The sequence below is a fragment of the Netta rufina genome, assembly GCF_964035555.1.
Source record: "Netta rufina genome assembly, chromosome: 3".
NCBI classification, from domain to species: domain Eukaryota; kingdom Metazoa; phylum Chordata; class Aves; order Anseriformes; family Anatidae; genus Netta; species Netta rufina.
In genome coordinates, this window is record NC_140125.1 from 24,277,525 (window position 1) to 24,421,703 (window position 144,179).

At 40.1% G+C, this 144,179-nt stretch overlaps 2 protein-coding genes across 2 annotated transcripts; both read right to left on the bottom strand.

Moving 5' to 3' along the window:
* Positions 1-9,484: 9,484 nt before the first annotated feature.
* TLR5 (toll like receptor 5) lies at positions 9,485-12,067 on the bottom strand (the record flags this gene model as incomplete). Its single annotated transcript, XM_084284148.1, has 1 exon — positions 9,485-12,067. One exon carries the CDS (start codon positions 12,065-12,067, stop codon positions 9,485-9,487), a length of 2,583 nt encoding a protein of 860 aa, XP_084140274.1.
* Positions 12,068-38,466: 26,399 nt separating this feature from the next.
* On the bottom strand, positions 38,467-110,766 carry SUSD4 (sushi domain containing 4; the record flags this gene model as incomplete). The annotated part of the gene is made up of 8 exons (XM_084284044.1): positions 38,467-38,495; positions 39,669-40,051; positions 41,792-41,936; positions 42,381-42,572; positions 56,773-56,961; positions 59,982-60,161; positions 68,656-68,868; positions 110,646-110,766. 8 exons carry the CDS (start codon positions 110,764-110,766, stop codon positions 38,467-38,469), a joined length of 1,452 nt encoding a protein of 483 aa, XP_084140170.1.
* Between the last annotated feature and the right edge of the window lie 33,413 nt (positions 110,767-144,179).

Here is a 144,179-nt window from a genome sequence, read left to right on the forward strand (position 1 = left end):
TCGAAAGGAAGAACACCCAGGGGGAGCGGGTTCCCACTTTCTAGAGAACTACATTATTTTATTTTCGTAAGTCATTCTAAATAGGAAAGATTTTCCAGTTTTAGCAAAAACCCAAACCAAACCAAAACAAAAAAAAATCACCTGAAATAAAGCCTGCCCTCAGTTAAAGTTCTTCTGGGTGTGAAGATAAGTACCGCAGAAATGTAATTCCATGACAGCAGGACAAGCAGAACTCTCTTAACAGGGGAATAATTTTCTAAAAGTTAAGCTTTTGTCTGTCATCTTTATTTACATTGCTCCATCATTATGATACTTAGAAGCTTCACAATTTTTAATTTATTTACCACTCCAGCACCCTCAGGATAGATGGATATGCTAGTTTCCCCATGAAAAAGACGAAGAAACAAGGCAATAAAGATGGTGACTTGCCCAGGATGCATTCAAAGTTGAATTTGTCACTTGCGTTTCAGGTTATTGGCTTCGCATACCATTCTCTATCTTCCAGTTAGTCCTTGCATCTACAGTATGAAAGGATAGTGAGTCGCTAGGGACTGTGCCCTCTGTAGTAATGCAGCTCCCCTCTTCCTTCACACTGGAAACTTCCACTAGCTTCAGATAAAATTTTCTTGCTTGCTTTTCCTTATCTTGGTTCTTCAGCTCTCAGATCAGACTGCAGATCTTATGCAAGCTGTCTTTCCTTGCATTAAGTGATTTGTTTCCCTCTTCAGCCAGGACTTAGGCTAGGAGAGTTGCATATAAATGTGAAACAGGGCAGAAATCTCACTGGGCTTTTCTAAAGCCTGCTTCCAGTTTTAGGAGCAAAAAAGAAATTCCTTCATTATTTAAACTCTGTCATTCTCAGCTAGAGTCTGCTCTCCATCAAGTCAGATTCCAAACTACTCCTGACAAAGAACTGTATAAATGTGAGTGAAATTCAACTAGCTTTATACGCATCTACCACCAACTCCCTGCTCTTGCTGGATATGTCCTTGTAGAGTACAGAGGGGTCTTGGTAAAGGTATCATTTTAGATTTCTCTTTATTCGCAGGATCTTGTATTTTTCCTCCTGGCAGGAGTTCTGCCAGGGACAACACTGGCTGCTACAGTTGAAGGTTGTGCTGACACCTTAAAAATCAGGCCTCTGGCAGGAAAGGCATAGTCCAGACTTCAGAAACTTCCTAGCTGAGACATGAGGAAGAGCTATGATGAATCCGTGAGCTTTCTCAGAAATCTGGGTAATTAGTGTGGTAGACATACCCAGGTAAATGGCTTGTAGATCTTTCCTAGCTCGTAATCACCATACACATGTTCCTGCCATGCAGCATAAGTGGCTCGCAGAACAGGGTAGTCCTTTGTTGGGTGGGTGCAAATCCATTTACAATAAAAGATGGCCCACAGTATGGAACTAGAGAGGAGACAAAAAGGAGTTGCAGAGCAGTTGAAGTTTTAAATTAAAGAAGCCGACACTGAGAACTGCAAGATGTTTTCATCACGAGTTGGAATGTGCTCTCTTTGCAGTTTGTTGTGTTATATGAGGATTCTGTTTGCTCCACTGCTCTCCATGCAGGCTTGATACAGCCTGATAATGCTGTTCTTATATTCTGGAAGCTTGCAAAAAGCAAAAATATAGGTGATCAACCCAGTGCAATGACTGCTCATTGCTCTTGTTTTTTGTTTTGTTTGTTTGTTTGTTTGTTTTCAAGAAGCTGGTGAATTGGTAAAGATTAAGATACTCTGAACAGCACTGTAGCATTTGAAACACTAAATAGAGTGAAACCTCTTTTGGTACTTACTGATATTTACATACCATGTAATTATTATTATCATTGAATATCCTGATTTCCTTTCTTTGAACATCATGTCTAAACAGGAAAAACTAACCTTCCTGTTTGGAGAATTGTTAGTTTCAAAAGGAATACATTTTTCTCTCTTACTTGCAGCTTTCAAAGATTTTATTTTTAATACAAATGGAAAAGACAAACAATAGGCTATCTTAAAGGAAGGAAAACCGCATGTCTGAAACAAACATCGTCTGCTATGAATAGACAGTTGATAGTCTTTGTGTTGCAAAATAATTCATGTCACACCTATATACTGACTTTTGCATATCAGGAAAGGAAATGTAGACTTATTTTTGGCATCTGTATGTACACAATTCAGAAAGCAAAGGCAAAGTTAGAAAGGGAAGCGAATCCTCCTGTCAATCTCTGTGCAAACAGCAAGAGAGAATCAGTGAGGAGTCGTATTGGCCCAACAGTAATGCCTACAGATACAATACATGGTTGACTAAGAAGGCTAAATTTAATATTTCTGGTACTTGCTTGGCATTGAGTGTTCTCTGTGGTTTGTGTCTGTGCTCACAGTGGCCTTCTGGGTAAATCTCAGCTCCTAAACTTTGCTTTTGCAACTTCGTTTTGTTGAAAGAGATACTGGTTGAACAGCATCTGCAGTTCTGCTCCTCTGTGCGGAATCCAGATGGTTGCCAGGAGCAGCACAGTGAAACTAAAGACCAAGATGCTCAGCTTATCTTTACAAGGGACAAAACAGAAAACAAGTAACAAAAAGATGCATGTGCAAAACTGCTTGTACCCAGAAGCAGAATAAACTCTTTGTCATCCCACAGCTACCTTCTTGGAGACCGACAAACAGCCTAATGAAATAGCCACCATCAGAGGCCTTGTAAGAATTACTGTTGTAAGTTTGTCTCTGAAGCTTTCATATTGTCACTTTTTCAGATCTTTTAGTTGCAGTCAAGGCCAAGAGAGATCTGGAAAGCCCAGCCTGTGTCATCTTCACCACCTTCCTTAAGCTGTTCATTAATCAAAGTCTGATTAATTTTCTCACACTTCCCATTTAAATGGAGGTCCTGAAGTACTTGAGTAATTTCTAAAAGCATTAGTTCTTGTATTCATGACTACATGAATTTCCACCTCATTATCATAGAAAAAGTGTTAAAATGTGGTCTTGTAGGGTCAAATACCAGACATTTATAATTGTTTTCTAATCTGTGGTGTTTTGTTTTCTTTTGTTTTGAATATCAGACTCCTTATTTTGGAAGCCTTATTTCATATAACTGCATGCTTGTTGTTGGCAGCAATATATAGTGCAAAGAAACCTTGCAAATATAGCTAGTGCTAGTGCTAATTCCACTCAATCTGCTTGTTGTACGAGAATTCTGGTTAATCATGTTTGGATTCCCATACCCTAAAGATGGGTCTTATCATAGAATCATAGAATGGTTTGGGTTAGAAGAGACTTCAAAGATCATCTAGTTCCAATCCCTCTGCCATAGGCAGGGACACCATCTAGTAGGTCAGGTTGCCCACAGCCACATCCAACCTGACCTTGAGTTCCGCAAGGATGTGGCACAAACAGCTTCTCTGGGCAAACTGTTCCAGTACCTCACCACTCTATGAATAAAGAATTTCTTCCTAATGTCTAATCTAAAACCTACCCTCTTTTAGTTTAAAATCATTATTCCTTGTTCTATCAATACACTTCCTGATACAAAGTTTCATGATAAAGAGATTTTGTTCCTTGTCTTATCTTTGCTTGCTTCAAGTTTCCACTTTCCATGGAATGGAAGTACCTTTTTAATGGCAAGATGCTTAGACTGTTATATGTGCTCTTCCTAACTTTGGTGATCTGCCAGATTCACATGTGCTGCTTCTGCTCCACTTGCAGTGTTTTCTCCTCCCACTCCTGCCACTCACTTGTGTATTGCTCCTCATCTCTAAGTATTTTGCCATGTATGGGTCTTGCTTTGTGATTTAACTGGACTGCTGAAATTCACAGTTCCAGTGAGAAGAGAACATGTTAAAGCCATTGTAAAATAATCAGTACCACATGAAATTGAGAAAGTGGTGTACAATAATCTGAAACCCAGATGGTCTCTGGCAGTGGGAAGTAGGAGAGCTGTAATGCTCAGAGAGACTCAGAAGTCAAAAAATGAGCTGAGTTAATGATATTGCACAAGAAAAAGAAAGGCAGTGTGATTCTGAGCAATATATGGATGAGTGTCCCACTCAAGAGAATGAATTCTCTATAGTCTTATCTGTGGTAGCGTTCTCCACAGCTACTGTACAGCTATTGGAGTGGGAGCAACAATGGATGCTAACTGTAAATGAACAAGGTGATATCTCCAGCAGCATGCTGAACAGTGTCTGAGGAGGGATTAGCAAGTGGGATTAGTAAATATAACTGGACAATACTTTGGTAAGCCTAGTGTGCATATTGGATGGGAAGGGAAGCAGAAGCCTGGCTTCACTGGACTCTGACAAGTTTGCTAGCTATAACTCTTGAACCACTGCATTGACTGCTTCCCCAGTTAATGTTTATAATATATGTTGCAACGGTTGAAGCAGGGTCTTACTATCAAATATCTCAGCTGATAGCATGTGGCACTAAGTCACTGTCTGAATATTCCATGTGTTCCTACTGCGAATAAATTCACCAGCTTCCATCCTAATAGCTTATTTTAGAGCCAGTGTCACACTTCACACTCTATTCTGGACACTCTCCAACAACAAGTTAATGTCTTTCACTGGGGAAGGTGAATAAAACCAATGAGAGTATCCTTAACTAAAGAGCCATAAAATTCTAATAGAGCAGTAATGTTCCCGGTGAGCCTTAAGGGAATCTGAGCAATAGCTATGAGGTTGAGGCTCAATGCATGACATTAATTCATCAAACATAGTCATTCTCCATTTTTGTACAGGATACCTTTGTGATTCCTGCCGAGCAGAGCAGTACAAAGTCTGCACAAGCCCTTTCTTGGCAATTCCCCAGGCTTTGTCATTTAAGAGGAGGTGATTCCACAGCAGTGGTGATTGAAGTCCTATGATCTATTTGAAGTCATTTTTTTCATTGGATAGGACAGACTGTACCAGCTGGGACAACTGCATTTGTTCTGAGTGTCTCAGGCTTGGGGTGGTTTCACAGTGAGTAAAAAATGAAGTTATTTCAGATTTCTTGAAAATTTCACACTGGAATTATTCATATGCCTATCCACCATTCCACAATCAGGAACGGTTCAGTAGCATGTTCTCCAAAAATCTCTTTACTTCCTTTTGCCAATCCGTTGCACTAGAATTTGCAAGGAGCAGATGGAGGCTGTGCTACTCATGTTTCTAAGATGCCTCTGTGGTATAAGGATGTTTTCCCAGCTGCTCCTAACAGTTTTACTTTCTTTATGCTTCCAAAATGGTATATATATCTATCATATGGAGGTATGGGACAGACAATGAAATTTCATCCGAAGGTTTCATTACCTTTATGTAAAAAGTCAGAAGACTGAAGTAAATGTGAGTTTGATCTAGCCACCTTCCACCAGTGCCATAAGCAGTAGAGAGAAGCATTTCAAACAAAAAAAAGCAAAGACTTTGTTAAAACCATCTTGGCTTTAGTTCCTGCATACATAGGTTAGCTGAAATAAGTTTTAAGTACCTGAAGTGATAGGAGTGTCTGGTAAGTACACAATAAGGTCCTTACTGGAGAGGGCTCTCAGTTAACACTTGACCTAAAAAAGTTTTGTGACAGTCATTCAAATATAATTTCTTAAACATGCTTTTAAAATTCCCATCTCTTACACTGCATACAGATCCATCACCTAGACCTGCATGTGATCTTCATTGTACAGATTGATTCCTGCTTTGGCTGTCAGTAGCTTGGTAAGCTTTTATTGAATATATATATATATAACCTCTGACTGAAGAGAATGTCTTCAAATATTTGCACTGGCTGGGGAAAATAGAAAAAGTTGGATGCTTTCAGAGACCTGTAAGAAATGCACGGAGTGGTGGCTTTCGTTACAGCCCACGGGGTCTCTGGGAAGCCGGGGCTGCCAGTTCTTTATCTGACTGTGCAGCAGCATTTCGTCCCTAATAATGTCAGCAGCTGCAGAGGACCGGAGGCAGGAGGAGTTTAGGACAGCCTTAGCTGTTACCCAAGCCAACAGCGACACCCAGGGCTTCAAGAGCACAGTCCCGTCCCTTTTCTTAATCCTCCTGCCCCATGCAAACAGGAAATTTTCCCAAAGTTTAGCCCTTTTCTGTTCCTGAATGACTACACCTATTGAGAAAAAAGTAATATTTTGCTGTAGCAGTTGTATCAATAGAAATCATGCATATTATTACATTGAGAGTAAATTATATGAGTCACAGGCACTTCGTTAGTTGAAGAGCTGCGTTCTCATGAAGCATATTGTTCTTTATTGCTTCTGTGAAGATAGTTAAGACGGTACTATTTGTTTGCAGCTAAGGTCAAGACAGCCAGTTTATAAACCAGTCCATTCCTGCTTCTTCGCTACAGTGAAAAATTCACCCAACCCATACTGAACTTGTTTTGGTAAGCCTTTATTGAACACATGTATAAAATCAGACGAACAATACCTTCAAAGACTGTGTCACAATCAAAAAAACTGGGTACAGGTTTTATAACAGTGCACAATTGTCATTGTTTTGGCTTGGATAGAGTTAATTTTCTTTGAAGAGGCTTGTATGATGCTGTGCTTTCGATTTTCAATGAGAATAGTGGTGATAACACACTGATGTTTTTAGTTGTTGCAGAGCAGTGCTTGCACAGAGCCGAGAACTTTTCTACTTCTCCTGCTGCCCTGCCAGTGAGGAGGCTGCGGGTGCACAAGGAGACAGGAGGGCATGCAGCCAGGACAGCTGGCCCAAACTGGCCAAAGACATATCCCATTCAATATGATCATAGAATCACAGAATGGCTCGGGCAGGAAGGGACCTCAAAGATTATCCAGTTCCAACCCCTCCTGCCATGTGCAGGGACACCTCCCACTAGACCAGGTTGACCAAAGCCCCATCCAGCCTGGCCTCGAGCACCTCCAGGGATGGGGCATCCACAGCTCCTCTGGGCAACCTGTGCCAGGGCCTCACCACCCTCTGAGTATAGAATTTCTTCCTAATATCTAATCTAAATCTCTCCTCTTTTAGTTTAGAATAATTCTCCCTTGTCCTCTCATTATCTGTTTGAGCTAAGAATCACTCTCCATCTTTTTTATAAGCCCCCTTTAAGTACTGAAAGGTTACAATGAAGTCACCCCAGAGCCTTCTCTTCTGTAGGCTGAACACCCCCAGCTCTCTCAGCCTTTCTTCATAGGAGAGGTGCTCCAGCCCTCTGACCATCTTTGTGGCCCTTCTCTGGATCCTCCTCTAACAGCCCCGCATCCTTTTTGCATTGCAGGCCCCAGACCTGGATGCAGCACTCCAGGTGGGGCCTCGCAAGGGCAGAGCAGAGGGGCACAATCACCTCCCTCAACCTTCTGGCCACTCCTCTGTTGATGCAGCCCAGGATACAGCTGGCATGAATCCCTGGGCTGCAAGCGCACACTGCTGGCTCATGTCAAGCTTTTCATCCACCAGAACCCCCAAGTCCTTCTCTGCAGGGCTGCTCTCAGTGACTTCTTCTCCCAGTCTGTGCTCATGCCTGGGATTGCCCCAACCCAGGTGCGGCACCTTTGCACTTAGACTTGTTTAACTTGGTTCACATGGGCCCAAACCTCAAGCTTGTCCAGGTCTCTTTGGATCACATCCCTTCCTTCTTTGGTATCAGTTGCACCACTCAGCTTGGTGTCATCTACAAATTTGCTGCACCGTCTATTGAACAGTACCAGTCCCCAGACAGACCCCTGAGGGACATCACTTGTCACCAACCTCCACCTGGACACAGAGCCATTGACCAACACTTCTGGGTGTGACCCTCAAGCCAACTCCTTGTCCACTGAATGGTCCACTCATCAAATCCTTCTCTCTCCAATTTGGAGACCAGGATGTCAGGTGGGACTGTGCCAAAGGCTTTAGAGAAGTCCTGGTAGATGACATCAGTCGGTCTTCCCTTGACAACTGATGCAGTCACTCCGTTGTAGAAAGCCACCAGATTGGTCAGGCACGATTTGCCCTTGGTGAAGCCATGCTGGCTGTCTCGGATCACCTCTTTGTCTTGCATGTGCCTTGACACTGCTTCCAGGAGGATCTGTGCCATGATCTTGCCAGGCACAGAGGTGAGGCTCACCATATTATGTTCAGCAACAAAAGCTGGGGTAAAGGAGTAAGAACGGGACATTTGGAGTGATGGCATTTGTTTTCCCCAGAAACTGTCAGGCGTGATGAGCCCACTTCCTGGAAGTGGCTGAACACCTGCCTACTGATAGGAAGTAGCAAATGAATTCTTGTTTTGTTTTATTTTGCTTGTGTATGTGGCTTTTGCTTTTTCAGGGGGCTTTGTTTCAACCCATGAGTCTCACACTTGTACCTTTCCAATTCTCATCCCCAACCCACCTGGGGAGAGTTAGCGAGTGGCTGTGGGGAACTTCAGCTGCTTGCTGAGGTTACACCACATTAGTGACAGCTCAGGCTTTTATTAAAATGACCCTGAGCAACCTCCTGAAGATACACACCTGAGCAAAACAGTGATAAAATATTGAGAGGGTCAATAGACAATTATGATTCCAGAAAAAATATTTCAATAGAACCAGAAAAAAAAAAAAAAAAAAAGAAAACAAAACCAAAAACTTAGAGTTGATCAGGACACAGGATGTACAGAGAAAAACCCAAATGACACACAAAAGTTACCTTCATTTTCCACCCACAGAATGTGAAAACTGCCTAGCGGATACTGTACTATTGGCCATATCACTGGTGTACAGCCCCTGTGGCTGCTGAGGTAGTTTCTTGTTTGTTTTTCGAGATGGTTTGTTAGGTTTTCCAGGCTTGCTTCAGGTCTGTAGGTGATGCTCATTTCTCTCTGTAGGGCTGGAGGCAGCTCAACTGAGAAAGTGCCAGACTGAAACAGCAGCAAATGAAGTAGCCCAATGACTGTAGTTTTACCACCAAACAGAAGTTGTGGAGGGGAAGGGGATGAATGAAATTCATAAGTTGTACATTGCAGTTGAGAAGCTGTGGATAATTTAATAGAGAACAAATAAATAAGATCCGTGCAACACCAATTTAAAGCATAAAGGTGTAAAACACTAATGCTACTTTGAAATAGGGCATGAAAACTTACTGAGTTGAGAAAGCACAGGAGCAAGTAATCAATAAACCAATGATCACATTAGGCTATACATGAAAACATATGCGGGTCATGTACAGTATAATGGACTCTATTTTAGGGGGAAAAAAAAAAATGGGCTTCCTCCTCTCACTGAAACAGAGACCTGTAAGTATGTAGCAGTCTGTAAATAGTATTAAGTTGTTTGAAACTAAGCATCCAAAATGTGAGAAATGTGAGGCATTTGTGATTCATTAATTTGTCTGAAAATGGGTGCCATAGTCCATAAAATAATTGCACTTCCTTGTATTTGCTGGTTGCTTTCAATTTGTTTCTACATTTAGTAGGATTAAAACTGAAACAGTTTTGTTTCTACCTGCTTCTTCATGGAAGAACGAAGCAAAGCTTCTGTTTCTTCCTGCCCTGGCACAGCTAGAAAGAGGACATCTGGAAAGCCACAACCCATACACTGTCAATGTGAGAGTGTCGCTACAGTCTGCAGCTCTATACCATCGACATTCCTTTGCACTTTTTTTTCCTTCAGAATTTGGTAAGAAAGGTTATTTAAAAACCATTCTATATCTTGATAATCTTCAGGCCATCGCAGATATTGACTCCTTTGTAAATAGATTCGAATTGGTTTGTGCTTCATCAGTTGATACTGAGAAAGTGACCCAACTACTACCATAATGAGGACATCTTTCAGATCACTAAAGTACCTGCTCTGGGCAAAATTAAAGGCTTCCACACACCACCCATCTTTGAGAAACTGTCTGGTCACAATGCAAATTGTTTTTCTGCTGTTCCAAATGGCATCACGAATATTGTTGATATGTTCTTCCCCAGGCATGAAATCTCGTTCCTCAAAGCACAAGGTAAATCTGTTTTTATCAAAATACTGTGAATCCAGGTGCTTTAGCAAAGAATTCTGGACCCATTCAAAATCATTTTTGCTGTAGCACAAATATGCATCATACTTGTATTCACTTGTACCTGCTGCTGGTGGATGGCTGTCTATCAATTGTTTTGTGATAGTTTTATACCAGACAAAACAAATCCCCCGACAGCGAGTAAAAATGATGACTGCCATTAAAAACATTAGAAGGGTGGTGAACGTGAAGATGAATACCGAGAATCTGAGTGTCTGCTGGAGTTCATCTTCATCACAATCATGTGTCAGAAATGATAGTGGTTCCCCTGCCAACACAGGTGGGTACACACAGTACCTGTCAAACTGTGAGCCAGCTAGAGTTACATTGGTTTCATTTAGCCACACTAGTAGGCTCTTTAAAGTACAATCACAGACATAGCTGTTATGTGTTATATCCAGAGTACTCAAAGACATAAAGACTTCAGGCTCAGGGGAAAAAAGCTGGTTTCCAGACAAGTTTAGGTGTCTTAGGCTTTTTGGAAAAATCCCAGGAGAGAGATGAGACAAGAGGTTGGAAGCCAGATCAAGTCCTTCTAGAGATATTAGGCCACTAAAAATTCCCTGTGGAAGAGCATTAAGGTAGTTGTTGTTAAGAAGTAGAACCTGAAGTTTGGACAGTGGCCTGAACACATCCAGACATGAACCTCTCTCCCACACAAGCTGTAACATGTTTTCTCCTAGATCCATAAAAATTAACTGATTGTTTTCTGTAACAGTAACGCTTTTCTCACAATAAGAGAAGCGATTCTGTTTTAAGAAGATATACTGCACACCTGGAACTTGGAAAATAACATACAGGTCACCCAGATCTGCCAACCAATTTCTCTCTAATTCAAGATACGTGGCAGCTATTGCTGTGTTAGATATAGACATTAACTTATTTTCACCTAAAGAGGCATACATCAGACGTGGAAAGGAAGGGAGTTTTTTAATGGCATTGTCTCTCAGATTGATTATTTTCAGATTTACTAATTTACTGAATGATTTTTGACCAATCATGCCAATATGGTTTTGCTGCAAATCAATGTACATTACACTATGTAACCCCTCAAAAGTATAATCATACAGCTCACCTAAAAGATTACTTGAGAGATTGAGAGTTATTAGTTTTCCCAAGCCAAAAAATGCTTGCCTTTGGATCTGATTCACCTTGTTTCTGAAAAGGTTTAGTGATTCCAGATTACCAAGGCTTTTAAAGATTAATGAATTGAGAGAGAAAATGTAACCATTGGAAATATCAAGCACACGAAGATCACTTTTTGCTAGCCCTGTAAATGTACCATTATCTGGATTTTTTAAGTTATTGTATCCAAATCCTGAGCCCATTGTATGAAAGCTAAAACTTAAAGTATTGATTGGAGTCCCTTTAATGGCTGTACAGAAATGCTGGACTTTCTCTGTGCTCCAGCCATTCTCACTAACGTCAAGTAAGTTAAAGGTAATATTTCTGAAAGGATTTGGGCATTTGGCCCAGACGGTTTCATTAATCTTATACAAATAAGTATTACTGAGGCTAAAAAATGAAAAGTGTTTTCCTTGGAAGCTGGTAAGATTGCTTTCACACAGTTTGGATATGTCATTGAATTTCAGGTTCACACTTTTCAAGACTGTTAGATTATAAAACAAGGAATGAGGCTGAAGTTTTGTTATTTGGTTTCCTGAAAGATCCAATTTTTCTAACGAGATCAAATCTTGAAAGTAGCGCTCCTCAAGGATGGAAGCTCCAAGGTTGTTGCGAAACAGCCGGAGTTCAGTCAAACTTGTCAAGCCCACAAAAGCATCAAGATCCAGCTGAAGAATCTCATTTTGTCCTAAGTCTAAAACACGGAGGTTTGGCAGATTCCTGAAAGCTTCTTTTCCTATGATAACAGGTGAGACATATTGTGTTCCAATTTCCAAGTACAACAAATGCTCCAGCAGTGGAAATGAAGATGAATTCACTTCTCTGATATAGTTGAAACTTAGCAAAAGCTTCACGGTGTTCTTTGGCACAGGTGGAATAGCTGTGAGGTTGCACGAATAACACATGGCAACTAGGGCTTCTGAATAACACCTTCTAGATACAAATGTATCTCTAGCTAGTGATATTCCAAAAACAAGTACTAGCTGTTGATGTAACATCATGAATCTGTATGAAAGAAGTGAAAACAGTAAGCATTAATTCTGCTACTATCTGCAATAAGTGGTATAGCAGGTTTTTAATAGTTGTAGAATAGAAGACTAATGTCATGCTAAAAATTACTAGTGATTTGGATTTATCCTTTCTTTGAAGTCTAATAAGCATCATCTGATAGTCTCAGAAAATGGATCCTAAAGAGACACGAGCACCTCTGATATGAAAAGTAATTCTCCTGATCTACATCTTAAGGTCAGCACCAAAACCCCAATAGTTAAGTAACAATGTCTTAGTCTAGCAATTTAATTTGCATCATGAAAGTGACAACACTGGTATATTAGCTTAATTCCTTAATTGGTGATCCAAACAGGTTTAAACAGTTTGGATTACTAAAGTATAAATGCCTCATCCAGTCATCAGAACAGGGCAGGCCAGTGCTGCCCTCTCCCTCAGCTCTCTACTTGTGAGGACAATGATGCTATCTGGAGTGTAGGTTGCTCTAACACAGTAGTGCCTAACAGCCATGAAGTTCCTAAAAGGGGAACTTCATATGGGGCTCTGTAACTCTGAGATTAAACCTGCAATGTGAAATTGTTCTTGAAAGAGTGGTAAAATAGTTTTAGAATAGGCAGGTGCAAGGCTAACAGTGAAGGAAAAGAAAAATGTGGCAGCCTGAAAACAGTGCTGCAAGATGTGAAAAAATACATTTGCTGAACTGTAAATTGCTAAGTTATTGCAAAAAGGTACATAACATAATTTATGCAACCTGATGGTGAATATATTTATTAATTTATTCACACACTGGATTTTCCATGCGTTATACCATCTGTCGGCCTGTCTCTCTCAGACATAAATCTCTTCAAAGAAAGGAAAGTCTTTTTCGTTGAGCATGTTACAAAATAAAGCAAATTATTATCACTAAAGTAGTTGTTTGTGTACTGTAGTTAAAAAACAAAACAAAACAATGTTAGCTAAGGTTGCAACCATCTGCCTCTCCTTTTTAAATACCATTATTTGAACTGATTTACTGACTGGCAATCCAATGTAAGATGGGGAAAGAGAGTTGGGCTTTGACCCAGTAATTGAAAAGAGGTAAATCCCATTAATTATTATTATGATTTAAGCACACTGATTCTTTAAAGCACAAGTACAGAACGCTGTGTAGAATTTAGAACTTGAACTAAAAACATCTTATGCTTGTTGCTGTCATACCAAGTGCACAGACTTCTAGGAAATGAGGAAGTATGTCAGTAGAAACCAGTCTGATATTCACATTTCAAATACCAAAGGAAAGACCTAGCCATTTTTATAGACGCCACAAGTAAGAATTACAAGGTTATAATAGTACAGTTAAATCTCATTAACTTTGACACAATCTCACGGAACCTAACATTTTTTGTTGATGGTTTCAAAGTCATCAAGTTATACTGAAATTTGAACTCGCAAGCATCTAACCATTACGATGACTAAGATGAGTCTGTAAATTTCCACCTTAAGGGCTCAAATTTCAAGTGGGAAATACACACCCTACAACTTTGTATTTCATGTTTTTATCTTGTCAGTTTTTAAGACAGTTTTGTGGTTTGAGTCAAGACCTTTTTCTTGAATGTGAAAGAGATGATGATAGATGGTGAGGACAGAGTGTTAAATTCCAAAGTTCTGGCATTCAAATTTAATTCTCATTTTGTCTCAGCAAATATTTAGGATTTGCTCCAAATAAAAGCAAATTGCAGGCAATAAGTATCAAAATTCTTTTAAGAGATTTTAACTGCATCTACAGGAAATTATCCATAATACTACAAAAAAATTATACTTTTTATCCTCTTTTTTGACTTAACATGCACTGTTAAGGGGACATTATAAATAGCCAGCTCTATAATATTTAAGTTCCTACAAGATATTGTAGGTTAGTAAAAGAAGACACAGCTAAACATATAGCAAGCAGATCATTATTTTACAGATGTTTAAATTCCATTCCAGGTATCTGCTCAAATGCTATAGCTGTTGTTTTTGTTTGTTTGTTTGTTTGTTTTTGTTTGTTTGTTTTTGTGTTTTTTTTTGTTTGTTTGTTTGGTTGGTTGTTTTGTTTTGTTTTGTTTGAGTTTTGGCAAAGTCATAACATTAGCAAAACTGATGACAGATAGAAAGTACTTTGGAAGTCAACATTTAATATAAATGTATACCAACTTACCACAAGAAAAAGCTCAAAAAGTTTAGAGTGGAGCTATGAGAAAACATTGTTTATTATTTTTAAATTAAAAAATCGATCTTGATTTTTACTATCAGAAAATAATTATAAAAAAAGGTAAAATATTTTTAACCACCTCTGCTTTTACATTTTATCTGCTTCTCTATGTTATTGTAAGTTAAAAATCTCTATCAATCTCTTAACAGTCCTAATACTTCACCTCAGCTCAGGTTTGGTGACAAGGAAGGTTTCATTTGTAAACTGTTTGCTCCCTCAATGTTTTCTGCAAAAGCTACTACTTTTTCCCCACAGATCTGGGCTCTTCATGAGCAAGAGCAAGATGCTAGCAGCATAATGCCTGTTACTGTGCTTGTGAAGACAGCAACAATTTTTAATTTAATAGAATCTCCCTATCTAGTACTTTGTACAACCCTTCACCATTAGGTACTTTAATAGCAATAATATAGATACATTAGTACCTACAACCTTTTGGGAAGAGTATTTTTCCTACAAAATGACCATCATCCCATTCAGTTACATGCATGTTCCTGGAGATGAAGGATTGTATAAATGCTTAATTTGTTATTGAAAAATGGAGCAATGAAGTTTAGAGAACGAGAGCTCTGCATGTGGCGTTTTGTTTCTTTCTTCTTCAGTGATGTCAGAAGGGGTAAGCAGCAAAGGGAACGAGAAAAGTAGCAGGAGGAAGAGGAAGAAAAAACACAGCAAATGCTTTGGGGGTGGAAAGTCATTAGCAGGTAAGTTTCTAAGCAATGGAAAGAACTTTTACAATACAAGGTGAATCTAGATCTAAAAGCAGCAAGCAAATGCACACAGAATGCAAATATTGTAGTTTGTGTCTTGGACTCCCTAGGAAGTATGCATCTGGATCAGTGAAGGCAGATTCAGCTGCTTAGAGTAGTCTGGAACTGACCTATAACATTGCACTACCTTTTTAAAAAAAAAACTAATTTTCGTTACCATGGTTTTAAATCACCTAGAAACCTTCACTAGCACAGCAAAAAAGGAAGGGAATTGACAGTACCTGAGAGTGGATGTTGTAGTGCTGCCTGTCCTTCTCAGCACAGCTGTGTACATCTTAGGACATTGACAGAAGCGGTCAGTGAGCAAGGCCTGCAGTGTAGCTGAAAAGAGGAACTAAGACCGTCAACTTTTTCATGTACACAACTCAGGAAGAAGTTAGAATAACAGCTACTCCATGGAGAGTTGCAAAGCACTCGCCATTTCCCCTTCCCTGTCCCCAGCAAAAATGCACTGAGTCCACATAAATAAAGAATGGGTTACGTACCCTATTTTTCTCCTTGTTGATGGCTGAGAATGTTCACTTGCTATTTAAAAAGTGATACGAAAGGAAAATTTCAGTCTCAGAAGTGGTTTTGCACAGCTTTTAGTAGCATGCTTACTCTCCTCAGCAGCACCTCCTGTTTCTGCCACATAACCTAGGTCAAATATGAACCAGCACAAGCCGGCTCAACTGATAGGCACTCGTGTACTCATGAAAATAATCAGCTGACCTAAATAGTTCTGAATTTTCAGCCAGAGCTTTTGGGGAACAAAACATCAGAAGTGCTGGCTAACTGGACAGGCTCTAGAGAAGAACGGTTTGATACAATTAACAACAAGCTTTAAAGAGTTTAAGATTTTTTTCAGTAACTCATTGCAGTGACCCTGATATCCTCCTATGGAGGATTTCCCTAGATGACGACTCAGTCAGTGAGAGGAGTTGTGTTACCCACCACAAGAACAGACTGTCTGAAGTAATTCTATACAGATGAAGTCTTGTGATCAAGAATACTCATAATTTAGGTCTGTGGGATGTGGTCAGCAGATAAAGACTAGACAGAGGTAAAGCTGGTAAATTTTTATTTAACTGCACGCACACACACACACAAGAAGGATGCAAATAGTTTGCTCATGCTAACTTTCACAAAAACATCTAGGCCATTTTCTGTAGGCCACTGGATGACAGGTGAGTGTTGTGTATATATAATAAAGGTACCAATAAAGTGCTCCATGAAGGCTCCCCCAAGGATATAAAGCTGTTGTCTTTTCACATCAGTCTCCAGAGGGTCTGTAACTGCTGTGCAAGGCTCCTTAACCTGAGGTGCATCAGTGCAATGGCTGCACATACCAGGAGTAGCAGAAGGACATGGTGGTGCTGTGCAGGTTGACTAGCTGAAGGAAGGGCCTTTTGGATCAGATTTTGGGGGACTTGGCTGCCTATATGCTACTAAGTTCACATGAACAGAAAAATTTGCTTTTCCCAATCTCATTCTTCAATTCCTGGGTCCCTTCCTGCCATACAAATGAAAGAGCCTCTCTGTTCTGTTATACCTCTATATCCAGTCATGCCACAATTCCACAGAGAAGAGAGTCATTTCTACTTCTCAGAGAAGTGCAGAACAAGTTAAATATCCTTATCTAATATTCTTACATGATTTTCTTCACTCATGGCGACACTTATGGACATCTTTCTAAGAGACTGGTTATACACACTAACTGTAAAGGACTATCTGTATTTTTTAATTGGTAAAATTTCTCAGAACCTTCAAAAGACCTTCAAAGAGCACCCTCTTTCTTTTAATCTCATGGTAAGCCTGCTGAAAAGGAGTTTGTGTACAATACTTACCTAGGCCATAATAGAGATCTTAAAAAATAAATCACAACCAGTAAGACTTTGTTCTTAGATTGACCAGATAAAGGACAACTGGTACTGTGAAAATACGTATTGTTGCTGTTATCCAATTAGATCAAATCTACCCACTGAAACAAAAATAAATAAATAAATCTCCAAGCTTTTGTCCAGGCTCTAAGCCATCCCAATTTATGAGCACAAATGCATATAAACTTGCAATGTAAACAAACTGAACATATGGGACTTGTCTAGTCAATTACACCATAAAAAAAATATATTAATTAGATGATTAATGAATGTGCACCTTTGAAGCCCCTGAGCCTCTCCCTTAAGCTGCTAGGACACTAAACTCAAATACAGCATTTTCCGACTTAAAATCAGAGAGCATATTATAAGGCAAGTGAGTACTGAAACAGTTCTTTTCACAGGTGGGGGACCTAAGTCAAGAAGTTATTATGTGATCTGACAGAGCAGAAGGGCCATAAAAACCAGCCACTGGTTTGGGTAATCAGAAGCTACATATTGGATGTAATTATCTAGATCCTATTCATCATTTAGATTCATTTTGATATCCCCTCAGATTATAAGATGAGATGCAGGCATGCACACTTCAGAGAGCGTGATTCCTCTATTCTTCTTCTGGTATTACAGTTCTTTAAAACAATGTGGTCTCCAGAAGGACAGGGGAAAAAATTGAACATACAGACTAAAGCATGCTCTGGTCCATTTCTCTGGGGGACAGGAGTAAACCAGATAGACAGAAGAGGAGGTGCTGCAGCCCCAGACTCCGGCTCCTGGAACTGTTTTGAGTGTCTCCCTCCTGAACAGAGGCAGCCTGCTTTTCTGTGCTTGAGCAGCCAGCTGGGTGGTTATTGCAGCAAAGGGACCCAGTGCTGGGCACTGGCCCATCTGTCAACCCCAGGCAGCCCAGGCTGCTCTGTCACTGTGTCTGATAGGGGATAACGAAGGCAGAGAGAGCCTCAAATAGCCTCGAGAAGAGGACCAGCAAGGTTTCTTACTCTCTTCCAGGTTGTAGAGAAATGAACTTCTCAAGGCTTCAATGAGGACAGTGAAGATTCCGTTTTTTTCAACTAACTGCTATGGTTGCTTCCCAGCAGGGACACTTGCTCACTTGCACAAAGTGCTTGTGCTCAAGAATTCTTGTCTCATACCCTGAGTCCATCTTGACTTCTTTTTCTTTGAAAGTTAACATGTGATAGCTGCCTAGTCTAGACTAGAAACCACTCCAGTGAAGCAGCATTTCCCTTGAGAAACCAAGAAACATAGCTATTGTTTTGGGCTGTGTTTCTCACACAGAGGATTTAGCTCAGGGACAAAAGGGCCTTTTTTTTTTTTTTTTTTTTTTGTGTGTGTGTGTGTGTGTGTGTGTGCGTGTGTGCGCTTGCAGGATAATTAGAAGCAGCCAAATTTAAAACTGTCTCCTGGAAAACATCAAAGAGATCATAGGAAGTAACTATCAGGAATGACAGCTGAGTTGGAGGTTGCAATTTTAAACTTACAGGAGGCCAGCTTTCAGAGAATTGACAGAAAACCTTGGGGAAGGGGCAGTGAATAGAGAAGCAGCATTCAGACTAACTCCTAGGATCACAAGCAGAATTTGGTATAGCCTTATCTACAAAACTAATCTTTTTATAAAGCCAAGCAGCACTGTCATGCCAATGAAATTGTGGCCAAGCATAAAACAGCAGTAAGTAGCTGAAGTCAGCAAACATGACTAAATGGCCACTTGGAAGGGAAATGGCACAGTAGCCACTCTGTCACTCCTGGGACCCAATCTGGGCAGAGTATTTATTAAAGAAGTTTTAGAAGAGTGTGGAGACAGGTGTTGATAACAGATAACAAAGATGTTTGCTTTTGCAAGTATGTTTAAAAAAAGCAACCGATAGATAACAAGCTGCAAATGGCCAGTGACAAAAGAACCACAAACGTCTTGCAAGGCAGACAACTGGTCTGCCCAGCATTTCAGTTAAGTTAAAAACCTCCTCCCCTCTTTCCTGGAATTGGGATGTTGAAATGATACCTCTGAATTTCTTTGCAATAGGTCTTAGATTAGAATAGGTTTGAGTTAGCTCCAACTCATCGGTGGAGGAGCAAAAAACGTGGAAATTGCGCTCACGAGTGCAGGTGACATAAGTTTATGCTGCAGAACCTGCTGTGCGAAGGAGACATAGCAAGCAGACAAGGCAGAAAAGCCAGGAGACTACCTGAAACAGTTACTGCATTGAGGAATTCTCCAGTACGCCGCACCACCAACCCTTTCTGTAGTACAAATACCTACCTATTAACTGTGAGCACTGGTTATTTTCATCCAGAGGCACTCTCCTCCTCTTCTGTTGCTGCTCTTACACCTCAGTGAATAACATCCAAGATTCATTGAAGACGTGTTTCTGTCTAACGGGGGGGATGCTCTGCACAGAGGCCGAAGGAAGGGGGGAAGAGATCCGACCTCAACACATTTTGCACAGCCTGATGACACAAATGCTCACCCAGAAGGCCTCCCTACAGAACAGCCTGGAGACTTTTCTTGCCCTTCCTGTTACATGTAAGCTGGTTCCTGCTTCTTGCTGTCTCAATCAGCTTCTGGAAGTTCTTGCACAATGACATAGCTTCAAAAAGAAGCCGAAGAATGGCAAGAAACCTGTTGCCAGTCAGGAGGAAGGAAGGCAGATGTCCTCAGGCGGAGGACACAGCTGCGTTAACTCTCCCATGCCCTGGCTGAATGCTCCCAGCAATAAGGCATGGAGTGGAGTGTACACACAGTGTGCGGTGACAGCTGAGCATCGATCGCATTTTAAACCAAATCAGCAGCCACTGCCTCATTTTGGACAGCCACAGCTAGAGGTACGCATCAAAGCACTGCAGAAGGGGGCTCCGAGCTGGGCGCCCGGCTCGGCTCTGCTCGGCGCCCCCCTGCCTGCGGCTGAGCCTCCCCTAGAGAGGACCCCCGCGGCCCCCAGCTGCCCCCACTCACCTCCACCTCCACCTCCTCCGTCCCGTCCCATCCCGTCCCGGGCACGGCGGGGGCTGCGGGCAGGGGCTGAGCCGGGAGCCCAGCGCCGGCCGTGCCCAGCACTGGCAGGGAAGCAGCAGCGGGGGCCGGGGGTGTCGGCGGCGCGGCAACGAAATCCAAAAGAGAGGAGAAAGACATCCAGGAGAAGCCGGGAGGAATTAAGCACCGGCAGGTGAATTAGCTCCAAGGGTGGGAGTCCCGACTGGCTTCCTGCGGGCGGCCGCTAGGTGTCGGGAAGGGGATCTGGCTTCGCCCGGCTTCTTCCGAAGAAGCAGTTTAATGCATAAAAGGCGATCCCACCGCCTCATCTCAGTCTACACAGCGCAAGCTGCTTGGTGCCTGAGCTGTTCCAGCTGATCTGCCAGTAGAAAGACCCCCACACCCCCGTCTCTTACCTCCAGCACTGCTTGCCCTGGGATGTGCGCTGCCTCCAAGCAAAGCCTGCTGCAAGCCGCTGACCCTCTGCTCGCAGGCTTAGCCCATTTCCGACGGTCAGCCTGTTCTGCCTCCTTCATTGCCTTACACGAAGCTGATTTATGTGCCTGTTACGGTAATTCTTGAAGAGGAATGTAAACAACAGGAATGAAAAGAGGTCTAAAAAAGAAATGACGTTTTTATTACGTATTTAGATACGCAGTAATTTAAGCTTTTATTTTTCACTTAAAGACATCTGGAAATTAATTGATGCTCGTTGTAAAAGTGCTTGTTTCTTAAGTTTTTCACTGGTCCAGCCAACTAACTTTTTAGCACACTGCTGCCTGGCCATACCCGCAGCTGTGAGCTGAGGATTTAGTTGCATTGCATGGGAGAAATAGGTTCCTAAAACAGTGGTTATACACATTACATCACGTTAACCAAAGCATGACCTAATCTCAATAGTTAGAAGTGTGGAACCAAGGGTCATGTATTAAGACTCACCTGTTAAATTAAACGAGTCTCACCTCTGTTGGGGTTTGCACAACTCTAAACCTGTTTTAGAGATGAATGTCTAAAACAGCCTACACACACAGCTTCCAGCAAGTTGTAGTACTCCTCGCCTACACCTACACTCCATGGCTACCTCACTCCTTCCAGAGCCTCTCTTCTACTAGGATCTGAATGCTGCGTCTGTCCCTGATGTGTCATGATGTCCCATCAGATCATAGGATATTTAGATAGGAAGTTCTCCCTCTGTACAGACGAAGTTGTTCTGCTTTATGTGGAATTGATTGGGCCAGAAATGATACCAAAGTGCCTGTCTTCTTGCTGCTCTTTTTTGTTTGTTTTTACTCATTATTTCTAATATTTATGTCACTTTTGTATTGGGTACTTATAAGTAATAATACATATACATATTTTAATTTAATCAGTGCAGCTCTTTGGTTGCCTGTGATCTATTCTACTTGTTAAATCAGGTGAGAGACTGCAACACACCCAGGCACTGAAGCAACAGCTCAAAGGCCACTGAAAACAGGACTTGTGTATCTGGAGATAAGTAATTTTGCTAAACTTGGAATAATTTAAATGAAACACAGGGAATCAGACAAAGCCAAATAAATCAGTTTAGGAAAAGTCCTATGAAATTCTGGCAGATCACATGGGACATTAAAAAAGTGTCTGTTTTGTGCAAATTTTCAGTGTGAGGAAATGGTTGAGATACTAATGCCAAAATACATAATGCTAATTTTCTATTCAGTCCTGCTTTTCTCTCTCATAATTGTATAGATGGAACTGGGTGCCTGAAGTTCTGTGTATTTTCAGTACTGATCTAAGCCGTAATTAATAGGAAAAGGCAGTAAGGATGTAGTTAAGTCTCTTGTCTACCCAGCCAGCCACCACAGCATTTCTTTGCAGGTGGTGACAGTAAGACCCAGTGACAGGATTTAGTCATGTTTGCACATACCTCACCCTGTTTCTTGTGTGGATACTTCGCTTATCATTCCCTTGCTGTAGCTTGGATGTGTAGACTTTAAGCATCTTTTATTTAATATATTTTGTACGTTTCAGCACAGAAGCTTCTAGCATAGTGGCATAGTATTCAGTGCTGTTTGTTGTACAGTCAGTTCCTGCTAACAAGTAGTCACAAATTTTTCACTTTGTGAAAGCTCTTGCCAAGGTTTGGTTGAAAATCCAACCTAGGACATTTTTAGGTTGATGCATTGACTTTGATTTATCACTGAACTATGTTCACAGACTACTGTTACAAGTGAAATCTTGCTACTGGATTAAATCCTTCTGATTCTATTATTAAAAAACTCTGAGTTTAAAATGTGTAAATCACACGACTCTGTGTAAAAGATGTCAGTATATTCAGCTCCTATGCCTGTATAAGTCAGAGAGTAAAGAAACAGCTAAGTTGTCTGTTAAAGCAGCCTGTTACTTTCTCATACTCCCCTTCCCCCCCTCCCCCAACACACACCGTATTTTCCATAGCTCTGTGCTGACATCTTTAAATGCCTTCATCCGTAGAGGAATGTAATTTCTAATGATACAGATGAAGGTGTTGTGTTTTGTTGACAAAAGGAACACCTACACAACCATGTCATGGTGTTCAGACGCTTGCAAGAAATGATTGAAGCTAAAACAAAAATTGTCTTTCTGCTGCTGTATCTATGTATGGATACGTTTCCAGCTCCTCCTTTGTGTTATGCAAGCCACATACACGTGGTGAGCTAGATGCCTAGTAGGCAGGTTTATGTGCAAATGCCACTGCCTGCAGTTCTGCTGAGCTCAAGTCAGACACTTCTGAACTCTCTGACTGAGATCCCATTGGCACCATAACGGATTAGGAAAGATGTAAAAAGAAAAGATGTTCTCTCCACTGTGCACATGAAAACACCAAAAATACAAGTAATTACTTACAAAATTTCACTGTGTCCTAGATAGTTGCAACTTCTTGACCTTAAGTACTGAGATACTTAATTTTAAGGATATTAGTAATTTCAAGAAAATACCTTATATGAAAGTTCATTTATGAAATCCAATAAAAGCTTTAACAGATTTTGTAACAAATAGACGTTTGTTTCATATTTTGGTAAGGACTTCAACAGGTCAATAGGTTGTTTCTTGTTATGGTTTATTACCAACTATGATGTCTTCTGTGGTTGTGCTTGTAACATTTCCAGTGTATACCACTCCAGTTTCAACATGCTAATAAAATGTCTTAATAACGTACAATCTTTATAAGCCATCCTAAACAGCAACTGTGTTTTAATCTTTATTGAAGTAAGATCCAGAGGTGTTCTCCCTTAAATTTAATGGAGTGGATCTAATACTGAAAAAATGTGGCCCTTCTGTGTGCTGGTTATGCAAACGACATTTGCCAATTGTAATGAAGTCAGGCAATGAAATTCTAAGAGCCACAGAAGGTTATGTACGGTGAATGACTAATGCCTTCTAAATTAAGGTCTATAATTGTACTCCAGTGATTAATGCATTAAATTAGTGATTTCTTATGTGTAAGGCTCTTATCAAATGTATTTCTTATTGTACCTCTGGGCTCTCCTCTAATGTATAATATGTAGGTGAAATACATGATCATTTCCCACAGGTTTCTTCTAAAGCAGTCTTCCACCCACACAAGATCAACACTGTAATAAAGTCATTATTTCTGGATACTCGCATTTACATACCTTGCATAGATAATTAGATTAAGTCTCTTTGCCTTATGAGTCTCAGTTAGAATTATCATGTTAAATACCAAGAATTATTTGATTTTTTTCTTCCACCTGGATTTCACGACAAACAGCCAAATCTGTGATCTCAGTAAACCTCCAGCTTGCTTTTTTTTTTTTTATTAAAGAAAAAAAAAAAGCCAAAGCGTGGGCTGTTTTGAGTATTTGGGAAATTTTTGAAGTGTTTTAGAAAGCTTTTATCAAAGCAGTGAACTGAACAGTTTATCCACAGAATGGATAGAATAAGACAAAATACATTTCTACATGTAGAAAGATAATTATGCTCCATTTGTGCATAAAGAAGGATCCAAAATGAGCACCTACAAATGCTTTTTTTCGGTTGTAGGTATCACTGATTTTGATCTGATGTTGGTGAGCTCCATTCTTAGTGAGACTGAAGACTTCAGAGAGGAAGGTTTTTGTATTTATGTGCCTTTATAGCCTTGGCTATCACTGAGTTCAATCCCAAGTATGACTATGTTAATATAAGCAAAGAAGAAAAAGGAAAGGTCAGCAAAGTTTGATCGATTTATAAAAGTGCTCTACCAGTCGTGACATTATAATAATTCAACATATTACACTTTAGCTTAAAAATTCGGGTATTTTCATCTTAACACACATTGAAAAGTGGAAGCAGACCAAAGTTTTATCTGTTTAAACTAGTGTGGTCAGATCTTGGTAAAACTGCTCGGAGGTGTGCTTACCATGCTTTGAATTCTGAAAAATAGCACAAAAAATGTAGAAAAAGATAGTGATTTGAAAATGATTCTGCCACCTGATGCTCTCAAAGGTCTGTGTAGATGGTAAGAGGAAAAATGTAGTATCTAGCCTGCAAACTATACAGCCCACATGGTCTGACCTCCACAGTTGTACAGGGCACATCCCTATTTTGAACACTGCTGCCAGACCAGACAGATGTAGCTGTAACTTCCACCTCTGGCCACACAGAATAGGAGACCTTCATTCAGGCAACGCCTGCCAGCCAGACATTATCCTCTTCCCCCTTTTCTGCAATAAACAAATAAATAAATAAATGCATAATATAAAAGCTGACCTGAAAGCTGTTTTTATACTAATCTAAATGCCTGTCAGACTTTGTGACTGTACTAAATTGGTCTGTGATGACTTTCCTGTTACTGAATTATCCAGCGTTTGTATGTGAGTGTACATATGCACATGCTCACGCAAGCTCTGGTCTCTACCCACAGAAATGCCCCAGGAATCACACAGTGCACGCAGCATCAGGTAAAACAGCTGCTAAAGTGAGAGACCCAAAAAATAATTCCTGCAGTGTTAACAAAAAGCGAACATAAAGGTAAAACAAAATCCACTGCTAACACCAAAAGAAATGTCCCATGAAATTGAAAATTGCACATGCTGACAATATGCCAAGTTTCTGCATGTAACTAGGATTTAAAAGTTGGCACCTCCAAGAAAGTCTTGTGAATCCTCTTGCACTCAAGACATCTATCATTTAACTTCAGCATATTCAACTGGGGTGGCTGCATTGCTCCATTCTGACTGCTTTTCCAAATGTGAAAATGACAGCTGAATTGCCACATGTCATGATGTGCCATTCAAAAACACAAGGGCTAAGGAGAGCATCAGAAAAAGCACAGCAAATCACTTTTTACACTTCCAGGAACACTATTCTTTCTAGGATCTTCAAAGTGGTTTTTAGCAAAGTACATCATATCCTAGATAAAAGGGCCGAAGCATTTTTTTCACATGGAATGATGTCTGCAGGCATCAGAATAATAATCTGAAGTCTTGACACTAGCTCACATTTCTACGAAGAATCAATGGGAAGTGATCCACATAGATTCAAGAAGGACAAGGACTTTTTGGGCAGAAAGCTGGCTTGCTCACTAGCAGGGCTTTAAACTCAGCGGGGAAGGGAATGCACCGATAAATGATTCAGAAAAACACCTGAATGCCAATACTTTAAAAAACAGCAGGGAAACACCTGTGAATCATCCTATAGGAATTAGGAAGGACTCCTCTAAAAAGGTGACGATGCCCATAGTCCAGATGAAGTGTCTCTACATTGTTTTCCCCTGCATGCAGCAGGGGAAACAAGCATGAGGAATTGGAAACCACGGTGCAATTAGAAAATTAGGATCTAATTGCTGTCATGGAAATGTGGTGGTATGAATCACACAGCTGGAACATTGGAATAGAGGGCTACAAGCCTTACAGGAGAGTCAGGCAGGGAAGGAAGGGTGGATACGTCGCACTCTGTGTTAAGAAATGTATAGATTGTGAAGATGTGTAGGTAGCAGGACCTGCAATGGTGGCACCACAGCCCTCTCTGGAGAGTGACCTACAATCAGCTTCCTGTCCCACAGCAGATAATGGCATTGTCAGGTGTCTTACCTGTCAGCAAAGAAAAACATAGCAGTTTTTCTTCCCCTCATTCCTCCTCACATGGTGCCTGTTTTAACCAAGCTGTTTTTATGCTGACAGGAGGTTCTTGGACAGGAATAACTGGAGAAAGGTGTTAGAATGGGAGGTACTTCAGCAGATGTCCCATCGCTTCTGACTGCGTCCACACCTGAGAGTCCACTCTGTTTGATATGAAATGTTTTTCACATTCGTATGGCCTTTTCTTGGATTTTTCCTATCTGTTTTGATGTGGCAGCAGTTTCTGCTCATTTTGTGCTGTCAGCAAAGGCCCTAAAGTACTGCTCTTATCTACACCTGTTCCTGCCATGGAAAGTGCTGCCTAAGGAAATCAAGGATGCTACAGAGGCTGAATAGAGGCTCTGACTCACTGCTTATGAAGCAACCATCACCTCAGAAATCATGTTTGTCTGAAAATAGCTTGCCATTTTAAGTAACTCCATGGGTTGCTGTTTCATTGTTTGATTGTTTATTTATTTATTTTTCCCTTTACTTTGTACATTTGAGATACATTTTGTGCCTTGTCACCCTTGCAGTGCTATTGTTTTTCCTGGCTGATGTGCCTGCACGGCTGTCACACCATCCCCTGTGGGAGGCTGCTGCAACAGGCTGAGCCGGGAGAGGCAGCAGGCAGAAGAGTGGCGGTGAGAAGGTGGAGCAGGCTGGGCCCAGTCCTCTGCATAGTGTCTCCTCAGACCTTACCCCTTTCTTTTTAAGCTGAAAAAGACCACTGAAACTTTCCTGTTTCAGGGCCTTGGCATTGATGGAATTGTGTGGGTTAAGGCTCAGTACAGACAGGCTATCGCAGCATAAAATTAGAGCCATGACCACACTAAGGAGCAATGCTCAAGTAGAGCATTTCGCGGTTATCAAAAATTTTGTGCTTTTTGCATTTCCTGCCTCCTTCTTGGAATCACACAGGAACAGCTGTGTTTGGCATCTCCATGTGTATGTCCATCTACATTTGGAATTTAAAATCTATCACAATCTGCTTGGCATCAGTTCCTCTGCACGTTTTTAGCATATACTTACTGCTCTCCACAGACTTGTTCTTCATTTCTTCCTCTGCGGCCCCACTAACTAAATAAGCTTTAGCTCATTTTCCTTTTAAAGTCCAAACCACTCTCTTCACTCTGCAAAACAGAAAAAAAATAATCAAATATCAAAGGTCTTCAAATTATTGTGTTGCAATTTGTGATTACTATGCGTGACTCTTTCTGAGCAGTGGCCTGGGATGTATGCCTTTCGCATTCAGTAAACAAACCTTTTCCACTGAGCTTAAGTATGTAATTGCATGGCTGAGGCAGTTTCTTCTTTCCAGAAAAAGCACTTACGAACATATCTTGAATTAAGCTTTGAGATTTCAACACAGTTGTGTTTTTTTGTTCCAGATTCCTGTGCGAAGCAAAGTTGTGTTTTTGCAGTAGAATGTCTCTGCAGTGGAAAATTCCACTAACCTTGCATATTAAGAATTGATTGTGCAGGCACAAGAGTGGCTTGGCAGTGGGGAGTATGTTAAGCAGATAAGGGGAAGGTCCCACTGTCCCAAAATAAAGGGGATAGCCAAGAAAATCAGGATGAGCAGTGTGAAATCAGTCAAAGCAAAAAATCCAAAACATCACAGGCCCTCTAGTCACGAGAGAAGAAGGAAAAAAAAAAAAAAAAAAAAAAAAAGGAGAAATCGATGGTTAGTAAAACAAAATTGTATGTATATGGTATCGTAATAAGCATTGAGTAGTTTGTGAACCCGTAGTACTTAGCCAGTGAAAAGATGGGAGGAATCAGTCATTGGGTAATAGGGAATATAAGGTTATGGGTGCTTTTGCTGGGCGCTACTGCTTGCAGAAAGCCTGCCATTGTAATCGTGAATAAAAGAGTTGCACAGAACGCCCTGTCTGAGAAAATTATTGAGGTATTTATCACATTCCTAATTTTGAACATGAGATTTGTCTGCCCTATTTTGGGCTTCCTGTTTTCCAAAGACGTGATTACACTGAACAGAAAAATGAATATGCAGGGTCAACATGACCACAAACCTAATTCTAAACTTGATTTTTTTTTTTTTAATTTGCTTGATTCATTTAGTTTTCAATGGCACTCTCTTTGGCATCAGTGTTGACAATACTACGTCATACAGCTGGAACTGAAGAATATGCTGATACAATGATCTGATAGTATGCTGCTGATAAAAAAAATAATCTAACAAGCCAAGAAAAAAAAAAAAAAGGGGAAAAAAATTATGAAACACTACTGAATGGGAGACCCATTCTACCACAAACTGTAAATGTACCAGGCTGACTTGGGGCTGCAGTGCTCTCTCCCCATTGTATGCAAGGTAACAGCCTCCCAGCTCTCCTGTGCCACACACACGAGTGGCTACAGTGTGTGCAGATGTTTACTGCAAGCACTGCTGCTGCCAGAGACCCAAGTCCCACTGTCTTTTCTCTCTCTATACCTCATTATTGGAAAATAATGTCCCTTTCTACTTACTGCTTATTCAGTCTTCTTTTGGGGCGAGACTCTGCTTTTTAAAGGTATCATTTAATTTCTTGAGAAAGGATAGTAATGACTTTTCCTGCCTGAGATATTTAAAACCTACATTTATCTTGTTTCTTCTTCTTCTTCTTTTTTTTTTTTCCCCAAATATTTTATAGTTTTAAAATTATATTGTAGGAAAAACACACACACAAACAATTATAAGGTGAAACAGAATGACAGGTGGTTGTTCTTGCCACAACTGCTAACTGTGGCGATGCCCTTTGTGCTGGGAACCAACAGGCAGACCTATGAGTATAAAGTCTCATTTTAAAATTGGGTTTGAGAGCCAGAAAATCTTCTCATGAAAATCTGTCTGTGTTAATACATGGAAGTAATTTCCTCTCTTGTTAGATATTCTAGAGCAGGCAGATATTTGATTTACATCTGCTGTCTCCTAGTGACATAAAATATGGTTTGGTGACACAGTCTAGATGAAGAAACTGAAGGTCACAGAACAATTAATCACTTTCTCACTCATAATTTCTTACAAAGGTATTAGGTATATTTAGGATATGTTGGCTTCTGAAGATGAAGACAGCACTGTGCTGAATTTAAAAGGTGTCTCAGAGGATAATGGTCTTGAAATCACCTGAAACCTTGGGGTCCGGAATGGTTTAATGAAACCATCCCTGCCTGCTGAACAACTGTCGGTGCCTACTGCTGCTGAAGACTCTCATTGACCTGTTGCATGGCACTATGCTGTGAAGGCTTAAATAAATGCAGTATGATGCACCCAGTCAGCCTCAATTTACTGCAAATAGTGTTGTCTGTAGGTTCGTGCCCAGTGCACCCCGCCAATAAGCACACAGAGTCAGAATTCACATGAAGTTCCACTGGTAACGCAAGTGAAATCAGAGAGCTGGGTGGAGAATCTGGCATCTGGTTTTGCCCTACAGGTGTGTAATGCTAAACCCCAGCTTCCCTTGGATGGGAGCACATGGTCTTCCTTCTGCTTTTGGGAATCAAGATGCTGGGACTCCTGAGTGCATGTTCAGAAATAACTTGTTGCTGAAACGGGCTCATTAGTCCCAGTTCCCATCCATTTCACTGGAAGTTGAGAGCAGTGTGTATATACAGAGCATCCTGTCTGCAGCAGCTCCTACATTCAAAATTTTAGGGAATAGCAGACTTCTGGGACAGCCAGCTAACCGGAGAGACATCATTACAGGTGTGGCTTTAGACCTACTCCACTTGGTGATTCGTCCCCCACTTTTTCCAGGAAACGGAGAGAACATTATCATCTAAGTCTTTTAGTAAATATGTCTATCTCCAGTAAGATGCATTTGTGACAGGTCAGCACAACATAAGCTCAGCTAAAATGTTTTGCTCTTTATAGCTACCACAATGTCCTGAATGCTGGGCTTCAGCACTCCTGGGGCTGTATCTAAGCTATAAACTTGCCATGACGTAAATGTTGATGAAAGTGAACCTGTTAAGTTGCTGAAGTGGTTGTACAAAAAACAATAGACAGCTGACTTTGGTAGTTGAGCTAACCCTCATTTTTGTTGCAGCACTTTCATAAAAGCCAATTACAACAAACTTCAACAGTATCTATGTCAGTGATAGACTGCAAATATTTATAGTCTTTATCAATGAACACGCAAAGCTAAGCTAAATTATTCTGCCAAACTTTACAGTAAATGATTAACCCTGAATTATCAACAACGGGCATCCATGGTTAACAAAAGAAATAGTTGATTGCACACTCATTAACACTAGAGCACCAAACAAGGCAGACTAATAACGTGCTGTCATGGAATTAATAGGAGAGACAACAGTGGCAAGTGCCATCTCCTACAGGGTGGGACAGTTGCAGGGTGCTGAGATAGCTGCTGAAAGACACTTGCTTTGGCAAGAGCAGCATGTACTCAGCAGTAGATAGACGGAAGTCAGAAGATGGTGGTAGTAATGAGCATTAAAAATAAATCTAGCCTAATTAGGTAAAACAAACAAACAAACAAACAAACAAAACACCAAAATAACTGACAGCTAAGCAACTGTTAACTGTTTTATTCTAGCAGTTACCCTGCGGATCAGGAATTCGTACCAGAGCACCAGGCAGTGGACAGATGAAGTGACCTGCTGCACACCCTGTGCTACCTAACTGGAGTACATCAGCACTCATTTTCTGAAGCTGTGAGCTCACCATTTTAGGAAAGGAAGGTGTCTTTAAAATCTCTAAAATCTAGATTAGCATTTTGAGCTAATCCTTAACAAGTCTTTGGCTATTTTGTTTGTACAGGGACATTCATCTGCACCTGTGAACTTTGGGCCAACAAAAGGTAGTGAGCTGACAGGCTTGGGGCCTAGGCAGACAGATACATCATGCATGTAGTAATGTGGGCTCCCCTTAGTGTCCCCTCTAACAATTTCCACAGACCATTTGTCAGCAGAGTGAGGAGCTCTGTGTCCCTTCTTGTCCTCACTGCTGAGAACGTAAATGAGGAAGGCAAATATGAGCAACCTCGTCAGAGGGAGCGTATGTTGCCTGCTGGGTACTGCACTGCAATTAACCAACTTATTTCACATCCCAGCATGACTGAGATGGCAGAATGAAACTGGAACAATGGTCACAGCTAGAAAAAGAGAAGGAGAGTCAAAAGATGAACAGAGAGGGAACATAAAGCAAACACAGTAAAATAAAACATGGATCCAAACCAAAAGAGCATTTTGTGCATGGACAACTGAGGACCGTTTTGCAAGCAGAAGCAATCTGACCATTGAAATGGAGATGTGATCAAAAAGGGCTTCTGGACCTTCCAAAACAGGAAGCTTGTCTTTCCTCCCTGACTCTTGACTTTTATTTTGAACCTTTTTCATTAACAAAACAGCTCCCTCTGTTTTTATCGGAGAATATGGGGAACATATTCATGTACCCCTCTGAACTTTATTGAAATGGGTTTTTTCTTCCTTTATGTTTCTGGTTTGGATTTGTCTGGTTTTCTTTTTTTTTCTGGTTGCACACCCTGACCTAGGAAAGTGACAGGCTAAGCAGGGTCTGTCTCCCCACTTGCAATTCCTTTGGGAACTATGTGTAAGGGACTGAAAATGCCTTTGACAAGGGGAGTTGCTCCTGCATTTAGGGTGGATGTTCTCTTGCTTTCTATCTCTTCCTGCCTGAGAGTTCTTGAGTATGCCTATGAGCCCAAGAACAGGAGCTAAAGATGTGCATCTTTCATCCATACTCCTCATCTGACAGCTGATGTGCTAAGCTGTGCTAACATCTGCAGCACAGCACAGACAGGAACGAACAGCTTTTGTGGCATGGGAAGGAAGTTTTGCATAAACATGAAAATGGTCTCTGTGCTCCAGTGCCTGAGCTGCTGTTTTTCCTTAAACTCAATAGGTGTCTTTAGATAATTGCCAGGAGAGGATTTACTTCACCTAATGCACATGGTGTATTAGAAGGGCTGCATTCATTTGCCTGCCTAAGATAGACACAAAAAACAGAAAATCCCAAATATGGATTTGTCACAGAATAAAATTCTGAAATCAATGTCACTTTATTGCAACAAGGTTTAGTTCATGGGATTTATCTGGAGTTCAGCCCATGCTACATAAAAAGCTTCTGTTGGTAGAAAAGAAAATATTTCTGGCTGTGATTTTGATAAATGCTGAACATTTTGTCCAATACCTTCAGTTTGGAATTAGCATACATGGGGAAAACAGAACGATAGCCAGGTTTAGTTCTCAAGTTGGGAATCACACAGGAACAGAACAAGCCCCAAGAGCTCATCTAGTCCATCCCACCCCAATGTCTTTCCTGGCACCCATTTATTTGAAATGTTCTAAAAAATCTCTCATGACAAAGCTTTATGACAATTTTCCTAGACCATCTCTTCCTGCTTGTAACCATCCCTACGGATAGAAGGCTTTTCCTATTATCTAACCTCAGTATCTCATGCTACAATTAATCCTATTATTCTTGTCTTATTTATATGGATTATTCCCTTCTTTGCAAAGTATGCTTCTTACAGAAAAACAAATTTCTGCATCCCTTCTGGTTTTCTGTTGTTTACACGCAACACTACACAGTCTCTAATGTGACCTATGAGGACAGGCTTTTTAAATAATTGTTGATTCTCTCTGCCTGGCTTCCCTCCAGCTACTTCACATTTTTCTTGAAGAGGAAAAAAGTTACCCAACATTTGACACAGAGCTCTAGCCAAGGTCTTAGTAGTGTTGAGTGGAGCTGAACGATTGCTTCATGCATTTTATAAGTTACAGTTCTGTGTAAACATCCTCTTATTGACACTGAACATTTTCATAACAGCCAGGTCCTTTTGACATGCTCAGGTTGTGATTCACTCCCAGCAGAGCTTCTGCTAGACCTTGGATTTCCATCCTTCCCCCAGCACATGTCAGGTCAAGTCCTTGTTCATAAGCCTGTGTTTTAGGCTGGCTTGTTGCTCACTTTTTTCCTCCTCCTTTTCATTTTTAGAAAGAGCATGCCAAAGCCAGTTCTTGTTATTATTCTTTCCTGGAGTTCTCAGTACCTACCCTCTCTTTCTTCTGCTGACAGCATGTGGGCTGTTCTTCACTAACATGCTGCTTCTCCCCACACCAATAAGGGTTTTCCTGGGTTTGTTTTTATTCACATCCAGACAACTGAAGAGAAAACAGCTTATGATCTGCATGAGATGCAGTCATCCTCCCATCTGGTTTCATTTGCATGGCAAACACAGTCATGATCGTACCAGCTCTCCAGTCCCTAAGGGCCCGCAAAGCATCCACCTTCCTGTAGGTTTGTCTGCCATGGCTCAGGACTCAAGGTGACCTGAACTCTCTGACCAAGGCTGTGGGGGTCCCTGGTCTGGCAGAGTAGCTGGGGAGCTGGGCAGGGTAGGGACAGCTAGGGGCATCCCTCAGCCCAGGGCATCAGCTCGTGGCTTGGGGTGTGGATGCAAACCCAGTGGCCAGCAGATTTTCATGGGAATTCCAGCCCAAAACAAAAGAAAAACTGAAACAGTCACAGAATCACCTCTGAAAAATTCAAGCATGCAAAACTCCCAAACTCAACCACATGAGTAATCTCATTAAAACACCCTATCAAGAAGTCTTATACATCATGAGCAAAAAAAGAGAAAAAACATCTTTTTCACCTTTGCAAGTTATATTTAGTATCATACTGTCAAAGGACTATCAAGCAATATCAGTGCATCAATATTTTCTAGTGTAGATGCAGTTCTGCACTTTTAAAAATAAAAATGGTCTAATAAGCCATAAACTTAAATTCCTTGAGTTATCTCGTCTGATTCCCTTAGCAGAATGACTGCAATACAATGCAAACAGCAGTGCAAATCTATAAATCTGTATTCAAATATTAACCAGAAGCTTTCATAACAGAAATTAATGAATAGAGGTCCAGAAATTTCATAAGGAATTAAATTCTGCAAATTCTTAAAAGGCTAACAAAGACAGATTTCATAATATTTTAAAGAGTACCTCTAGTAAGTTCAGTATTTTGCAATGATATTAGAAACAAAAATCACTTAACTGACTAAAAGGCTTGAGATGTACTTCAAGGCTGGTATTACAGCAGTCTTAGCTCGTTTGCTAGGGTGACAATCATGAACTTCAGCTGTTAGTGCAAACAGCTCTGGAAAGCATGGGACCTAAAAAGAAAGGGGTGGCAAACAAAGTACTTATACCCAATAGATACAGCTCTGGGATAAACCTGAAATTATGGTGGCAATTGAGAAAATTTCATCTGAAAAAATGGCAAATCTTATGTAAGCAAGAACAGAAGATAATATGCAATATATAGAATCATAAAATCATCTTGATTGGAAAAGACCTTCAAGATCACCAAGTCCAACCATCAACCTGGTCTACTGAGTCCCATGGCTAACCCTTAGTGCCATGTCCATACATCTCTTAAATACTTCCAAAGATGGGGACTCCACCACTTCCCTGGGCGGCCGGTTTCAATGGCTAACTACCCTTTCTATGAAGAAAGTCTTCCTAATATCCAATCTAACCCTCCCCTGGTACAACTTGAGACCTTATCATCACGTTCTGTCACTTATCAACTGAGAAATGAGACTGACAACCTCCTTGCTGCACTCTCCTTTCAGGTAGTTGTAGAGCTATGAGGTCTCACTTCAGTCTCCCCTTCTAAAGACTAATCAACCCCTGTTCCCTTGGCTACTCCTCATAACTCTTTTTTTTCTCTAGTCCTGTCACCAGTTTTATTGCTCTTCTCTGCACATGCTTGAGTAACTCAATGTACTTCTTGTGGTGATGGGCCCCAAACTGAACACAATAATATCCAAGGTGTGGTCTACAGTGCCCAGTACAGAGGGACAATCACTTCTCTACATCTGCTGGCCACACTATTTCTTATGTAGGCCAGGATGCCATCGGACCTCTTGGCCACCTAGGCACACTGCTGGCTCATGTTCAGCCAGTTGTTGAACAACACCCCAAGGTCCTTTTCTGCTGGGCAACTTTCAATCCAGTCTTTCCCAAGCCCATACCAGTGTACAGGGTTGTTGTGGCCCAAGTGTGGGACCTCACACTTAACCCTGTTGAATGTCATTCAGTTGGACTCAGGCCATCTATCCAGCCTATCCAGATCCCTCTGTAAAGCCTTCCTACCCTCAAGCAGATCAACAATCTTGCCTACCTTGGTATTGTCTGCAAACTTATTGAGTGTGCACTTGATCCCCTCATCCATATCACTGATAAAAAGGTTGAAAGGTTGAACAAAACTGGCCCTAATACCGTGCCCTGAGGAATGCCACTGGTGACTGGCCGACGACTGGACTGAACTCTGTTCACTCCTTCTCTTTGAGCCTGGCCATTCAGTCAGTTCTTCACCCAGTGAACTGTACAACTGTCCAAACCATGAACAGCCAGTCTCTCCAGGAGAATACTGTGGGAAACGTTGTCCAATGATTTACTAAAATCCAGGAGACAACATCCCCAGCCTTTCCCTCATCAACTAAGTGGATCGTCTTGTCATAGAATGAGCTCAAGTTAGTCAGGCAGGACCTGCCTTTCATAAACTCATGCTGGCTGCTTCTGATCACTTGATTGTCCCATACATATAGTATAATGACACTGTGTGATGTTGTTCAGGATGATATGCACCATGACCTTCACTGGTACCACGGTCAGGTTGATGGCCTTGTAATTCCCTAGATCCTCCTTCCTGTCCTTCTTATAGACTGGAGTCTCACGTGCTAACCTCGTCAGCGGGGACCTCCCTGGTTAGCCAGGACTTCTGGTAAATTATTGAAAGTTGCTTGGTGAGCACTTCCGCCTGCTCCTTCAGTACTCTGTAATCCTGTCTGTAATTCTGTCTGGACCCATAGATGTATAAACATTCACATGATGTAATAGGTCACCTACAGTCTCCCATTGAATTATAGGTGCTTCATCTCCTTGTCACCACCTTCCAACTGAGGGGGCTGGGTACCCTGAGAACAATTGACCTTACTAATGAAGACTGAGGCTAAAAAATACATTAAGTACCTCAGCCTTATGTATTGGGTTTATGTGGCAAGAGCTTGGTAACAGGGGGGCTGCAGGGATAGCTTCTGTGAGAAGAATCCAGAAGTTGCCCCATGTCAGGCAAGAGCCAGCTCCAGCCAGCTCCTAAAGGGACCTGCTGCTGGCCAGAGCCAAGCCAACAAATGATGTTGGTTGGACTTCTGTGAGAACATATTTAAGAAAGAGAAAAAACTGCTGCACAACAGCAGCTGGGAGAGAGATGAGTGAGAAACAGCCCTACAGACCCCCAGGTGAGTGCAGCAGGAGGGCAGGAGGTGCTCCAGGCAGGCAGCAGCAGTTACCCTGCAGCCTGTGGAGAGGTCCCTGGTGGAGCAGGCTGTCCCCTTGCAGCCCATGGGTCCCACATGGAGCAGATCTTCATGCTGTAGCCCATGGAGGAGACCCCGGTGGATAAGGTGGATGTGGCCTGGAGGAGGCTGTGGCCCATGGAGAGCCCCCACGGGGTCTTCTCCCATGCTGGCTCAACTTTCGATGTATTGGAACGGTCTTCTCCTGTGTCTTTAAGATTTCGTTCTTGAAGAAGGTCCAACATAAGAAGGTATCTTACCATTCAATACCAACCAATCTTACCATTCAATACCAACCACTACATTCTCATCAGCGATACTGTGAAATAATTGAGATTATACTAATAATCGCTTCTCTACTACACAGTGCTGTCTGTTTTTTGTCTCCATTTGCTTCTTACTACCATATACCATTGCTGACAGGGTGCTCATAAACACATTCTTGAATATTAACAGCAGGTCTATCATACTGTTATCCTGATTCACAAGTGATATTGCTAGATGCTACCACAATGCAAATAAATAATTATTCATTAAAAAAATAACAGAGCAACTTTTAGTGATCCTCTGTGTAGAGCAATAGAGGTATTACAGGTTTACTTTGAATATGAAATCAGAAATGGGTCTCTTTTTTTCCTTTGCTTTTGATTAGCCCACATGACGGCAATCTCTGTCATTAACAAATGGTGAATTCTTCCATAAAACACTGCTGGTTTAACATATGTTTCAATTGTGCAATACCAAAAATAAGATGAGAAATCTGCTTAGCTTTCCATAAGCATATGAAGCACTCAGGAATTTTCCTGACAAATAATGAATAGCCTATAATACCACAAAGGTGAACCATTTATACATGTATGTCTTTAGCACAATGCTCTGGCATGGGATAGAGTAGAGAAAAACCAACAATAACATCTACACAAATCATGCCATTGCTGCACCCATTTCATGTGCTCTGCTTAAACAAAATGACTCTGTCCCACTGGAACTAGATAATGGCTGAACATGCTACATACCAGGGGTTCTCCTGCCATCCCAGCCTTCAGGTGGGAGCTAGTGAAAGAAGTGAGAAATGGAAAAAAAGGCCAACTAGACACAGTTTGATAAGTCAAAAGAACTGAAACTGAACTTTATTTTCTTTTAAAGTATTCTACAATAATGGCTCAGAATACTACCACAGTGTAGAGGGACAAGGCAGTGCTCTGGGCTATGACTGTAGATTACTCTAGTGTATATATTTGCCAGAGCTTAAGAAAGGTTGAAGCATAGCAGTTCAACATTTCTTAAGCAAACATTTCATAATTTTAACAATTTCTAGGTCTTTCATATTATAGCAGGATTTATCAAACGCAATGTTGTCACAGAAGTCTTGCATAAATACAAATATTGATACTTTACCTTAAATATTGTATATCATATAAATCTGCCTTACCTTTAAAAAAATCTCCAGATCATTATGTGACCTGGAGTCTCTCCTTTTCTTTCTCTTTAAGAGTTTTTAAATATATATATATATATATTTATATATATTTGCTATCATACATCAAAGTTTATACGAATCTCATCATTTCTGTTGTATTTTCTGCAGACATGGTCTGAAACAAAATCAACAAGTAAATCAAAAGCTTTCTGGTTATCATACGAAAGTCAAAGAGGATTGTTCCTCTTTTTTGTGTGTGTGTTTCAGTAGTAGTATTTCTTTTAATCTTGAAAGCTTTCTTCATAAACTAGAGGCCCATAGATCATTTAAAGCAGTCTTTATAAGCAAATTTACATACTTTGACATGCTTTTGTGAGGCAGTTAGTATCAAAATCCAATAGTATTTCTACAGAACCATATGACTTTCTGCGATGCAGATATACATTTCATTTCTAAAAAGCCACAGTTCTTTTTCTACATCTGCTCTCGTCAAATCCCCAGGATTCATTCATAAAACTGCTTTTCCAAATGTTGATGCTGTTATCCCCACTGTGGATTAAGATGTACACACAATCTGGTGACATCATCGTGTGGAAGGTTGGTAAGTACGAAAATACCCTCTCCAAATCCACAGATAGTCTTTTCTATCTCTAAGTGTTCTGTATTCATGTCACCAAACAGTGTAATGCAATGATGACACATCTCCGTGCAGGCTAAGGGTCTTCTTCCATCAAAGGAATCTCTAGAGGTAAAAAAGAAATGGTACTGGTTACTGACTGTAACTTCCCTTTAGATCTTTGCAGAGTGTTATTATTAGCAATTCTGCAAAAAAAAATAAATATAAATGGGCATTGTAAAATCTGAAAAATATATACAGTGTCTCCAATTCTATACCCATTTATGCTCTAACAGCTATATGAACATTAAACTACTCAGACTATCCATGTTTTCTAAAACAAGTTAGGCCCACCAAAACCTAAGTGCAAACATCCCTTCTACTACATTAAAGACTGACTCAACATTCAGAGTAAGCAGAGACTTCGACTGGCATCCTCATCATTTCTCCCACTTCCTTCCAGAAGTCCTCTTCCACTTGTGATGCCATTAAAAGTTAGCCCCAACCCTATGAAGCAGGAAGATTTCCTCCACCTAAGCTTCACACACATTTCTCATTTAAATGACTCTGAAGAAAGCTACGTAGTTCCCTTAACATGTTAAGTAACAAACCATAAGGCTCTGTTAGAACTACATGAAATTATATCAATGCATGCTCATGATTTAAATGCAGACAATAGTATATGATGATCTCCCTTCTAATACATGGTCCTGTGAGTAGGTTCCCCTTAATGCTGTGACTCCCACGTCCAAGGCTCAAAATGTATGTAAATGCATACATGCCTTAGACTGAATAGTTTGCCATATATGCAGACACAATGAGCTTGTTTAATAAAGGCTGCTAATTCTGTCTGGGCATGAAAATATGATTTTCTTTCCATTTTAAGGAGAAAATCATGTTCTTTGTTGTGAAAACCACAGTACATAAGGGAGTTAAGAATGTAGCAGTTGAGGAGCAGATGAACAGACCAGAACAGGCAAGATGATGTTTGACTTTGCTGCTGTATACAGGCACACGCCGTCATCCCCGTTGATGAGACTGCTGCTGCCTGGTCTGGAGAGAAGCCTTCTGGCCTGTCCTACCCTCAGGGAGTCAAATCCCTTGCACCACAGTTAGCAAGGACATATCATGGACATGAAGCTCAGTAGCATGGTTTTAAGAATGTCCAAATTAAGGTACGGACTCTGCAAATATATGGAGAAAGTAAAAAGCAGGTCAGCTGGCTTTATTCCTGCTCTGACTGTACAAATGAATGGCTCCTGCTTATGGACTCACTTATCTCGCTTATGTAAGACTCACCATCTGTAATATCAATCCGTGGACTCGTGGACACAGCCTCTCCAGGAGTGCTACGGGACACATCAGTTCGATCTGACCCAGAAAACGCTGCTGCTTGGCACGCCGAGGATGTGTACAAACTTTGGAGCAGTTCAGAGGAGCCTGATTGACTATCACAGGTCTCAGATTCACTAGGCAGCGTGTCTGTAATCCTGGGGCCAGGATAAGCAGGAGGACTCTGATCTTCTGTCTGCAAAATACGCCCCTGGTCTGTTGTAGCTGAGTATCCAGGTGCTAGAGCGTTCAAGCTGCTGCTTACAGCTTCATCATAGGAAGGCAGCATGACAGGAACACCATCCACCACCACAAAGTCAGGGTCACCCATGGAGCCCTCCTGGTTGCCTCTAAGTCAAACAGAGAAATGATCGCAGAGAGCCAGAGTGTTTCAGAAGCACATTGGAGCAACTGCTGAATGCAAGTAAACACAATACTTTCTAATCACGTAAAGTGATGCTACAGGGTCATTAACATTCACAGAAATGTTTGCTTCACACTTTTGCAAAAATCTGTTCAAATTGACAGTCAGATAGAATCTGTTACAACTGGATAAATGAAACCAAGTAATATGAAGCACAGTTTAGAGAAGGGAAAGAAAACAGGTGCTTGGAAGAGATAAGGAGCACCATTTGTTGTGCCACACAGACAAGATATCATGGATATGAGATCACAGGTGCGCTTCACCAGTCAAGAGTGTTGGAACCCCTGGAAAGATGTGGGCTAGAGCAAAAAAGTGTACAGCACAGGTACAGGCACTGAGCTGGCTATTATCGGATGACAGGAATCTGGGGGCCAGATTTGTGGCATCCTTCAGGTCTTGCTTTCAAAGGAAGCAAGCCTTAACCAGCACTAGATTGGTTTATTTTTAAAACAAATTATTTAAATTATGTTGGGAAGATTTGATAAACCCTGAAGTATATTTTTTGTAGTCAATTAAATCACAACAGAATCCTAGCAGGAAGGACTTAGTCCCAGATCCCCTTAGGACATGAAAACATCTGAAAAGAATAGGCCAGAAAGCCATTTCAATAACTGAGATGAATCCAGGCTATAAAGATATCTGTGGTGCAATCCTTTACCCTAAAGGTTTTCCTAGTTATATACATATATGTATCCTCCCCATGTACTGTAGATATATATGTTAACATACACATTAATGATACAATCCATATACTTTCAGGTACACGTACTTATTTAACAGTAAGTCTGCCAAATTCATTCTCCTGCATTGACATAGAGATATATTTAGTGACATACAGGTTTTTTACCTTTCCTTTCTGTGTGTGGTAAAGACACAGAAGTGAAAGAAAGAGAGAGTCACCCAGTCAAGGTCCATAGCAAATTGAGCACAGGCTGAAATGTAGAGACAGATCTAAACCTAGATACATAACAAGCTTTACCTAAACCATAGCATGCCTGCCTTTGTTTTTCCCATTGCAAGATAATAATAATAGTACCCACCTACCTGTCTCTTGAGGAGTGCTGTGCGAATCAATGACAAATGCTCATAGCTGCACAGTATTTTATGGAAATAAAGGTAGATGTAGGAGATGTTCATGAATCATGATGAAAATAATACTCATGAAGGGAAAGCAAACTTCTAATATAAATTTGTCCACAGGAAGGAAAAAAAAAAAAAAAAAAAAAAAAAAAAAGAAATTCTTTCTTAAAACTTACATTACTGAACCCACAGTACTTAAAAATGAATTCCCCTGGCACCCAAAAATGACTATTTTAAAGCACTGTCAAATATTTTTATATGCAGAAGCAGCAATTCTCAGTAGTAGAGCTGCAATTACTCCCAGAATGAATCTGGCAAACTTTGGCTTTTATCTTAGTTGCAGAAGGAACTACAGTGGCTTTCCAGGGGTGCCTGTCTGTGTAGGTAGTTCAGATACTTCTGTTCAGTGCAAAGGAGGTATCTGCAATGCTCAGGAGCCATTCTGCTTCCTCAGCAAGGAGCACTGAATGTGAAAACTGAATTAAGGGTTTCAGTGTTCAAAAACAAAAAACAATCAACCAAACCAAACCAAACCACCACCACCACCCCAAAAGACAAGCAAACGAACAAAAAAAACAGTACAAACCTTGGAAGGAAATGTGTCTTAAATTTGGTCTGGAACATCCTGGCTAAAATGACCAGTAGAAGTACTAATAAAACACTGGTAGCAGTAAAAGCCACTATTTTCCATGTAGTCAGGAGGGTCTCCTGTGTATTTGGCCAAGTTTGTTCTGTAACAAAAAGAGAACAATACCACAATTGTGCTTATTACTGCTGCTATTTTATATTAATTCTGCAACAATAGTCAGAAGTGCCAGTTAGGGTGTGAGGTTTCTTACATATGTGTTTTATTTACAAACAGCCTTAACAGCAAACTGTCACAGAGGCTAGACCTTGTTTTTTCCCCTTGATTTTTCTTTTATGCATGCAATCTTGAATTTGCCTTATATACATACTAAAAAAGCCACAAGACATTCCAAAGTACATTTGAAGAGCTAACTGTTGAGATGGTTTAGGATCATTCAGGAATAAAATATATAGTATTTAATGGCATCTAAAAACCAATGTTAATCACTTAAGCCTAAAACAAATGAATTTCACCAGGCTTTTCTAACCTACTGATTTGATCTAAAGGAGATGGACTATAAGAGGATATGCCATTGCTGCTCCCTTACCTGTTTTGACACAGTAGACTTGGTAGGAGGGGAACCACTCTCCGTACTGGCAGGTGATGTATTTGTAGTCATTGGTGAGGGTGTAACCAGGATCACAGTAAAACTCCACCACTGTCCCGTGGTTGTAGCGCTCACAAGGCCGTGGGTGGCAGATATAATCTCCATGGCTCACCATTGGAGGTAGTGGACAAACTTGGGCAGACAGAGAGAAAAGGAGAAAGAAGTTAAACACAGCCACCTGCCACTGTGCATCAAAACACCCTTCCAGGCTCCCTGCCATTTCAGGAGGCTATGTTTGAGTGGCACCAACCCGCTACTGCTGGAACACCACACTCCTGTCCATGCCAGTGAACGGGTGCATACACCTCCTGCAGAAATGTGAAGTTTGAAAACTTCATAGGAAGTTTTTGGCTCACACTTACACCAGAAAGCACTGCAGTCACCCGTTTTTTTAAAGATATGACAGATGGTATCAGTGAACCCTTCCAGCCTCTGGGGTAAAGGGGAGAAGGAAAACAGAAGGGGGCACATGGGTGTGTAGGACAACTATATGGGAATGCAGGGGGACAGCCAAAGAGAATCTTTTTCCAAATGAAATATCTCAAATTCAGCTGTATGATCCTATATCTTTTTCATTAGCATAACTGACTGGTTATATGCACTAACTAAATTCTGAAATAATCACTTTTAAAGATGAGTTTGCCATCAACAGTGCTGGAGGAGGTGCATGGCACATGACACCACTTAAGCAATTACAGTTGTACAACAGAAGTTTTGTTTAGCTGGGCTCAGACTCCACAGGTGTTATTTGTGTTTTGTTATCTCTGAACAGCCCTACTGATTCCAGTGGGATTGCTGGTGGAGTGAGGTATTAAATATAACAGAGACTAAGCTTGTGTTAATTAAGTACAGTAGTTTACATAAGGTTATGTATATAAGATTGAATTGCAATATAAACATGTGGAACTTTTATTGTAGACCCAGAAACAAGAAGAAATGCCCTCTCACATTGCTGTGAGATGAATTCAATAGAGAACTGAAGGAGCAGTCTCTAGGAAACAGCAGCAGGTAAAGCAGCTTGCAAGCAGTATTTTTCTGAAAGAGGATGTTTATTTACTGAATAAGTATTAGTTGAATATTATTTTCTTAAGTATTGCTCCTAACACAGAGGAAAAAAAAAATCCACTAAGTGTAATGATGTCTAAAGTGGCCACATATTGACCTAAACAGTGTTTCAGTAAGCTATTTTTTTTTATATTTTTTTTAATCCCCCTTCAGATACAGTAAACTAACTGCGTCAGTTCCCCGTCTGCAGGCTGCCTGGCCCCTTCACTTCATGCCTCTCTCATGCAGGCCATCCCTACTGCATTGATTTAAATAATGAAAATGCCATCTCTGAAGAAGAATCTTCCCAGAAATTACAATTCAGCTGCTTCTCTCTGTGAATCCTGTTACATGAATAATGCATTTCATAAAAAAAAAATACACAAGATATTAAATTAATCTTCAAGAGAGGCTGATTACAATGTGCAGCAATGTCTATTCCTCATCCCCTGGGGACATGGTTTTGTTTGCATTTTCCCTGGCAAGGCTTAATAATAACTTGAAATCAGAGCAAGTAATTCACATAGAAATTCACATCCTCAATACTCTGCACACTTTCCAAAGTCTCTAGGTCCATGAGAAATAGAAATGGTTTACTGAGAGGTCAAATTGATATTGAAAACAATTTTCTTAATAGGGTAAAGGTGACAGTCTGAAATAGCAGGAAAGCACCTTTTGTCTATATGTGGGATCATTCCTTTATTAAAAAGAGAATAATCAGTGAAAGCATAAAACCAGGCATGGAAACCTGGTATATTTTTATTATCTACATTTATAGCATGCCAAGATAGCAATTTAAAATTCTTTGCAACTGACTTTTGGCAAACTAAGACAGGCTGCAAGAGATGTGTGGATGCACATTATCCTCCTAGCAACAAGGAAAATGAAGCACATCTTATCACAGGGAGCAACCGCTCAGAGAAATAAATTTCTCCTCTCCAGAAATGTACCTGATGCCATTCCTGACACTCCAATTCCCTAACCTATTAACATCATTAAGGGCCAAAACAGCCTTCTGAATAATAAAAAAAAAAGCCTCAGTGCTGGTCTCCCAGATTCAGACTGACACCGTTTCCAGTCAGATTAAAAACAATGTACTGTGGGTACAACCCGTATGTGGAGCTGCCAGTCTGTTTACAAATGGAGATGTGTTTTATAAAACCTGAAAACAAGAGCATTACTCTTAGTGTAGGATATGTACTTAGTGCTAAAAATGGCTGCCACTCCATCTACTGGCATCCTCCATATTTTAAGGGAAATGATCATGTACTGATGCCTCCTGGAAATGTCTGTAAACATTTCTTTAAAACACTGTACTATGTTAGCCATGAATTAAAGATTTAAATGTCTGTGCTTACAAACAACGCTTGTATTAAATGCTTTTACAACAAACAGCAGTTGCAATGGAGCAGGTTTGCAAATGAAGGAGTTAAGCTCAATGGTATCAAAGCTTTATTCTTATGTCAGGTAGGGTGTCAGAATCTGGGTTTTACAGTCACATGGGGTATCCCTCATCACCTCCTGTAAACGCTTTGTTCACCCAGTTTAAGGAACCCTCTAACAGCTGTGTGATCAAACTGGTCCCCAAGTGCCTTTGCAAGCATAGTGATTAATGATCAGTAAAACTCAGGTTCAGAGTATCTTTTTCCAAGTGAAATCAAATCAGGTGAGTTATATCAGCAGCAGTCAAAGATGAACTTGTTTTCATCTCTGGGCAGTTAGTCATACACCTAGTTCTTTTCTCAGCTCACTCCATTTCCATAATCATCTTTGCCCAAGATCATTTACAGTCAGTGGAAAGACAGCAATGAAGTGGCCTTAGCTTTGATCACAGAAGAGCAAGATTTTGGCTAGTCTAGAGGGCTGCTGAGCACTCTTGGCTCTCAATAGACAGAAGGTTTTTAGTGAAGAGTCAGTTGTCTTACAGGACACTGTAAGTGTCCTGTCCCTCACCACTGATACTTAGCATAGTGCTGGATACCAGTGTATGATAACAGTTACACATACTAAAGAAATGTGCCAGATCAAATATGAAATAAAACCCAAGTGGCAAAATTCAGTCCACTGAAGTTTTCTAGGGAAGTTAAAATTTTTGCAATTCCAGTGATCATCCCTTGGTGTATTTGGAAATTACAGGCCGTGGATTTCAGACAAATGCATCAAACTCACAGAATGAAAATAACCACAAACAGACTAAAATAAAAGTGTTCTTGACAAGTAAATTTTCACTGTCAAAGCTGAATGGAGTATGGATAATAAATAATCAGAGATAAGTGAATTCTACTTCAGGAAGTTCTTAAAAAAATCCTTCATGCCGTTCTTAAATGTGACACCAGATTTTTATTACCAACAGAGTTCAGCATCTTTTTAACATTATAAATCTTTTAAGTCTTTAATGTACTACTACTACTAATATCCTGCATAAATAATCCAGCAGTATTTTCAGACAGATAATATTAACCTTTGGAGCATGTCTGAAGTACAGACATAAGTCAGGTAGTGCCTGCTGGGCATTTTGCAGCCCATGATCAGGATCTCTGCATCTTTATTGGCCACAGACTGCAAGGGGACTTACAGGGACTTTACAGCACAGCATTCTTAGCCAAAATGTAGAATCATTAATCAAAAAGAAAGAACAAATGTGTTTATATCACAAATAAATCTCTTCTGGGATGCTCTGGACTACCAATGCTCAAGGAAGCTGAAGGAAGGAATTCCTGATTTGATCTGACAGCCACCTCCTCCTGCTCTTAGGAACAGTTGGAGCTCAGGTCTCTCCTGTGAGATCAGCTATGAGCTTTCTTCTCTGGCTGATTTTAATGAAAGTTTAGTACTCTGAGGAAGAGCTTAAAACCTGGGTTTCAATTCAGTCCTTATGTTTCAAACGCAGTCACATGCTGCCTCGGAGAAGCAGACCTACTTCAGGCTTACAGATTTATTTTTTTTGGAACAAAAGACAACAGAATACTTCCCACCTTAGTGTATGCCTGCAGGTAGCTCTCCCTTTCATGAGGTGTCAAGGCCACAGGCTTTGCTTTCTGAGCTACAGCTTTCACAACCCAGGGCAGCAATCAGGCTTTGCCAAAGCATCTACTGCGTTTCATCAGCCACCAGACTGTAGGAATGTCCATGCATGTCTGCTGTTTATTGACAAATAAAGCATTTTTAATGGCAGGCTAAATGGTGCAGAAATTAAGGTTCCTCAGCTTTTCCAAAAAAAAAAAAAAAAAAAAAAAAAAAATGATTCCTGCACTTTTGGTACAAAAACGCTCAGTGAGTAACATCAAGCCACCACCGTGCCCTCTATGCTTGCTGGTGTGATCCCCAGTAACTGCTGTCCCAAACCACACAAACTGAACTGAAAACCCACACTGAGTATCTGCAGCTGTGCTCATGTCCCAGGGACAGCAGAAATATCTGTAACATTCTCTGCAAGGGAAAGCCCAACAAAAGGCAAAGGTGGCTCTTTCCCCCTGGTGTTGCCAACCAGAGCCCCTGCCAGGGGGATATAGGCAGTGAGCACTCACACATTAGAACAATAAATGGAGTTCACCGAGTCATTTTTTCTACCCATTACGGTCAAGAATCTTATTAAACACTGCCCAGAGGATACTGCAGTAATTCTGCACTGCTGACATTGAGACTGTAGGAGGGAGTAAGAATTTCTGGCATTAGCATAGTCTCGGTTAACACTGATGGCACAGAATAAAGATGTCATGTCACTTTTTAAAAGCCAGTGGTAGAGAGATGGAAGTGGAGTTGCAGATATTTACAGTGCTCCAAATTTTAATTTTTGGCCAGTCAGTTCATTGGCATTCTGGCCAGTAGGTTTAGTCTTTGCTCAAAATAAGCAGGATGTAAATTATTCAGGTTTTGCCTAGCCATGAGCCAAACACAAGCCAAACAATAAATGTAATAAAGTTGTGAAATACAGGGCACTTATGCTCACAAATAAGCAAGAATCTGATTTTCTAGCTTTGAATTTTTGTATAGTACATTTTCTCTCTAACCTTTCATGTAGGATTCTGGTTACTAGGTTAGCTGGTTTAACTGAAAAATCCAGTGTGAGGCCAGCCATTTTGTGTTGCACACAGGGATGGACAGTGTTAGAGACGTTTGCAACTAATCAAAAATAAAGCTTCTTCCAAACACACCATGAATCCCTGCTTATTATGCAAAGAATGATAAAAGATTAAGATGAAACTTCATGATGAGGGAGACACAGATGAAAAACTGCAGATTACAATGCAGAGGGGAAACAATGCTGTATATTGCCAGATAGTAATCAGAGGTACAGAAAGCACAGGCTTGCCTATGGTGGACACACCATCTAGTTTGTGCACAAGCTGGAAGAGAACAAGGGTTCTCCTGATTCTTATTTGTCATTCTTGTATGTGTCACAAAACTAAGTAACATCAGAAATCTGGGCACCTGTCCTCTGGCTACTGCAAGTCTCTTCTTGACAGTATAGTCCCAGCCTGCCTGCATTCAAGGAAGGTGAACACCTTCTGGAAGGTGAATATTCCTGGAAAACCCAGGGGAGTTTCTCTTCTGTTCCAAATTCACCTCCTAATCACATTCAATTTTCTTGTGAAGGAAACGCCCAGGAGCCTTCAGTCATCACTACTACTGTTCTACCTTGCCAATTTTACCCTTATGTAACTGTCTGCAGTGTACTCAGTTGAGGTAGACATCCCGCTGCAGTGCATGGGGCATCCTTAGCTCCGCGTATGTGCTAAGCAAGAGCAGGGCACTCAGTAAAGGCTGTCTCCTCCCCCAAAACATAAGCTCTTAATTCCCTGAAAAAGCCACTGAGGGACCTATATATATTTCTCCCCAAGCTGGATGCCTTTCAGCCCTCTCATCCTTGCCCTGCATGCAGCCAAGAGACCAGCTGGCCAGCTGATGGTGCTGTGCTTGATCACCAGATGGGAGAGTGCAGTTGGGAGATAGAATTGTTTTTCACAAAATGGTATTTTCATGTCAGAACTGCTACAATCCATAATTCAGTTCTGGTATATTGAATATGTATATTCAGTTACATTTCCAACCACTCTTTACTTCGAGCCATCGTTTATGGCAAGAAAATGCAGCAGTGTGCATACCGGCAAACCTGACTTCCCATCCAGGATGGCCTAGTAAGGATTTTTTTTCCTATATTGCCATTGTACAAACACATCCTTGTGTATGTAGACTTTGAAAAATATTATTTTTTATTTTATTTTATTTTTTTTTTACAGTAACATGGAAGATGAAGGTTATGTTTGTTCCTTTTCCTTCTTTGTAAACACTGTGCCAATAAAACTCAGTTCCTTGGTTATTTCAATATCATTACCCTTCAGACCTTCAGAATAAAATACTCATCTGAGAAACCTTTCTTACATAACTCAACAATTCCTGTCCTGTGAAGGGAGAGTTAGTGCACATTATAGCTGTACTGGAGTAAGTGAGAAAAAAATTGTGGCCACTGAATTTGCATTTTGAAAGTAAAGACATGTTTTGAGGAATTTTCCTGATTATTCCCACAGCAAAGCAACAGCATGAACAGTACTACCAAAACGGAAATAATGGTGGAAACAACTAAGTATATAAAGTCACTCCTACTAAGCTCAACAGTAGACATAATATAAAGGAATAAAGATACGAGATTATTATTTTGAACCCTGAATTTTCCAGTAAATTTATTTATTGAAAGCCTACAGCAAGGATTATTCAAAATACTGTATTCTTAGCCAATAATTTCCAAATTCTTCTCCATCTCCAGTTACTTAACCTTCACAGTGCCACCTACATTTTTTTCCTCTGAAAAGACACTCGGTTGCAGTTAAGCAACTCCTTACAGACCATTCAGTAAGTCACTGGCAGCTGTACCTTGGGTCTCATGACTCCCAGACTGCTTGCTCCCACTCCTAGACAACCATGCTTTAATTTGGTACCCACTAAAATTACAAGAGTAATCTTTCAATGTGCACACAGTAGGAAGCACTTTTCACCTTCTACAAAGTGTGAAATGAATTGAATAATTAAGATTTTAGTGAAAATCTGTTTCTCTGGTCTAGTTCTGACAAACACCATCTTGCTGAAAATCGCTATCACTGGCACCAGCTGTAAGAGCCTAAATGAAGCATTATAAAACTTATTCCAAGCCTATCTTAACAATAGTTTAGCATTAATTGATTCCCAAAGGGAAACAGAAGGTGATTTACAATCACTTACACGTAGAGCTTGTTTATTACTTGGAGTTATGGAAACCATTTCACAGTTGCAGTCAGCTGAGCTCCTACATGAGTATCAGACCGAACTCACCCTCACCCTCAACAATCCTGCCATTCATAGCATAACTGGCAGTAAACTATTGATCTTAATGCAAAAGCCTTTATTTTCAAATGCATTTCACAGTATGTATGAGATGAAACACATCCCACGTGAGCTTTCACCTGTAAATTATAAGTTCAAAAATGTGATTTTTGTTTAAACTGCAAACATTGATTATGAGCTTGCCGCAATGGAGAGCTAGGGTTCTTTTAGCAAGACACCCATAATTATTTTCAGGGAAATATTTATATTAATGATTCACATGGGAGTGCTTGGAACACCATGGTCTCATTTACAGCAGATCATTTTAGCTTTCTTCATCTCTCAGTCCCTGTTTTGTTTCTTCCTTTTCCCGTGAGTGCTTGACTTTATGATCAGTAATGGTCTTTTTAAGACTTTGAGAAGCAGATGCTGAATATTTGGCCTAATTTCTGAATGTGGAGCCAATCGCTTGTGACTATTTTTGTATAGAATTGATGCCATTAAGGTGTCTGATTGCCTGAGCTCCAGCTGCAGCCAGGTACTGTACTCCAGTGACCTATCATTAACAACTACATTAAAAAAGAAACAGAGATAAATGCTGAGGCTGGATTCCTGTTAAAGAAATATTCAGAAATGAAAACTTTAGTTAGATAGTGGAAAGACCATTCTTCTTTTCTTCTCAGGTCAGTGCTTTTACTGCATCTGATGGTTATAATAAACTATGCCTATTGTATATCAACTTGTGATTGGGATGCTTATGGGCTGACTGCATTCATTGAGTTTAATTGGGGACTGCACAGACACCTAACAGGAAGGAATCAGAGAGCTGCAAAATAAGCCAGGCTTGGGTATTTGACAGTTGTCACAGGATAACCCCAAACCTGGTAAAGGTTGGAGAAAAAAAAAAGGTCAAAGTACTCAGCAGTAGAATGGAGGTGGAACAGGGAGACAGAACTGTTGGGAAGTTGTCTAAGAAGCCCAGACAGGTAAAAACAGCCATCAGAGATGTCTGAAGAAGCCAGTGCTCACTGTGAGCTGAATAAGCCAGGGTTATCCCATTATAACTCTCTTTAATTTATTTTTCTTCTTTGTTTATAAGAAACAATCCCTTGAGCCTGCCTGGTGTCACCTACACCCATCATTAGATATTGATGAAAAGAAGGAATACCAAATCCAGCTGCACTTGCTGGGATAAAAGAGACATATCCTAAGGCTTGGCCGAAGGCTGAAGAAGTCAAAATGTACCTCCTGGGAGAAGGAAAATCACAAGGCTCTATCCCCCTTGGGATGATGCTAAGAAAAACAAAAAAAGGAAGGAGGAGAACTGGATGATAAAGCCACAAAACCAATTTACAAGACTAAGGAGGTATGAAAGAATATTAGTTTCTGTTATTTATGTGTAGTTATCAAGTTATCCACTGGTGAAATTACTTCTATTTAAATGTTGGTTTTTGTCTCTGAAAGTGAACAAACCTACACTGCAAGTAGACTTTCTAGAGTCTATAGCTACACTTCCCATTTTTTGTGGAAGATGTCCTGTGACTGCACTATGTAGCCAAATTTAATGAACTTGTCCATAAAGCACAGAGAGATTTGATTTCAAGCTAGACAATGCAGTGTGTTTTTCCCTTCTGAGGAGCCTTGCCGTATAAAGTTAAAGATTAATATTATAAAACAGCCCTCAGGGATAAATTTTGTCTGCTTTCCCTTACCTAATCCTCAGTATATTTAAAGCACTCTGGATAAAATACTAAGTGCATCTGGCAGCTAACATGGAAATTCAGAGCAGAAATTATGGCTCTATAAAAGAGTCTGGATGTCTGGCTGATTCTGGAAATGCTAAGGATTTTCTGAAAGGTACACTGGTGTACCTGTGAAGGTATAATAACGATTTATTTTGACACTCCTGTGCATCAGGCAGAAACAGAAGACATAAAAGAAACAGATTAGTTGTTCTTCTGTTGTTTACTTGAAAAACTAAGACTAGTGTGGAATGTATCTATTTCAATCACAACAAAGATCAATGAAGATTTCTGCAATGAAAAAAAAAAAAGAGTAGTAATATAATAGTATTTATCATTCTCATACAACATTTTCAACTTGGAGACTGTTCTCTAAACTCTCAATCCCTTCATCCCACCCCCAACAAGAGCTGTACAATGTCCACTTTTGTGTATCATTCTGTCTTCAAATATGGTCTAGTTTTCTTTCTATTTTACAATGCATGTGCTGCAATTAAGTGATCTGATGATTATTAAGCAGTACAACCATAGAACAATATGACTTGTCTGGTGAATATTTTATGTCACTGTGCTCTTTCTGGTTTTAGTTCATCTCCTCACTTCTTCAGCTGTGGATAAAGATCTACAGATGAAAGTCAGAATCCTCCAACAGAAATAAATAAATAAATAAAAATAGACATTCCAAGACATCTATGAGCAGCTCTGGAAAGTGTTCAACTTCCACACTTGCACAAGATATCTGGACATATGTACCATTTGTACAGCCTTGGGTGATGAACGAACAACAACCTACAGTCAACAACCCTTAGAATTATTGAATGTCTTTTTTTTTCAATAAAACTGTGTGTAAATACATCACACCTGCTTTATATGACTCATAAGACCCCAGAGTGAAAGACCATCAGCCTATTTCAGTCTTTGGCTATTGTACTAAAGGAGTCACCAATGCAAAGGCATTGCCCAAGTAACAGTGCTTATAGGCATTGTTGCTGCTATTTGAGCATTTACTGTTGCTTATCATTTCTGAGTTGTGAGAACTATTTCTCTGGGCCACTGAGTATATTCTAAAACTCCTCTGCGGTCAGTTTTGTTAAAAGCAAGGCTATTATGTCTTGTGTTAATATCAACTCAGTTAACTTAGATGATGTATTTTGCAATATTTACTTAATTCTCCCTTCTGCCTGCATGCTCAGTAGTTGTAAGCATAGAACAGGATCTCAGTATATGCTTACCCTAATATCTTAACATTATAGAACAGAACAGAACAGAACAGTTGAGTTGAGTTGAGTTGAGTTGAGTTGAGTTGAGTTGAGTTGAGTTGAGTTGAGTTGGAAGGGATCTTCAAACATCATCATGTCCACCTGCCTGACCACCTCAGGGCTAACCAAAAGTTAAAGCTTGTTAAGGAGGGCATTATCCAATTGCCTTTTGAACTCTGACAGGCATAGGACATCAATTACCTCATTAAGAAGCCTTTTCCAGTGTTTGACCACCCTCACAGTAAGAACCTTTTCCTCGTGAACCTCCCTCGGTGCAGCTTTGTGCTCTTCCCATGCATCCTGTCGTTGGTTACTAGGGAGAAGAAACTAGCAGTTGGCTGTCCATTCCATTTCACGGAATTCCCTACCAGTATGTTTTCAGGTGCTTGCTCTCCAATGTTTTGGGAAGCCATTTAATTTTTCAGGAAGTTTTTATACTACATATGGCAAAATCTTCAATTTAAGGTCCTTTTTCCTCCCAATCTTTTACATATCTGATTATACAGAAAGCAATCAATAACTTCTATTAATTTCTACAGATGGATCATTAACCCCAAACTGGCATTTCAAAAATCATACTAATAAATTAGCATTTTCCTTTGATTTTCACGTATCCTTAGAATTGTCTAACAAGTTTAGATACAAAAGAATATTTACAAAACTTCTGCATAGTAATGAAATTAAAAAAAAAAAGGGGGGGGGGGAGGGAGATATAAAGAAAGTTGAAGACATAAATCAAGGAATAAAAGTAGTAGAAAATTCAATGTTAAGATGTTTCAGCTTATCCCTTAAATGACTGTAACAATCCAGTAAAACAACACAATTTCCTCTAACATCATTCTCAGAGATAGCTGAACCATTTCAACTGAAGCTTCCCAAATGATTCAGCCTGAGGCAGACACTCAAAAATCAATCTGAATGTTTAAATTTGGCAAAGTTACAAACATTTAAGAACAGGATCTCATAGCAGTAAATACTTGGCAATCTGAGCTAGCGGCATCCTTATTTGCCTGAGCTATAACAACTTCCCTGATCAGGTCCAACAGCTGTTTCTGAGAAGCCACTGCACAACATTGCAATGTTGGCTGCATATCAGCACCAGGTAACACAATTTTTATACAGAAATGTCTTCTTTCCTATCGTCAAAATTTTCATGAGTATGACATAGCCTCTCACAAGAGTTTGTGGAAGCTCTGTTTTTGCTGATATTGAGAACAAGACTGGGCTGACTGTTAGAAAGCATGCAGTAGGAGTGAAAGGATGGATGAGATGAACTGATTGTTCCTTCCAATCTTCATTTATTTTGACTCTATATGTGAAGCATATAGATGCTGCCAGATCACTGTAGCAAACCCCAATGCATACATACAACTGCTTTAGAGAGACAGCTACTTGACACAAAGTTGAAAGTAATCCAAGTGGTCCCTGGTATAACCATGCGTTTAAATGGTGTGGAAGCTCTTCATTCAGAATTAATTTGGCTTCAAAAAGAGACAAAATTTCAAAAGATTGACAGATAGCATTTGTGCAATTGCACATACATTTAAGACATTCCCTCTGTAAAGGTTTATAGAATATATATATAAATGAGAAAGAAAAATTCTGCTTACAGCAGAATAAAAACTCTAAAATGTTTTACTGTAGCTTCCTAACAACCATTTACTTTTAATCATTACCATATTAAAATACTGAAAAGGAAAATTTATTAGGATAAATTTTGAATTGATCCTGGAATGAAATAAATTGAATTAATTTGATATTTGCAGATTTCCTCTGTTAAAAAATACTTCTTGGTGAGATTATACAACACACATAAAAGTAATGCCGAGAAATGAGCTTGACATTAGTATGCAAGGTGCAGAATAAAAAAATATGTGGAAAGGGAGTTTTGTTCTCTAATTAGAGTAGTAGGCTGTAGCAAGATTCCTGGAGTCTGCAGCTCCTTGCATAAATCACTTTAACACTTTCAAACAAGAGAATCTAATGTTGATTTAATGGATTTAATGTCAAAATTTTCTGCATACAAGCTGAAGCCTACCTAAAATATCATTCACAGGTGGAGTTGGTGGCGGTGGCCTTTTAGTGATGGTGATCTCTATTCTACCAGGAGCAGCTCTCTGTCTCAGGAGAACCTGTCCTTGCAAGTGGTATGCTTACAGATGTGGAATTCAGCCTCCTGGGGTTCACTCAACACATGCATTGATGGGACCCCATATGAAACCACCACAAAAAGTGTCAGTTCTAACAATAAAAGAGAGCAATAAGAAAATAAATAAAAGGAAGGCTGGATCTAATGCAAAACTCAAGAGGCATCCCACATTGCCCTGACCCAGTGGCTGGCACACACAGATCCCCTTATTACAGTTTGTCATGGCTGACTGGGGTAACAACTTCTGACATATTATTTAAAATGTAGGACTTTCAGGGCAGCAGCTCTTATCTCATATTTTAAGGTACCATAAAAAAAGACCCTCTCCATGACATTTTCATACAAGCAATAAGTAATGAACACAAACTTGGAACCTAGCTTGGCTCAACTAATGTATTTTCCAAGATATTTTGATCAGAGCTGGAATGCTCACCTGTTTTAAAGGAGGGTAACACACTGGCACAGCATTTTCTGTTTCATAAGCAGGTGTTTCTGTATTTTAATGCTCTTATCTTCCTAACTAGAGAGTTGTCACTATTTATCAAAGCTATTACATTTGCTTGATCAAGGCTAAAAGGGACTTTCTAATTCTTCAAGTTACATATTTTCTGTGATATAAAAAACAACAACAAGCAAACCTCTGAAAAATGGATTCCATAGATCTGGTCTGCAATTAATCTTTTATGGTATGCTAAATCAAAACAAAAAATAAACAAACAAAAGAAAACAAACAAACAAAAAATCATTGTATCATTCCAAAATTGCAAAGGCGTTTTTAGTTTGGAATCACTGTATTACTTTTATGTAGTATATCACTTTGTTGACGCTGTTGGCAAATTTTTGCATTCCCAGGTTGTTTTGCATTTAGCTCCCTGACAAAGGTACCACACATATATTCCTATTACTGCTTTCAGCTAAATTCTACTTATAGATGTCTACCTTACAGGCTTGAAACAGCTAAAATATACCTTTTTTAGGTGCATGAAATGCAGAGGATGTATTTGGATTCTGATAACTTCCTGGGATATTTTATTTGAGGTGCAGATTGAAGATGGCAGAAGGTAATCCACAAGGCTTTGCTCACGTATGGAGTAGTCCATTCAGTGTCTTTGTTTTAAATGTATGGGATGCAAATATGAATACCCTTACAATATCCAACATTCCAGCACTGCAGCTGTAGTTACAGACTATTCCTTTTGGATTGGTAAGATCCAATGCACTCTGGCCACAATTCTCATGTTCCTAATCAGTAAAGTCAATCACTGTGGTTGCAAATCCTTAAGGTTAACTTCTATGAGAGACAACAAATATTCAAGTGTGCAGCATCATGTGTCACTGAATAATGTTTGCAGCTGACACAGCCCAATCCAAGAGTTTGCATGGAACATTTCTTGTTTCACATGGAAATCTGTCTGTACCTATAGAACCACTGACCACCTGTAGATGAATGTGTATTCCATAATTCCCTCAGTATTTTCATTAGAAAAGCTGCAAAGAATTCACATTTTCAAAGCAAAGCAATGACCATTGTTAAGAACTTCCCATCTTGCACTGAGGACACCAAGAGAAGAACCATTAGCTGGAGAACCCCAACAGCTGACTGTGCAGTGAGCCAGAACTGACTGCATGCGGGGAAAAAAAAAAAAAAAAAAAAAAAAAAAAAAAAAAAAAAAGGGTACATTCTGCATGGCCTGCAGAAAGAAAAAAAAAGGGTACATTCTGCATGGCCTGCAGAAAGAAGACATATAACGGAAGTGCAGCCATAGCCCTGCATTGAAGTCATAGTGAGCATGCTGCTTTGCAAAATTAAAAGCAAGATAAACAAACAATAAGACATTTACCTTCCACATCAAGGCACCTAGGTGGGCTATCTGACCAGATAAGGTTATACATGCACTCAAGGAACTCTGCCCCTTCTAGTTTATATCCAGGAAAGCATTGGTAATACACCACTGTTCCTACTGGGAGGGAGGACTCGAACTCAGATATGTTAATGTAACTATGAGGAAGAACCAATGGCCTCAGGCAACCTGCAAATTAAGAAGAGGGAGGTATCTTTTATTATAAGGTGCTTATCTTAGTCATCTTAACACATCCTGATAATAATAATAAACCTTTGATTTAAGAATTCCTTCATATTCTCTTCTGTGAATGGCATGGCTGCATAATCTCCCTCAGATATGTATGCTTCGTTACCCTGTTTCAAACTCTTTTCTTGTTTAACCCCCACATTTTGCTAGTGTGAGATTCAGTCTCAGCAAATTCAAGAAAGGTTTACTGAAAATTACAGTATTTTGCTGCACAAACATTCACTGCTTTAGCAGATGGCAATTGTTCTTTTTGTGCTAGTATCCTTAATAAATAAAGATTGTCACCTATATAAACCACAAGTTTTATTCCTCCTCCTAAAGCAGTCATGTAAACCTTCTTCAATATTAAAACTGCTTCTCTGACAACGTGTACACAATTGTAAAAGATTTTCAGACAGAATTAATGATTTTGAAGTTCCAATTCGAGAAAGTCTAAAGCGATGTCACTTACTATGAGCAGTCACATGATAAACACAGAGCAATTCACATAATTTATGTCTGAGGGCAGAAAAAAAATCAGTCTGAGAACCTCTTGTAAGATGCTAACACTACCATGGACGTCCAGCTAGTATCTATAAAGAAAAAGTCTCTGCAGCACTTTATGTGGTTATTTCCTTGCAACGGTCAATTGAGGAAGAGGGTCAAGAGCAAAAGCAAACAGAAAACGCTTGAAAGCTTTTTCAAGTACACTATACTATCAGAGTAATGTTTTCGGCAACTTTTTTACTAGTTTACTCCCTGCTCAAATAAATCTTTGGGCATTCTGTCTGCTGGTAACTGCTCATACCCCTGATTACATATGCCCCACACGTAACATGCCAATTCCTGCAAACCAAGCAGTCCGCTGAGCAGGAAGATATAAGCAACCTACAATGGGACAGACGGAAGGAATGCTGACTGCCCAAGCAAGACCGGGCTTGCTGTCCTCTGAACTGTATCAAGGCAGGTTTTGCCCTATTGGCTCAAAATTTTAACGCTTATTGGGGTCTCTGCAGTGCAGGACCAAGATTTACTGGAATTTTTAAGAGATCTAAGGGTTTATGAAAATCCCTAGGTCTCCAAACATCCCCAGGTGCTGCAAACTCCATTTTGACAATTTTTGCTAAGAAATTCACATCATTCCAGATTCATTATCCAGAGTCATTATCATGACTCTCTCATGCCAAAAATAGTTTGAGGCTTGATTCCTATATGCTCTACAGTCCTTTCCCACTGCTCAACCAGAAAAAAAAATGTCTTAGTGTCATAAAACTCCTGCCTATTTAATCAAATGGCCATGTAAATGCAATTAACAGCCTACTAAGTGCAAGCATACGAATGACTTTTATAGTATTAGTGCTTAATATGGCCAAAAGAAAATTCTGGAAATAATTCTGGAATAGGATTATAGAATTTGGCAAAATGAGACAGATATTGGAATCTAAATCTTCTATTCTGTACCGATCTAGTAGCTAAAGCACTTTGTTCTTGTGCAATTATTTTGTAATTTTTATTAGTGCTGCCATTATTTTTAAAAGCAATTGACATTGAATATTGAGTAGCAGCAATTGATTGTGTTTTATAGTATAAATACAGCCACAGAAGAAAATAAAAAGTCAGGGGGTAGTTCTGTTATCCCAGTTAATACTGGTTATCATGAAATTTCCACCTGAACCTTTCACAAATACAGTACTTACAAATCCATCTTATGAGTGTTCACCTCACCTAACTAGAGGAGTCTTAACCTACCCAAATTACCTAAAGTCTTATTTTTCAGTGTCTGTCTTAGGGAATGGTGAACTGGCCTGTGAAGATGCTGCAACCCCTGAGATGAGGTAAGGTGAACCTACTCTCTAAAATGGTTTGCTTTCTTTCTATTGCCACACACTATGTCACTGCTAGTAAGATACTTCAGAACTAATGTGCCTAAATGTCTCCATGCACGTACCACAGTCTAAAAGAATACCACGGGACATAGGTGGATGTGTCCCAAACTGACAGTCCTAACTATGGACACACATAAAAGTAAGCTCCTGTAACTTCTGGGTGGCACCCATGAATCCTATCACCTTTCAGCTGACACACCAAACTGCGTCTCACCCTGCCACCGTCACTTCTGAGAAGTGTTTCAGCTTCCCTGCTGCAGGAGACAGTATTGTCCTTAAGTGCCTATTGGGAACTGTCACATAGAAATGAAAGCTCCTGTTAACCCAGTCTTCTCCTTAGCACAGACAGTTAAATTCTTTTGATGCTGTTCAGCTGGCCAAACTTGAATAGGTTAAAGTACTTAGACAGGCATGTCAGAAATGTGAAATAATAGCAGACTAGGGTTATTCAGCTCTCATTCACTAAATTTGGCTTACCCCAGCACTTCTCAGTCTAAGCAAAGCTGGGTTCTCAAACTGTTAATACTACAAGTTCAACTATGAATAGATTTTCTGGCCCAAATCATTCCTGTTCAAACCCTCTGTTTTCAGTCAATACCTATCAGTTTAATGGACTGTGAATCTAACAATTCTGCTGAAAACTCACAGAGACAAACAGGTTCCAGCATCTTCTCTCCTCTACTTGTGCCCACTGCACAAGACAAACAAAGGTAAATTGCAGTTAGAAACTTGAATGTTTCCGTAAATTAATTTGTACAAACATGTCAGCTGTTCATCAGATCTTTTGCTGATATTCTGATTTAAACTTGATTTATTTTTAAAATGCAATGTATCTGTGTAAGACTTTAAACTATCAAATTAAAAACAATACCTGAAGTAATACTTCAAGTATGGTTGTGTTCTTAAAGTGTCATCTTCTTTCCTGCCATGAGCAGTGGGGAGGAGAAATCAAAAAATCTTAAAAGCGGTGCTGTTCAAATACTGTACAGTGGGATTTATAAGACCACTGACATCCTTACAACTGTATGAAAAAAATATTGGCAAGCTATCACGAGGTGCATGAGCTATAAAACAGGATGTTCTGGTGTACTAAACCTTGGCAAATGGGCAGATTATCCCAAGTTCCATCGTCTTGACAAATTGAAACCATGTTGTCTAAGTCAGGGTAACGGATCTGGAATCCTTCATGACAGCTGATTATTAACTTATCTCCAGTCCTGTAAGTCTTGTTATGAATCTCTGCATCTTCAACATGTGGAACAAGGCAATCTGTGACTTCATAAAGAAAGAAATTAACTTAATTAAAAATAACATGTCTAGCTATTCAATAATCAAACTCTTAAGCAAAAGTTAATAGTTAATGTAAGTGCTCTGCTTAAACCATTTGGACAAAATGCATTTCAGTTAATATATACTTTCCCTAGTTAACCATCAGTTACAAAGTCTATATCATGATGCTAGAATTTGCTGTGTTACAATAATGGATCATTACCCCAGATGTTTTCAAACAAACACAATTAAGAGAGTTTAGGAAGACTGTTTTTAATTTTCTCTTTCTATTCATCATGTTTGTAAATTACACAGCACAGTCTGACTACACGACAGTCCATATGAAGTCAAACTCTTTGACAGCACCAAGGACAGGATGAAAGAAGAGATAAAATACAGATATGGCATGAGGAACAAAGGAAAAATGGTTGTTAGTGGAGAGACGGAATGAAAATCAGGTACAGCTAGAAGGGATTACACAGCTCCATTCCACAGAGTTCATTATGAGAATGTTTTCATGTTAATCTCATTGATTCTGTTTTAAATCAGGTAATTTTATGTGCTTGAATTCATATGCCTTTAGAGGGTGTGATTTTTAAGGCACTCAGCACCATCTCAAGTGCTTGTGCTTTTAAAATACTCTCAAAAAGGGAAATAACTACAAATCTCTGCTGATATACAGGCATGGGCTCTCTTACCTGTCTGTGATACATGAATCTATTACATTACACTATTGCAACTCAAACTATGTGCCAGTGCCAAAGACACCAAAGTATAAAATGAAATCCAGATGACTTAAAAATGGAATATGTTGTGGGAAGTGGAGGGAAAGGGTGAGGCACAGTTAAAAATATTCTGCTAATACTGAACAACTAAGAGATATGCCAAGAGGATATGAAGAAATAGTCCAGGTTACTGCAGATTCATCTTCCTCATAAATGCAAAGTGAGATTAAACAGAAGAGAGGAAAGGATTAAATATTGGGAAAATATAATCAGAATTATCTGTATGTCTGCCAGCAGCCAATCCATGACACAGACGATGATAAAAATTTCCAGGCATCAAAACCCACAGTGGTTCAAATAATAGCAAGGAAATAAAAATATTATAAGCCTGTTTTATGATTTTTTTTTTCAAATAATTCTACCACAAGAGGCAATTATCTTCATTTAGGAATGTGATATATATTAAAAAAAAAAAAAAAAGTTTCAGAAGTCCTTTGAGACTTGCATGAAAGAGAAAGTTTCTGCTATTTTCACTGGTAATTCTTTCTAAAGAAGTAGAGGTAGCTTAAATTTGTTTTTAGCAGTTAGTTGTGAGCATGCACAAAGTAAAGCAATAGAAACAACTTTTTGTTTGATTAGAAGCACAGCTTGAAGCAAGATAAACTGTAATTTAGCATAGCACATGCAAACTAACAAAAGCAAATATGCTTCATAATGTCTTCATTTATTTAGGCAAAAAGTAGGTTGTTGTTATGAGACTCAATCAAAAATTTTACTAATATGAAGTGGAGGACTGTTGCTTCCACAATTAAAATATATTTTCCACTGTACCTTTACTTAGGGATCGTTTCTAAAATACACCGTACCTACTAAATTTTAGTTTGGAGACTGGATATATTAGTCAAAAATGTCGTTGTTTCTCTTGTAGTATAGTGTATTCATTTATAAATGCCTAAATCTGGGAGGATGTGTATGTTACCAGAAAGTTATAAAATGCACTAGGCTGAGGATGCAAGCATTGTCTTCAAAGACTGGACATTTTTTTCTCTCTCTGGCAAGTTAATCAGCAGAGGAGACAGCAGAGGATGCCCCATAAGAAATGCCTGATGTTAAGTCTTGGATGCTGTCCCTCAGATCCTGCCGTGGGTGCCTACAAGGCTGGGATAAGATGTATGGAGATCCTGCTGTGTAACCCCTCTGGAGGAGGTCTGAGATGGATAACAGAAGATAATGTCGATGGACAGCTCACACTCTTGGCACAGCAGCTTTCTGTTGCTACACAAATAAATAAAGAAGTATATATACACTGCAGTAACATCTGAGATTTCACTTTCAAAGTGGGGGAAATTGATTCTGTAACAAAGATGTATTACAGTGACTTCATTCTCATTGTTCCAAATAACAGCTATAGATAGAACTATTTTAATCAGACAGATGTTGGTGGAGAACAGGATGTGTCCTGGATGGTTTTGATAACAGGTCTATTACAAGACCCAGATAAGCACAGGACTAACATAGGACAATATTGCAGCTCTTTTTCCTGATGTCTTGTGAGCAAATGGTTTCCTGCTGGCTGAATTTGTATTGTTTAGCACTTATCCAGGAATAAATTGCAGTTGCCCTCTCTCTGCAAGCAACTGGATTAGCTGGCACAAATTCCGTTTGGAAAAGCTGAGGATAAGTGACTGAATTTTAAAATGTCCTGTCCTAGAAAATAAACTGCTTTATTCTAAATACTGTTCAACAAATCCATGAAGGCTGCTAAACAATTTAATGGAGTACACAGTCTTTAACCAGCATCAAACAGCAATGGCTACGACTTACATTATTTTCTGGGAGTTTTACATGAACTGCTTGTATCTAATGTGGGAATATTACAATGTCTCAGCCAAGTGCACACCCTAGCTAAGAACACATTTCTTATCTTCCAGAGGCACAAAGGCAGCAGTCCTTGGGTAGGGGTAGCTGGCAGGCCCTGTATCTTGCCAGCTGCAATGATCGTCTTGACCTAACTTTCATGAATCATAGAATCACATAATCATTAAGGTTGAAAAAGCCTTCCAAGATCATGTAGTCCAGCCATCCCCTTACTACCAATTAAACCATGTCCCTAAGCACCACGTCCAATCTCTCCTTGAACACACCCAGGGACGGTGACTCCACCACCTCCCTGGGCAACCCGTCCCAACGCCTGAGTGCTCTTTCTGAGGAGAAATGTCTCCTCGTTTCCAACCTGAACCTCCCCTGGCACAACTTGAGGCCATCCCCTCCAGCCCTGTCACTAGTTATCTGTGAGAAGAGGCTGACCCCAGCTCCCCACACCTTCCTTTCAGGTTGTTGTAGAGAGCAATAAAGTCTCCCTTGAGCCTCCTCTTCTCCAGACGAAACAACCCCAGCTCCCTCAGCCGCTCCTCATAGGACTTGTAAAGATGAAGATGCTGCTTTGTACATTAGGACTCCTTGACTTCAGGGACCCATGTTCCCACCTGTCACAGGAGGATATTATTTTTGGTGTGAATTGTAAAATTTGTTAAATGCTACAGTTGTAATGCTTCAGTTTATGTGCATCATCTCTAAGCTGTTTTGTCCAGGACACAGGGAAGGAAAACCACCTTCTATCCTCAAAAGAGCACCTAGAGCATAAAGGTAACCCAGAAGAAAGGCATGACCTGGATGCAATGGAGATAGCCAAACCATCCATGGGTACCAGCTAGCTTGGCATGGCTTGAGTCTATGCAGGTGGATTCTTACCCTCCCAGAATTACCCTCAGTCCAGGCTAAACAAGGAGGTCCTCATAGGAATCGCTTGGGGAGTACTACTTGGTGTTGGCCAAAACCTTATCAGGACATTTCTAACACTGTAACAGTATGTGCAATTGCAAAACAGCGCCCCTGCCTGTGCTTTAGCACCATTTATTTTACTAATCTATATGTGAACTCAAATCCAAAGAGATCCAGTGCTCCTATGTGTTTGTGGAATGGCCTCTGAATTGGCCTTCACCACATCCAGCATCAATACTGACAGGCTGGAATGGAGAGGAATGGGGAGAAAGGGTGAAAGGAATGTCATGAAGAATGCATTGAATGCAGGGACAGCTTGTCTGGACCCTGCCCTCTTAAAAACAAACATTTAAAATTCAGGTTGTCTCTTTCCTTTCAGTAGTATTAAATGCACAGTACTGTGTTAGTACGATCATTCTGCAGATGGTAAATACAGTATTTCAGTGCATATTAAACAATGCCTTCTCCTTATTGACTTTGCTTGTATCCCAACAGCGCACAGCAGCTTTGCCTAAGAGCAGTGGCCCTTGCAGTAAGCACAGGTTACATGAATCATGGGACATTTGTAGCCAGGATTAGGAATTGACAGAAAACACCGGGCAAGAAAGTTAAGAGATGGAGATATATAAATAGACTAGTAAATAATCTCACAAATCCAGGGAGAAAGGCAAAGAGAAATGAGTGCTAAAGATCCTACAGAAAAACTGTAGCTAAACCGTGCTCTAGTCCACTACTTTTACTGCCAGTTAATCATCCCTGTCAGTGGGAGAATGAGGCACTGAGGACATCCTGAAGGTGTCTGCCTGTGGAAGCATGGGGGGGAGCAAGGTAGAGCTCTTAGTTTAGTTGCTGTCCCCACACAGACTGAAAATTTAGATTCAATCTCATAGGAAAGAGGAAGCATTTGTTCCAAGTAGGGCAACAGTCTCAGCAGCCACATTATCACAGTGGGAGAAGATTAGATTAAAGTGTGAACAACATGACATATTCCTTTTAAACAGTAAATACAAAATTCCTACCTTAGAGCTTTGGCATTTATGTGTATAGCCACATTAGAATTGATGGAAGTTACATTCACAACAGGCTGTAGATCAACATGAGAACATAACTCTAAGCACGCAGATTTCTGACAGTGCATTTATTGGGTACCAGCTCATGCAACTTTACTCTTGTACTGACACTTATAATCTCCTGCCACTTAACAAAAAATGACAGACATATAAAATCAAGTTAATTCAATGACGAGCACTTTTAAGACAAATTGCATTCTGAAATGGGTTGTTTTTCTTCCTCTCGTGAATAGCATTATTTTGTGATACTGCTCTAGTAAGCAGATAAAGACAATTATATGCACATAACATAAAACTATAAAATTACATGTAACTACCCTTAGCAAACTCCTGAGATTGACTTAAAATGAACTGCAAAGTATGGAGTGTTTTTGCTGTTCAAGATCAGATGGCAGTATATGACATTTACATGTACATGTATTGTAATAGCTTCAGAGGCATGTAGAGTGTGCTACAGCAAACATGGCAATCAATCTCTGCCTTAACTGGGAAAATATAATATAAAGTTTATTTCATCCCCAGATAGCTAACGAAAAATGTTAAAATGTTAATTTCCTACTTCACCAGTAGTTGCTACAAATTTCAAATTTCTTTTCTTATATCATTACAGAATTTCTGCAATGAGGACTTCTACGCACATCATTAGATAGCTGAGAATTAAACACCACTGTAACTCCTCCTTGGCTGCTCTGCAGATGTACCACACTCCTGTGCTGACCACCTCCACGTCATGCTCCTTCCTCATGATTCTGGTCCCAGTGCAAAAAAAGGTCACTCTAAAAGCACTTCAGTAAATGCTTAGGGCTCATTGAACCTCTGCTTAGTATTTCTGTTGAGTCCATAATTATATCGTGCATTGGAAATAAGAATTCATTCTATCTTTTTTTTCTTTTTTCTTTTTCTTTTTTTCCAGTGTTAAACCCTAGGATTGTTTTAATAATACCTGAGAGAAGCACCGCTAATCAGGAACGTACTTATCCAATTGCTTCACTAACTCCTAAATCAGGGGCTCCTCTTCAGTCAATAATAACAAGTATTTTTGTGTATGCCTAATTTTCAGCACAGAACTTTAACATAACTAATCACATAATTACAGTTATGCTCTAGCTAAAGTACTTTGCTTGATCAGAGCTTTGGCTTACAATTGTTTTAAAGTGTTCTGTGCTATAAATTAATGATTATCTCTTAAGCAGCTGTTGCCACATCATCCATCACATCTTCATCTTCCAATTTCTTTCTTTTTTAAAAACACCTGAATCAAATTTTGATCACACTGATATTAGTGGCAGTTTTGCTGTTGATGGCATTGTGATCTGAATTTTCTCCCACAGATTTCCACTGTTCTGAGGGGGAAAAGGGAAGTGGCCATATTCAATGAATATTCAATAAAGTGTGTTAATGCTTACTGTAACAACTGCAGTGGCTGATACAGGTTCTATTTTAGTAACTCCATCACTATATTTTGTGGTTTGTTAATGGATTGTACCATGGTATGGCACAGTGTTCAAGCTCCTATGTACCTGTGCCTTGATACCATTTTCCTCTTTTTATCAGCCTGATAATATTTGTGGCTACGTGAATTGAGGGCACAATTTTCAATGGACATGCATTTTATTAGTGAGGCAGGTAATTCATGCCCACGTTTTGGTAGGATGTTGCACTAGTTTTGACATAGGATATAACACATCTTCAAATAATTCTGTGAATTGTGCTCAATTGCCAAGATTTCATCCCATCTATGTATGTGCCTGAAGTCTAAGTATCAGTTTCTTGGCCAGCATCACCTGTTAAAATGACTACTGCTCCCTTATTTCCTATCAAAGTAATTTCTGTCAGCTATAATCTATGAATTTCCTTAAAATCACATGTAATTTCATCTTTGAAAATTAAGTGAAAGTCACTCAGTCCTGGAAGTAGGACAGTTAACCACAGGATGTGCTTGCACTGCACAGCTGGTTCCCTCTTGAGAGCAGCAGTCACAATTGTCATTTGGACTTCCTCCTACAACTTTCCCCTAAACTCTAGCTTTTCCCTCCAAGCACCTTCTCCAACCAACCTGTTTGTCGATTTTTCTGATGTTAAATCTCGTTTTAAAGTAGATCCAGCTTTTTAACTGGTGTCATGGTCTCCGTGTCAATGATTTCTCCTAGCAAATTTTGGATGGGTCATACTTCTGTTATACTTTCCAGAAGTTCCCAGGAACATTCCTGATAAGACAACTGCATTGTAGCTCCCCAAAGGCACATTGAAGAGGTGTCCTGCCTGAATGATGCACTGACATGTGTATCCCATATCGGGTTCTACCCCAGATGGCTACTCCATCAGTTAGGAACTGTACTGTTCAATCTCCCTTAGGCTTGTTTTTTTATAATCACCCTCAAAGCTGACAGCACATTCCCACACAATTTATGAGCAGGTGTTATTAGCCCTGCTTGCCTTTATGTTCTACAAATTACCTGTAGTCTCAGTGCATACTACAAGACAGCTCAAGACTGTGTCCCTTATGACTCTGTTGCCTGTGGCCTCAAGTACATTCAGAAATCTATATTTTACCAAGACCTCTGCTTGTCCAACAGAGCAGCTACCTGAAAGATGATGGACCACTTACCAACTATTTTTGTCTACCCTCTAAAATATTTCATGTATCGCTTTCATGCAGACCACTGTTCAGGGGTGACCCCTTCCTATGTATCTCCTTGGCCTCATCTCCCCAGGCCTTGCTTGCTCTTATTGTGGAACGTACCTTCACATGCCCCTGTCCTGTCACTGGCTTCTCATACTTACCCACCTATCACCATAAACAAGTATTTGCAGTTTTTGTACACACTGAGAGATGCATAATCTGATATAGTAAGTGTGTTTATGAGCCACATAAGCGTCTAGTTTTGGATGAAGTGTGAGCATTTATCTTATTTTAAATGATGGAAGGCCTCCTGAAATAGAGTTTATCTTGCTCCACCTTGAAATCAGTGAGGCATTGCTAATGATTTCACATCTTCAAACAGTTCTGTGAATTGTGCTGGTGTCACAATACTAAAATATACACACTTAATTTAAGTAATGCTTTTCATGTCTGTTGATTTTCATAGATCTATTGACCAAAATAAGTCAACCTAAAGAACAAGTTATAGCTTTAATATACTTGGTGAAATAAATCGTTCATGTTGCTTGGGGGTGTTTTTGGCCAAAAAGTGTATTTATGATATTCAGATTAGTCTTGCTTCTATCAAATTCCTCAAAGAAGAAAGTAATTTAATGCCTCAAATATTTAAATTCAAATACAATTTCAAAAGAACACAAAACACACTATAATAAAAATAAGTTCTTTTATGCCATAGCAGTCTGATTTACCTCAAAGTAAATTTCTCCAATGACTTTAAACTTCTGCATTCCATGCATATTTGATGTACTTACTTGAATCATGCACATGCCATAAAATACAATTGTTTAAAACTTCTCATTCAAAGGAGTAGTAGCATTGGAAATTAATTATATTTTCCTAGTAAGATATTACAGAAAGCAATATTATGCAGACAGCTTTAACAAATAGTTATAAACAGTTTGCTGATCATGGAAGGTTTTTTTGTTGATTTTTTTTTTTTTTTTTTGTCTGCATCAATTTGTAACTACTGTAAAAGTAGAACTTTATCTTTTTTTCTTTTTTTTCTTTTTTTTTTTTTTCTTTTTTTTCTTTTTCTTTTAAGATTCTTTTATGTCCCTTTCAACACACAGACACACACACACACAAAACCTCTCACAGTACAAACTCAATGGACAGACAGGATGTATGGGAAACTAAAGTGTGTATCAAATATGACCTAATAAAATACATTCCAGTCTTTTATGTCTTGTGCAGATGGACACGATACATGTACAAGTGTGAAGCACTGACACTGGTGAATTGTTTTAAGAAAATTGACTTACCTTCTTGTAGGCACACAGGTTTATCACTTGGTTTCCAGCTCAGGGAGCCATTAAAGTGTCTCACACAAAGTTTTTTTGAAGTACCATTAAGCCTGTATCCTTCTTGGCAATGAAACCGGACTACCACACTTTCAAAGAAGACACCTGCACTGGGTGTCTTGTATCCATGTTCAGGAGCTCCAGGATCAGCACAAGCATGTAGGTCATCGAACCCTATATCAGACAAAGATACAAACTATGTTCATTTCACTCCTCATGCAGCCATAGTCACACTCATCCTAGGCTTTTTCATTTGATTTTTAATCTTCTTGGGGGCCTCACATTTTCCATTAATGACCACTATCAACCCTACTTGGGTACTACGTGCTCCAGACTCGGGAGAGGACCAACCTCCAGCTACTGCACAAATACTTGGGTGACACAAATAATTCCATCTTGTTAGGCAGCTATGGAGGAAGCAAGGTCAACCACACTCCTCGATAGCTGACCTGTAAAAACATAAAGCACTTGACCCAACCTACCCGCGGGGATTGCTCAGTAATGTATCTGTAATTACTCTTGGGGGCTATGGGATTCTGGAGTTCTGGTACAGTCACTGGAAAAAATAATAATGTGTCAGAAGCAGAGAGGAAGAGGAAATAAAGAAAAGGACATGAAGCCTAACTGTCATCCAAAGACACAGTAACTAAAACAGAAGATAAACTGCTAGGTACAGGGAGATTCTGATTTATCTGGGAGATTTACCACAGGAAAAAAAAGACAATGTGATGTTGCATATATATGTGTTCCTCCTATGAAGTGGGTTTGGTGACCCTACTAAATTCTTAAAACACTGTTATGGGAGTTCTGTATTGCTGCATTAATGCCAGAAAGGAGCTTGTAAAGCCATTTATAGCCACAAAAATAACTGTAAAATAACAAACAAAAAGCCAACAGTTGCAATCATAAAATGGACTATTTGTCACTTAATCAAAACCATTTCAATGTCATTTGCATAAACTGAAGCTTTTTTATGCTGCAAATCAACAAATGTTTAGTGCAGTACTCAACAAATACTGTGTACTAAAATAGCAAAATATCTTAGCAGGAGGAACAGCAGAGGGGCAATTAATACTGGTAGGAGGGGAGGGATGCTTGGAAAATTTGTAAATCATCACATTTTGGCATTAATGGTTTGATTTTAAGATAGTGGCATCAGAGAGTCTCACCTACTTCTTGGGTGATAAGCATGAAGTGTGGTACAGTCAGGGAGTATATATTACAGTCGACTATTTTTCAAAATAAATTTGTTTCCTGAGACTAAATCATGCTGTCCAGTGAAGGGCTCAGAAAAAGTCAACCAGAGGGGACAGCATTTTTCTGTCTCCGTCCATACCACAGCTGCTTGTATGTGGGTCAAGTCCACTGTGCTGAACTGCCCCCACCAGACTGTGATTTCCAGGAGGTGACCTGAGACTTGAGATGGCCAGAGCCAAGTCTGAATGCCTGCATGCCAGAGAGAGCCATCACCTACACCCAGCCTCTACCCCTCCACAGTGCTTCTATATCAGGGCTACTTCACCTAAAGAGCTGTCATTATTGTCCCCTCTTTTCAGAGCACCTGCTTTTATCTGGTTTTACTCCTCCATCCAGTGAAGTTTATCAGAAGGAAAGAAAGCCAACTGAAACCAATCTCTGAACTTTATGTCTAATCATCAGCCAATGGACCAAAACCTCCAGTGCAAACCGCCCAAGACTCTGTAATTTGCTAGCATGATGAAGAAGGAGAAAAACAGTCATCATGTTCAGGATTATACACTGTATACAACACTTAATAATAGAGAAGTGCTGCACATTTTTACTGGAGATTAAAAAGAAACCTCTTATTCTTCGGGCACCAAACTTACATCTTTCAATAAAGTCAGTGATGATCTTAATTAATTTTCCATTAAGCCAAGGGATAACATGACATTTAGTTCATTTCTGTTACTTTGGTAACCTCAGAACTTGCAGTCAGGCAAAGAATATTATAACCTGCCTTGATCTTTTTTTACTAACTGCTTCAGGGAAAAGTACACAAACTGTCCACTAAGCCTCTGCAACAACAATAAGAATAAAACCAAAACAAAAAGAATTGTGCTAAGATCACATGCAATTTACAGAGAAAAAAAAAAAAAGAGTTGCTGCGTGGTCCCACTGGAGGAGCAAAATGATGGAGCAGCGACGCAGAGTTTTCATTAGTTCAAATCAAAGTTAGAGATTTTGGGACTGTCAGCACAAAATCCAACATGGAAGGCTAGAGAGTTTTTTCCCTTGGTGCAGCTTAATTCGGTGACCCTATTGCCACTTTTCTGGTGACCTTTCACAAGCAAAGGTTTTCATTCCTCCTAGGGATCATTTTGCAGTAAGTTGATCTCTTAGGTTGCTTTTCTCTTGAGCACACTTTGTGGGCAGACAATGCTATACCCTAGGGGAACTCCCAAGAAGGAACTGAAACATGAATGGAAGAATTAAATGATGTACCCTTAGTTTCTATAAACCCAGCAGTCAGCTGTTGTTCAGCTACAGAATTATATACGACACATGGAATTAGCATGGGATCACTGTATTTCCATTGCTTGTTCCTGAAGAAAGGAAAAAGGAAAAAGTTTCATGGAATAGCTGGCACATGCAATAGCGTGTGCTGAGTATTTCGATACCTTATTTGGCTGAGAGTTAAGTCCATCATTATTATTATTATTTTTTTTCATTTTAAGTATGAAGCCTCTGGTACAATATTCAAGAACAATAATGCTAAAAGATTCAACTGCAGTCCAGTTGTCCTTAGTGAGACCAGAGCTGGTCCTTTACATTGCAGTAATTTCTATATGATCTCATTTTGTTAAGCTCAACTCTGTCTTGTCAAAAAATAAGTGAATGCATGTCTCTGATAAAATAGATCTTGGTACATTACATATTTTTTTTCTCATGATCTTTAGTTTCTTTCCCTTTTCAATGTTTTAAGAGCAGCTGCTCAGAATTCTGATATAGGGATATGAGGTTGCATCTTTGTTGGTTTTTTGTTGTTGATTTTGTTGATTTTTTAATTTATTTATTTTTAATAGCAGGAATAATGTTAAATAACAGACTGGAAATCTTTTCTTTGCCACCTTTAGAACTTGAAGAAACCAGCCAAGAAAAAGTTTCCAGACAGATCTATAAGATAAATCTTTGGGGGGAAAAAAAAAAAAAAAAAAAAAAAAAGGAAAACCAATCTTCTGTTTATAGCAGAAAGGTGTTATCTAGCAGGAAAGAGTATATCGAGTAAGTTAAAAAATAACAGAATTACAGTGAATTCTATTTCTTCAATGAGTCATTAGGGTGAATAGAATGAAATTTTACTTTGTCCCCTGGACTGTCTTCATGGTTAAAAAGAGGCAAAAGTGAATTATCAGCACCTACAAGACAAAAACTACACAGCACGCTTGTCAAATGAAGCAGTGGATTTTCATGCTATCTACAACAGCAAAAATTTAGTAAGATCAGCAGCCATCTTCATAATTAGCACTGTATCACTATCAATGGTTTTATGGGATGCTATCATATGGTGTTAAATCCCTAAGGACTACACAATTAGTGCTGAAACCGATTACTTCAGTAATCTGAATTGCTTAATATTTAATCTAACTAGCAGACTTCATGTATCATGGCATCTTTAAGGAATATGGGTTAAAATAAAGTGAGCAATAATGCTTTCTGATGAGACTCAGGAGTACACAAGCTCATTATCACCAGTAAAACATGTAGTTGATACAGAATGTATTTTGGTTGCGGTATTTACCATATTTCTAATGCTGGACCATCAGGAGGTCATCACAAAACAGCAATGCTCTTTACCTGTATAAAGCACAAGTATTTTATATGGGTTTTTACTTACCTAAATTACTTGCTATAGTCAGTCAGATAAAAATGATGGCAAATGAATGAGAAGACTGAAAAACAAGCAGTGCTTTCCTTGGGGTGTAAAAAGGACCATTATTGTCCGTTTGAATGGAATGTAGTACTGGAATTCTGCATTGTTCTCTCACATAAAATGATTCATCTCATCTCTTAATGAAAAAGCCCCAAATATCAGAAACCAGTTATCTGACAAAATGATGTAACTTTCCAAATCCTGTTCACTTCTGAATTAAAATAACAGCTCTTCATACTTCTGTATTTTTTTCACTCCTACTGCAAATCCATCCAGCAGACTTATATCAGCTCAGAGTCTTAATAAAATATTCTGATCAGAGGTTCAATGTGAATATCGCCATTAACCGACTATTCCATTGGAAAACAGAATTTATGAAGTCTGTAAACTGGCAAATTGTTTGTTGACAAATAGAGCTATTCCTATCCTCACTGCTAGAACCATATAGACACATTTAACCACATTTGTATGTCTGTGAGCAGCTCGTTCTGTCTGAAGTGAGCAGCAAAGACAGTCACTCTCCAGCACTAGAAGAGCACTGCCAACAGAAGTCAAGTGGACAGAAAGGCCAGGGGTAAATAACTTATCTGTGATCACATGAAGTCATCACAGCCACAACTGAATTTTAGATGTGCCTAAAGAAATGCAGGAGGAAGAATCTTTCAGCTCTTCCCATCATCCTGCATTTCTCAGCATCTTTTTCTCAATTTCATCTTTTGTTTTCCTTGTTTCAGTCTTCCCTCCCCTCACCTCGATACCTTATAACACCTGGTAAATTCATGCTGCTTTTGAAGTTATTTCTAATCAAGATTCGATGCAATTATTTGCCTCTAAAGTTGCTATATAGTAGTTCGCTGACAAACTGTTGATGCTTGTTACCTCAGAAATGGCTGCACTCACTCCTGAACAGAGATACCACTTTCATTTCAGTGTATTAAATACACACTGTGAAGGAAAAGTGATATATAATGTGTAATAATATTCAAGATGTATTGGGGCTCCCTAAATCAGCAAATTCTGTCTATCTCAGGGGTGCTAGAGGGACTCAGAGGCTTTACAGCTTGTGACAGGACTAGATTGCTTGCAAACACGTTTTATAAGGAGCCTGTAAACACTGCAGAAGTGGGATATCTTAGGCCAGCTCTGAGTAGAAAGCTGTATTAGGAATAAAACAGAAGGGCCACAAGTGCAAACATGCCAAGGGCTTGCTCATCTCATACAAAGGAAAAATCATTTTCATCCCTTTAACAGTTTCTGCCCTGTTTATGTGAAAGCCACACAGGCACAACATTTTGTGCCTGTGGCTGTTTATGTTTCCTTGCCATCAATGACGTTAATTGAACTATCCACATACTAGTGTAACAAGAAAAGGAAGGATGTGCTTAGATTAGCATCTAGCCTTGAAAGCCAAACAAAATTATAAACCTGTAATTTCATTAGTGAAATGCTTGCTAAAATCTAAACTCTGTTTGATTCCTTAAGGGTCACTGGTGCTTAAGCTTCCCCGAGGCTTCAGCAGCCTCGTATAACTCTGCCCTGTTTAAGATGTGAATCACAGCCTCCCTGGCTATCCTTGCAGAACACGCTCACAACTTCAGTGCGGTTGAATATCCCTTCTTACTCAGCTGAGCCTTATCCAGGGCAGCATAGCAACCCACCTGAAGAAAGGGAGCTGTTCAAATTACCAATGAGCTCTGGGGGTGGATACTTTGCTTAAGTCACAAGTTAGTCTGTAAAATCAAGAACACCATTAAGATTTTTTTTCTTTTTTTTTTTCCCCTCAAAACCCAGGAGTGTGAGAGCAGAAAAATGGGTAAATCACTGTGTAATGCAGTTCATGGGCACCAAAACCATTCGTATGCAATAAAAACATGAATATGCAAGCCCTGCACAAGGGGCAACAGGTCCAAGAGAGGCACCCAATTCCTGAAAAGGATGAAAGGCTTTCTCATTTGCAATACCTCATTTTTATTATTCCACTTCATATCCTCTTCTCGCCCATCCCTGTGTTCTCAAGCTTCCTTCCCTCTCACTAACCCCAAACCAAATCACCACCTGCCCTTGCACCCTCCTATTAAGTCTTCCATGCTCCGAAATCTTATACCCTGTCAGGCTCACCACCTCTCTTGCTCCCCTTCACAACCCCAGACAAGGACACCCAACCCATGTGCTCACCCCTCCGCTGAGTTTTGCACGCTGAGCCAGAGCACAGATCCTGGTGCCACCACTGCCACCACATACACCTCACCGTGAAGTGCCTTTCACACCATGTCGGGTGTTTGTGCCTCTGTTTAGCAGTGCTCACTCTGTACTGTGGGGACGCATGGGGTCCTCCCTCCTCATGAGGATGGCAGCCCCCATCTGCTGCCAGACACTCTGCTGCGTGGTCCCACTGGAGGAGCAAAATGATGGAGCAGCGATGCAGAGATGCTCCTAAGAGCCATGGTCAGTTCAACCTTAAAATCCCAACTCAGGCATGACAAGTCCCTGGGCACTCCTGTGCTAAACCAAACTGACATCTCCCTGGAGAGCCTCAGAAGCGCTACTCCCTCCAGAGAGGGCACAGGGGAGGGAAGGTGAGGAGCTGCAGCCAGGACAAACCAACAACAGGGGACAGGAAAGGTCTTCCAAGCATCGTGCTGGAGCTGCTGCTGTTCAGGAAACTCAGCAGGAGGAAAGAGCGAAGGAGCTGCATACGTATGGCAGGTTCAAGGGCCCTGCATTGATGACAGGGCAGAATGTAATAACAACACCTTTAATTCAGTGGCCATGCCTCCAATTAGCTACTCAAATTACACTTCCAGACTCAGGGATGTTGGCACACCTCAGCTGCTGCCTGACCAGCATAAAACAGAAGAGAACAAGCAAAATTTTCTATCCATAGAGGTGATGACAATTTATAATTTAGAATGTGAATGTTGATACAGTATTCTTCTTTTTGTTACCTCCACATGAAGGTAATGCATAAGGAAATGCTACTTAAAATTGCTGGAAAATGAAGACGGTGTAGAATAAAATTAGTGGAACGCTTCAGTAATCCCAAAAGAATCTCTGAAAAATGCACTGGTTTCTTCTTGAAAATGAGTTTCTTCTAATTAATATCTTAAACAGCACAAGGCTGTCCCTTTAATCATATCTTCTCCTTGCAATTAATATAGCTATGTCATCTTTGTAAATAAGCCATTTCATTTATAATGCAAGAAGCACTTATTGTTTACAGCCTTTTGTAATCTCACAAGTCTGGATGCATAATTTATGAATCCTTACAAAATGTCACATGCTATTCTGTGGTCCTCTGAACCTAGCATCACTTAAATAAAATCAAAAAGCAGAAAATAAATCTGCCAGTGGTTCTACTGGCAGTATAGTTTATGTTTCTGTTACAGAAATTTACCCTATCTGTCCTGGGGTATGAGTCAACTTGTCACAAAAATCCCACAACCTCTTCCCAGTTCCTAAATTTTTAAACTGGATGTTTAGCTTTTGAACAACTCCATTTAAAATGATTACACCTCCATGCTGAGGTCTAGAGGCCTGTTGAACTCAAGCATTAGGCAGAAATAACTACAAGCCTGAAACCAGAGCTTGCTCAGCTTTTTGCATATATAATGTAAATATCTTATTCTTTTCCGTTTATTCAGAAAGTTCAGTTTAGTCACTGAACAATCACAGTTCAAGCTGCAAACTCTAGTAGGGGTTCAAAAAATTTAAAACTATGTTTTTCTTTTCTATTGTGTGAAAAAGAATCACATGAGAATTAGTGACAACTTCCCGTTCAATTTCTCTTTTACAGATAATATTTCAGGTTTATAAGTACATTTTAAATATAAAATATGCTTAGATAAACTTACTTTTGTGCATATTTATAATACATGTTAATTTTAACTACTTATAAATGGTTCTTCTTCAAAATGTTATTTCCATAATTTTTATCTGAACCCTGAGTATCAATGAATTAGAACTTCAGACAAAAACACTAGATTATGAGTCTTTTAAAATAATCAAATGATGAAAAAACAACAATCAAAACCCTTTAGCCTACTGAAACCAATAATTCAGTAAATGTATATTAAGCTCTCTATGTGCTTCAATAAATGGACAAACACCTAACACATTCTCCTATTCAGCTTAAGGAACTGTAATAAAGGTAATACTTGCCAATATGAGTTTGTTTCCTGGTGACCCATAAAACCATCATAAGGAATTAAATATGTACAAACCCCAAATACAAAACATTAATACATCACTTATGCCAAGATTTCCTTTTTAATGATTTAAATAAATAGATGAGCTCATTATTTTCTTTTAAATCAACCAACCCCACTTATATTTCCATCCTCATATGTAATGCTTTATATATTATATGTCTAATGATTTCATTAGAGTTGCAATATTGTCGATGAGGGAATCCAGCCTTAGGTCACTAAACAGGATTAACAACACAGAAAGCTACTAATAAAAAGTGCCAAATAAAGTAAAGATATGCTCCCATAATTTTAAGAATGTTATTGGCCTGAGGTGTTTTTAAAAAGCATTATCTATGTATTGCTGTTTGTCAGTCCCATATTTTCAGTACTCTGGAAAGAATTAATTACCTTTACCGAGAGTTAGTTTAAACATTTTTAGTCTAGACATGCATCCCTTAGGAAATACAACAAAAACAAAATAAAAAACACCATAAAGAATGAATCATGAGCTAGTTACTATAGTAATACTCTCCTCGACCAATAGCATAGAATATTATTCATCATAGCAAATCCAAAGCAGTGAAATGTCACTTACACCATTCAGCAGAGATCCTTGTTTCTACAAGATGCAGAAATCAAATACGCAGAAGAATGAGCTGGGGGCTTGATATTTATCCTTTATTCAGTTACAGACTTCCCTATATAATGCTGTATTTTTATTGTATGCACTAGTATGGTAATTCAACAATTTTTGTTTTTCAGTTGTGTAATAGAAATTGATTTTATACTTTCCCAAGAACAGGCAGATTTGCATATTGGGACAATCAGGATTAATGTGTGAATATTTTCATATTAAACTTTTTTTAATAAAGTGTACACTAAAGATGACTGAGCAACAAGGGATTTAAAAAGCTGGTACATACTTAAAGCAGGTGAGCAGACAGACACTATATCCAGCTTTTGCACTTGATTTATTATCACAAGTCCTCTGATGCTTCTGGATACTCTGACACCCCTTCTGCTCTACAGTATTACATTCTGTATACACCTATCCATGAAACTGTGACCTTTCTTCTTAGATGTAGGCCTCATCACAGTTATCCATTCTTTATTTGTATTTTCCTCTGAATTTTCTAATGTGTCCTATTTGAGAAATATCTGGAAGTCTGCAATAATGCAGAACTCATCTGCTTGTCTTTTGAGAAGATTTGAGCAATGAATCACTAAAAGGGCAAGAAGCAGATGCTTTTCTTGCTGGTGACTTATTTGGTTAGCCTTGTGAAGCTGGGGCATTATTTACCTCTATATCAAGAAGATGGAAAGAAAGATAGGGTGGTTTTGCTGGTTCACCAGATATCTACAAAATAATTGTGCTTTTCAAATTTGTTCCAGATCACACTGTAAAAGTTATACTCAAATAAGTCTTTCAGAAAGGAAACAGATAATATCCACTGGGGAAAAAACAAAAACAAAACAAAAAAAAACAACACAACAACAACCAACCAACCAAAAAAACACTGACTGATTTTAGCTCCTATATGGAAGGGAAACTTCTGATTTCTTTCTATATTGAAAAGTGGTTTCATGTGCCTATGTTTTGCTAATACTGCTAGCATTAAGATTTTAGATTGTTGTTTCCCTTCACCAGAATGCATTAAATGAAGAAAAATGAAACAAAGTTTGCTTGTTATTTTAAAAGAATGAGAGAAAAACATAAAATGGTATAGAAAAGAAGCAGGGACCCAGTTTGGCACAAGTAATGAAGTATTGTCATCATATTGAAACAATTTTTATTTAACATTACTCATTTTAAATGCTCTGGGGTAAGCTATTCTGTCCATAGTGAAAAGACTGGAAAAAAAATCAGAGGTAGGCTAAGATGATACAGAAGCATATTTATTCTTTTCCTTTTGACTCAATCTAATTCCTCAGTAAATACAAAAGCAAACAAAACAAACAAACAACAACAACAACAACAACAACTAACAACAACAAAGAAACACACCTATGACTCTGGAAAAACAACCTTAACATTTGTTCCAGACTCTGTTTAAATAGTTGGTTGGGAATGGGACTATAGCAGCAGATAATTTAGTTTCACAGCTTTCTTTGTTAAAAATGCCCCTGTATTCATGGCCATACTGCGGACACAAGTAGGAACAGTTGCACCCTCCTCTCCTCCCAACTACGTCTTTCTACTCCTTCCCTGGTACCAGTGGGGTGAACTGGCTGAAAACAAGCCTTGCAATGCAAATTGTTGGCTGTGCTGATCGTGCTGGCCATCTGAGCACAGTCAGCACATTGACAAGGGCAGGAGTGGAATGTGCAGTGGGGAGCAAAGGTGTAAGAAGTATTTTTCTGGTGCATTTTCCATTCAGATTGGCCCAGGTCAATCAACAAAACCACACCTTCATGGAGTGACTTTGCACATTGATAAAGGTCACAGTTAATCTTGCAATTATTGCTATTATTATGAATAGTCCTCTAGACCTCTCTTTGACATATCCAATAATTGGACCTGCTCTGCAGGGCACCTCCAAAACTATTTCAATGACAAACATCACAGACACACTCTCAATTTTTGTAACAAGATTTTTAAGGTGAAATCCTTTACTAATAATCAGTGTGTAAAGATCTCCCTGGCCCAGTATTTCCCCTTTCAACAGAATGTTTCTTCTCTTGTAATTTTCTTACCAATTTTGCAGTTCTTCTATTAATCCAAATCTTCACATAGACTTTCTCTGGTGGCAGTTTGCTAAAGTCAAGACAGACAATATTTGCTGCATTTCCCTTGCTTGATATCATCTCAGGAGATTAACCAATTAGTCTGACACAACCTTTCTTAATATATCTATGCTTTTTTTTTTTTAAATATCATTCTTAATGTACCTCCCAGACTTTTAATTTCTATAATGTAGAAAAATTCTAAAATATTGTGAATTACTGAAGTGAGAAAACAAAGCGCCAGGCTGCCCAGATCATGGAGACTTATATTTTTTCTGTTTTTATCTGTGGGCTTTACAGATACTGTCTTAGGGCACCGCTGGAAGTCTCCCACCCTCAGTTATGTATATGACAGTGAACTTATGCAGAACAGGAGGAAGCTGAGGACAGAAGAGAAACTGGAGGAGGAGCCACAGGAGTGACTTGGCAAAGGCACAGAGATGGGATGTATTGACTTATAAAAATATGTTAGCCTGGAAACTGCCTGACAGCTTTTTGGGTGGTGCTACCACTAAGGGAGAAGAGGGATGAAGGCGTGAACACAAGAAGAAGCCTAGCAGGGTTCCCAGTTAGCTAAATGGGGACCTAGCAAGGCATAAGAGGGAAGAGAAGGGGAACTCTCAGCCACAGACAGTGTTGCTGAGAGGAAGGGCAGTGCCTGAAACAAGTTGTTCAATGACAGGAAGAAACTGAGGAGAGGCAGGACAGATTTGGAGGTTGGTAATATACCATGAGAGACTTCTCAAGGGTTAATGGCCTATCCTTTTGGAACAGAAGAACTTGACGTGCCTTTCCTTTCCCTTCCTTTCCCTTCCTTTCCTTGCCTTGCCTTGCCTTGCCTTTCCTCCTGCTGATGGCTCTAAAAACTACATACTCCATAATGTACTCTGCATTGACAACAGAGAAGTTGAGACTGTCAGATGAAATCTAATGCACTTTATATAACGTATACACTCTGCTATTAGGTACTTGAAAGATTGGGAGTTATGGAATTGATGTGCACAGATAATAGATAATGCTGAGCTATCTGATGCTCAAAATATTTCCATAAAAACCAATATGAAAATCACATATACTGGTTAAATTTAAAGACCATGGGCATCTGTTCTTCAGAAAGTGTTCACATCCCTTCCAATCATGAAAATGGATTCTCATCATTTTGAAGGACTAGAGGAAGAGAAAGAATAAGCTGTTATTTAATTTTTTATGGCACCATAAATTGACTAGCTGGGAGCTAGGAAAGTTCTGAAACTAACAAAGAAATGATTTTTTGTTCTTATTCAAAGGATAAGAGTTTTAACCACATAAACAATCAATTTGTTTAAAAGTTATTTTTCTTAATAGATATTAATTTGAGGATTTCTGCAGTTTCTCTTTCCGTAGAGTGTTAAATGGCTCTTTTCAGAGTAACAGCTGCAGCAAACCTGCTTAAAATAACAAGCAGGCGGTACACAGATCCATACATATGCTTTGCTAGAAACAGGCAGCATACCCAGATTTATATGTATGCCAGTCCCCTAGGATGTCATAATTGTGTTTGTTCTTTTAATAACTTTAGGCTCCAGTGATCAGAATAAAAATTCCATGCTGAAGCTAATGCTTCATCCTTGGTTCACCTTACTACCCCGAATTATGTAATAAGCAGACTTAAATAAATGCAGGAGTCTGGCTCCTGCCTTACACCGTAGTCTCCGGCCATACACGTAATGGGTTGCCTGATTTAATTCAGGGTCTTTCATTTCAAAGCTTACATTGCTTTTACAGAATATTTGGCTGAGCCATTTCTTTTTATAATAGCACAGATTTTCAGGCCTGCCTTCCAGTGTTCGATGAATTGCAGTCTCTACTAACACAAGAAACATACCAAGTTTCAGGACTTGCAAGAACAGTTGGGCTATTTGGACAATTATGTTCTTCCTAAGTATTATATCTACACTTTACGTCTCCATCCTGTTTCTGTAAACATGACCCAAAATACTGAGTCAGTTAAGCAGCTTATTAAGTAGGCATGGCCTTTCAGTAGCTATTGTGACTACAGAATGTCAGTGCTAATCTTATGATAATAAATTATTTTTTTTACTCCTCTTTCCAGACTAGAAATCACTGTATAATGAAGACAGGCATGTATATTACCAGTTTACACAAAGGACACTGAGACAAACAGAAGTAAGTCAAAACCAGCATGGGCTAATGGCCTAGTGGTGAATAGAAAGCCAAACTCCCTGTCAGCCAGAACTTTGTCCAACATGCTTTATTAAGGTTAACCTTTTTTAAGGTTAAAAGTGAGAAAGACTTACCTATATATACTGTAATTTTCAGTTTCAAAAGATTTCTTTTTATTATTATTATTTTTTTTTTGTAATCTGACACTGTCCTGAGCCTCATTTGAGAGCAGAAGTGAACTGCTTTCAGAAGTTCAGAAAATTTCTTCAGGTGTTGTAGCGCTGGGCACACCTTCTTTCATTCTGTACAAAATTAATGGGTATTTTTTTGCCTCCAATAGCTCCAAAATAGTTTCATACTAAGACTCTGAACTTGATGGTGGAAGAACATTGATGTAGGTCCTGCACTAGTCGCCAGTTACCTGCCGGGTGCCGCTTTCCAAAAATCTCTCTTTAGATGTTTTTCTTGGGTGGCCCCATGATGTGATTCTCTGACTACGTCTAAGGCTGTTGATAGACCCCATCACCAGCACTCAGCTTTGCCCCTCTGGCTTAGACTGTGTCGGTCTGTGACCTGGTTGTTGAGGGTATCACCACGGTGGGGTGACCCTCAGCTCCTGGCTTTTCCCACTCTGTGGAGCAGCCCTGCTCTCACTGCTCCCTGACACTTGACGCAGGCCACATATGTCCCCAGTCCCCTTCTCTGCTTTGATTTCTTTTCTCTGTGAACTCTTCACCCTGTTCCTCATCAATGTATGTCCTTATTCATTGAAGTAGGGACAATGTATGTCTCTATTCCCAGTTCTTTCTTTGCCCTACCTTTTTGTGCCTTTCTTCTGCATTCTCCCCAGGAGATGCTTTAAGCTGCTTTTTTTCTCAGGCTTGAATTTATCTTTTTATGACACCTCCTCATCCACCATTTCTTTCCATGCATGTCCAGTTGTCTTTTAAACCCCTTCTCAAAGCCCCACTTATCTCATTTGTCCTTTCTTGGTGCCAGACCTAGCTGCTTTCCCTTTGAGAGTTGTACTCTATAAGGCCTTTGAGTTTAAGCTGTAAAATCCAAAGAAAGAAAGCATCTTTCCACACTTGGTCGTCTCTTACATAGTCTGTCCTATCTTAGCCCACAAATGTTCATCTTTTAGTTAATTTTCTGTCTTCTTACAAAAAAACACGGGCACTTTCTGGAGTTTCTCCACCTGCCATTAATTTCCAATGAATACAGTGCTGTACCTACAAACAGAGAGACTGCCACTGGTCTGATGTGCTTTATTGCTGAGGTAAGAAACACTTGTTCCCAGTATGAAAAGAAGTACCTCTGGTCCTTATTACTGACTTGATCCATTACGCAGCCCACATGCTGCTCACCAGAGGTGAATCAATCACCACACACCAGGCAGGACTTACCTTCACGACCAGCTAACCTGTTAGCAGTTTCCACACTGAGATGGTGCTACATGGCGTGAAGTGTATGTCTTGACCTAAAGCTCCTTCCCACTCACAAAGCATGACTGACCTCCACGTGTTTAGCCCTACTGTTCTCCTAAAATGCAGTGTCCTGTGCACCGTTAGAGTCATGTTGAAACTTGCTAATGGGCAAATTTATAGGGAAACAGCTTCACATTGTTATCTTAAGACTAAAAGAAAGACTAAAGGATACAGATACAATAGTGTAAAGGCATAAATGCTAATCTCTTGTTTAGTAGCTCCCTTAACATCCCTTCCAAAGATGTTCAGCTTGCAGAACTGAAGATAGTTTTCATCACCCTGGCATTCACAGCACCAGACCACTGCCCTGGTAAAAAACACCAGCAGGTACCATGTAAAACAGGCCAAATCTCAGACAAGGCTGCTTTCCCCACAGCTTGCTTTGCAGGACAGCAGCCCATGCTGGGAAGTGCAATTTACCCCTTCAGCCCAGATATTCATCAGCCAAGAGGAAAAGGACCATTGCCACCTACTAATCCTTCTCAAACCAGTCTCTGTGAGGAGGAACCTAAATGCTTTGCTACATTAAGATTAGGTCTGGCTCAGTGTGCACAAATCTGTATGCCCCACGTGCTGCTCAGAAAGGAGGTGTGATTAAGGATAGAGCCTGTACACCACATGCATACATGCAGGTTCACATGCATAAATGTGTATCCTGAGCCGTAGCTTCAATGAAACCAGAGTATTGAAGGATTTGCTTAGGGACTTCACCTTTCTTCCTGCCTAGCTAATTCATTTATATTATGCGTAAACTTAACTTCTTAAACTCAGTTGAAAAGTCATTGTTATAATCATTTCCTGATTCTCCTAGGAAAATACAAAAGGATAAGTTCCTCTTGCATGTTCAGCACTTCATAAAACAATCCATTGTTTAGCTTTCTTGATGCCTTACTAGACGTGACACCTCACGGCTCCGTTATCTTAATGAAAATAACTATATTTACACATGTCCTTGTGCGTCTTAAAACTCAGCACGTTTCCCATTTTATAGATGCAATTATGCTTACTGTATATCACATGCACAATACATAAGCCTAATTGAAAATGGAGTGAAGATTGAGGTAAAAGGATTGTATTCCATGGAAAAATTGAGAGAATTCTCATACATCTTAAAGTTTCTGTAAACATTACGGTCTTGAAACACTTCAGCTTTCTCTTAGGTAGCAAGGGATACTGTCTCAACTCCATCAGCTGTTCTATAAAGTACGAAGGAATTACAAGAACAGATACTCTGAGCTGGGATGAATTCAGCATTGGTGTGTTTTTTTATTGGTTTTTTTTTTTTTTGGAAGTCATTTAATCAGGAATCAGGTAAACTTAATCTAACAGTCAAAAATCCCATCTAGTTACACTTACTTTTGAAATATAACATACCCAAATGAGAGAGAAAATTGTTTAGTGGCATTTATAACAGTAATGAAGAGTTACAGTCTTTTTATAATGACATTTTGCAATACATTTTCACTTTTGGGAGTAAGCTTTTGAAGTATTTTAATCTGTCTCATTTACCGTTCAGCAAAACTGTGTAATCCTCATGAGTATCAGGCCTGTATATAAATCAGGTAATAACCTGCAATTACCTTTCCATCTTGGTTTTATTTACATTGTAGATAAAACACTTCTTCAAAATTCCACCAGCCAGTGGGAATTTGCTGAATAACATCCACTGGGCCATCTAAAGATGTTTTGCAGTAACTCAGGACTGTGCTGTTTGGAGGCAGACTTCAGTAGCTGAAGGGGAACAGCAGGCTGTGAAGACCAGACAAGTACAGCATTCAAACTGAAATCTTACGAATACTTGTTCTTGGCCTACAGAAAGTGGATGGATAGTATAAGCTCCCTGAGTACAAACAGGAATGGCCTTGCTTAAAACTAGCCTCTGCTTTGGCATATAGAGGAGATGTCAAGCCCGCCTTTTACTGCCATAAGATCCCTGGAAGCTCCTTTAAACTGGTGCCTATACAGCCAAGGTATTGTGGCTTCACACAGTAGTGCATGGCAGCTCAGCTGCAGCACCAGACTGTGCATGTGCTTCACCCAGGAGATGAAATGCATTAGGTTTAACTTCTTTCATCAAGACTATTTGCCAGATGGATTCCTAGCAAACAACAGGACTGAGCTGTTGAATTATTTTACATATGCTCTAAAAGCTTGGGAAAAAAATACAAAAGAAGTAACAAATAGGAACTGAGTGATACATATTTTGAATGCAACATCATTATTTCAAAGTATGTTTGTACATAACAATTCTATTTTTTATTTTTAAGAAAAGTCAAACTTTACAGTAGTTTCCCAGGCTAGGCAAGATAACAAATCTAATTTTTTAAATAATCAAAAACAGAGGCTGTGTTTTCAAACAGTAAATCTCATGGTCTTTTCCTATCTGAATGTACTGCTCCATAGCAGTGGTGTATGAAATGTGTTAAATTAAAGCTCATAGTGTGCTGCAAATCCTTCAACTATCCCTGAAAGAAATTACCTTTTCTTCCTCCATATGGATCTACATTTCTGCTCCTGCACGAGAGATGTATTGTTATTATTGCTTCTTTTGGTTTGGAATTCCAGTCTTATGGGCACTGTGTGTCTTTGCCTCAACCCCACCTCCCATTTTTTTAAAAACAAAAGCCAAATTAAGTTAATGTAGCCACCAGAGGGAGCCTCTGATAGCTTTACACAGAATTAAAAGATATTGAAAGTGACAGAGAAATTAATGGAAATAATTATAGTTGAGAAATTGAGTTCCGAGAAGCAGCAGTTTTGCCTCAAGACCAAATTCTATTTCAGTGTAAGGTTTTGTAAAAAGATGTAATTTATAGTATAACTTGCTCCCTTAAAAATGGAAAGCAAGAGGAAGGACAAGAATCTGACTGTAAGCAGGCCAACTTTGATTAACAGTTGCCTCATCTGAAAATTCAGTAACTCTTCAGTCTCAGTGAGTTGCTACAGGCAATGCAGATTACTCAAGTGAGCTAGCCTTTTGCCACTGGCTATTAAGACAGAAATATATTAAGGTAGTAAAGTACTATCAAATTTTCAAAATTTAGATATACATCTTTCAACAGATTTTTGTGTGTTTTCAAAAGAAAATACACAGGTTTTTTTCCCATGTATGAAGTCTGTGTGTATACAGGTTTTATATGCATCATGGCTGTCTTGCCAAGCAGATGGATGAAAGCAGAGTTCTTCAAAGCAGAGAGCAGAGCTTTCTCAGACCTCTCAATATCTTGCACAATCCCTCTCATGTTCCCTCGACAGCTGACCTTCAAGATGTCATTAAAAGTATGAAATATTAAAAATACTCTGCTACAGAGTGGCACCTGTGTTTTATATCCTATTCTTTCAATGGCTCTTCAGAAGAAATCTGTCTTAGAGCATATATTGCTTAAAGGATGAAAGAGGATACAGTGTGTTTGTGTCTGGTATCTCCAACAGTACATTTATTTAAATATTCATCACTTTTTCTAGTCCCTGAACTACTCCTGAATTGCTTATGCCATTTTTTTTAGGAGATACTTGCCATATAAAGACTCTGTGTGTTGTTTTTCTTAGCTATCATCCTTCTAACCAAGAAATTTTGCCAGAGGCATTTTACTTCACAATAACAAGAAATTATGTTTTAGTTTACTTAGGCTGGAACTGGGATGTTTCCCTTTCTCTTCCTACTAATGGAGGAAAATATTGCCAAGCAAACACCAGACTGTTTTGCTAGATGATGCATGGTACTTACCAGACTCTTTCAAGACGCTTTCCTTGTATGCTAGGGGACATCAGTCCTGGATTTTTCTTTTCCTTAAGTGAAGTAAATATCCTACTGGAACCCATTCTGGTAACAATGATTATCTGAAGCTGTCTTTCTTTCTCATATTTAAAATAACTCTGCATAGGCAACCTGGGTTAAAATAGGTGATTGCTTTGAGAAAGATAGAAATCTCTAAAATGGGCTCAGAGGACTGGAAAAATGGCCAGATGAGCAATCCTCACTTCAGCTTTTTGTAATCTGAAGGTCTTTGCAGTCCAATGTGGGGCAGGATAACAAGAGTGGGAATAGGACAGGATAACATGTGGAGTAGGAATACTGAGATAATTTAGCAAGCATGTGTAAATGCCTTTTGAGCATTTATGAACTTTGATACACCAAACACTGTAATTTGATCCAATCTTGGCACATTTTTCTACAGTTAATAAAACATATCTCTAGTATTGAGATCTCTCACCCTGGCAAATTATGTTTCTGCTCTAAAAACTGATAACATGGGAACACTTCAAATTAATTACTGCAAAAAAGTAACTTTAATTGGGCATAATTACATATTTTTTTAAATCTTGCTCTAACATTTCCTGAAATCCAAAGCTAAGAAGGCAGAGATAAAACAAGCATGGAAAATTTCGGCCAAACAATTATAACGTTGTAGAGCACTGAAAACAAGGATTCCTTACAAAGCAGCTTTAGCACAGGTGTCACCACCAACTCCATCTTCCCCCAAACACATCACAGCCTCTCTCAACTACACAGCTGCTCATCACACCTAATATAATCACAGTTATATAACCAGCCCCAGCACACAGTACTAAATGTAAATGTTGATGTCATGGTGATTTTGAAAAACAACATTTCTATTAACATTCTGTCTCCAGCTTTCCCAGCTGGCTGACTGCAGACCATTTCCCAAGATGTTCCAGATCCTCCCTGTGGAGCTTTCTCATGCATCTTAATAATAATTCATAACATTTCTATTGCACCTTTTGCTCTGACTCCCACTGACATATTCATCTGTGACTTTTAGAACAGTAGTAATATTGCTGTATCTGTGATTGCCTTCAGTATGCACCGAGGCAATATTTGTAAGGAAAATAAATATATTTTACTGGACCAATTAAGATAATTATTAAAAATAGACCATCTCACAGACATGCGAGGCTTTCTTCACAAATTCTGCTGTATTGTTCATACCACAATTAAGACCTAGATAAATTCATGTAATGACATGCTGGCAAAAAGATTCAATTGATTGAGAATATAACATAACAAGGTTTCAGGAATTTAAAGTTTGGAAAGATTTCATATTCAGAATCAGGAGTGAAATCTAATCTAGTAAGAAACATTTTCAAAAACACCCTTCTCCTTTGCGGCACTACTGTCTTCACTGATATCTTTCCCCTTTTGATATATATATATATGTGGTAACAACTTAAGTGTTAGGCAGAAAATTAAGAGATGAAGAAATACATGTCAGAACAAAGAAAAGACTGTAGATCAATCTAATGCATCAACGATAAAGGAGAAAATGAGACAAAGTCACTTTTCAGACCTGTTTCTAGCATTTACTTTTTCCTACTTTCAGGAAACAAGTACAGCAAGTGATCATATGCCTGACATACATTAGCCTACCTCTAGTAACATCTTGGCTACAAGGCCAAAATACAGGGAACAAACATCAGTGAATATAGCCTAAAAAGCATAAAAATGATTTTCCTTTTGGCATGGAGGTAAAGTGTGTGAAACTAAATCATCAGTATGCTTAGTGGAGAGGGGCATACAAATTTCTTCCATGACCCCAGCAGCACCTTTCCAGCTCCAGATAGTTAACTCCTACAACCAAGCACAGTTCTGTGTCTCATCCCAAACTGGCATCTCTGCTGGGTCTGTGAAAGGTCATGAGGAGAGCATGTGTAATGCAGATCCCTGAGCAAATGAAAAATCCATTTTACATTTGTGAGGTCCTTTAATACCTGCTTAGATGGCAGCAATCTTCCGTCACTGTTGAACTAAGGTCACTGAATCTGGAGCTTAAAATATAACTGTTTCTTTATCCCTCTGTGCAGATTCAAGGGCTCAAGGCCGTCATGACTTTTATGCAAGAAACTATGAGGTGCTGGCAACAGAGCAGTGATTTTACTGCTACATAACCAAAATATTTTCACTACATGTCCAGAATCAGATGTGGGAAGAAGTATCTCAAAATGCATATATGTCTATGAAATCTGTTATTTTGCATCTTATTTCTTAAAACCATCCACCTCATCTCTCTGTTGTACATGTTTTCTGCACTTGAGAAACCTTTGATCCTGTCTGTGCAATGGTGGAGATGTACATCTAGGACTGATTGTTAAATAACAACTAACTGCAATAGCCAGCATATTTCAATAAAAGCCAGTTCTTATGACCTTCTGCATCTTTGTTTTAACCAAGCCAGAAACACTCCTGCTAAGCCATCTGTTCCTATAATAAAAGCAGCAACACAAGGACATTGAAGAATGTGAGCTGTGCCCTAACAGTTTGGTCCTATTTGCGCCAAGGCAGCATACGGTCATGTTGGGTGTTCATAAAGACACCAATGCAACAAACTGTTCCTAATTTCAGCTGAGGATAGTAGCCAGACTGTATTAAAAACAACTGTGTCAGTCATAATAGCAATAACAGTGATGATAAGAGTAATAACAGACCACAACAGCACTGCCGTACATAACATCTCTATAGCTTTTTATTTTCTAGCAGTCACTCCCTTTACTTACATTGCACTATAGACCTTTAACTCTGTATTGAAAGTGTTGCTAAATTGTTTCACCTTGATCAAGTACTACATTTGTCCTGTACTAAAGTTATAAGAGATATGAAAGAAAGGGGAGGAAAGGTAGATTACATGCTGCCAAAAGTAAGTGGGTTTTAGGTGATATTTTCAGGCTGGAATCATTTAGGCTCTTGAATATGAGCAAAAATGTCCACGTATGGGCTATATATATAAATCCTGTTGGATGCAGTTAAAAATTCAAATTGCATGCCTTAGATCTTCAGCTGCTTCTTTATGTTAGGAACACACTGCAACCTCACACCCAGCTTGTCTCAAGTCCATGTGCTTTGGACATGACATGCGCATCATGCTCAGTTGTTATACAACTGCATATAGTCTGTATAGTGGAGCAAGCCTCACACATTTCCTTTGTTCTTGACACGGCTGATAAGGAGGCTTTTTCTGTTGATATGTGTTATATTATAGAATAACAAAACCGTTCAGATTGGAAGTCCGTTCAGATCTAGTCCAATACCCCAGCTCAAGTAACCCAGAAGAGTTTGCCCAGAACTGTATCCAGTCAGGTTTTGAATATCACCACAGATGACAACTTCAAAATTTCCATGAGCAACCTATTTCAGTACTTGTCCACCCTCACAGTTAGGGAAAAAAAAAAAAAAAAAAGAAAAAAAAAAGAAAAAAAAAACACTTTTTTTTTTTTCTTGTAATCAGATGGGATTTTGTCCTGTCAGTGGGCACCAGTGAGAAGAAACTGCTTCCCTCTTCTCCAGTCCTTCCCGTCAGGTATTTATATGCATTGAGAAGATCCACCCCGAGCCTTCTCTTTTCCAGGCTGAAAAGCCCCACCTCTCCCAGCCTCTCCTCACATGAAACATGCTCCAGTCCCTTCATCATCTTTGATACAGTTTGCTGGACTCACTCCTGTAAGTCTCTTAACTAAGAGACTCTCTTAACTAATCTTTCTTAAACTGGGGAGCCCAGAAGTGGACCCAGCACTCCAGGTGTCTCTCACCAGTGCTAAATAGAGGTGAAGGACCACCTCCCTTGATCCTGCTGGCAACACTCCTCCTAATGCAACCCGAGATGCTGTTGGCCCTCTTTGCCACAAGGGCATGTGGCTGGCTCATGGTCAGCTTGTTTTCCACCAGTCCCCTATGGTCCTTCTCTGCAGAGCTGCTTTTCCCCAAGCTGACTAACAGGATTCCTCAGTATCTTAAAACAAACTCACCTCTGAAATGTGTGCCTGCGTGACCCCAGAATTGGATGTGGATGCACACATAGCAACAAAAGACACTTCAGGCTAGGCCAGGCAGTGGAATTTTTTACAGCTGACTATGAAGTGTTGATGAATCAAATATAAGACTTAAAGTGGAGAACTCAGCTTGCACTACCCTAACTTTAAATATTCCTCTCAGAGATTCATATAGTATCAGAACAGACAGCTAGTCTCCCTGGTATAGTTCGATAAGACTCAATTCTCTCCTGTAAAACAAGAGGTGATAAATTCCTAGTGAATGCCAGGAGGTTTTGTGTCTTCTGTGAAACACAGCGGATCCTCTACTCTGTACATCCATCATTCCAAAACAGATGAAACTCTCACTGAGCTATCTTGATTCTCAGGTCTAGCCAAGGAAGAAGTGAATCTTTGAAAAGGTAAATATTTTAAAGAATTGGCTACATTATTAAGATTGCTTTCAATAAAATACAAGTGATAGGTAGTCTGTTACCATCTGATATGTCTTCTGGATTCTTTACTTGATGACCAAATGGCTTCAGTAATGATAAATACTTCTTCCACTGTTAAGTCATGTATGACTTAAGCCACACAAGTCATAGCCAAAGCACACTACATCTTTTTCAACTTCTGGCATAATTACCTGACTCATGCCATAGTCTAGCTTTTACAATAGTGATTTTCTCACTGAGAACAAGTAGAAAAAGCAATAAGAAAAAAAAAAATGTAGCCATGTTATAGTTTTGTTTAATGTACTGTAGAGGAAAGGGTGGATTTGCATTGTCAAGTTGATTGCTTTTTTGACTTTTTTTTTTTTTGCAGAGAAAGTTCTAATACTGGACATGTTGTTTACAGATTAGAAAGATGCACATGGACAACCAGCTTAGAACTGTGAAAGCTGAAGTGTATAGTTCCCATTAGTTCTGCAGTTCTCTCTCAATGCAAAAGCTGGCTGAAAATTAGTAAGATTGATTCTTTTGTTTGAAAAAATGAATACAAGATTTATTATCAATAAATCACTATTGCATCCCAAAGGACTGTACCTAGTACAAGGACATACTGGAAGCTACAAGTGATCAGAAGAGAAACAGAATGTGTGAATGGTTGCTTATAAAACCAAAGTGTTTTATAAAATACACACAGGACATTGAGAAAACTGAGGCAGAAAACCAGCTCCATTGCTTTCTTCAGCCTACATAGACACATGTCCGAATTATAATTTTCCACATACTATATGTATATGGTAACATTACCATATTGAAGCTGTAAGATCTTTTACCTGAGTTGTCCATTCTAGCAATGCTAATAAATCACTGAAAAATAATATATCACTTTCAAAACTGAATACAAGTGCAATTTGGTAACAACTACTTCAGCTATATTTATGCCTTCAGACTTCCAGTAAGAAGTCACAGGTCTCCACCCTTGAAATAAACTCACACTGCAAGTGGGATGTGAGTGGGAATCCTGCCATTGTGTCTTGGATGCACAGAGACATCTCAGTAGCATCTGCATGAGAAGTCCAACATACAGTGGAATAGCAGTGGCTCAGCTCATTTGAAGTGCCCTATGGACAGGCATTGCCTTTGATTCACACAACAGCTTTTCCATGTGGTCATATGAACTAGAAGAAGAAAGCCAAAACCATGTCTAGGGAATCCAACAGTACATACAGGCACAAGCAGTGCTTGAGGAAGCCATGTGTCGAGGCCACAGCAGGGACAATACCTGTGAGTGAGTGTGGTAACCATTTCACTCATGAACAGAAGATACATTCACTCAGGTTTTGAATAAGAGAGAGGTATTCATCCTTAAAAATCACTTCAAAACCTGCTCTCATGGAGTGGATAGAATATCCAAGCTTAAATAAACATAACTTGTTTGACTTAAGAAGTCATTGCCTCCAGCAAACGCTTGAGTTCATATTGGCATGAAGAACTGAAGAATGGGTAGGTAGAATACATTTCACTCCATTCCAGGAGTGTACTACATGAAATCCCCACAAACACAAACCTGGAACAATATTAAGATTATTTAACTGACTACTAAATAACTGCAGTTTGAATGTTAAACTTGACATTTGGAACAAGACAAGGAAAAGAGGTGAATGCACTCATATGGTGCATTTCTTTTTGGTTGCAAAGAATACATGATCTCACCCAAAGGCCATGGTAGAGTTTCTCAGTTCAGAGTCAGCACTCTGAGAATAAAACCAAGACTCAGGAACTGGACTCAGAAGGAAGGGGACATCATTGAGAGACACTAAAAGACCAAGATGACATAGGCATTGCCTTTGTTTAGCAGGCACCCTATTCAGTAAGCAGTTCTGCAGACAGAGTAAGCAGCAATTAACAGTGTGGCTGAACAGAAGATGATTCCTTCCTTGGGTCTGTCCAAGGGGATCAGACTGTAGTTCCAGTGTGTCATTCCAGTTTTTGAAATTCATCTACTTAGAAACTTTTTTGTCTTATTTCACTCATTTCATAGCATATATAGCATTATCTATTGATAAATAACCTGTATAACAAAGAGGCACAGGAGAACATTTACTTACAAATTGTCAGATTTAGTAATTAATTCCCTGGTTGTAGTTGACTCATTATGCAAGTTGAACTTCCCTGCATGTGCACAGTATGTTTCTTGGTATTCGCTTTTTTTTTTTTTTTTTTTTAAATATGTAGTTAAGTGAAAAATGTTCTGCCATATAAACCAAAGATGTTGAATACAGTAAGCTACTGTCAGTCTTAAACTATGTACTAATTTTTCTAACTGCTATATTGCATAAATAGATATTTTGAACCTGCTTAAAAGTAGATTATTTACATAGCAGTTTATAACAAACCCTTTAACAGCAGTACCATTTCAATGCAAATTTGTACTGAATGTATTATTAAAATACATTTCTTTTGTCTAATATTCTCAATCAGAGGTAAAATAGTTCAGAAGTGCTATTTTGCTATTTATTTTTTTCTTTTACATAAATTCTGCTCGACATCCTTTTTGTAAATGTAATGGGCCACATTTGGCTGTGTTATGAATCCAAAGCTGTCACAGTAGTCTGTATTTAATATTTCCTGCCTTTGCAGAACACTGGAAGGATGTTCACTTTTTAAAGACATTTCAGTACTGTGGCCAGAAGATATTCCTCAATAATGGTGTCATACAATTAAGGTGTCTTAGGTTTTGTCCAGTTTTGAAAGGTGGTATGAAAACACAGCTTTCATGGACATTTACTAGAAATTTGAAGTAGACCACCTGTGAAAATTAAGTCCTTTGATTAAGCTTCTGTTCCCCAGTGCTTCTTTTCATGTTAATAATCAATCTTGGGATGCCACCTCATGTGTCAGGGCTCAGCCTCAGGCAAATATTTTGAATTAAATGAAGGAACTCTGGGACCTAAAAGAAATGCAAGTCATCAGTTGCCCAAATAAACTGTAGTCACCATATAGCCTTCAGAGGAACCATATCCTCTGCTCAGTTTTACAAGTTACAGGATCAGGTAGGGCAGAAAAATTGTGTCATGTTAGGCATTAGCCTACTACAATTCCTAAAATTGGCATAAAGATTAAAAAAAAAATGTTCTAGATTTTATATTTTAAAATATTTTCAATGTCTATATTGTACAGTTTGAAGTCCATGTATAAACCAAAAAAAAAAAAAAAAAAATCTAAAACTGAATTCCTCTACGTACTCAGTTTTGACATTTTGCTTCTGATGCAGCCTAAAGTGTATCTTCTATTGTCTTTACACTCAGAAAGTACATAGGAGAGGCCACAGCAGCAGCCTTGTGACAACTAGCTGCTAAATGTAAAACTGTCAGGGACAGGAAAACAGCTCGGTCTCTTTGCCCATGTGCTGTCTTTCCCTTCAAAACTGACAGTAATTATTGGTAATCAGCATCAGTGACTTGGGGCTATGAGACAGATAGGTATCCCATGAGAGTTCAGTAAGAGAAAGTGTTCAGGGGAAAGCAGCTTTAGGTTTGGAGCTAACAAGTGATGACCTATTGAAGGGAAAGGGATCAATGAACAAGTACAAATCCCTGTGGTACTCAGCCCTCTTTTTAATATACACCAATTCACCACTCATTTCTGATTTTTTTTTCTTTACAAGTCAGCTTTTCAAACTCCTGCTCCTATTTCTGGCTGCATAACTTTTCATTCTGTATTACACAAGTATAAAAGCAGGATAATTGTGTACAAGTATATTTTTTGCTCAAGCAATTCAGCAAGCAGTGGGCGTTCACATATGTGTAAATGGGTATGTTTGAGCATTAACTTTTTGGTTCGTCATACTAACATACTAACATTTTTGGTTAGTCAGTGGCTAGATCTGTGTGCAAGTAATCAGAAGACAGGTTGAGGCATGGTAAGGAAACCTGTCCCATCTGCAAAGTCGAATCCATCATGTGCTGTCAACAGAGATTTAGCTCATAAAGAGCTTGCATCTTGCAGTGTGCTAGTGTCTTAAAGGTCATGCTGTTAAAGCAAATTTTATAAATGAAGCCATTTCACATCACAGTATTACATCCGTTATTTAAATGTCTAACAGAGAAACAAACAAATAAAAAATGCAGCTGTCCAAAATCATTACTGTCTAATCTGTAGCTCAATGACCACTACTAAAACCTAGGTGACTGGGAGTCTTTCTGCAACCAGCCTTACATGGCAGTTATACTATCCATTTTTTATTGCCAGCTCAGGTTCTTGCATCCAAGCAGAGTATTGTAGTTGACACAATTTCTTTTCTCTGAAGAACAGAGAGAGCAGATGTCCTCTGAGTTTTGCTTCTCTGACTACTCAGGGGATCTGAGAAAGCATACAGAGCAGGTGGGCAAAGTAGCATGTGCGAAAATATCTCTGACCCCAGCAAGTCACTCAACAAAATGCATAGAAGGGAAGCCATCAGATTCCCTAAGGTATCAGATAATATATATATAAATTATATCAATATATATATAATATTTTATATGATATATCATAGTATATCAATATATATGTCAATTATTACAATATATAACAATATATATTATAATATAATTTATATAAAATATAATATATATTATAAATTATATATAAATTTATATATATTTATATATAATTATATTAAATTATTGTATATATTATTATATATTATATATTATTATAAATTATTATTATTATATATTTATTATATAAATATAATATATAATATATATATATATATTATCTGATACCCTTGGGTATATACATATACATACTTACCACAGGCATTTTAATTTTAATCTATTAAACCTGAAATGAGAATACCTGTGGGGCTTTTGGCATTGACAGCATTCTGTTAGTCCATGAAAACAAAAGGCTCTGCCCACTGGATTGCAGTTTATGACCTTCCAGACAAGGGCTTGGATTATAATGTGACTCTAGAGCTTCCCTATTCAGCAACTAGAAAATGCTGCAGTTTGCATAGGGAGGGTACAAATGAGCTCTGTTCCCATCGTGGCACTTTATTTCCTGAGCCTGGATAGCTCCTCATAAGAAAAAGGATTTACATCCCAGCAGCATTCAACACCCACGGACCCTGACATATTTAGCAAGAGGTACAGTGATTCAGCACAGAGAGGATGGATTAAAAATAGTGTCAATGTGGCTAAATTGCCTCCACTGCATCTCTAAACACTGACAATTCCAAAGCAGCCACATAAGATACTTGAAAACAACCCCTGCAACTGCAATTACATGTCCATAAGCAAAGGTCATGAGGCATCCTTCAGACATGAACACAACAAGAAAAAAGCCAACAAAAAGCCAACAATAGCCAGACAAAAGAGCTTGATTGTACAGGTAGTTGCTGAACAAAACCATGCTTCCTATTCTATGCATTGTGGCTTTAAAGAGAAATAGTGGGGAAAAAAGGAGGAGATGTGCAGAGAAAGCTCAGTGGCATCACTGTGCCCCAGGTTATCATATAATGGATACAGAAGAGCTTAAATAAACATAGACTGATTCTAATTTCACTATCTGCAGTCAATGTCTGCTCTGGGACAAAAGATCCATAATCAATACAGAAGGAAAACTGGACAGTGCCTCTCATACTTGAACAGCTGATCAAGAAATAATTCATCCCTGTGCAAAGCTTACCCTTGTGAGTCTGCCAAGGTCAGTGTCACTTTGGGTTATCAGCTGCTCTTAGTGCTGGCTAAGTTAAAACTGCCTAGAGCAAGCTTTAAACTTACATACCCAACTTATTTGACAAAATGTCCGTGTCTTACTTTATCTAAGTTTGCAGTCCCTTGATAATGCAAGGCACGTTTTTCCCCTGTATTCCTTTTTCTCTGCCCTTTATCTGAGCCCTCTTTGGTTGCAATAAATCTTCCATATGTAGCAGAATGAGTTTTGATTATGGGGGACAGACTAGTATCACTCAATTCATATTCACCATTATATGTCTTTCTTAGGAAATAATTCAAATTAGATTTGAATACATTTGTTTGTTTGTTTCCCCAGTAAAAGGTTTCAGTATGTGCTGTTTTCCACTGTGATTAAAAGCGTAAATAAATAAAAATTCTTTTCTTCACTTTCATGTACATACATGCAGAAATCTCCTTATCAAATATGCTGCATAACCACTATGAGCTACTGTCAAAGACCTAAACCCCATGTAATCTGTTTTTGCTTTGGTCATCCTATTAGCAAGTATCTGAAAGGCAGCAGCATGTTGCTTGCCCATCCCATACCTCAGACTAGTTCAAGATTTGTATCCTCCTCAGATAATAAAATTAGTTATCTACTCACAATAATGAAGAGAAATCTCTGCACACAGCTCTGAGCTCACTGTTCATTAGCAAAAGAAGTGTGAGCTTAAAGAAAAACTTCCAAAGACATCTGTAGTGCTGACTGTGAAGGACCTACAGGCATCTAGGGTGCTTTACCCAAGAAGAACTCTCTTTAGACTAGAAAGAAGAAAACTTCAGTGTGTGACTCAGTGAGCATCTTTTACACCTTGCTTTAGAAAAGGAAAGGGTGATGCTTTCTGAAAATAATTCAGTGTAAATTACAAAGGCGTTTTTCAAATTTTGTTTCACTGAAAGTCTGTAGATTTTAAATGTACGTAAGTGCCTAAACCAATTCTAAAACAGTTCCTAGCCACCAAAGTCACTTAACTTTTTTCTCTTCCAAATCTGCTAGCACCCTTCACTCATCTTTACTTAGAAACTCAAGGTTAGCGTTGCTTGGGTGCAACAGTGGATTTTAATGAGCAGTTCATTTCCCAGGTAAGCCTAGTAGGAACAAAGAGCCCACACAACCTGCTGATCTGTGCAAAGGACTGTGGTGGTTTTACCATGCTGGGCAGCTAAACCCCACAACCGCTCTCTCACTCCCCCTCTTTTAGATGAGGAGGGGGAGAAGTAAAGAAAAGAACAACTCACGGGTTGAGATAAGGATAATTTAATTAAAGGGAAATAATAATAATAATAAATATTATTATGAACTAAACAATTTAACTTAAGGGAAATAAAAAGGGAAAGGGGAAAAGGGAGGGGGAAAGGGAAAATAAAAAGAAGGGAGGAAAACAAACTAATAAAATAAATGAAGGCTATGTGGAAGTGCAGAGGAAAGAAATTACTCTCTACTTCCCACAAATGAGTGATGATTGACCACGTCCTTGAAGCAGGGCCTCAACACACGTAGCCGGTGTTCGGGAGGAGGACCGACATTTTCATGTATAAAGCGAGTAACAAAAGCTTTCAGAATAAGTGTAATTTTCCAAGCTGAGTCTGGATCGGTTATCACGTGGGAAAATATAATTCTTTCTTTATTGTGTCATCATCTCCAAAATATTTACCCATGAAAAATATTCTTTAAAAATAAAACAGCTAGCATTCTGAATGGAAATGCTTTGACTAGCATGAAACCCATGCAAAACTTCTCTGTTGCTGTTTCAGTTACATCAGTTACCTTTTCCTTTGTTTCTAGCAACAATTCATGTTCCAAAGTCACAGTCCTCAGAAATACTAAGCAAGGATCCCTACCACACAAGAGGAGCAGAGAGACATTCTCTCAAAGAGTGAGGCTATTATGAAAAGAGACAGAACAGATGCATAGCATCTTGAAGAAGTCTGATTAAAAACAGAAGCAGGAAGGTTAAACCTCTCAGTAAGATCAGATTGTTCAACAAAAGACACAACTGGTGTGGAAAGATGAACCTTTGATCCACTATCTCCCCTTCAGAGCTAAAAATAATAGTGAGTCATGCCAGCAGAAATGTTGCTATTTAACTTTACAAATTCAGGTCATTAGGCTTATATGCACAGAATCATTCTCTTCCTGCTACACACAAAATGTTATTAAGAACACAAGCACAAGTAAGTGGGCACCTACCTGTTCTTGGTTTCAAATCTCTACATGATAGTTCAGGAATAAACAAAAATAACCCACTCAAGCCCAATAAGAGAGTCAAGACTGAAATTACCGTTACCATTGTTGGGAAGGAAAAGGAAGATATATATAACCCTCCAAGTAGCATATCCCTTAAACCTTCGTTTTCCTTTTTTTTGCCTTTCCCCATTTGCTGCAGACAACCTGTCTTCTTACTTTCTTTTTCTTTTTCTATCTGTTTTTGGTATTAGAGATCAAGTTAAAATAGCTATCAAGTGTTTGTCAAGAATTTTTAAAAAGCTAGCTGATCTAGACAGATAGACCAAATAATATGTAGAAGGCTGAACAGCAGCCAAATTATGAAAGAAGCATATTAAGCATTGTTAAAGTGCCTTGTAACTTTCCAGAAGTATCTCCCAGAAAAGGCAGTTGTCCAACTGTTCATTTTATTTTCAGGTAAGCACTTTTGAAAGTAGGTCAGAGGAGGAGATAACTCTGGACTGACAAGACTCGCAAGGAGGAGGACAAGAATGAGTGGTCTTCAGAGTGCCTGAAGAAAGAATTCTTGACCTCCCAGGTTGCTGTGAGCTAGCTTGATAAATGAGAATCCTCCTACTAGTATATACAAAGAGCTGTCTGAAGTTGAAGCCAGCATCCCCTCCCAGCTTGTGGCCTTTTCACATCCCTGTTAGGTCTACTCACTAAGCATTAGGACAGGAAGATTTCATTCACATGCCCAGCAGCATAAAAATTTACCAAATGGGGACATGGACATGGACTCTGAGCATGGTGCCAAAAAAAAACAGCCTTACCAGGAGTACATGAAGGAAGTACCTGAACTTCCTGACTCAGTTGGGAGAACTGCCCATCCAGGTCAGACAGATGCCTCTGAACTCTATACTCTTTTATTTGAGAACAGTTTCATAAGGCCAAATCTCTTCACCTTATACAACCTCTACAGACCCCTACCTCTTCATTTGTCAAGGTCAGGTTTAGGAGACAAAGTTGAAGATCCAAATTTGCCCTTGTGGGTACTGGAAGTAATGCTGGCTGATCAGAGCCCTCTAGGACTGAAGTACTGCTTCTGAGTGAGAAAGGAAATTCACTGGAGAAATGGAAAAATGATGAATAGGAAAATCCCCACGTCACCCTATTTCCAAAAAAGTTCAGATCGGGGAAACAACAGCAAATGGTATATCCAAGCTAGCAGATAGCAGCATTGTGTTACTATTCACGGTATGCTGCCACTCTCTATGGCTTCTGAAATTCTGCAGCAGCTCCCTGTGCTGCTTTAGTTTTGTAGATTTTATAACAGAATCACTTGACTGCAGAGACAGAAAAAAATCAGCATATGGAAAAGAATGTTTTCTAACAGTATCTATGTAGATACAGTAGCAAATGATGCTTTTTCCTCTGATAAAACAACCAAAGAATTAAACTGAGATTAAGTACGTCAAAAAGTGACCATAAACATCAAGTGTTAAGGTGACTACACAGTTGTAACTGGGGGCTCTTACACTGTTTCCTTGGAAAAAAATAATTTTCAGACTTCAAATCAGACATGTAACTATTTCCTCTGGAACTCTGCATTTTTAAATCACCATTTTAAAGAGGCCAGGAAGGCAAATGTAATGAGTCATTTACCTGAGATATTAATGCACTGCAACAAAATCTTTTTAGCTGACATAATCCCGAGCCCCTTTGAATGAGTGTCGCCTTACATTTTTATAATTTAATAACGCTGAAATTCTAAAAGAATGTTTTAAATACAATTTTTTCAGTCTGCTTTCTCAAATGAGGTCCCCATAAACTTGGCCTGGCTGACATAGCAGCTTTCTGAACTGCATAGATATATTTCCTTTATGTACAAGGTCTCATGGAGAGCTTTTGGGAAGAACCAAAAAAAATTTTCACACATGCTGAACCCAGAGTTGGAAAATATGTCTATTAGTAGCATCTAGGAAAGACACCTCACATCACATTAAGGGTACTTCTAAAAGGCATTTTCAGCCTGTTTTTGACAAAATGCCCCCCCCCCCCCCAGTGAATGTGATTTATCTTATGGATTTCTCTTCAAAATGGAATAGGTTTGAGGAATGAAGAACCCCTTCTTTACTATTACTGTATATGAAATAAAAATGAAATAGAATCTAAATACACTCAACTCTATTCTGTTCTCCATTCAGTATCACCTTCGCACACAAATGGAACCACTAAAGGCAACACTCATCTATTTTCCAGTATGAAAACCAACCTTGTAAGAAGAAGCATAAGAACCTTGAAATGAGTCTCAGTGAGAATAGCATGTTTTAACAATTCATTGCTGGTTTTTTTATTCTTTTGTTTGTTTGTGTTTCTTACTCATATCCACCATATATGCATGCATCTAGCTAGCTATCTGCATGTAAGATTAATATGGGCACACTTAAGTGCATTAATGCACAAGTGTATACAAAGACAGTTATGTGCCTTCCCTGTACAACCAGATACTCCTGCTGGTCTGTGAGTCCTTTCCTGAAATTTCTTCCACTGCACTTTGTACAGGCAGCATGCAGTAGTGTGCTGCACAGTGACCCAATTTCAAGGAAATCACAGATATGATGGAGCTGCACTTCAGCTGCTCACATTTTGCCATAATTTGCATATTCTGTTTGGTGAATACTTTCACTGGGATTTTCACGTTGTACTAAGGTAGCCAGGCTTCTTTGAATCAGACTGACTTTGACGAAATGAGTAGTAGAGAGTATCCCTCATGTGCTGGGTCCTGAGATAAACACAGTGGATAAGGGCAACAGTGGCACGGGCTATCAGCAGTGAATGTCTCTGCTGTATTTGAAAGATGGACTCTTCCATCTGGACAATCATTTCTGAGTGCCATTCTTCAAAAAGATAAGGGGCTGAAGCTTGAAACAACAACCTTATTTTTTGGAATATGAGTCATATAGGTAGAGGAAGAGAGAGAGCTTTAAAGTGTGGATATTATACTGCTACTGGTACCTGAATGCTGCCAGAAGACCAGACTACAGCAGAGTAATTTGTATAGGGGTATAAAAGATGTTAAAAGAAAAAAAAAAAAAAAAAAAAAAAAAAAAAGGTGTAGTCATTATAAGGTGTGTAAATTAAGGATTTTGTTGTTTCAGATAAATATGCATGCTTAATGCTTCCAGAAAGAGGTAGGACTACAAATGACTGCACCTCTGGGATAGCTATAGCCAGGTGCAGGAGGAGTGCTGTGCTGCCACCACATCATGCATTCCAGCTTCCCCATGTAACTCCAGGTGCTATTAACTGTAGCTACATATAGTGAAAAGATCTTCCATGCATCTTTCCTGGCCTCAGAGAAGAACTTCATGCCTCACAGAAGAAAGCAAAAAAAAGGCGTGCAAGAAAAGGGAGCGTGTACTCGTAAGAGTCAACAATGGGAAGGACTGCCTAGGGTGGTTATCTCTGAAGCTAAGGGGAATATAGAGCAGGAGTCAGTGTTGTGGTCGCAGCTGTCTCATGCTCCTTCAAAACAGCTATGGTACCGTACTTTCTGGGGTCCTGGAGGATGCTTGAGAAGAGAGAAGGATGTTTTGCATTTTACAAGACCAAGAAAAAGTCTGTGTATTCTCATTTTTTACCATTATTCATAATAGCATCATTTTGTCTTAATTCCTTCAAGATTACTGCAAAGCTAGTAATCATAATCAAGCTATTTTACAAGTTCAATTTACAGGAGACCAAATTATTTATTATTTATTTACAGTTCTAAGTGGGTCTTTTGAGTTTTCTCTGAGTAAAATAATGTGTAAAAAATATCCCTCAAAATATCAACTATTTGTCTAAGTGGAGATAAACAGTGAAATAATGTGTACATTGGTCTAATGTCCCTGAAGATAACAGGTTTTGCAATTAGGCATTTTTAATATGAGATCCCCAAGTTTTATTTCTGATTCTTTCCACATGTGACTTTGGAAAATCCTTGCAATTTCTTCCAAAATGGCAAGGCAAACCTGTCCTTTTTGAAAGCTGCTGCCAAGATTTCTGATCTAATGTTAAATACAATCTCAGTTGCGACCTTAACTAAACCAGAAAAAATTAACTTAAACCATGAAGAATCACAATCTCTTTCTGTGTTGGCAGCAATATATGAATGTATGTAGGGCATGTGCAGCCATACCTTAGCTGTCAGACTGTTAACTAACATCTAGCTTTTCAGAGACATTTTGCTGGGTAGGAGCAGTCAGGATTCTTCCAGCCCTGAGCCACAGAAGTGGTAGCATCGCTCAGGCTGGCCATGGACACAGCACTAGCACACTTTGACAGGCAGCACACTGGAGGAAGTAGCACTTAGGAATTCCACAAGAGACCAAAATCCCTAGAGTATCCCAGACAGTGAGGATATAAATGTGGGTCCTGTTCTGGGTTGGAGGACGATCTACAACTGCTTCTGAGGTCTTTTCCAGTCCTATATCTGTGACTCTCCTCTCAAGCTTATTGTCCTACCTCCAGAAACACGGAAAGCACATTTTTGTGCCAGAGTTTTTGTTTGTTTGTTCATTTATTTGTTTGTTTTTAACTGTATTGCATTCACAGATGTTAATGACAAAAGTGAGAACAGAATACAACTTTACTGGTTTCTATGTCTGAGCATCTTCTCTTTCCCAGCATGTATGAGAGCTTTTCTCTTGAATCTCTCCAGTCTCCTGACAGGTCAACAACTTTACGTGCTGCCATTGTGCTCTACCAAAAAAAAAAAAAGAAAGAAAAAAAAAAAAAAAAGATCTAAAGGCTTTGTGCTTTCAAAGACTATCTCTTCTCTTTACTGTATTCTCCAAGTCTCAGGAATGGGAGTCCAGCAAAATAGCAATTCCCCTGATTAGCTTTTTTTTTTTTCTTTACCAGAGTAAAAAAACATTATTTTAGGACACTATCTCATGATCCTGTTGATAAGCCAGCTTCCATATAATCTAACCCTTTGTAACCTAACCTATTTTCTTCTTTAGTCTATTGTAAGCCCTGTCTCCTCTTTTCATTTCCCAAGCAAACCTAAGCTTTTGTAAGATTTTGTTATTTTTTACTAAGTGCAGAACTTGGCTTTGCACAGCTCTGCTGCACCCTTAGCCCTGGTGTGCTTCTCATCTCTATGTTTCACACAGCTTCACCACCTGCAGTAAGCAAATTAAACAGAGCGGAACCAGTCACTATCTCTATTTCATCATCATCATTATGTTCTTCACATTACAACTTCTGTTTTCATCAGCAAACAGTTGTTATCTGAACTTATATTTTACAGTGTCCCCATGTATCCACTGATTTCTAAACTGCAATGGGTAGTATAACCCAACAGCACTCATGACACAGTCTGCACAAAGTTTCATAGCCATGCAGAGCTCTTCTCCTCTAACTACTGAAGTATGGTAGAATTTTTTAAAAAGTGCATGTAACACTGTTCTGATGTTGTGCTTTTGTGTAAACTATTATCATGAACCACATGACTGAGCAAAGCAGAAATATCATTTCTATTAATATGTGCTGTTCATTCTGAGAAAACATGTGATACGACTTTTCAGTGCTGAAACCTAACTTACAACATTTATTTATTTATTTATTTATTTATTTATTATCATTCAGGAGAATGATAAGAGGAGATTCAGGCTTTCAGCATCTGGAAAAATGCCCTGTGCTATCTCAGACATAAAGGAGTAAGGCAAATAAACTACACTGGAAAAGCTTCCTCTGTGATTTGCTTAAGTAGCAATTTACGTGAAGTCTGCTGCTCATTTCGGTTATAGGAGAGTCACAACCAAAAATTCCTACTATGAAGGCTGTATCATACAAATGTAGATTAGGAATTTCCCCATGTTCTATTTAAAGAACAAAATGCTGGACTAAGATCCAGAGGATCTCTTCTCAGTCTATGGAAAGAACTGTTTCTTACGTGAAATGTCTTTAAGTCACTGAATCTTTCTAACAAGCAGAAGAGCAACCTGTTATGGGTGCTATACAATTTGAAAGTTGATATGAGAAGCCAAAAGGATTCATGATTCAAGGGTGACCCAACAAGAGCACTGTACCAGCAGGTGCTCAGTCTGCGCAGATGGCATCAACAACTTCTTCCACTGTCCTGAATACATGGAGAAAGAAATAATTCAGCTTGGACAAATCACACGGGCAACCTTGCCATTTGGAGTGTAAGACTGTCAGAAGGTGCAAGTGTGTACATTGAAAATCACCACTGCACAGCTCCGCTGTGAAATCGAGTAGATGTACCACCTGGAAGATGTTTCATTATGTTCTGCTTGTGTGACATCAAAGAAAGTAGCTGAGAGGAAGATGTAAAACCAAGTGAAGAGATATTTGTTTTACAGTTAAACTGCTGAATTTGGTATGATATATGTACCTTCTTCCTCCTTAATATGTAAGCAAAGCTGATTTTTACACTTACTAAACTGAATTGTACACACTACACCACTTTATCCCTTGAACTCATTTTCTGACCAGTTTATGTTAACCTTCAAATGCAGCTCATGGTTTTTCGATTTGTTTTTGTTTTGTTCATAGAAGCACTTGCATATAGCAAATATGAATTTGGACAATGCTTCATTGTCCTTTTCATGCCTAAATCCTCACTGAAATGCACAGCACAAGTGCAAAGTTTACTTCTTTGAACACTGTGTATTTCTTTGTAAAATAATGAATTTCACTCAGAGGTAGATAATATTTGGGGAAAAAATAGAGCGTGTGATCCAGGCCATAGGAAAAAAAAAAATCCATACAAAGCTCTAAAATTAAAAAAAAAAAAAAAAAAAAAAAAAAAAAAGAGAGAGAGAGAGATAACATCTTCCTAATCTTTTTAAGACTATTTAATTAGGAACCCATACAACAAAAAATTACAAATATTACATAACTTTTCACTGTGGTGAACTACTTTAGTTTATATTTTGCTAAAGTTCATATTTCTCTCCTGTCACATTTTCTTCAACTGTCTCATAACATTTCCATGAAATAAATTGCTTATCTACTTTACAGATGATATAATGAAGCAAAGAGTAATTAACCCATTCTTCTGAAGTTGTAATCATCCATAATACAGAGATCAAAGATCTCTGGTGTGGTTCTGGAAATGAGAGCAAAATGGTGAAGTGAAGCTGACTTCAGTCTCCTAATCCTACAGTAAATCAGGGACAAACCTTATTGCAAGCTGCTAAGAAACTGGTTTTGAGATTCATCCATCAAATATGCCCACCTCTTCCAAGGTTGCAGGTGGGAGGATGTGCCCCTATAACGGGTGATGAGCTCTCATGCTAAGATGTGGCTGGCTTTGCCCCTTGGATACAAACTGGACACAAAATGGAACTGAAATGTCAACCTGAGTCTGCAAAGAGGGGAACAGAAGTTGCATGGGATTTAGGACTTGAACTGAGATGATGTGGCAGCGTGAGAAATTTGTTCCTTGCAAAATATCCAGCTCCTCCAATAAGTTGGATGTTAAAAACAATGCTGCAAAGTATCTGATGATTTTGCAAAATGTGCAGGCAATTCTAGGCCAAAATGTCTATTTTGTCTGACAGGTGAAGCAGACACATTAAGAAGGAGTGAGTAAAATACACTAACTACAGACTTAATGTATCAGGAAACATTCAGACTTTTCAGAAAACAGTCTTTATAATGTGAAAAATTTATGTAAAGAAGTTACAGGGAATCTTTGGGTGGTTTCTGTTGCTGAAAGCAACTGCAGATAGACAAAAAATTAGCCCTAGTTTGGGTCTGCCTCATTACCACACAGAAAACATATCTTACCCCAAGGAAACAAGCACCCCATCCATAGAAACCTGAGGGATATGGTTTTGGTAGCCACTACATTCAAAGGCAGGCATAACCAAGACTTCAGTGCTATGCAATAAAATCACAAAGCTATAAAAACTCAGCTTTGGTCTAGAAAAAAACATGGGCAGCATATCTCATGGTGATGAGGGTCAGCAAGACTGGGTCTGAATGAAGTATGATGCAGATAGATGTAAGAAAGGTTTGAAGAAGCAGGAGATATTCAGTCTGCAGCAGAAGACCAAACATGAAAGGCAAACACAAAGCTGAGAAGCAGCAGCTACACAGAATGTCTGCTGTGAAAAACTTTTTGAGAATGAGATTAAACAAACATCTGTCCAGAAGGGCAGTATTACGCCTGACCCTGCTTGAGGCAAGCTGATAAGACCAAGTGATAGCCCAAGGCCCCATTCAAGCCTACAGACACACAGCCCTGAGCCTCTCCATGGAGACATGCATAAGACCAATATTGCAGAAGAACATTTTGTGTCCCACTGACCTAGGAAAAAGAAACAGGAATGTGCCCAGGAGACAATCCAGGGACAATGACAAAATTCCAAGGCCACATAACAAACCACAAAACCAGAAGTTTCCTGAACTTTTTTCTCCTTTTCCTTTTAGATTTTTCCCCCTGACATTTTAATATAATTCCAGGAATCTGATATAAATGTAAAAATATATTCTTGCAACTATTTTCTCAATACCACAGTGAACTCTGCACATGGCTAAAAACTCCAAAATAACGTGTCATCAGCTCCATCCATTCATGTGTTCTGTTTTTCCTGTTACTAGCCTTCCCACCTTGATCCTTCTTATTTTCTTTCTTTTCTTTTTTTCTTTCACTGCTGAATAATAGCAAAAAGCAAGATAAACAAAGATGATTAGATGAAAGCTGCAAGCTGAAGTGTGAGAGATTTACTTTATCCTTGGTGTCAGCAGAGTTAAATACATGAGGGAGGAATGAGGAGGTATATTGACATCTGAAAGGTTTGTTCATTTGAGTTCACTTCTATAGCAAATTTTCTGCTAGATCCACTTTTGAGAACGTCAGAATGTAATAAACAGAGTTATTCTCTGTAGGGTTATTGACAAGAAAAAAAAAAAAAAAAGGAGTCGTAAGTGGTATTGATTTGGGGTGAAATGGTGGAACGTGACAATCAATAGGGCTTAGTCAGAAAATAGAAGGAGTCACACAAGTCATGATAGGATTATTACAGGAATGAAATTCTGATATCAAATAAAGAAGGGAGGAAGCTATAAATGAAATCCAAAATATAAGCAGTAGATGGATTTAGAGAAAAATATTAGCTATTCATTTTCATTTTTAATATGTGAGATGCTTTTTATTTTAGCATCCTGTCAATGCTGTTTTTCTAAAGCTTTTGAAATAAATTTTTTCCACCTCCATAGTATTTTCATTAAATGTCATCAAATCTCTTTTCAAATCTCTGAGAGAAGTACTATTATCCTTATTTAATGGATAATGAGAAGATATAAAGAGAAATTTGGGATTACATTTTCCAAAGTAGTCAGTAATGCTGTGTGCCTCCCATCTAGATACACAAATCCATAAAATGCAGAAACAAAATTTGCAGAGGTCCTGGGAAACCACAACTTTGGTTGATGATAACAGCTGCTTAGTTCTCAAACTCTGGGTCACAGACTGAAGACTCAAAAGCTGAGCCTTCACAGGGAGCTATGTAAGCACAGTAAGCTTCCTCACAGACACAACACAGCATAAAATAGGAGGAATCTTAATGTGCAGTCCTCTGCTATAATTACAAAGCTCATTATTTCACCACTCAAATGATTCAAGATGGAAAAAAAAACTATCAACCATATATCAACCACATGAAAGATCTGTACATTTACAGGTATTTATATAGTGCATGACTTCCCAGTACAACCACACTAGAAAATAATAGCAGTAATAACTTAGAAAGAGAAATAAATCTTTTTCACCGGTTATTTTAATCATGCTCAGGTGTTCGGTGTATTACCTTTTCCTAGACTCTGGACAATAATTTTTTTTTTCTTGAATGAGCCTAAAAAGCCTTATAAATGTAATTTGATAGAGAATTAGCTACACTGCCAAGGTGAAAAGCATCGGTAGTAACGTCAATCAACATCACAGAAGAATGTATTGCAGGCTGTGAAGAAAACTACTACTTTCAAGGGAAACATAAACTGTATTTTAAAGAACCTCTTGCACCGATCAGCTAAATAAATGTTGACAATGAAACAGTAGTATATACATGGCTTTTGGGAGGAGGGGATCCTTGGGCCAGTCTCTCTTTTTTTTATGAATGAAGCCTTAAAAAGGAAGCTAGAGAAGGACAGGAGCTCACCTGACTACAATTGGAAGGAACGCACAAGAATGTCATCACCATGCTGAAATGTGAGCTGCCCGGGAAACCAAGGGTAACGCAGTTGCAGAAAATGCCATTGATTTCTAAAGAGGGATTACCAGAGACTGCAACAGTTTAAAAGCTTATTTAGCTGGAATCACATTTGCAGTCATGGGATTTCTATTGGAAAATGTCATTACAGTCTTGAGAAAGAAAATTATGACTGAATCACCTCAGGAGGGGGATGGACAAGATGACCTCTTGAGGTCCTCTTCAGTGGTATTTCAGCAATTCCATGTTCAGTGGCAGAAAACACATGTGGATTGGAGCTGCTCAGGCATTCAAGTTGGAAAATTTTGGCATATGCCTTTGGCATGAGAAGAAGCCCGTGCAATTTTTATATTGATTTCTGCCTGCCATTAGTGATGTGATTCAATCACGAAATGGCTTATTTCCCCGATACAAAAATGTAATGCCATGCCGGAGTAGAAATAGGAAGCTGCTCTCATTATCACAGCTAAGTTCATTTTACAGCAGAGCAGTTTACTTTAAGACTTTTCCAGCAATCCAGATCTAATTATGGAATCAATTTCAAGCAATTTTGTAATTAAATGTACCTGCTCAAAATATCTCAGAGGCTCAACAATTTAAAACGACTGCGTGAAAATGTAATTAAAATGAAAAAGGCCAGAGAAGAACTGGCCCTTCCTCCACGAGGAGAGCGCTGAAGGACATTCCAATCGCTCAGTTTTTAGACCCAAATCGCCTGCTTCATCCCCGGATTTCTGCTTTTCCCCAGCCGCGCGGGGATCTGCCCCGCGAGCGATCGAGGAGATGTCCGAGTGGGACTGGGCTGGGGGAAGGCTGTTTGGTTTTTAATTTAAGAAAAAAAAAAAAAAAAAAAAGGAAAAAAGGAAAAAGAAAGAAAAAAACAGAACGCGCTGTTTCAAAACCGCGCTGTACCCCCCGCCCGCAACCTCTCCCCAGCAGGGACCGGGCTGAGGCTGCGGTCCCCAGCGAGATGCTCGGCGCCCGGGGGCGAGGCTTTTTTGGGGGGTGATAGGGGGGACAGCCCCGCTTCGCTCCCCTCGGAGGGCGCCGGGCGCAGGGGGAGGAAGTTTCCCCGCTCCCCCTCCGCCGGGCCGGGGCTTCGGGGAGGCTCCGCGGGGCAGGGGGTGCGGAGGAGGGGGCCGGGGCCGGGGCCGCCGCCGCTCACTCACCGCCCGCCGCCGGCCCGGGGCCGAGGCTCAGCGCCAGCTGCAGCCACAGCGCCGCGGCCAGCGCCCGCCGCCTCGCCGCCGGGAGGGCACCGCCGCCGCTCGCCTGCTTCCCATGGCACATCTTCTGCCCGCCACGGGCATCCGGGGCGCCGCCGCCTGCAACGAAGAGAGCCGCGCCGGCTTTGCCGCTGCCCGGGGCTGCGCGCCGGCTCTCCGCGGGGCGCCCCCGCCGCCGCCGCCTCCGCCGCCTCCGCTCCCCGCGCGGCGCCTTGCGGCGGCCCCCGCGCCGCCCCCCCCCCCGTCCCCCCTTCTCCCCATCCCTCCCCTCCGGGGGCGCGCACCCGGCCCCCGCCACCGCTGTACCTGCGGGGCACCTCGGACAGACCCACGGACAGACCCACGGACAGACAGACACACGGACGGACGGTCGCGCGGCGGCACACGCGCGGCTCGCCCTACCTGGGAGGGGGGCGGCGGGGAACCGCAGCGCCCACCTGCCCGGCCCGCCCGGCCGCGGCCGCGGGGAGCCAGCCCTGCTGCGCTGCGGGACCGGCCGCCACGCACACGCATGGCAGGGCTGCGGCGAGGGGGACCCGCCGGGGGGAGCCCCGGGGTCGGGGGTGCGCCAAGTTGGCCGGGGCTGCCGCTTAAAGGAGGTCCGGAGCGGGAGGCTCCGAGGGGGGAGGCTTTAGGAGCGCGTTTCTCCCTCCCCGAGCTTCACCGGGGAGGCAGCAGGCGGGGGGCGAGACAAGGGTGAGCACCGATGCCGGTGCCGCATCGCTCCCGGTTCGTGGGAGCGAGGGGGTGTAGCACGGAGCGCGCTCCCCCAGTGGCTGCCCGGCCGGGCCTGGCGGCTGAAGCGATTTTTGCCTGTTAGGAAGCTGGATTTTGTCAATCTGGGAAATTCACGGCCGTGAGTCAGTCTCACGGCTTGAGCAGCCGCGGCGCGGCTCCGTTTCCTGGCGCCACCTGCGGCGTGCGGAGCTCCGGGGTATTCCCCCGTCGCCGGCTGCTGGTGGAGCGAGAACAGCTCGGCCGGGTGCTGCAGAGTCGCCCTCGAAGCCGCAGAGGTGACATTTCTGAAGCTGGTGAAGGTGTGTGGCAAAGTCTTGGGCAGGTCTGTGAGGGCTGAGCAGGATGGGGCAGTGACCAGCCTGGACGTGTTTGCCTCCAAGTGTGCAAGGTGCACTGTGCTAGCAGGACACGAGGGGCAGGAACCCGGGAACGAGGTTTTGTTACACAGTTGTGAAAAAGCATAGCAAAGCAAGGCCAAACCCAAAGATAGGTGGGCTCCCACCAACAGTTATATATGGACATGGTATATCCTGATGATTTTATGTTAATAGGCTATACTGGTAAAAAATATGCATAGGGCTGGAGCTGCATTTAAGCATTTCAGCTACCTGTAGCTGTCTCCTCCATGATCAAAGTTAAAGTAATTCAAGGGAGATTTTTGCTCAAATCAGCGTGCATCATGTATTGGTTCAAAGAGCACTGCAAGAAGTGTAGTTCTTTATCTCTTTACTCTCCCCTGGAGAGAAGGGGCATCTTATAGGGCAATATAGGTTTTCCATCAAGAAAGGAGATGTTGCAGATTTTCATCTGAGGCTGTTTTATCACTTTGCTGCTCCTTTTGAACAGGAAAATTTGGAAACTCTAGAACCTTTTCATCCAAGTACAATTTCCTGAACCTTCACCTTCCCAGACAGCCCAAAGAGGTTGGTAATAAGTCTCATAAGCTGAGCAAATACAGCACAGGCACAATTACGTGGTGGAGATACTTCTTCTGAGCCAGTAAGCTGTTGGCTACTGCAAGTGCTAGGATAGAGGAATAATACAGCAATTTCTATTACCTGTAATAGGGAGGTCTTTATTTTTATGTTACAGATTTGATAGCTTTAATTTTAGAAGTCAAAGTAACAAAAGATAATATTCCTCACAAGTTAGCCTTGCTCTTGTTTTGCACTGATTAAAATGCAAAGCTTTCAATGTGTGTTGGGACTTTACACCCAGATGCATACAGGCCTTGCAAGGAGGAAAAGTCCTTACAGTGGCCTTCCAAAACCTAAAGGGGGCCTACAGAAAACGTGGGAAGGGACTCTGTCAGGGATTGTAGTGATAGGATAAGGGAGGATGGCAGAGGGTAGGTTTAGGTTAGATATAAGGAGGAAATTCTTTATTATAAGGGTGGTGAGTCACTGGAACAGGTTGCCCAGAGAAGATGTGGATACCCCATCCCTGGAAGTGTTCAAAGCCAGGCTGGACAGGGCTTTGAGCAACTTGGTCTAGTGGGACCAGGGTGAGGGGGTTGGAATTAAATGGTCTTTAAGGTCCATTCCAACCCAAATCATTCTATAATTCTATGGTTTTATGAAACCTTTATCTCTTTACTTTTGTCAGTGTATAGACACTATAGACACTGACAGTACAACTACATAAGTACATTTGACAGTTCTAGGACACCAAGTCGCATTTCTCTGTATTGTTAAATTGTTATCACAGCATTAGGTTGGGCTACCTAGCAGTTCCAAGACTGGTTCAGGAGATACTATGGGCCAGAGTCTATTTCCTGGTGGTGGTTTGTGTACAGCTTCTCAGTTTTGGACAGTAAAGAACTTTAATGATATGGGGATCAGCCATCCTGTGCTGGTCGGTCCTATGGCCTAAGCGTGGTTGCGCGCACCTTTGATTTCCTAGCAGAGATGTAATCCAAAAAGTTGCAGTGTGTGTCTTTGGGAGATTAAGTATTTTTTTTTTATTTATCCATACCCATATTCTACCTGCTCATAAAAAAAATCCAGAAAGAGTTGTCCCAGTGATGTGCCTGTTGTGTAGGTGAAGTTTGTTCTTTAATTGGATTCCAGTAAGGGTGAAGTACATGTAGTGGTGATGGTAGCTGAAGAGAATGACAGAATAGATTTGTGGCAGTGTGAGACAGTGGAGAAGACATCAGGGCAGGTTAGTTGCAGTTGTATGAGTATAGAGGTGGTCAGTCCATGGAGAAAAGTACAGCTTAACTCAGAAGCCTGCAATTAAGTATATTAAAATCTAACACGGCAATGACTAGTACTGAGATTTGGTTGGCAGAACATCACTCCAGGCTGTAAGTTCGTATTGTTGCAATACATCCCCCAGGCATCCTGGTCACAAACCAGCTTCCTTTTTCATTGGCCACAGGAACAATTATTTCCTAGCCTCCCAGCCCACTTACATCATGTTTTTATGCAAAATTCTACACGTAAGGAAAATAATTTAAACATCATTTGATTAAGTGCAGTAGTATACTAAAAGGAATTCTATATGCCTTGCAAGGTGCAAAGCTATTAAGGGCTAAGATTTAATAATGACCTTGTCATGTGGTTATGGCAGATAACAACAAAGAACATACAATATTTATTGTATTCCTAACAGGCTCAAGTTTTCAAACATTTTCAAACATATGAATTATTGCTTACTTTACCAGTTTAGTTTAAGTCCTCTCTGTAAATCAGGTAAGACATTCAAGCAATTTTCTTTGTACCTGGAATATGCTATATTTCTGTTTTAAATCAGAACTATTTATAAGCCTAGATTTCAGTAAAATAAGGTGTCTGGGTGAGGCATACATCATTAAACCATGTAAGTGTACACAGCTGCTTTTCAAAAAAAAAAAAAAAAAAAAAAGTCAATATCAATATCTTTATGTTAATATATGTGAGTGAATGAGTCCCTGAGTATTTTCCACTCTATTTCCAAGTGTGCTTTCATTCCTCTCAGAGCACACCTGGAGACCCACCTCTTCACAGTGACACTGTGTTTGCTTGTCTCTACAAGAGGCTACCCTGCCCCCTTACACCTCTCTGGAAATCTTGATTTCATTGCTTCATTTCACCCCTATCTAAAAAGAAAAGCTTTCTCACCTATGTCATCCTGAAGAAGATGATTATTGTCCCTTCAGTAATTGCAGGGATTGCAGGCAAGCAATTATTCTAAACAGAATGCTTTAAGGTGATTGCTTTTAAGAGAGTCTTGCCTCGTAAGTGTGCTTTCAAGAACAGGTATGCAATTAGGAGAATAATTATTTTGATAAATTCTGAACCACTAACAATTATGGTGGCTTGAGAAAAGCAGCCCTAAACAGTTGAGACCTAATTCTGCAGATGCTCAGTTCTGGCAATTGAGATTTCCCATTCCTAAACATAGTCACTGCTGTTTGAATGTGAGGGCACTCTGATGAAAAAGACATATAATATGAAAGGAGAAATGTTTTTTCTTCACTGAACCATTATCACTGACAACCATAAAGCCACATCTGGGACCAATACACAAACATTAATAATGAGACATCAGTGTAGTATCACCAATTAGTGTTAATTACATTTTATTAGAAAAAAAAATGGTATCATAGGGAGGGTTCAGTATGCACTACACTTTTGTTTCCTACTGGCCTACATAACTAATGAAAATTACCAACCTAAAGATCAGTTTGATGACAACCATGATTTAATTAACATAAAATTAACTTATATTTATCAAAGTGGTTTAGAAGAGATTACAGAAGAAAAAAAAAAAAAAAGCTATCTGGCTAACCAGAGAACTGAACTGAACAGCACATACTATGGGGTCTGTTCTTCAGCTGAGCACACAAAGGCTTTTGTACTTTTCTGCCTATAGCCAAATTGTACTTGCCACTACTCCTGTGAGTATATTTGGCCCTTGTTTTTATTAGAGAGCAATTTCCAGCAAAAGAATAAGTGAAACAATTCGAGGACCTGAAACAATCTAAATCAGTTATGAGTACTTTTCATCCCACTGGACAAGAAGCAGCTAGCAAATACAAAATGCAGTATTTGATTTGCAACACCATTCTGAAAATGAACAGTATTCATCACTATTAAGTATAAACTCATGATTCATTTCTCTAAGCTCACAGCATGCTTAAAATAGTTAATTTTCTTTGTATTATGATACCCAAAGTTCTGTATATGAGGATCCAGTGTTTTTCACCTCTAGCTCACAAATTCATTACTCACAGAAGGCTGGTCTGTGTAAATTAAATTGCCTGTCCCTGTCTCTTTTCCCACTGCAAAAGCTCTCAAATCCCACCTCCCAACCTTTTCTACCAGTACAGCAGAGGCAGCCAACAGCAGAATGGGGAGGCACATTTGACTTTCATTGCACCCTTAGTGTGGGTGCAGTGTGGGTGCAGTGCAGCACAGCCCATTAAATAAGGACCCACACAGGGACAGATACAAATTACTTCCTACCACTGGCTGGTCTTACACTACAACCAAGTCCCCAGAGGGCACTTAAATTCAAAACTGTTGCTTTCGGATCCCTGCTCCACCACTATTTAACATGTAGGTACTTCACTATCTAGCTGCAAAGTTTCCCAGGTGACTAGGGCTGTTTTTCTGGGTGCACACTCAGCTTTAGCAGCAGGGACCTAATTCTTGTCTAGGATGTGGTGCACCTCCACGTGATTGATTGGCAGGAATACATAAACTAGTGATGGCCCAGAGTGATGTTTATGATAAGGTTTTATATCTCAAATCAGATGGGAAGTGCATTCCCTTGTCCAAACTGAGCAGCTGAGCTTTCCACCCAGGTGCAAAAGAAATGGGCTGCATGGCCTGGTGGGTAGGGTTCGAGTTTGTGCATCTTCTGTCTCTTCAGGGCTTGTGTGCCCACACTGCATTTGCCTTAAAGTACTTAATTAACCACTTAGAAAGTAAGAAATTGTGCGGTACCTTTTCCTTTCCATAAAGAGCAGCTTAATATATTCCTTCGGGACACAAGAAAAGAGGAAGGAGGAATTGGAGAGGAGTCCCTCTGAGGGGATAGAAGGAAAGAGACAAAGCAGGTATTTTCACACCTATTCTTTCTAAGGCTCTGGAAAGAATAGAGTTTAAGAGTCCTTCCAGTGCAAATATCTTTATCTTTATTATCCTGGAAGTAGAATAACAGAAAAATGTAAAATGACAAAATTTCCTACCACCACATAATGGTTTTCTAAGTTATTGAGATTTCTTATATTGGATCTTAATCAAATAACAAGCACAGCCCTAACTACCCAACGCTTGGTACATGGTCAAATATGACTCTGGTAAGAACCATTTTATTTGCATTTTATACATTGCATATTTATGCAACTCTGTGTTGTCTTTTTTTTTTTTTTTTTTTTTTTTTTTTTTTTTGATAGAGATACAGGGTTTTGTATTAACTTCTTCTCATGACAAGAGCTATAAAAAAGGATAACTGAGTCATTGTTACACAGAATGTTGTTAACTTTCTTCCACATCTGTTCTGATGAATATAATAAAAAACACTGTAAAAGAATAAAACATTTGAAAAAAATCCACAATATGAAGTAACAGCCATACAGTGTTTATTAGTGTAGCCAGGAGAAAGAAACTAGAAAGAAAAATGTACTGGACGGTTCTTGGCATTAAGAGCCTTTGAAGAAATAGGAATTTAAGGTTATTGGCTGTTCTCATTTCCTTGTTTATTTTCTGCTTTCTTATGTAGCCACAAAAATAGCTTAATTCAGCTACAGCAATGTTACCACTGAGCTGTGCCAACTCAGAGAACTGTTCATTTGGTGTTCAGTATACAGGCAACACTTCAGGTTTGTTCAGGTTTTTCCCTGCATGTGATCCATTCTCTTTTTTGGTGCTGCATTTTTGTAATTCAGTATCTGTCAGCTGTTATCAATTGAGATAACAACAAGTCTAAAGCTATCTAGAAGAACCATGATCACCACTCCTGCATGTTATTGCTACCCTGAAATTCACAGCAACAGCGCAACTATCTTGAATTGAAGAGGAGAATAAACTAGATTAGGTTGGATTTGCTATTCTCCAGTAGCAAGAAAAAAAAATCGAACAAAACAAAGCAAAACACGACACACAAACAACAACAAAACAAGCCAACAAAGTCAAAATAGAAACAGTTTCAGTTTTTACGAGGGGGGGGTGCAAGAAGTTCAGGATAAGTTCACAGCAGCTCAACTGGTATAGAATCATAGAACCATTAAGATTGGAAAAGACCTCCAAGACCATCTGGTCCAACCACTCCCTTACCGCGATTGTCACCCACTAAACCGTGTCCCCAAGCACCACGTCCAACCTCTCTCTCCTTGAACACCCCCAGGGACAGTGACTCCACCACCTCCCTGGGCAACCCGTCCCAGTGCCTGACTGCTCTTTCTGAGAAGAAATGTTTCCTCATTTCCAACCTGATCCTCCCCTGGCACCATTTGAGGCCATTCCCTCTAGTCCTATCACTAGTTACCTGTGAGAAGAGGCTGACCCCCAGCTCCCCACAGCTTCCTTTCAGGTAGTTGCAGAGTCACCTTTTCAAAGTGATTACTCCATGCTGAGTGATGGCAGCCACTAACCCCAATGCTGTCTCTGTAGGGATCTACCACTGTCCTGCACATATTTTGCTTCTAATAAAAGCTGCCTTGTGCCCAGCCATCAAAGAATTCATTGTCGTGTGTTTTCACCCACTCTCCATTTTCCACACTTCACAAATTATTTTATGTAATTGATTGTTATGTTTCCCATTTAATTGATTACTTATCAAGTCTTATTCCTAATTGCTGCTTTCATAATTTCACAGATTCTGAAAGGTCTTTCAGCCAACTCTGTCATCTTTCTCAGCATTAGAATCACAGCTTTGAGGCTATTTATTGAGCTCTTCTTGAAAAAGCTCACAGTTTTCAATCATGTTTGCTCTTTATGACATTTTTTTTTCTATGTCTCACTGTTTTTTCTTCATCTTTAGGAAACCTGCTCTTCTGAATTACTAAAGAGGTATAAAAGCCTGTTATCTTTTTGCCCATTTTAAATATTAGCAAGCAGTGAATACCATTCCCTAGCTGACCACTACTCTCTAGTCCCATTAACTTTATTTGTCACAGGGGGGTCCAGAATAGACTTGGTGTCGGATGGATGTTCTAAGTTAGGAAGTTACCATTATAACTTTTAGAAAAAGTGCCTTTTAAGTAGGAGCCTCAGAGCACACTGGAATTCTTTCCATATGCAAAGCTTGTGCAGCAAAGGGGAACTGCATATGTGAAATTTTGTTGAAACTGGCTAGAACTGAGGAGCTCTTGTTTGGTCTGTACTAGTCAAGTCAGAAATAATTTTACTAATATTTGTGACAATTTGGGTAGCGGGATGGATTTCAGCTGATTCATTTATTGATGAATCTGAGGAAAAAGTTTATTTATGATCGCAAATGTGAGATAAATAGAACAATTTCATCTATACCTGAAACTGAAACAAAAACATTGAGCCAATATTATATTTACAAACTTCTTTCCCAATATATTATTTAGGAAACATAACATTATATCATTACATGTGGTCTTTGCCCCAAAGAGCTTGCAATCTCATTCAGGCAGCAAAGATTTTTTAGCAGAGGAAAGCATAATGGAATAATTAGTTTTGAAATAAACAGACATTGGTTCAGATTAGAGAGGATGCATTAAGGAGTCATCCAGAAACCTTCACCTGCAAGGGTCGTATTCTACATCAGGAAATGTAAAACATGGTATGTTAAGGACTTCACTGGAATCACAAACTATTCCTCTTAGATTATGACAGTAAAATAACATTATTTGTGCCTAGGTCATAGGTCCATCAAAAAAAGAAGAAGAAGAAAAAAAAAAAGCCATACATTACATTTAATTGTCCTTGCAATACTCTGAATGTACTTTATTGAGGTTTGATTTTGCTCAGAACTGATGCCATTAATGTACATGCTCCTTGGTCAGAGTTACATTGCTGAGAGCTCTTTTACCACAGTTCAGTGCAATTTACCACGTCTCATAATGCCTGAATACAGGGAGCCCATGAATGCAAATGGAAAGAATACCTTTATTAAATTATTTTTGTAACTGCATAATTTTAGTAATTAAAACCTTTACTTATACCAATTCAGGAGTGAGCATAATATTACACTAATGCACTTGCACTTATTAAATTTGTAAGGTTGACTAGTAAATTCGTGGGCGATGCAAGCTATAGTTAAAAACCTTTGAGGAGAACAATAATTGAGCAGCATTTTGATTAGTACAAATGTATTTATTTGAATTACCTCCACAAATTCAGTTCAGTGGCAACAGATGGGCTTTTTTTTTTTTTTTTTTTTTTCACATACCTGATTCTGTGGCTATTTTGCTGTACTTCACATGTCTCTGAGACACAGGTGTTTCTAGGCAACACTTAATGAATTCCCTGAGGAAAAATATCAGCATAGGAAAAGCAAAACTAAGAGCTGCCTCACCCAAGAGGAGCAGAGCTGTGGTGAGTTAAGCCAACTGACTAGTCCTTCAGTTATTCAAAGCCCAAGAAATATTCTTTTGATCTGCAAAACCAGTGAGAAACTCAAACTGAGCCCAAGAGAAATGTGACAGTGCACTGAAAATAAGGTGCTCAGCAAATACTGATCATAGTTATCTACATAAATATGTCCAGAACATGGAAAACAAACAAAACAAAACAGGTACATCACATGAAAATAGTGATTATATATATTTTATCTTACCATAAAATGCACTATATAACCAACAAAAGTACATGTAAGGGAGCAGGGCTCTGTACAGATTTAATCAGAATGTCAGGGCCTAGGTTAGCTTAAAGAAAGAAGTAATGTCACCTTTCATAATTCATTAGAAATGCAAGTTAGACAGTAGAGTAGGTCCAGAAAAGTACATGACATTTTTGTCTTTGCCTCTTCTGTTTCTCTGCCAGAAAGCTGTTATATCTCAGCTGCTTACAAGATTGTTAAATTAGTGGTCAGAAGAACAAACCTTTCAAAAGGTTTGGAAATTTTACCTTCTGGATTATATACAATAGTGATTTAATGCTAACATGCTGCTGTGCTGACTAGGGCAATTTTAGTCGTAACTATTCATGGGCTTCTCAGAATGCCCCGAATGATGATTGTAATTAATTGACAAATTGTTCTGCAAGCAGGGAGACTTCTGTTATGTCCACGTCCCTTAAGCCCCCTGCCATACCAGGCACCTCCTTTGGCAGTTCCAGCTGTGCTAGGACAGGGCTGTAAACATCCCAGCCGTTGCCACCTGTACCACACAAAACCTGGGATGATGAATTCTGCTTGCCTGCTGCTAAATGGGAGCATTGATTCATGGCCTTTCCTCCTTTTTCAGCCTCAGATTCCCATGTAAATCACAGGAACTTCCTTATTTTTGGCAACACCACTTCTTTCCACTTCTTGTTTTAAATTGACCAATATATTCAAAAGTTACTAGGGAGGGAGAATGGAAGTGGAAAACCATGTTGTAGCTGTTCTAAGTGTAAAAACAGTATGCACAGAAGAAGAAACAGTGGGTTCATTTTCCTACTACAGAGATGGTTTTCTGTCCAGACACCTTCAGAAGTTTGCTTATTCTGGAGTGCTGTGTCCAGCTCTTGGGTCCCCAGCACAAGGAGGACATGGACCTGTTAGAGTGGCTCCAGAGTAAGGCCATGAAGGTGATCAGATGAATATGAATATAGGCTGAGAAAGGTGGGGTTGCTTAACCTAGGGAAGAGAAGGTTCTGAGAGACCTTATGGTGGCCTTACAGTACCAACAGAAAAGGTGGGGAGGGTCTATTCATCAGAGAGTGTAATGATAGGACAAGGGGGGAGATGGCTTTAAACCAAAAAAGAGTAGATTTTGAGTAGATTTTGGGAAGAAATTCTTTACTCTGAGGGTGGTGAGGCACTGGAACAGGTTGCTCAGAGAAGCTGTGGATGCCCCATCCCTGGAAGTGTTCAAGGCCAGGTTGTATGGGGGTTTGAGCATCCTGGTCTAGTGGAAGGTGTCCCTGCCCATAGCAGGGAAGTTAAACCTGGATGGCCTTTAAGGTTCCTTCCAACCCAAACCATTCTATGGTTCCATGATTCTATGATTCTCCCTGGTATGTAATTAAGGACAGGTTTTCCATGACATCTTTACTTACCTGCTGGAGACCTACATCACAGCTCCTTTGAAATTCATGGAGATTTGCCTTTCACTTCAGCAGTAAAAGGATAGTTACACAAATCTTTAGGATCTCCTGTTCATACTCGTACAAGTCATGTTGATGATCATGCTTCTTATTCTTGATGACAGATAAGTATACGTATCAGCATTTCAAGCAGCAACTTCATAACTATAGAATTTACAGTTCACCTTTTTTGTGCTTTGCTGTGACTAATAAGTAACGAACTGTAAAAAACAAAGAAGACAACAAAAAAATGGAGTACAGTGAGTCTCAGGTCTGTTTTCTCATGTTGGAATCACTCTCTGGAGTTACACACCTGAAATAAGTGGATTTACACTCAAATGGATTAGAGAAGATTTAGTTCTTTGACTGTCACCCATATCTACCTCATATCTCATCATTTTCATGGTTGTGCTGTACTGTTTAAAATTGTTGAGTAACGTAATATCTAAAAACTCTGGGAAAGCTGATCTGTGAGAAAATGGAAGTCAATTTTGCCTCATGGAATCTTCATTTATTTTAAAATATGCTCAAATACTTGCTTTGAAGAGCCTAAAAATGAAGTTGTTAATATTAAAGAAAAATCTTGCAGGAAAATAATTATAAAGAACAGTGATGGTTTAGTGCTAATTTTCCATTGGAGTAACTCTAATCTCTGACAGAGTGATTCTTAATTTTCTCTCTAGTATGAAGATCAGAAGCAAGCTACTTTACATTTCTCCATCTTTAAAGCCATTCAAGACATTGCTTAATCAGAATTGAAGTGAAACTAGTGCTATTGTGAAAGCACTATGGATGCTGCTCCTTTGTACAGAGCATAGTTCTAGGCATGTGGAAGACAGTATCATACATCTCTTGATCTAAATGGCTTTCTTCCCAGCCTTTGCAATATCTGTATTACCTCTGGCTGTTTCATTACATTTCCACATATGACAATCATTTTGGAGTCATCATAATTCTTATCTTTTTGTTTTTCACATCTTTTTTTTTTTTTTTTTCAATAGTTCTAAAACAAAATTCCTGCATTCTGAGAAACTGAACTGGTTAATGCCTTGAGAGTCTCTCTCTCTTTCTGTCTGAATCCTTTTGGCATTTAGACTAGCCCTACTCTCCACTGGAAACTTTGCTGTTAGCTTTGTATACCCAAAACTGCAGTAATTAATTTCTATTATGTTTCTATAAGGATGTATTAACCTATTTAAGGATTTGAGGGAATACTCCAGCTGTGAAGAGAAAAGCAAGAAGACGGTGGCACATTGCCACTGAGGGTACTGAGGAAGACTGAGAGTCTGCTGACTCCTCAGAGGCTCTATGAGTAAGCATTTCCATGTACAACGCATCTAAAAAAAGGCTTCTTGCCACAAACGATTTGCTAGATTTATGAATTGGAAGTTAAAGACTGTGCATAGCCACCATTAAAATAGAAGTGTCTGTGCATGATGGAAGAACTGCTTGACCACTGTACAGTATTTGTGGGAGAAAGAGTCTGCAATCCTATTCATACTGAAGGAGAAAATCTATTAAAACCAAGCCAGATTGAAGTGTTTATATTTATGTCTTGCAAAAATGTCTTACTCTTTTGAAAGCTTGGCTCTGGTGAGAAAGAGAGCTATGGAAGGAACAGTTATGTGCTTCTTATCATAGAAATGATCCAATGGTTTCTGATGAAAACAACACAGAAGAATGCTTTAAAGATACCAGGTCTGACATCAGCTCACTACGCTCGTCTTCTCTACAAACATAGAATCTTGAGATTCTCAAGGTTCTCAATTGAGTTGAGAAACTCAACTGTGGAATGGTAAGTTTGATACTGAAAACAAAGTATGGGACTGTATTGTAGTGCAGCAATATTTGGGTTTATGTGTTGTTTCAGGTATAGTTACCGGTGAATCCAATCTGTCTCAACTAAATGGGTATGTCATCATCTACCAAGTAGTCTGGCATGCATTGATTGTGAGACAGTAGCTAGCAAGCTGTCTACACTGTCTTACATAAATAATAACAAAATCAAAACAAAACAAGAGGGGAAAAAAATAGGAAGAGAATAAGACATTGTCTAGGTGTCTGAGTCAAAATAACCAAAATTTAAAGACATACAAGATCACTAGAAATTTTGGAAAATTTTAACTATTTTCCCCCTTCATATTTAATATTTTGTCTACAGTAAATAATGAAGATTGTATTCTCCTTTGTGATGAGATCTCCATCTCCTCCTTGTTAATGCCATGCAACTTTACTAGAGTAGGAGGCAAGTCTCCAGTTTTGTGTAGTGTGTATCACAGTTCCCACCATTACAAGGATACTCACTGTGTGTATGAATGTTTTTTCTATGTTACAGCAGGGAATTTGATTAGCTCAGTACTCAGACCATTTATTTCCTTTCAAAATCTGTATGACTGAATTTTGTGGCACAGAACAAGACTTTTATATTTAAATAGAACAAATAGGCAATTCCACACTGGTACAGTTAAATGAATTTGTTTTTATAGCAGGAAAGTTGTTGCAACCATTTAAATACAATGACAACTGGATGAGCTAGCAAGTTATTAATTCCTTTTCATTGTGGAAAATGCTGGTGTATCAATTGATAATGTATTTTACTTTGCATTTATATAATGAGTTTTCTTTAGTTGAATCCCTAAACAGCAGGGGAACTCAGTTCAGCTGAATTGGCCATGCTGAGTCATAACAACTCAGAAGTTGCAAAGGCAAAAAATCTAATTATCCTCTGGCCCTCACCATAGATCATGTCTCTCTGGGCAAAGGTTCGTGGGTACTACTAAATGACAGTGGAAATCTTCTCCATTCATATCTTCTAGCTAGTTACAGATATGGAGCTCAAGTAATGGTCTTAAATGACACGTTTGATTCTGCCTCCAGTAATTTCAAAGGAACTAGATGTAGCTGGAGCAGGTGGCCATTTTATGTCACAACATTGTGCAGATTATATCTTTATCACCTTTATCTGGGAAATATGTACCCATGATGAAGCATGTACTTCATGTTATCAAATTAGCAGGGCTGCATTCTTCAAGGGCAGTATAGTTAATGTGCAGGGTAAATTACATCAGTGGAGCTGTTCACTGTGAAGCAAATACTTCACAGAGCTCATTGCCTCCATGTGGGTGTTCAACAAGTGGGGTTGGGCTCAACTGCAGAAATTCTCTCTCCTCATTGATAACTAGACCTGGCACGCAACCCAGAATTTACAGTAAGACTGATGTACTCCCCACAGCTTCCTTGTGGTTTGGGTGCTTCTAAAAGCAAAACCCTAAGAACAAGAATCACTCACCTTGGGAAACTTGTGGTTGATGTGTCTGGAAGATGTGGAATAAGAGGCTTCTTTGGATTGGCTCTGGAAACAAAGTGAAGTAAAGCAACCACTGAACAATTTATTATGTTGGCCTGCTCAAGAGGATGTGGCTGTTTCTAAAGGTGGGAGTCAAGCCACACCACTCCACCAGATAGCCTGGCTGCTGCTTCTGTCACAAAAGGCAACAGAGTAGAGCATCATCAGTTATAGAGAATGCCGCCATGAACTGGGACAGGTCTGTACAGAATATGTGTGGTCCTCAGTTAAGCAGAAATGAACCCACTCTAGCCATGCTCCAAGCTGATCAGGAAGTGTAGAGCCATAGTGTTATCTCTGAGCAGAAATTAATAATCCAGGCCTGTTTCATTAACCCAGGATTTCAGACAACTCTGAACACTGGACAAGTTACCTCATGTTCACCCCCACCAGAATATATAATGGTTGTATTTGATGATCTTAGAGGTCTTTTCCAAACTAAATGATTCTATAATTCTATGTGGACATACCCTGGCCATATCAAACACGAAGAAAATGCTTATTCCCTCTGAACAAGAAGCCTGAGACAACAGTTTTGTTTATCACAGAAACTACCAGTAGTGTCCTGGGTGTCTGAGGTTTCACTGGGAGTCTGACTCAAAAAGTAGCCTAGAACAATTCTTCATTTGAACATGTAGGAAGCTTGTAATGACAAGAGAAAGTGACAACATAATATAAACATCTTCATGTCATAGCCAAGATACACAGACATGGAAACAGCAGAGTATCCACAAGTTCATAATTAAAACCTAATTGGTTTCATGAAGCTCCATGCAGAAGGATAGTTTTCATGACTAAAACTTTAGATCACATAAAATGGAAGGATGTAAGCAAGAAAATATAAATATAAGATTAAAAACTTATTTCCGTTTAACTATCAACTCATATTCCTTAATTAGTTTCACCTAAATTAGTTCATTAACTTCCTATGTATGTCCTGGGACAAATAAGTCTGGAAGACAGATTTGGAGACTGATCAATCTATACTGGGAAACCATCTAAGCATCTTGAAGTGGCCTGCAAGAAGGTTCAGGAACTAAGATACTTGAGAGAAAAGCAGATAAACAGCACTTCAAATTCAAAGTAGATAGATGAAATCTAATTAGAAAAATGTCCGTCTCTCTCTCTCAAAAAAAAAAAAAAAAAAAAGTGTTTTCAAACACGCCAGCTAGTGCCTGCAGTTTCTTAAGGTATTTGTGATGTTTGGCACAGTAAATAGATTGCTACACCTAGCTCCTAAAGGTCAATGACCATGAATTAAAATTTCACTGTACCTTTTGAAGCATGTCTCCTCAGCTTGCCATCTAGAAAGTTAATACTGGACAGTTTGGAGGCCACGCTGCAATACTCAGATCCAGGGACAAATTTTAAACACTTCTGATTGCAGCAGTCCATTCGTATCTTAGTTTTGGGATGGTTTGGAGAGGAAGGGCCTTTTCTGAAAGTTTGTATTTGGTGTCAGGGATTTAGCAGAAGCTGATATCCAGTGCTGGAGACTCTAACATTGAAGACTTTAATGCTGGGCAAAGGTAACCAAAGGTAACATGAAAAGGTAACAAGGGATTCTCACAGCCAGCTGGGTGGAGAGAGAAACTGAGTCTCCTGAATGGACATCATTTAAGCACCCTTTCACAAGGAAGCAACTTCAGACAGTATTTCCTTGCTTCTTCACTTACCTGACACTGAGCCTCAGGCTTGGAGCTGAGGTACAAGTAACAAAACAGGCACATTACAGTTTCTGTTTTAGGATCAGAGAGAGCAAGACAAGCAAAAACTTCCTGGACAATGAACTTCTTTAGCTTCTCTGTAACTCTTGAATATTTTAGGGAACTGATGGTGACCCATTCACAATTGACACTGGAGATACATAACCCCTGGGGTGGTGTTCATAAGCATGCTCACCCAAACTCATTGGATGGCTTTGGATCTCTCTTTTCCAAAGAACACTGCACTTCATTATATCTTTTAGCATTAAATAACTGGTGCTTGCTTGCCTACCATTGCTTAAGAGGTACAGAGGATCACAATAATATTTAACCCAGGTATGCTGTTCATGCTTTGAAAATGATGTTGCATTCTGCACCCTTTGTAGTGTTGTAGTCTTCTACCACACACTGATCATCAGCCACTGAAGGCCAAAGACACTTGATCAAGCTGAGCTGTCCTATGTGCATGGAGTCTTGTTTCCTGGTAACGTGTTGCAGCCTCTATAATAGAAAAAGAGCATCCAGAATTGTAAACTGTTTCCCCTAGAGAGGAAAAAAATACGCAGCTACAGAAAAAGCTGTTATTTGTTGCAATATTTTGGCACCATTCAGTGCTTTGATCTAGTTCTGTCTTGGAAAAGATCTTGTGATAGACAATGTCCCACCTTATCAGCAATGGACAGCAGCTGCTGCACAGAGATGGGAGGTCGTTAGGTGATCAGCTGCACTGGGAATAATTTGAAGAGAAGAGAGTTAATTAGCTCAGGGTAAACCAAGAAGGGAACTGATTAGCCAGAGTACTAAGAGCCAATTACTTCCAGAACTCAGCTAAGTGGCTTTACAAAGCTAAGAAAAGACAGCATCCGATAGCATTCCCAACACATCAGCTCTGAGCACCAAAACAATGACCTCTTCTTGTGCTCCCCCAGAAAACATTGTTCTGTTTAAGGTGGGTTTTGGAGGGTTTTTGTATTTTTTTAGGAAATAATTTCTGCAAGAGCTTATAAATTACCCAGCTACTCATTTAATGTGGAGAAAAATTCGTTACCAGGAAGCAGGATTTTTTGGAGAATTGCAATTAGAAGCAAACTGCAAATTCAAGTTGTCCCTTCTTCAAGCACAATTTGTTCTCAGGCAATCCAGCCACTCCGGAAACAGTATCAGTTCAGCCTCCCACCAGCTGGCCCCTGTTCCCTAACAAGAATAAAATGTCCTGTATATAACTAAGAATTTGCTGCTTTTCCTTCCCATGGGTCACAGATTAAAATATATCTAAGAACTTTGCTTGTGGTTTTAGCCCTCATCTGAAACATTAAGAACTGTGTTTCTGGACATTAAAATACGTTTAATAATTTACCTAAGACTTATGCAAAAACAAAAGGACACTAGGCAGGCATAGCCAAGAATGTGAGCAAGAAATGGACCATCTGTGGGCTGGTGCGTGGCTGCCTCTGTAGCTGCTAACACTCAATTCCAGCTGGAGCTGTCTGCTCCTTTCTTGTAAGTATGATGTCAATGCAAATTGACAGGAATCCTCGAGATTCAAGCCTCAGAATGTATTCCCTTATTCAGTGCTAATTGAACACAACAGGACAGATATCGCAGCAGAGGATGTTTGACTAATTGTGTATCAAATTACACCAAAGCCAAAAAACAGTCACAGAAGAGGCAGTATGTAATTCCAGGTGGAGTGAAAGGGGATCATGTGAACACATCAGCTCAGCCACTTAGTTTCTACTTAAATTCTCACTGTAAATATTCAGTAAAATTTGCAAGGCCAGAAGCCAGTGCTCTGCATGAATGTGAATTGTATCCAAAGCATGTATGGAATTGTGATTTGTATAATTCATGAGGATAGCCACACAGGGTCATACCAAAGGTTCATTTAGCTCAGCATCCTGTCTCTGAATCTGAGCAGTAAAAGATGTGCAGGAAAAGAGCATAAGGAACAGGATAAGCACAGCATGCTCCTTCCCCTGCTCTATCCTCTCTCAACCAACAGTCACTGGTTTAGGGATTTCTGGATGATTTTTCTGCTTCCCAGAGCTTAACGGCTCATGAGAGACCTTTCTTCCCTGACTCTAATTGCTTCTTCAGCACATTTTTGCTATATCCAAAACATCCTGTGGAAAGGAGGTGCAAAATTTAATTATGTATTGTGTGCAGATGTTCTTCTTTCAATTATTTTGATTAATAATTTAATGTCTCACCCACTAATTTCTGTGTTATAAGAAAGAGTGAATAATCCTTCTTTACCCACCTTTGAAATTTTCACTTCCTCTTGTAGATTGCTCTTTATAATTTGGAGAATATTAAACCTTGAATTGACTAATGTCACATAATAAAGTGATAAAAGATCACATCTTTTTATTAACTTCCAGCCGCATATTTATAGTGAGCCTGTTCTGAATTCCAGGTGTAAGAAACAACCTCTGTAAAATATTCAGACTTTGAATACAAATTACTGCATGAACACACCTCCAGCATTATTACCCATTGGGCTACTGGGATTTGGAAATTCATTGTATCTTGTCTGGTTGCCATGGCCCTTCTCAAAATCTGTTCTTCCTATGCTTTTTACCAGATCAGGAAATATAAGGCTATGCTTTCGTTTTCCTTCAAAGGTATACAGCATTTCAATGAAAATCTCTTCATGTTCAGACACAGAGGTTTCAGCAGACCCCCTGATGTGAAGACAAAACCAAACCAAAACAAAACCTTGGATCTAACAGAAAGAGAAACACAACCCTGTCTCCCTTTTCGCCTTGTCTTCACACGCATTTTGCAAAATGCTGCTGTGAGGGTCTTCTCCCGCTGCAGCTGTTCTACCCATCACTGGTTACCCCATCTTATTCAATCAAATTCTCACATACCTCTCATTTAATTTTGGGTACCCATCTCCTAATGATCTACCAGATAAATCCTTATGATTGGTTGCCATAGGCAAAATTAATTTCTTCTTTCACAAGGGAAAGCCTTATTCACAAAACTATTCCTCGCCTTCATGCTAGAAAATCTCTTGCTTCTTGTTTTCGAAGTCTATCACTCCACTGGTGGTCTCTGTTAGGGCCTGGTTCTCCACTGCTGTGGACACTCATTTCATTCATACAAGGCACATAATGGGTAAAAAAAATAACAGAAAATCAGAACACATGCTTTTTGTATTCATCCACTACTAGCCTGAGGACTGTGTGAAAGCACAAGCCTGGAGATTTGAGGTTCCCAGCTCCAAGCATCATCATAGCTCTACTCCTGTTACATTCTTTTTTTTCCTCTTGCCATGTCTAGATTTGACTGTATATTCCCAGAGGAAAGAAAGCAGTGATATTTACCGGGTGTTTTCTGTTATTGCTGGTGTCTGGGACAAGGAACAATTAAGTGCATACTGGTAGTGGTTCACTTTGAGTCTGGAGCATTACCTTCCCATCAAGGGGAAAGAACATAATGCAGCTCCCAAGAAATATATTTATATATTTAAGATCCCACTTAAAATAACATTTCTGTAAACAACAAAGTATTTAGCTTAGTCATTCTGTGCAAACTGAATGAAATCTTCCTATTGCAGCTCTCTCTGTAATCGATAGGACTGCATCATTTCAGGAAAGAGGAATGTGACCTTTTCCCTGCCAGGCGGTAGTATTTAGCACTTCTGTGAATGTAGCCTTCCATTTTCTTATCAAATATAGTAATAAATTCAGGGCACCTGTCACATCTAAAACTGTTATGGAAATGCTTGTTTGCTTGGCTCTAATCTGGGGAACTCTTTGTCAAGCTTTTCCAAGAATGTGACTATGAACACTACAGCAAACATTTAACAAGACATGCGGACTCTGTCCTCATTAGTCTAAACAATAGAGGAGAAGCACCAGATGCATGCAGAACAGGCTTCTCTGAACAACATGAACTTAATTTGAGCTTGGATGAAGGGAGTCTTTGACCAGCAGCCAGACCTACATACTAAAGGGCACTGATGTGAACCGGCGTGTGTGAGCCCTCAAACACATTGCATTGCATATTCCTGCAGTGTCCTTCATTGGAATCTGATTTTCAAACACCCTAAAAAGCCAGAAGCAATTGGACCAGGAATTTTAGACCAACCTAATTTTGTAGCCATTTTAAACCTGGATTCACCAGAGAAGATATTTACATAAGATACATTTACAGCTCTCACTATCATCATGTTCTCCAATGCATTTTTTTCCTTGCAGGCTTATTGTATTATTGCCTACATTTTCCAGAAAGGGGACAGAGATGCAGGGGGAGATTTGCTCAAGGTCTCACTAGGCTTGTGTTGTGGAAAAAGCAAAAGGACAGAAACAATGAGGTAGAAGCGGGTCTGATCTAAACAGGAGGTACTCAGATAACAGTGATATTACAAGCATTTATACCAAGACTGAAATGAAACTAGACTGCCGAGACTATTTGCATTATCTCTTCATTTTATTCTTACTACTAACAATGATGTGGCCTGAAAACAGAATTACTCTGACCCTAAACATTGTGCTATACTTCACATACACTGTAATTTGTATTTTCGTTAGGGATTTTCACCTTCTGATTATTATTCCTTACACTTTCTTTTCTCATTTTTCTTCTTCTCAATTTAACTGTCATTTATTTGTGACACTAACCACTTCTGAGCAGCCATGATGTATCCTCTGAACAATACTCCCAAAGTAAATTCCACCGAGTTTTAGGAGAACAACTCTTCCTTCATCTAGCATCAGCTGCCTCTCTTTACTTCAATAAGATCCAAATACAGTCCTAGTTTTAAGACAAGTTCATGAAACTTGAGAGGTTGCATGCAGCATTTTGTACAGTGCCTTTAAAATAGGCACCCTCTTCCACCCATGTGTTGTTTTGCCTAGAGGCAGGTTGTTAAGACAGTCCAAGACACAAGCCTCTGAGACATGCCACAATTCTCTTCAGGACAACAGGTCTTCCCAAGGAGTGCCCAGAGTTAGTGAGAGCTGTTGCACTGATAGTTTGGTAGATGGTGGAGAAAGAAATCCTGTTTTGCTGTTAAGAAACAAAGATGCATTAATGAATGGGCAGTATTTGGAGTCCCCCTGAGAGGCATTATGTCTGTCTCAGCACAGGCTGATATAGCAAAAATCCTATTTGGAAAAAGTAAATAAATATAAAATAAAATAAAATAAAAATTAAGAAAATATGAAACCTATATGGTCTACAGAAGAGAACAATAAGAAAGTGCCTCTGTAATGCTATAGCCAAAGCTACTCTCCCTCTGTGGAAAGGCTGAGGAAAGCCATACATTTTAAATCAGTTCCTTGACAAATGCATTGTCTTTGTTCACCCCTCTGACAGGACACAAAGCATCAGCCTCGGTCATGTAGTACCTCAATGTACTCTGAAATAGAGCCGTCTGGGGGATGTCCCAAACATATGTTAGCAACTAGAGAGTAGAAATGAGAGCTGAGGGTTACAATACCTCTCTTTCATCTCTTTTCCTGACACAGGAAGCTGTGGGATTACGTGAGCTAGAACACAAGTTAGAACAGCTCCTAGTACTGTTGCAGTTTCTATTTTGGACAGCCCAGGCCTCCCATGTACTCAAAATCAAGGTGATATAAGAGTTGAGAAATTCTTGATTTACTAACAGCATTGTGTAACTTCAGGGGCTTTGATAAAAGCATATTATCTTGAAAATGTTTCCCCAACCTCAATGTAAAAGTAGCCTCTACTACAGTCTGGGCTTTGTCAACCATTCAATACCTCTGTGGATGTGCCTCTTAACTAATACAAAACACAGAGATGGAATGAGTAAAGTGTGCAGTAACCTTGCCTGGAGAAAGTCAGTCTTATTAAAAAGAAACCCAAAAGCAAACACTTCCTTTTGCCAGCATTTCCTTGCTGTAGGCCACGTATCTCTCTATTATGTCTGTGTAACACAGTGATTTTTCATACTTGGTCTAGGCAATAAAGATAGCAATTTAATTCTGATGGCAAACAACCATTTTCCCTCCTGTAAGCCATCTTTGTTCTTTGTCAGCTGTTATACACCCATGACCACATTAATCATAACCAAATTCCTTCAGGGGAGACACTGAAACATATTCCCATCAACTAGAGACTCAATTCTATAATTCAGTCTTGCTACTATCAACCTTGAATTCAGATCAAACTTTTTGAGAACATCTAATGGCAGGTGCCAATTAAATCATTAGGCTCAGTTATCTTAAACAGATGCAAATTTTACTGGAAGGAACTATAAAGTAAACAGCTGTTGAGAGGGGAGATCTCTTATACTACAAGCGATAAAATAGTGCTAATCAGATGTTTCGTTTTCCTAAAGTAAAAATGTAACTGATGGGAAGATACACGTCGCGAGGAATCTGATGATTCCTGCAACTCCTTCAGAGTGACTGTGTGTCCTGAGCTCTGCTTATCCCTTTTCTTCTTCAAAGAAAAGTATCTGCAAGAAGAGATATTAGTTACCCTTGTGTTTCCCTTGGAGCCCCTCATTGAATGCAGCTAACAATCTGAAGAGAGAAAATTTGTCTTAGCATTGATCCAAAGAATGACCAAAAGGATTGTTGTAATATAATGTTTCACAAGTAGTCTGTGATGGCATCTACTTGCCTCCATTGGTACCACTAGTTTCAACACTAGCTTACAACTGATCATATTTATTTCATAATAACATACTTCAGCACCTTGCAGAGCACATAGAAATTTTCTTTTCTTCTTAACTGAATGCAGGACACAGTATCTTAGAGAACACTGTATATTTGGTGAGAAAATCCTGTATATTGTATCTGTTGCTGAGTGACGGTCTATAAACACTTCAGAGAAGGCAAATGCTCCTCTACCTCAGGCTTAGCCTTGTCATCCTGGCTAGACAACTGCTGGGAGTAGGAAGTGCTGGTACACATATTCCTCAGCTCCCACTAAACAACAACTGAATTCTCAGTTTAGCTTTTTTTTTTTTTTTTTTTTTTTTTTTTTTTTTTTTTTGGTGCATGGGATTCCTGGGCTTGTCTTTTCCTTCGTCATGGAAAAGTGCTTCTAACTCATTTAGAATCATAGAATCATTTAGGTTGGAAAGACCTCTGAGATCATCAAGTCTAACTGTTAACCTAGCACTGCCAAGCCTAACACTAAAGCCAAGCAGCACATCTAAATATCTTTTAAATACCTCCAGGGATGGTGATGCAACCACTTCCCTGGGCAGCCTGTTCCAGTGCTTCTCAACCCATTCAGTGAAGAAATTTTTCCTAATATCCAACCTAAACCTCTCCAGGCACAACTTGAGGACATTTCTTCTTGTCCTATTGCTTGTTGCTTGAAAAAAGAGTCTGAGGCCACTTGCTGAGCCGATCAGCTCCGGGGCAGATGCGTTCTGCAGCGGAGCGGGGGATAGGACAGGCAGGGCTAATTTTTCCGGCATCAAGCCTACTTGAGGGAGCTGCCAGAACCCGGCAGCCCTCATGAGGGAGGTGAACGAGGCGTAGGTGGAGCCAGCAGCGCCCCCTCCCCGGCTGTTCAAAAGCTGCCCCTAGGGAGCGCGAGCACGGTGAACATGGTGGGCAAACAGGGCATGGCATGTCAGAAGGGAGTGGCGCGGCAGTTGGCACAGGCAGGGCGAGCAGGAAGGGCAGAGATTTCCCCCTCACCCATACGAACACCTCCTGTAACGACAGCCGTTAGCTAGGCTGCAATGGTCTCCACCAGGCATGGTGCACTCTCTAGAAAGACGGTACACACCCAGACCGACTACCCATTCAAAAATGCATCAGTTCAGGTCACCGGATGCAGGGAGTGTCTGAGCCTGTTGCTGCCATCGGCGGGAGGCAGAGAAACTGCATGCGTGAGGTGTGAGCAGGTGGATGACCTGGTCCTCATGGTGGCGGAGCTCAAGGAGGAGGTGGAGAGGTTGAGGGATATCAGGGAGTGCGAGTGGGAGATAGACTGGTGGAGCAACTCCCTGCAAGGCCTCAACGAGAGGTACCGGGGTGAGACACCCCAAATGGGGGTGGACCCCCTGCCCTGTCGCCGTCGGACAGAGGGAGGGGACCTGGGAGTTGAGGAGGAATGGAGACAGGTCCCTGCTCGACCTTGCAGGCGATGCCCTCCCCCACTGACCCCACCTTCCCAGGTGCCCTTATGCAACAGGTTTGAGGCGCTGGAGATTGAGAGACTGGTAGATGAGGAAAAGGTAGAAAGTGTACCCAGGAGGATGCCTAGGGCAAGGAAGTCAACTCCAAGCCTCAGGACTGCCTCCACCAGGACAGAAAGAAGGGTGGGAGACTCTCTTCTCAGGGGAACAGAGGGCCCTATTTGTTGGCCTGACCCTACGCGTAGTAGGATCTAGCAGACTAGGAAGTCTTCTGCCTCCCTGGGGCCAGGGTCAGGGACGTTGCCAGGAGGCTTCCCAACCTGGTTCGCCCCTCTGACTATTATCCTCTTTTGATAGTCCAGGCGGGCAGTGATGACATTGAATAGAGAAGCCTCAAGGCTATCAAACAGGACTTTAGGGGGCTGGAGCGATTAGTGGAGGGAGCGGGAGTACAGGTGGCATTTTCGTCTGTCCCTACAGTGGCAGGGAGAGGTACTCACAGGACACGAAAAGCCCACCTGATAAACACATGGCTCAGAGGCTGGTGCCAGCACAGAAATCTTTTTTTTTTTTTTTTTGACCATGGGGCGCTTTACTCGGCACCCAGCCTGATGGCTGCAGACGGGTCCCTATCTCTAAGGGGAAAACAGATCCTGGGCCAGGAGCTGGTGGGGCTCATTGAGAGGGCTTTAAACTAGGTAAGAAGGGGGATGGGGCTGAAACAAGACTTGTTGGAGCTGTGCTAGGGGGAACAATGGCCCAGCTGAAGTGCTTCTACACCAATGCATGCAGCATGGGTAACAAACAGGAGGAGCTGGAAGCCATCGTGCAGCAGGCAGGCTGCGACTTGGTTGCCATCACAGAGATGTGGTGGTGAGACCACTCTCATGACTGGAGTGCTGCAATGACTGGCTATAAGCTCTTCAGAAGGGACAGGCAGCACAGAAGGGGTGGTGGTGTGGCTCTCTATATTAGAGAATCTTTCGATGTTGTGGAACTCGAGGCTGGAAATGACAAGGTTGAGTCCCTTTGGGTTAGGATCGGCAGGAAGGCCAACAAGGCTAGCGTCCTGGTCGGGGTCTGTTATAGACTGCCGAACCAGGATGAGGAGATGGATGAGGAGTTCTACAGGCAGCTGACAGAAGTTGCGAAATCGTTGGCACTTGTTCTCATGGGGGACTTCAACTTCCCTGACATATCCTGGAAGCAAAACACAGCCCAGAGAAAGTAGTCTAGGAGGTTTCTGGAGAGCGTGGAAGATAGCTTCCTGACGCAGCTGGTTAGTGAGCCTACCAGGGGTGGTGCCCTGCTAGACGTTCTCTTCACAAACAGAGAAGGACTGGTGGGAGATGTGGTGGTCGGAAGTTATCTTGGGCAGAGTGACCACGAAATGGTGGAGTTCTCTATTCTTGGTGAGGCCAGGAAGGGGACCAGTAAAACCGCTGTATTGGACTTTCGGAGGGCTGACTTTGAGCTGTTCAGGACACTGGTTGGTAGAGTCCCTTGGGAGGCAGTTCTGAAGGGCAGAGGAGTCCTGGAAGGCTGGGCGCTCTTCAAGAGGGAAATCTTAATGGCGCAGGAGCGGTCTGTCCCCACGTGCCCAAAGACGAGCCGGCGTGGAAGACCGGCCTGGCTCAACAGAGAGTTGCAGCTTGAGCTTAAGAGAAAAAAGAGGGTTTATAATCTTTGGAAAAAAGGGCGGGCTGCTGAGGAGGACTATAAGGATGTTACGAGGCTGTGCAGGGACAAAATTAGAAAGGCCAAAGCTCATCTGGAGCTCAATCTGGCTACTGCCATTAAAGATAACAAAAAATCTTTTTACAAATACATCAACACAAAACGGAGGACTAAGGAGAATCTCCATCCTTTACTGGATGCGGGGGGAAACCTTGTTACAAAAGATGAGGAAAAGGCGGAGGTGCTTAATGCCTTCTTTGCCTCAGTCTTTAGCAGCAATACCGGTTGTTCTCTGGATACCCAGTACCCTGAGCTGGCGGAAGGGATGGGGAGCAGGATGTGGCGCTCACTATCCACAAAGAAACGGTTGGCGACCTGCTACGGCACTTGGATGTGTGCAAGTCGATGGGGCTGGATGGGATCCACCCGAGGGTACTGACAGAACTGGCAGAGGAGCTGGCCAAGCTGCTTTCCATCATTTATCAACAGTCCTGGCTATCAGGGGAGGTCCCAGTTGACTGGCAGCTAGCAAACGTGATGCCCATCTACAAGAAGGGCCAAAGGGCAGACCCGGGGAACTATAGGCCTGTCAGTTTGACCTCAGTGCCAGGGAAGCTCATGGAGCAGATCATCTTGAGAGTCATCACACGGTACTTGCAGGGCAAGCAGGCGATCAGGCCCAGTCAGCATGGGTTTATGAAAGGCAGGTCCTGCTTGACGAACCTGATCTCCTTCTATAACCAAGTGACATGCTTGGTGGATGAGGGAAAGGCTGTGAATGTGGTCTACCTTGACTTCAGCAAGGCTTTTGACACCGTTTCCTACAGCATTCTCCTGAAGTTCCCCAACCCAAATCTAATTTTTAACCCAGGAACACTTACCTGCCAGCTTCTGAATTTGACTCACTGCCAAACAACTTCACGGGGTAGTAGCACCACCAGGGTTTTCCTGTTCTGAGTAGTCACCACCTATGTTACTAGGTCATAGAGTTTCCAAAACTATTTCACAGAGATGGTAGAAAACATGAAGAAAAAGCAGCCTACTTGGGAACACTGAGTCCATTTCATCAGGACAGTAGAAAAGCACCCTAAGTAACCTGAACCTCAAACTCCCCTGGAGTAGCAATTGTTCCCACAAGTCCTCATGCTTCCTATATAGCAAAGGTCAAATGATCCCCACCTGGCAGATTCCACTTCACATGTGTGGAGCCATGAGACCTTGTGGAATAGGCTCATCAACCTGGTTTCAATGTTTAAGGTTCAATTGCTCCTTATCGCTGATAGAAATAACCTGACAAGGGGCTTAGTGGTTAGAGTTGACCTAATGAATTAAATACAAAAGGCATGTAAGGGTCATATTTCTGGTAGTCATTCTGCGAGGAAAATTAGTACAGAGCTTGTTAAAATAAGATAAATCAACATAAATAAAGAAATCAATAAAAGAAAAAAGAAAATTACCTAAAAGGCAAAATTGCCATCATAGATTTTCATCTGTCTAGTCACGACAGATAAGAATATAGCAATCAGAAAGACTTTTCTTGACATTAATGTTGTTTAAATTTGCTTTTCTGAGATCTCTTCTGTTATATATGGAGCGGTAATTTCTGTCAAGAAAAAGGTTGATATTAATAAAGAAAGGGGAGATTTGGGAATGTGGCCATGGGGGTTGGAAAGCCCCATGGCTGAGATAATATTAGACTCAACGATGAGGCCATCAGGAATGTAAAAGAGTTTAGAGGGAACAAAGAAGGGTGATTCAGGAGACTCCATGCAGTCTCTGGTTTCTTGTTCTCCAGATGGGTTGCTTGTTCTCCAGCTGCTAAGGCATGGAAGTTTCTGGGTGTTTGCTGTTGTTGTTACGTTCAAAGTTGTTTGACCAATGAAAAGTTGTTTTGAAAAGAACTGCTGTGGAGAGAAGGGTATAAGAGGGGAGCCTGCCCTCAAGAAAGAGGAAGAAAAAAAAAAAAAAAAGGAAATGGAAGGCAACATGGTGTGATGAAGTTACATCAATAAAGAAGCAGGAAAAAGAAGTGAAGAGGAACAGGCTGGCAGAATGGAGACCAGGATGGGAACAGGCACATTGATCGCCTCATGAAGATAGGTTTGGCCAAACTCAGCAAACTGCTCAGAGAAGCTCATACAGAAAGTTGCTGGAAATAGGCACGCTGGAGCTGGAGAGAAGCTCGAGCTGAGAGAAGTGGACCTGTGCACACAACTGCCTCTCGCTGGTAAGCAGTTGCGCATTATGGGGAATCATATGTCCTTAAGAACAAAGACTGTCCTGGTAACCTTACAGCTTATTCTCCTTATTAACAATCAGACAGTTTATGAGCCTGAAATATGGGACCTGAGGTCAAGGGGTGGGACTCTGCAACTAAAAATGACAAGGTTGCAGTGGGATTGCTCGGCACCCGGAGAGCAATCTCTGAGGCCTTAAAGAGCCCTGTGGGACCACAGTCAGAAACGTGTTGTTTGCCAGATAGTGAGGGAGCTGCGGGCTCCTTTACTGACCCGACTGCTACGCCATGGGCCCCTCTGCTGCTACAGCCATCGAAGGCATTTGCTGTTACGCCCCCTGTTGACCTGAACGTGCCTTTTGACCCAGGCCTATTGGCCTTCAAAAGGAGATGGATATGCTTTTCTTTGATCTGGGAAGAACGGGATACATAAGGCCTGAAGACCGAGTTGCTTGACAACTTAAAGCAAGACATATTGTTCAAAAGGAATGGAAAATGGAGACTTGTTAGTAATCAATAAAAGGAATGGAAAATGGAGACTGTTGAGTCATGGAACTTAAAGGACTGTTTGTTACCTTTGCTGATCGTGAATATGTATAGGCGTACTCAATTTTAGTAAGTTATGGAACTTAAAGGATTGTTTGTTACCTTTCCTGATTGTACGTATGTATAGGCATACTCGGGTTTAGTATGTAAAGCAATGTTCTGTATATTTAGAATGTTTGATGTTCGTATGTGCGTGTTGGTGGAGTGTAGACTCCCCGTGCACCCAGCACTGTTTACTTGCCTTTTATACCTTTTAGAAATATTTGTTTTATAAATATTAAAAAATTCAGATTGAGTTGAGACCTCATTTATAACATCTTATTTATGCAGGACTTTTCAAAATCTAGTGCCATGAAACTCTGACTGCAGTATTTACTTTGGCTGCATATAAACTATCATGTATAAATGCCAGGATCCGGATCCTCACTCCGCATTCAGGTCAAGGACCGGGCTGAAAGTTTTGGCTTTAATTTGGTTACATGACTACATTGCTGTTGTCGTGGTTTCCCCCAGCCGGCGGCTAAGCACCACACAGCCGTTTGCTTGCCCTCTCCCCTCCTTCTCTGGGATGGGGGAGAGAAATAGGAAAACAAAGCCTGTGGGTCGAGACAGAAACAGTTTATTAAGACAGGAAAAAAAACAAATAATAATAACAAGAATAGTACTGCTACTACTAATGTGTACGGAACAAGTGATGCACGATGCAATTGCTCACCACCCGCTGACCGATACCCAGCCTAACCCTGAGTAGCTGGACCCCCATCCCGGCTAGGCGCCCCTATATATTGCTCAGCATGACCCCATACAGTACAGAATGCCTCTTTGGCCACTTTGGGTCAACTGTCCTGGGTCTGTCCCCTCCCAGTTCCTGCTCCACCCCCAGCCTGCCCGCTGGCAGGACAGAGCGAGAAGCTGAAGCGTCCTTGGCTTAGTGTAAGCACGGCTCTGCAACAATTCAAACATCAGTGTGTTCATCCTAATCCACAGCATTGCACCCTACCAGCTCCTAGGAGGAAAAATAACTCTACCCTATCTGAAACCAGGACAGCTGTTTTCTGGCAGGTCATGGGGAGAAGATTGGCTGGCTTGGGGGAGCTTCTGTACACATGGCTTTTAGGCTGCAGCCAAAGCGTTCCTCTAGATCTGGAAGTTTGAAGATGGCTGAGTGGTTGGAAAGCTGCCTGGCGGAGAGGGACCTTGAAGTATTGGTGGATAGTCAGCTGAATATGAGCCAGCAGTGTGCTCAGGTGGCCAAGAAAGCCAACAGCATCCTGGCTTGTACAAGAAGCAGTGTGGCCAGCAGGGCTAGGGAAGTGATTGTCCCCCTGTACTCGGCTCTGGTGAGGCCGCACCTCGAGTACTGTGTTCAGTTTTGGGCCCCTCGCTACAAGAAGGACATCGAGGTGCTTGAGTGAGTCCAGAGAAGGGCAATGAAGCTGGTGAGGGGTCTGGAGAACAAGTCCTACGAGGAGCGGCCGAGGGAGCTGGGCTTGTTCAGCCTGGAAAAGAGAAGGCTCAGGGGCAACCTTATCGCTCTCTACAGGTACCTTAAAGGAGGCTGTAGTGAGGTGGGGGTTGGTGTATTTTTCCACGTGCCAGGTGACAGGATGAGGAGAAATGGCCTAAAGTTGTGCCAGGGGAGGTTTAGGTTGGATAATATGAAGAACTTCTTTACTGAAAGGGTTGTTAGGCATTGGAATGGGCTGCCCAGGGAAGTGGTGGAGTCACCATCCCTGGAGGTCTTTAAAAGACGTTTAGATGTAGAGCTTAGGGATGTGGTTTAGTGGGGACTGTTAGTGTTAGGCCAGAGGTTGGACTCGGTGATCTTGGAGGTCTCTTCCAACCTAGATAATTCTGTGTTTCTGTTGCAGTCTCCCAGCTCAGAGACAACCACCTATTAGTCTGGCGCAACGGATTTGTGTGTTCCTTGCACTAGCTGTTCCTTCACCTCCTCTTCACGTACAAGGACACGCGTCTCTTTCACGCTCCTTCAGGAGTAAACAAGCCAGGAGAGATTTAAGCCTCTTTCTCCAGGTCAGTAAGATCCCTACCTTTGGTTTCATTGAGAATTCAGGCCCTAACAACTCAAGTATCTTCTGGACGGTGTTTCTTCTGGGTAGGATAATTTCATTTCCCTTTTGAAGACTTACAGAGATGTAGTAACAAAAGCAAAAGCATAAAACGGTACCTGAGGCACAGGCTACTTTTCAGCCTGCAGCAGACTATAGGTATGATATCAAAGGATGATATCATACCTATATCATACATCTTGTTATCATATCAGGAAACGTAGAAAACTGCCTGTTGCTTCTCAGGTTTTAAGCTTTCCCTTAAAAGGTGTGTGCAAAGGTGTAATCAGCTGTTTGAGTACAATTCTCACGTGTACATGAACATTTTCCTCTCCCCTTCCCAACTTGGAATGCAACAGTTTTCATCATACTGTTATAAATTCTGAGTCAACTTAGTTTTATGAGATTTATTTATGGGGTTAATAAAAGGCAAGTAAAGAGCGCTGGGTGCGCGGGGGGGTCTGGGCTCCTCCAACACGCACACACGTTACATCAGGCAGCAGCTTTTTCTGCTCCTAGGCTAATACATGTGCATTACTACTTCTGGAAAAGGCAGGGTTATTATAATTAGTTCCCGGACTCCAAACCCTCCCACTGGCGCATGCGTATCAGTCCCCAGTGGTCCCTCTGGGGGTCTCTCGTGCTGAAGGCTCATAGTCTTCCTCCCAGGCTTTGTTCTTGTCCCCAAAATCTGGGGACCAGGACTGGGCAAGTAGGGTGCAAGTGTGTTGGGGAGCAAGCTCTCTGGCTGATTACCAGGGCTTTAAACTAGGTTTGATGGGGGAAGGGAAAGGAGCTAAAGGTGACAGAGAAGGGCTGGGGGAAGTCCTCACTGCTGTTATGAATGGCTCAGTCTTCAAAATAGGACTATAATCAAAGTTTACAATTTATTAAAGGAATAGAGGTAAGCAAACAGTGCTGGGTGCGCCGGGAGACTCTGCTCCACCCAGACGCACACCAGTTACATCAAGCAGCTGATTATTATGCTCCTAGGCTAATACATATTCATTACTGCTTCTAAAACAACCAGGGTTATTATAATTAGTTTCTGGAATCCAAACCCTCCTACTGGAGCTTGTGTATCAGTCCCCAGTGGTCCCTCTGGGGGGGTCTCTCGTGCTGAAGGCTCATAGTCTTCCTCCCTCTTGTCCTTCTCTTTTGTCCAACTTGGCTGTATGTCAGAGACTTGTGCAGCACCCCCTGCAAGCTTTGTCTTTTAGTAGTTCTTCAGCTTCCCCCGTCTCCTTAGTCTCCCAGCCAGGTACCAGAGACTTGCGTAGTGTCCCATGCAATAGTCATAATAGTTAGCAGCTATTCTGACTACCCCCCACCCCCACCCCCCCAGATATCAGAGACTTCAAGGAAAAGCCTACAAACTACATTTCCCTTCAAGCTCTCTATTGACAGGAATTGCTAAAACATTCCTTTGCAAGGTACAAGAACTATATACATTAACCACTCTGTTTTTCTTAGACACATGGTTATACAAGGGTCTGTAGGACAGAAGGCCACATTCATCATACCTTGCGGCCCTAGCATTGTTCCATATTGACGTGAATCAGATGAACGCATTTCACAACCCCCCATCTCCTTTTTCATGGCATTGATTCGTGTTTTCCTTTCCAATCAAGTCAATGCTTGCCAAATTGATACCAATTGATACCAATTTTGGATCTTTGTTTTTATTATCATCAGGCAATGGGTTTTCTCTTTCCCTGGTTCTGGGTCAAGAGGTACCACAAATGTTTGCATTCTTTTTATAACCAAGTGCATTAGTCTGGTAATACAAGGTGTTAAACATGGAATTATTAACAATCCTCCACATATCCCCAATACAACCATCCTTATTTTAGCAAGCCAATCACCACCCATAAAGCCCCCTCCCATCATCCTCTTAGATCAATTCCATTCCAAATTTGAGCTGGGACATGCAATTTTCTTCATTTCTTTTACAAGTTTATTTACAACTTTTCTTTCTGTTGTGGTTTAACCCAGCAGGCAGCTAATCAACACACGGCTGTTCGCTCACCTCCCCCCCTCCTTCTCTGGGATGGGAGAGAGAAACGGGAAAGTGAAGCCTGTGAGTTGAGATAAAGACAAGAAAATAATAATAATGACAATAATGAAGATAATAGTACTACTAGTAATAATGTGTACGAAACAAGTGATGCACAATGCAATTGCTCACCACCCGCTGTCCGATGCCCAGCCTAACCCCGAGCAGTCCAGCCCTCCTCCCAGTTCTTGCATCCCCAGCTTGCCTGCTGGCAGGAGAGAGTGAGAAGCTGAAACGTCCTTGGCTTGGTGTAAGCACTGCTCTGCAACAATTAAAACATCAGCATATTATCAGCACTCTTCTCATCCTAAGCCAGAACATAGCATTCTACCAGCTACTAGGAAGAAGCACCCTCATCAATCTCTAAACAGCAATTACTAAGGTTAAGTTTTCCACAGACTTCTCCTTCTTGTGCTAGCAAATAATCCAAAGCTACGCTATTTTGACACAAAGCAGTTCTCATCTTAGTATTTTGCTTTGCAATTAATCCAAGTGCATCTCCGGTTTTATTTACAACTATTTCTATTACAGCTTGTAACCTAATTGTTCTATTAAGTATATATATTGGGGTCCTATAGCCCCAGGATCCATCTTCTGCCCACATATCTGGATCATGATAAGCAAACATCTTCAATCAAGGGGTTGGGCCCATTTTCAGGGTCGATTTGGGCTTGTGTTCCTGTTCAGCCTGTCAGGGTGATCCAGCTCCTGGAAAACGAATCACAATTTTATATGCTTTTTTTTAAAAAAAAAAAAAAAAAAAAAGTTCTTATGTTATTTTCTTGGGACAACACGACCTTAGTGTGGGAGAAATCTGGTCGAGGCCCTCTCAC